The sequence below is a fragment of the Blennius ocellaris genome (genome assembly GCF_963422515.1).
Source record: "Blennius ocellaris genome assembly, chromosome: 14".
Classification (NCBI taxonomy): domain Eukaryota; kingdom Metazoa; phylum Chordata; class Actinopteri; order Blenniiformes; family Blenniidae; genus Blennius; species Blennius ocellaris.
In genome coordinates, this window is record NC_137663.1 from 22,118,297 (window position 1) to 22,236,209 (window position 117,913).

The window sequence follows — 117,913 nt, forward strand, 5'->3', positions numbered from 1 at the left end:
ATCATTCAGGAGGCCCAGGCAGACCCTTTCCCAACAATAGAGGTGCCAACAATGAGCATCAGCACTGGACCATGGCATGATGGATGAAGGTGGCATGGTCTGTTGAATCTCATCACGACAACATGGCATCACGACACACAATGGGAAGAAAGCGTGCTGGGTAGTGTAATCCTGTCTGAGGTCTTGGTCCTGTATTCAATGTGGACGCCACTTTGACACCCTACCAAAGCATTGTATAAGATCATGTACGCCTTTTCATGAAAAACAGAATCTCTGTTAGCCAAATGTTACAACAACACAACTCGTTCCAGGTTGTTGTTATTTTTTGTGCCTCTGACTTGTTTGTGCAGCACAAACAAGTCAGAGGCAAAGGCGCCCCCACCTTGAAACGTAAAGGATTTAAAGGATGTACTTATAAAATGTTGGTGCCAGAAACCACATCAGATCTTGAGAGGTCTCCATGCTTCAACAGATCAGGGCTGTTGAGGCAGCATGACGGCACACCTACACTATATTGGAGAGATTAGTAGCGTTCACAGTGAAAGCGTAATTTAAATTCTTAACGTGCTATTTCCTATTTTGGAGTGCTTGGATGACATGGATATTTTGTTTATTTGGATCCCTTTCAAAAATGGTTACATTTCCAGTAACCATGTAATGGCCTAATAAAAATTCAGAACGAAAGCTTAATTATCACTAAAAAGCTCATTGAAATGTGAAGTTCTCCTTCTGTCCTAATATCCTTTCCCCCAGTGCTTGCTTCTTTTTGTAATGTCGCGGACTTGAATTTTACCTTCCAGGTGTGCGCGCACACACACACCGACACGCACGCACGCACATGCACATGCACACACTAAAATGAAATGACCTGCCGTTCCCTGTTTAGTGTTGTGTGTCGAGTTATGGTCAGAGATTTTGAGAAGCAAGTTTGCCAGTTTTCAATTATGGATGAGGAAAAGGAGGGGAAAAGCGGGACGGCTTTAGTGAATACCAACTGCATTCAAGCTATTGTTGGGAGTTTTACTGGCCTTGAAGTCTTATCAAAGAAAGTGCACGGCAATGAAATGTTTGTACCCGAGCTTCAGACCAATTTCAAAACAGAGATACAGTTCCGGGAAACGACTAAAATAATAAGTGATGAATGGTTTGTGCTGTAGTCTCATCAGACTGTGCTCTGTATTGATTGGGCATCACTGTTTTGCAATGTCCGCTTAGTGTGTAATTGAGGTTTTTTGTGTGTGTGTGTTTTGAGTTTTTTCTGTGATAATAAGCTCATTTTCTATAGTTAATTGCTCAAAATGAAAAGGAAAAGATGAAAGCGTCCCGGTTTAACTGCAGTCGGTAGCGTCAGGCTGGTGGGACATGAAAGACTCGACAATAAACCTGTTGGAAAAGTATAAAAAACACTCAGACCTTCCTTTTCCAGCACATTTAAGGAGCTGGAGTTAATCAATTAGAAGTAATTAAGAATTCAATGCTTCTTTTTATTTCAGTGTGGGAGCGGTAGGTTCTGCTGTCAGATAGAGTTGTGCCTTACACTGCTGTCAGATTTTATAATGTAGATACTCGTGTTTATCTCAGGAGCACTGTCGGTGACATTTATTTCTCCCAAAATCTAGACCTCTGAAACATTCCCATCTTTGAACTGATAGACAAGAACGATAAGAATATTTGCCGTGAAACGCGCCCGGGGAATTCAAAGCAGTCACCGCTACGTCAGGACCATCGGCTGCCGTTTATTTTGAGATCAGACTGTGATCTTACCAGATTGCTTAATATCAGTGGCACGAAAAGAGATGGAAGCCATCTTTCCTTTGACAGAAAAAAAGAAAAACAAGAGGGGAAAAATATCATTACACTGGAGTCAGTTTTGTACTTCAGTGCTGGAGTAAACATCACCTTTAAGACCCCATGAAATGGAAAAATAGAACAAAAACAATCCACCAGCTTTTATTGTTCATTGTTTGATTTGTGTTAAATTGTCAACAAAAAAAAAGTATTATTTTTTTCACATCAAATGCCTTCCTTTGCGCTGTCAAACAGTGTCAAATGTCTGGTGACTCATCCTGCACTCGAGGGCATTTCCCAATTCTGCATTACACTACATCACTTCCATGACCCTTCCCTGCAATTATATTGCATGTGCAGCTTTGCAGATAGTCTCCTGTTCATTAACAGCCACAGCGGCTTCAGATATCAGCTCAAACCTGAGGTGTGTAATGCAGAGTCAAGTGTGATTGGCTATTGAAACACTCCCCACTAATTTGAAGTGATTTTTTAAAATGAAATGCTGCATTCAAATAGCTTTTCTACATTTGCCTCACAAGTAGTTTAGGGTTTGGTTCTTGAGAGATGCTTGAAAGTAGTAAAATTATTAACCTACTGTACTTAAAATGCTTGCTGATGCTTTATTACCTGAGTGAAATGTTAATCGTTATGGATATTCCTTTCCCCCAAAGGGAAGGCGAGTTTTACCAGAGATCACCGACCTTGATTTTGCCACCAGAAATGAAAGGGCAGGCCTGAGACTTTGCCTGCTTTGATGTTGCCATAACTAATTATTATTTTCAATGTTGTCATTGAAAATAATGATGTGGAACAGACCTGAAATCTACGTGGGTTCCTGCATTTGTATGTTATTTATAGTGGATGTACGCAGGTGCTTGACTTTTCTATAATGTTTTGACAAAACCGAAGCTGCAGCAGTAGTCTCTACAGTGAAATGAAACTTTAAATTGTGGCCACAAATTACTATTGAATGGCCACAAATGAATATTTCATAGCTACAAAATACTAATTTATGGCTATGAAAGATTAATTTGTGGGCTCAATTTAAAGTTTTATTTCAGATGTCATATCTGAGGCTCAGCAGTCCCAACCTTAATCCCAGCTCTCCTCAGATATGCTCTCAATGAAATTCTCATAATTTAATCAAAGCAATGAAAAAGATAACTTCAAATGCTAATTTTATTAAGAATGCACCATACCAAAGTGCTTCTTTGAAACTCCCCGAGCCAGCAGCCCAACCATCTGTTTCTCCTGTTGTTAAATGTGATTTGATCCAGTAAGTTCCATCAAAGTTACAGCAATCAATTCTCTGTGCATTGAGCGGATTTGGAAAAAAAGTTCTTCATTTGTGTAAATCAAGCACAATGGAAGTCGGAGTTGAATTTAGGCGAGTAACTTCATTTTGGATGGGGACAATTTGTTCCTAATGTGGACATCACACGACAAGACATAATGGAGTTTGATTAATCGTGGGTTGTTGTTTTTTTTCAAAGTTGCACATTTACCAGCCATCTTGGGCTTTAATGTATGTTGTATATAGCTACTTGAACCTACTGATTTCAATCAAATGGACCATCCTACATTTGAATTCAAATTTGATAGAGAAATACATAATTCTGATTACACCACAGTCAAAAGAAGAAGAAAAAAAAAACTAGAAGTACGTGCCTCTGGCCTCATTTGCAACTGGAAGCATGCTTGCCTGAGTGTGTCCAGATTGCAGGAGGACTGGAGCTCATCAGCCCCACACACTCCATTCGTGCTTGAAACTGAGTAGCGTGAACAATGCTTAACTGAATCTCGCTCACCCCAGCTGCAGTCAGTCACACTTGTTGTGCTCGTGTTCATCACTGCCTCTGCCCAACCAGCAAAGTCCACCAGAGTGATAACTTGCTGCACCAGCAGTCAAAGCTGCTTTGATCACCAGAATCACTCTCGCCACGGTCTGTCAGTCTGTGTGGCGGCGACGGCGGCGACGGCGGCCCATACAGACGGTGCAGAATTGTGTTCCTCATAGATCCACATTCACACACGCGACAGTTGGGCTCATGCAGGGACGGTCCAAGTTGCCAGATGTTTGCTGCGATCTTCCATAGGTGCAGCCAGACTTGTGCACACCTTTGCTGCGTTCGGCACCGTTCTCGCCAGAGACACGCTTAGCTCAGCCGCAATCAGTCATGCTCGCTGTAGTGCTGCACAGCCCGAGCAGCTGGCAGGGTACGCTGCATGAGACCAAGCAGCCATAGTTGGGACTCACACTTGCCAGAGGCACCCTCGCAGCTGCCATCATTCACACTAAGTGGGATCCTAGTGGCCACACAAAAAGCCCCAGCAAACATTGCATCCGTAGGGACTCACGGCAGGACCCAAAGCAGATCACGGCTCCATTCAGAGGAACACGCACCTCATCCCTCTGAAGGGAAAGCTCATTATGATCCAGACCAGGGAGAGGTAGCTTACACTAACTGTAGAGACCATAAAGCTGTGACTCTATTTAGGTACACATGTGTTTGTGTGCACTGGAGCAACAGCCATGGCTCAAACTTAAATATATCAGGCAACGTGTGGTGTAATACACAGGTAATGAAACTTGATGTGTGTCTCCAGATTTCGAGGATCTACATTTGCAGCATAAGGCTTTTTTTTTTTTTTTTTAGGGGGGATGCAGTGCATCTGCTCTTGAGATAAGATTAAATATTCCTTGCAAGCTTAATGTGCTCCTGTGAGGAACCCACCATCAGTAATATCCTTCTGTGTCGTATGGGAAAATAGGTGGCCAAGTCCTGCCGAGGGCAGAGCAAGGAGCTACACATGTGGCAGAATCAGTTTAAATATGAATTGCTCATTTAAAATTCAGTCAAATGACAAGATTTCTTCAACACATGAAATTTTAAAACAACTTATACCTCCTCCTCAGTGGGTCAAGCCATCAGGGATTTATTATTCGCCACGTTTTGCACAAATCCTTATGAAGGTACTGTTTGTATAATCCAATTTACAAACTAAGTTTAAGAACATTTTCCTTCCATTTGATATGAAACCTACGTTGAGCTTCACAATAGCAACAGATCCAAGTGAATTTCTTTCCGCGACTAATACAAGCTTGTTGCTTTGGAAACTGCCCCCATTCATCACAAAGCTGCCCCTTAAATGTTCGTATTGTTATATAGTACATCCTCGAATTCTAACAGTACATCCTTGTTTGTCCCGGATACGAAAACAGGAGCACATATTCAAGACAATTTTTGTTTAAGTGGCAAAGACAAGCCTATAGAAGCTCAAGGTGAATCGTGGTACGGATGTTTGATTTATGGTTTAAATTATTCTGTTGGGCCAGTCGAGTGCACGTGCTGAACTCCCTGCTCTTTGTATGGCTATTACCACAGAGTGAAACCTCGCATTCCAATTGCAGTTGGGCCATATAGCTGTCACTCATGTTAGTAATGTCCATAGCTTCTACTTGTACTGTATTGGAAGTGGGCCCCTGAATACTTTGCCTGTTAGCGTGATCAATGGCTGATGATCAAGCTACTCCTGAGACTAAACTCATTGGACCCACTTGACTCAAAAAACAAGCATGAAGTTGTACATTAATCAACTTTTCATGTTTAAATGGTTTTATTCCATCTGCAAAAGCCAGGATTTACCTTAAGGTCGAGTGCATACTAATAGGCAATCGACCCGTGACCCTGAAGGAATATCCATCATGTTTAACTTTGATGAATACATAAAAGGTCTCAGATCAGCTCGGCTGTACCGTAGCGGCACTACGGGGACGGGATCAGGGTGGCTGATTGAGAAAACATTTCAATAAATCATTTGCAAAAATATCACTGCTTGATGGATGATAGCTCCCAGTTATCTGGACTCTTATTAAACTTGAAAGATACGGCAAGGGAATCAGTGAGGTTACATTCATAGCGTCACCAAAGGAATTCACATTAGACTGATTAAACCAGTCGACAAATCTGTCAATATAATCTCAAGTTTTGAATGTTCTGATTGAAGGAAATGTACACTGCACCAGACATTTGTGTTACCCAACTCCAAGATCAGCTGGGGTTTTTTTTTTTTTTCCTAATATGAATGGGGTTAAAAGAAATGAATCTCTTTTAGATTTACAGACTGAATAGATCAAATTCGGATAATGAAACAATTCGTTTCAGGTGGTTACAAGTAATTCATCCATCTCAGCAGGGGAGACAAAGTTGATACTGGATATAATTGATGAATCAAGCAGTTGTATTCAAGGTGGAACAGTGGATTTGTGGTTCACAATCTCAACTTGCAGTAAGAAGACCTGGGCTCAATTCTGGATTACATGTTCCCCCTCAATAATCCAAAAATGTCTCCTCATCGACGACATAGATCGGAAGCAAAATGGAGGCATCTGTATGTGGGCTTTATGATTTTTTGTATCCCGCCGTTCTGTCTATTTGAGCTGGAACAGCCTCCAGCTCTCTGCTACCCTAACTGGGCTAAAGCAGACATGGAAGATGGATGGCTGGGTTGCAGTGGATGTCAGACTGAAATTGTTCTCAAGGGTGGCTTGAGGTGGAAAAAAATAAAATAAAAAATGGCAAGTCATCACCAAAAGTAAAAAAGGAAGACTTCAATCTACACCAAAAACCACCATGCAAACCTATTCAGCATCTGCTCGACCAGTACCTTTGAAATCAGGAATGCCGGTCTCACAGTGGGTCCATTAGAGATGATGGGAGATCACCGGAGTCATTAGCATTTAGTGTCTGTGGCTCTGTGCAAAATGTGCTCTTCTGACCTGCTGGGGCTCTTGAGGAAATGTCAAAGGATGTCCAAAGGTCTGTAAGCTTGATCCTGGTGGGACTACTAATGTCTCGACATGATTTCATGTCAGTCCATTCAGCAGTGGCTCGGATACTCCCGTCTGGATTGAAGCAGTAAACGAGCTGACAGACTGACAGACCTTGCAGCCACAGTGACTGGCCACAGTTAATAAATGAAGAATACCTGACATGTTCATGCACGGACCGTCTTTGTTACAGTCGTGATAAAACGTGACACGCGAGGGACACTTGATTGATGGACATGACATGGGTTGTTTATATTCCTATGGGACCTCCAGCTCAGGCTCTTTCGCCGGCGCATCTTAAATCTCAAAGGCATGGGACTCAACAGACAAAACCAACTTAGACGGATATTTGCACTTTGCCCTCCTTTCATTTCTTGTGCCGCTTCACTGATGATTTTGGATGACTGTCTGCCAGCCTTGTGAACACACTCCTATATTAAAATATTTATGCTGTTGCATTTTTCAGACCCTGGAAAGCTGTGATTTAAGTCAGGGCGGACTAGGTTAATAGACCAACTGTTAACGTCTGCTGGAGATGTAATAAAGTTTTTTCCTGGGTGCTGCAATGTCACTCATACTGGATTCTGTGGCACTGACCTTGGGTTTCTGGTTTTATATTGCTGAGTAGGGTATTTAAACAGTAAGATAGTTAATAAAATCCAATCTTCAAATAACTAGTTGACATATTGCCTTTAATAAAAAATGAAACCCGGAGGAAGGCCATTGACATGACACGATTTTGCCTATATAGCATATTAAACTGGTGTTTCATTAGCTGGAAGTGAGTTTTAGTGCAGTTTGAGGGAGCAGTTGAAAAAAAGTATTTTGCATAGCGCTTGAAAACCTCAATGTGCCGTGAATGGCTCAGCTCATTAACAACACTAGACAGTGTGAAAGTTTAAAACGTAGAGTGTCTGTTGCTCCTGGGCTCATCTTAAAATGTCTTGTTAGCACTGTACTTTATTGGACGTGAAACATAAAAAAAAAACAGCCAGGGATACTATGCAGAATGGCTAACTGGATAACGTGATTACTGGTTCATAATTTATTGCTTTCAGGCTTGAAGCCATTTCTCCCCCCCTTGAGCCAACAGGTTTGATGGAGGGGTGACTCAGCATCTCACAGCGAGAAGCTGTGTGCTCGACTTCAGGTCTGCCCTCGCCGAATGACCATACAAGTAATTAGTATGTGTATTTTATTTAATCTTTTAGGTTTTAATGGTCAGACCTGTGTTTTTAAACCTTTTTTTTTAACACTTCACAGAACATCAGAAAGCATCACTCCACATGTTCAGAGCACTGTGAAATGCCGTACACTAGCCTGTAATCACAAAGGTCACAAAGGTGTTCTCGCAACCTATTAGCTAGTTGTCTTTTTTTTCTCACTTGTTTTGATTAGATTTTCACGTGGCGTCAGTGCCAAAAGGCTGACCTGCAGCACTCCACCTTAAAAAAAAACAAAAACAAATCTTGCTTAGGAAAATTAATCAGGTGAGCAATCAGCGGGTTAATCATAAAACAATTACAGCCATGCAAATAAGCGACGCATGCCGTGACATGAATAATACACCTATCACCCGGGGCTGGTTAGTGGGGGGTATCATCGCCTCCAAAGGCGACTCCCAGCTGATCATTTAGTTAAAAACCCAACCCGATTTCTAGCAGAACTTGAAGGGATTATCAGTCCACACTTTAAGCGGCATCCTTTTTTTCTCACCGGTTTGTTCATTTTTCCAGCGAGCGATGCATTTTCTAACACAGTGTGCATTATCCATCTCATTTCATATATCCTCTCTCCGCCCGCGAGGCATCAGGAGTTATATCCATTACTTCCATACAAGGCCACACTGGTTTTGTAGTCACTCAGCAGGTGTACCGTGCCGACCCGCGTCAACGCCTCTAAGAACCAATCGGCTACATGTGCCCGGCCCTGTTCAGCCTTAGTTTTGTTGTGCAGCTTCGATACAGCTGAAGAGTGACTGTCATGAGTGTTTTAAGTCCTTTAATCTTATCCACTCCACATCTCTCCATACATATGAAGGAAATGGAAATCTTTTCTTGCTGAGGAGCTCTCTCCGGTTGTACTGTCTGAGTAATAATGAACTGTGAATACAAGCTCGGTCGTTCCTTCTGCAGAGCTGTTTTTAAAGAAGAGGCAGTCAAAATGCACGGTCGCAGATGTTTTCAGCCTCTGTGCAAAGACTGCTATCAACATACATTCATCGACGTATGATATGGGAACAAATTAAAACATTTGGGGCAGCTTTAAAATCTTCAACAAAAAGCTGATCCCTGTATTAATGCAACACGAAGAGACGGCTGGTATGATTACAGTCTCTCCAGCCTAATAGAAATCCATCATTAGTGGTCGGCCAATACATGAAATCAGGCTGTACTTTAAACTCTTCATTTCTTTTCTCTAATTTTTCCTTCTGGTGCCCGCTGCTTCTGATTGCCAGTTTGGTTTCACCCCCCCATTTTCTCTCCCCACTGGGCAGAGACTTTGTTCCAGCTGTAATCATAATCCATTGAGGAGATGCAGGACTCGTCACAGTCTGAACTGAAATATTAATTTCCCCTCCATGTGGGGCCTCTGCTCTGCCGGCCATGTAATGCTATCAGCTTTGAAGGAATCTTGTCTGCTTAAGCCTTACACAAATGGTACATTTGACAGCTGTATTCTTGCTTAAAATTTATGCCAGCTCATGGTACTATGGGGAACTTGTGACTATATTTCTGTCGACAAATGTGGGATTTGTGAGTTATTTAGGAGGGGAGATGAGCTTTTCCGAATATTACCTTTACCCTTTCATAAACAAAAAGTCATGATAAAGTAATTACAAGGGTTAAAACTAACGTGTTTCAATTAAGACTTTTTTAAGCGCATTGTCAATGTGATCAAAATGATCAAATAAATTGAAGTACAATGTCATAAGAGGATCAGGAGTGACGGTTACAGGACTACAGATGAGGACCTACCCACCTTACTTCAACTTCCATGTAAAAGTCTCTAACACAGAGGTGTCAAACTTGAGGCTCCAGGGTCAAAACCTGCCCAAATCTCAATCTGGCAGCCAAACCACCAAGGAAATTGCAAAAATTGCAAAGAACCCATTTAATTTTTTAACATGGTTTTCTGAAGAACCAACTTATACTCTGCGCCATGATAAAGAAAAGCATTAAAGTTTACAATTTAATTTTATTATGCTTGATTTTACTGCAGCCCACTCAAAATGATATTGGACTGAAGGTGGCCCCAGTCCATTCCCCCCCAACGGATCAGACTCTAATCACAACTGATAAGTCTGATATTTAGTTCTTTTTGTCCTCAATCGGAGAAATGTTATCTTGAAGAAACAGTGGTTTGACAGTGCAGTGGAATATAAGGTGTTAAACTCACCTTAGGTGGATTTATTGTACTTTTTTATATATTTTCCCTTCTCATTGTCTAGCCTTGGGGAAACAGAGCCTTGTTTTCTCCCTCTCAAGCCCTGCAGCGAGCAGAATCACTGCTCATGATGTTCTTGCTCTTTATTCTATTTGAGGATTATGTTAAAACTGCATTACAAAAGCCTTGAGACCGATTTTTTTCCCTTTTTTTTCTCTGATCCAGATTTTTATCCCATTCCCACATATGGCATTCACATCATCAACCACAGCATAAAAAGACTTTTATGTATTGCTCACATGCAGGTCTATTTTTGTATTGCTACTTTCTGAAATGCAAATGCAAAGTTGTATAAACTTAACCATCAAAGCGCTTAACAAAACATGTCAAGAGACGAAGGCCTGTGGTCGGCACGGCTCAGTCGTCGCACTACAAACAGCCTAACAAGGCCTGGGGTAATACATGTGCACAGGTGGTGAGTGCTAGAAAAGGTATTGCTCTCCACCAGGGATCCTTGATGAACTCTGACAGATTTCACCTATGAGGCAGACACCCCATGCCTGGCTTAACAGCTGCTTTCCAGTTTAGTTTTTGCTTCTTTCTTTTTTTTTTTTTTGTCTTTAGTTTCCTTTTTAAAAAAAATACGGCTGCTGTGTGTTGCGTGCAGATCTGCAGTAGTTTAGTTCTAATTGTAAAAGTCACACTGATTTGCATGATTATTCTGTTTATCTGATCAAATCTCTTCCTCCCAGCAGCGTAATGAATGTTATTGCAGGCACAATTGCCCAATTACAGCCTCTTTATAATCACGTGTGATTTCAGCATGTGTATATCAAACGTGGTTTCTCCCTTGCACTCTCCTGGGTGGAATAAAAATTGATTCCTACCTGCCGAAGATTAATGAAAAATATATTGTAAATAATGGTATGCTCGGTATGAAATATGGGCTTTCTTTAATAATCTGGGTTATTGTGTCAACACGGTTCAATGAGCTCTGCTGGAATAACACTGGTCATTTCGGTATTGTATACTTTGCAGATTTGATAAATGGGCATCAAATATTGTAGATTCAGCAGTATCTGCATACAATTACCCAGCTGTGTTCCATGTGTGCAAACCTGCTCAACTCGGCAAGCATTATAGATCTTATCCATTTGCAACCTGACAGGCGAGAACTGTTGATGGCTTACAGAAATATTGAATCAAGGTGTAAGCCAAATCGGCTTTATTCAGACACAGAGGGCACAGTTAAAGCCATCTGGCAGCGGCGGGTTCATTCTGCGCCCTGGATTTTTACATGTGAAAGGGAGAATAGAAATGAGTTAAAATAGACTGCACAGACCTCAGCGGTCTTATCTGAAGTGGCATATTATTAGTGGGTGCGAGCGTTACAGCACCCGCAAGTCGAGCACTTATAGAAGTTTGCACTTCTTGGCTGTTTATCTTTTATCACCCCCCACAAAAAACCCCAAAGACCCCGAGAGCTCATATCTAATGTCACATGCATGTGTAGTCAGCACATCCAGGCCACAGCTGTGTGTTTTACACTTTGTTTAAAAGCGGGAACTTCTGAGTCCTTCTGAACATCAAATTACAAATGTTCAAGGGTTGTGACAGTGTTTTGCTTTTAACCACTTTGGCCTCATTTTGGAAACCAGATTTCCGTTTCTTCCCTCTCCACTGTCATGTACATTTACGCACACAGCATGAAAAGTCCAAATCTGTCCCGGTAAAAAAAAAACTGTAATAAAAGCTCCATCTGGTTTAGATTTTTTTTTTTTTTCATTAATATCTTTATGCTAATAAATGTCCCCAGTGAGTTTTGGGACGCCGTGCAGTTTCTTGTTACTGTGCATGCAGCAGAGCAACAATAGGGAAAGATCCACTACAGATTCTGCAAAGTTTAGCTCTATTAAGCACTTTGTCAAATCGCTTGACCCTAAATTCAGTCAGGATTAAAGTTGTTTAGCTTTGAATGGAGTGGACCATCAGGGCTACTTGGGCTGTTTTATACTGCAGTTTTATCGTTTCTTTCGGCTCCTGTAAACAACTTCCTCTGAAGATTAGTCAGCCAAGGCTTGGCACAGCGAGATGGAAAGGACAGAATGAAAAATATCTCTCCTCTGCCCCAAAAAACAGCAACAGAGGGCTTATTGTCATGTGGCACTGCCTTCATAAAGGATCCATTTTACTCTCATTACATATCTGTGAGCAACGGAGCTAAATCTTTACAAATTATTGCTGGCGTAACGTAATCGTGATGTGCCCCAGGAGAAGCCGCGATGCCCGGCAGCCCAGTGCATTGATCATTTGGTCTAGAGCGATACGGCGAGATGATGTCGATTGTGCACCTGCCCCATTCCCAAAGCAGAGAGAAACATTGTCCTCGCTCATTAGAGATGCACCTGTGTGTATTGTGCTGTGGATTGTCTGCAGCACCGGTTCCCGGCCTTTGTTTCCAGACGGCGTCTCTGCCAGAATAATCCCCGACATAGCCAGAATAATCCCTGACACACCCTCCCCTTTCACGATGTCTCATTATGTGCTGGACTACGTGTTAATTAACAAAATGGTCTATTGAAAAAGGTGACTCTTGGGGCTAATTTCAATTGCCAAGTTTGTGATCTATTTCTATCGCATGATAAATGTATATATGGGTTACTTACTTGCAATAATCAGTCCGAAGATTCTTTGCATGGAGAAACAGCCTGCAGTGCTGTGGGGCTGTAACACCCAAGAAAGGAGAGTGAAAAGAGTTGTTCGGTTTTAGTTTTGTCCCACGGTTTCACCTTCACGCATGACTTCTCAATATGTGGCGTGAAGTTGTTGTATCACTTTTACAATCAGACTGAGAACAACAGTTACTTCACCTGAAGACCTCACCCTGACGAATCGAAAATAAAATAAAAGAGTAAAATTGGGAGGCCGGCGACCAGCTGCACGTGTAAATATCATTTTTGGCACTTAAAGAATCTGAATAGTTTCACATAATTCGCTTATTTCATTAACGTAGTCCATCTCTCACCTACTCTATATGACTCAAACACTTAAACCACAACAGAAAGTTATTAGGGTCATTTCCAGACTATTGAGTGCACCTAATTTGAGTTACATATGCACCTGAACGCATCAGCCATGCATCAGAGGCATGTATCAGAGGCATGAAGCTAAACCATAAAAATACTTAAATTAGGCTTCAAAGCATGTGAAAAATGTCGTGGTTTATAGTCCGGAGATTATGGTATTTTAGGTCAAAAACTCCATCTATCAATTTTTTTCTTATTTTCAAAAACATTAAGACTTATTGATCCATAAATTGGGTGTGAATTTGAGTGTGTATTATTATCTGTTTATCCTGCGATTGACTGGCTACCAGTCTGGGCTGTATCCTAAATAATGCTCAATACTATTTTTATAAATATCATATTTACACTGTTATGCCTCACTGTGCCTCCCTACAAAAAAAAACTAGCCCTACTTTACTCAAATTTAAATAAATTTCAAATTAACATCATCCTGCTCTTCTTAGGGAAACCCGAGCTGCTGGTATCCCAACCAGCTCTCCATGTCTTCATGTTCTTTCCTCCCATTATTTGTAAATAATACAACAACACACTTAAACACATCGACCCGAGGTAAGTTCTGTTCTCTTCTGCCGCAAGAAGAAGACACGCCATCTTTTTTTCCGTGAGAGAACCAGAGTGTGCATTGTGTACATTTGCATGCTAATCGCTTTGCACTCAACTGAAAACTGTTCCAGTGAGCGCTGGAGGCATTTGTGTGAATGTGCCAGAAGGATGGCGTCATCTGCAAAAAAAGAAAAAAACAAAAACAAAACCAGAGCACACGCCATGTCTTTTTTTAATCTCTCAATCAGGAATGGGCAGACATGTTGGAAATTTTAAATTCATTTTAACCAGCGTTATAGTAGCAGTCAATTAGGTTTAATCTTTATAATTGTTTTATTATGTAAATACTTACATTTTCTTTAGTTCATACATGGTGTAATAATACAACATGCATGATGATTATATTAAACTGAATGTGAGGAGATTTGTAATAATTTTTTTGGAATCATGATTTAGATTACAAAGGGATGAAGCCGTGTGCTAATTTTAACAACTACTAATTAATTGTGGTTATGAGCCATCTGCTGTTAGTTTAGATTTGTGTTTTTTGGTGACATTTGTTAGCATCAAGTTCAGCAATAAACTTACGTTTTGGGTTTCTCAATTTGGAGCAGCTCAAAAAAAAAAGAAAAAAAAATCAATTTCCAGAAGACATCTCTGTAACAGGACAGATCTTATTTTAATCACCTATTATCTGTACTGTTCAATAAATCAGACAGCAGAGTCGTCCAGGCAGAATGTTCACCTCATTTGCATCAAAGGCATTTATAGCTTTTAATTCTGTCAAAAGTGATTACATTACCCATTACGTAGTCTTTCTTCCTTTGGAAAAAGAAAAAAAAGAACTGACAGCAGAACTGAAAACAAATGTTAGAAGAGCAGGAAATGGAGAGTGCTTTAGGTCTACTGTCACCTCAGGCAAGCTATTTTTAATTTGCCAACAAAGGCAGCGGCTCATTTTTTCCTCTTTTCTTTCGGAGTCTCAGATTCAAGCGGCAATCTGAGCCCCAGGGACCGCCGAGCCCCTCATTTGCATGACAGGTATTGGTAAATCATATACGGCGGCCGGCAGCCAGTCTTTTAATGCCTGTTTGTCTTGTTATTTTTGTTTCGAAAGGGTTTGTCGACACTTAGTAAGAGCGCTGTCTGCGACGTCGTCCGGATGATTTTTCACTGCGGCTCTAATTGGAGCTTGTTGAGGAAGCGTGAACCGAATCAACAGAACGGAGCCAAGATCTTTCAGGAAATGTGATATATTAGGGAGTTTTTGTATGAGCAAAACAAAGTTTTACTTGTTTTGTTTATTTAGTTCTTTGAAGCATTTTTCCAACCGAGCAGATTGTTCACAGTCTACTACTATCTGCTCATCTGCCATTTAAAACCACTCCGAATCCAAAATACTATGCAAGAGTACTCGGTTATGACTACACCTTGGGGCTAAAAGGAATAGAAGTGTTTTCATGATATTTTTATTCAGCCTGGACATTCTGAGCCTGACAGAGATTCCACCATGGGAAGGAGTGGAATTGACTTGAATAGACGGCAATATATGTCAAGGAAATTAGCATTGCAATTTCCAGGCAGACATTATATGACAACGAAATGATCCTCCTGACACCAAAGGGCATCCCGTCTTTTTTATGCCAAACATAAAAATTTTAATGGATAACGATCCAGCATGAACAAAAACTGTTTGGCAGAATGTATAATTTTTTTTTTTTTTAAAGATCGAAGAGAAAGAAAAAGGTTGCAAACACGTATATATACATGAAAGGTATATATATCTTGGAACAGCAGCCTGCTGCTTTCTGTTTACCCGCATTTGTTAAGCAACACAAGATTGGTGTAATTTGACACAGTCTGGGACTTGGCTTGCCCTCTAGCGTGACATCTGTTGAAAGGGAGATGAGGGCTGAAATTATGAAAATAACATTTCAGCTAATTTGCATGAAGCGCATTTGATTCAATTGGCCACATTTGCCATTTTGCTCATCATGTGGCTACTCGAGTAGCCCAGTTTTAGCGGGGATTCACGACAAATAATGCGAGTACTCTTCAAATCTGATTCAGATATCCTGTTAAGAATCTCTTCGCAGCTGGAAAACACTGATGACATGTTTTACCGCATCATGATCCGCTCTACATCTCAAAGGATTCAACAACTGAAGTGCTTTATGGCAACAATGGCACAGATCAACTATGACTGTAAATATCTTCACATCATAAAACCTTTGGTATTCAATATAAATACTATTGATTGATTTTACGGGCGGTTTCAACAGATAATTTCTAAAAAGGCAATAAAAATAGATTGCTACCGGTCAATGCAACATAAAACATTATGAACATTTGCCCCCACACGGCGCCTTGTAAACATTTCTTCATTAGTAAGGAAATAAGTTTTTCAGCTCGAATATCTTGTTATTGCCTGAACAGTGTGGACACTCTGGCCTTCAGGCTTCCTGAGCTTGATTTCCTCCTTATCAAACCTTTGTTCATTGCGGTTTTATTGAGCATGAAGCAGTCGGAGCTGTTTAATTCGACACACAAGGAGACGGCGAGCTCGGCACTGATGCTAAACGCCTCAAGCTGTTGCACCCAAGTATCACTCTATTTGCTTAAGTTTGGGGTTGTGGGAAATTGGGGTTAAAGACTGCCAAGAAAGCTGCTGCCAATGGGAAATCTGGACGTCAAAGTTTGATAATTCAAACTTACATTACTGCTGGTACAACTTTTCATTTATACTCTCGTTCATTGGCAGCTGTAGACCGGAGAGATAGGTTTTATTGTCTCTGTTTAAGGAAGTTTAAGTTGTTTTTAGGTCTGTCTTTTGACATTTTGCAGAGTCTATCTTCTTCCAGAAGGCGGCATGATATGATACAACTGGCCTCCCTGTGTAGTTTGCCTGTCTCTGAGGAGAAGGGGTGGTCTGTTTATAAGATGTTCTGCAACTTTCACCATCTGCTGCAAGTTCTCGAAAGAGGTTGTTTTAGCTTCCTGAAGAAATCCAGTCCCCGATGGGAAATCTCCACCTGATGGGAGAGCTGAGATGTCGACACCGAGGAATCTAAAGCTCTTTGTCCTCTGTAGTTTTCAGTGTACTTGGAGCTTTTGAAAGTTGAGTATTATTTACTTGGTTTCTTGTGGTGCTGTTATTCTGAGAACGCTGATTTTTCAAAAAAACTGACTTTCTCCTCTATAGTCTGTTTTATTTTTGTTTCCATCAGTCCTACTATGTTTTATCAGCAAATTTGATTAACTGGTGTGAATGTTTGGGGGGTGGGTTTCTTTCCATTTAAATTAATCTGTCTGTCCCACAATAGTGCATAATTCTATGTCACCAGAAAATCCTGTTTAATAGCATTTAATTACATTAACTTTTCACTTATGCCTGGCCACAACATCAGCGGATGTTTCCATCAGGTGAAAGTTGCAGATGGCTTTTTTTTCTGTTGATACTAAAAGGTAGAAAGACTGCTGTTTTCTGGATAGCCTAAAGAGAATCATCAATATAAGGTTACTTCGCTCTCTTCTGTCACCAGAATTGTCTCATTAGAAGCATAATGTAGTATTTAAGTCTCATTTCTATTTCTTTGTGGTGGCCTCACGTCCCTGTCTTCAAACCTCACAGAAACACAGTTTGTCTCCTTGTTTACATGTGAAGCAACGCCACATTGACCACTGCATCGACACATCCACCATGTTGAACAAATCAACACAGACCAGTATACAAATATCCACAATGGAGGAGGTGAAGTTTGATTATATATATATATATATATATATATATATATATATATATATATATATATGACTGATCATCTCCAGTGACTGAAGATCACTGAAACCCCATCCAGAGACAGAAGTGTGTAACAACATTAGGTTCACATTTATTCTACATTTTACACAGTGAAAACTCTGTTTACTGTACAAAATGTCACATTTAGTTTCTCTTATTCTTTTTTTATTATTATTATTATCTTTGGACATTGGTGGTTTGTTCACTTTACTGCAATACAGGTAAAATATAGAGAAAGCTCAGCTCCTCGGGAAAAAGAACAAAACTGTCAGATAATATTTCAAGAGTGAAACACTGACTGCCAGGCATATCTTTTTCTGTGGATATAGTCAACACAGCTGAATAAAAGTTGCTATTATAGTTGTTGTCAGAAGAAATTTAATTACTGTCTGTAGAATATAATATCCATATAACTTACTGATAATTGAACAGTCAATCACAGCTGACTGTGGGAGGGACGCAGGGTCGCCAGTCCTTTACAGGACAAACACAGAGACACAGACATTCACACTGAGCAAATAAAAATCACTGAAAGTGCCTGAAGAAAACCAGCACACAAAGAACATGCAAACTCCCCAAACCTGGGCTCAGAGATGTTGTTAAATACGTAATAATTCAATAATATGGCAGCATTAGATATAAGAAATAAGAAAATAAGAAAAGCACATATAAGGATGCTAAGTTAACACTTATTAGGATATACATTTACATTTATTGACAATACAGCTTGTTTCTACACGGCAATCTATAGTTGCTTTCTCATGTACGTCAACAAAGTTGACAGACATACGAGTGACCTTTGCACGTTTTTTGTCTATGTATATGTTCCCATAGTCCATCTTTCCTCTTTGTATCATATTGGAAATGATGTGTCAGCTTCACGCTGCGTCGCCATGACAACCACCTGCACTGAGTCAGTACAATTCTGCTCTGGGAACCAACATCCAGAGAAGTAAAGTGAGCGGAGTCAAGCCGAGCTGGCACCCTGCAGTGAAAACACGGCATTAAATGTGAATGATGCCTTCACTTGGGACTCGGCGATCAATATTAAAAGGCCCCTCATTAAAAATGATTTTGCCTGGGCTCCATCGCATGGTCGTTGGGCCCGGGCGATATTTGCGCCGCCTCCTATTTGAAGAGCAACCTCATGTGCACTTTTACATCATTCATTTGTTTGCCTCTTCTGTAGTGATCGGGGTTCCACAGTAGCACAGATCACTGCTTCCCCAGAGGAAACCGTTTGATCTCAGTGGCAATAGGGGGAGGTTGGACCTCACAAAAGCCCAATAAGAGCCTTCGAAGTATGACGCAGCTGCTGCACCTCACTCATTTGGCTTCCTTTTCTCTCATTTAGGCTGCATTCATTGCAGGCACACCAGCTTCTGTGCACATTCATTTATAATGAGAGGTCATTTCATCTCTAAATTGCCAGACTGCAAACTCCATGCAATAATTTTTTAATAATTACAGGGTCAGGGATACAGTCGCTATGCAACATCAGGAGAGTGCAGGTACCAGGAAGAAAGGAAGCTGTTTCTTACATAATGTGTTTGTTCTTGGGTTTAATGAGATATAATGATCTGGCTGTGGTTTGTTCTCCTCCGTTTCTTGTAAAAACCACTGATCATTGAAACTACAGCATGCCAGTTCTCGTTAACATTGAAATTCACAAAGAGCAAATGAATGTATAACAAACTGACACGGTATCTCTGTTCTGGGTGCATAAATATATTTTAGGTAATAAAATCACAACTGTTTTTTTTATGTTGGGTTAATATCAGATTTGGCCCTTGGCTCAAATCTTTCTTTATAAAGTTTGCATGTTTTCCCTATGCCTGTATGGGTAACCATTTGCTTCTACCTACAATCCACATAGGTGGTCGTTAGTTTACTGGAAACAAACTTTAAGGAGGTGTGTGTGTGAGATCATGTGTATATTTTAGTTATGTGTTAATTTAGCTCTTGGCACAATGTTAGTTGAGGTCAGTTCTGGCCTGTGATTATCTATTATTACTTATTATTACTTGTATTATTACCACTACAGAATTTAAAATCAAATCCCACACAGGGTTAAACTAATTACATCTAATATAAGGAAACAGTTGATATTATTGGTTGATAAGCAAGAAAATTGTTATTGTTCTGGTAATTGAATTTCAACCGATAATAAGTTGTAGCGTAGCTGTGGACGATTTTTTGTCTTCTCCACCCAAGGTCGAGTCGAGCTCCAAACAAAGACCACATACACCGATATGAGCTGTGAAGGAGACGGAATGATCTATTTCTCAAATGCCTGCTAAAGTAGGTTCACTTGCATGAATGCAGCATTAAGGAGGCCGTCGCCCTCTTCTTCTTCCACAGTCACGACGTACACGGCACATCTTGTACTAATAATGACGGCAAATTGTTTCTCAACAAGCTACAAATTAGAGCTAATGACAGAATGATGCTATATGGCTGTCACGTTATTAAATAAAGGGCCAGTAACCGTTAATTACTCCAAGCACTATGATTTTAAAGTTGTGATTTCTTTAGTAGCTTGTCAATACAAAGATAAGATCAAGTCGCTAATTAAGCCATATGGTTAAAACATAAATAAACAAGGCAATCACAAACACGTTTGCAATAACGGAACATGTGCACGCCGGGGCCGACATATCTCATGTTCTCATCTATAGGATTAATGTTGTCAGTTATCGTTTCAATATTTGCTACAAATGGATCGGCAGCTGTAAAGGGGACTGTTTACACCTTATCCACACACCGCCATGATCATAATCGCTCACCTCCAGATTTTATGTTAAAATTCAACAATATAGACAAGAAATGAATGTCACAATATTAAAAAAGTAAAAGCTCTTCAAAAGTCAATGTTGAGTGCCACCTGTCCTAAACATCGGCCACCATGTGACCCTGGTTGGAGACTGAACCTTAACCTTGGCAACCTGAGTACTAAACTTTAAAGTTAAAATGCGTCTTGCATAAGTAATGAGTTAATTTTTTACAACCACAAGTCAATTTACATCATGCAAATAAATCAAACCCATAAACATGTCTCTTGGACTTGTTCCTGCAGGTGATTGTAAAGATAACTCATTGCTTTAACGGACAAAACACACAGATAGCCCATTTGAAAAAGACAGACATGCAATAGATCAAATACAATTGCATCGCATATAGAGGATGATATCAAGCCTCATTTCCCAGCATGATATAAAATATGGCTAATATGTTATACCGTCTCCTTTGGATGGGGGCCACATCAAGCTGTGCAGAGGAGATCGTGTCGGATAAGGCAGCCATTTTCAAGATAAAACGTCTTCTCATCTTCAATTACGGGTCATGTTTCACCTCCTGAATTTAACATGTTATTACTGATGGCAAAAGGCCAGAAGTGACAGAAATCATGTGCAAAATGACAAGAAAGCAGCGTAATTAATCCATCAACTATCGTCTGCTTCTGTGGGAACATCTCAGGTTTGGCGGAACAAAACCTGAGAATTACAGCTCCAGTGGGCTGAAATTAATCTGAATCATAGATTATTTTTAACCACCCTTGATGAAGGGATATTGATGATGCTACAAGATGATGATCAGATGATTTGATTATTTTAAGGTACCTAGCGACCTCGATTGGCTTTAATAAATATGACTGAGGCATGTAAAGTCTGTGTGAAGGGACTGGTGTTCAGTATTATGAGCAACTAAGGTATTTACATGCCAGCATTTTGAAAATTATGTGCTTTTACATGGAAACGGCAGACTATTACTATGGCTGTGGTGTACATGGGCAGTAGCAGCATTTTTGAAACATTGTGTTTCCCCCTGTATTCACAAAGATCCGCCTTGGGAGCTGTTTTCAACACATTGACGGATTCACATGAAAATTTTAATTTCTTGTAAAACTGATGAAATCATTTTCATGTCTGAGCCTAATCGTGTCATTATCTGTTCATTGTTGGCATGATGGGGAAACTTCCTGTAGGCTACAGTGATTTTACATTGCTTATTTCGGATTCACTCATTACACCTACATGACTCATCGGGTCTTTGTGGCTCCTCGTTTGACCGTAATGGAGCAAATGGAAGGTTCAGGATTACTGCCCACTGCTCTTCTAAATAACCAGCTGACCACCTTCCCTCAAGGAAAGAGGCCCATTTCATCTCTTTTTATTTTTTTTTGAGGAGGACCCACATAAACTTGACAGTTTTTCTTTTTCACTCCACACTGATTCCTTCAACATTGTGAGGACATAAACCACCTCTTGATTTATGCCATTTAATAAAATAACCTACAATATGATGTGCTGTGCAGTGTGGTCCATAAAAATGTCAGTTTAAGACAAAACAAATGCCATCAATCACATAAATCAAATGTATAAACCCACAGGGGAGCAGCCCGGTTGAGTAGAGTGATTGAGACTTTAAAATAAAGATTAGAAATAAAAACCAAAAACAAATAAGCGACAAAGATTTGGGGATTCTGTGCTGAGGTACTTTGAGTGACACCCTCGCTCTCTGCCTCCTCTGTCTTTTTCCTGCAGGCGCACGCTGTTAAACTGATATGGCTGCTTCACTTTGGAAGCTCAACTCACCGGACCAGGGCTTGTGGATCCTCCTCCTGCTGCTCAACCTCCTTCCTCAAGCCAGGTACGCACTCAAATACACGCCACCAAGTATCTATTTACTGTGATTATTAAATCCTTAAATATTTGTTTTAATATTATGATTCAGAGAAAAACATTTAGATAGTGTTTTTACATTGCTTCAGCAAACACGTGTCGAGGTTCATTGAGGATCTGGGGAATTGAACCACCTTCAAACCGAGCCACAGCTGCTCTATATCCAATGAATGAATGAATGAATAGGATGACCTTCCCATCCAGTAGACCTATTTTTAACTGCAGAATAACAGCATTTTTTTTTAATTCAATTTCAAACATGTAATAACGTATTACATTATTGGCAAAACACTTTAATGAAAATGGATCGAATATCTTATCGCACTGTTCGCAAGTTATGATGTTATATGGTAAATATAGAGTTCAGTCATATTGTGCTTTTCCACTGAAAACAACACACACCCACACACCACACACACACACACCACACACAGGCCAAAAGTATTGTTTGTTACAAACCTTCAATGTAATGATCGAAAAAACTTTTTGTATTTTTTTCCTGTTTTCTTGCCGTCGATGTACTTTTTGCACTCAAGGACGACCTGGACAGAAGTGTGTGTGACTTTCACATTTTCTGGATGCCTCAAATAGAACACATGCCAGTTTGTCCTCAATTAAGTTGGGGGGGGGGGACAAAAAACCCAAAACTCCCAGGATATTCAAAGTGGAGCCATCCTCCTGCCGTCTGAATGTAGCTCTCCTCTGCACCGGTCTGGATTTCACTGAATTCATTTGCATTGTGCAGCACACACACCACAGTTACGATTGTCCATTCACAGCATTTCTCCTCTCCTGCATCCTGTGCACATTTTTCATTCTGTGTGTCGGAGTCAGCAAAAAAAAAAAAAAAAAAAAAGGAGCAAAAACTCCTGCATGTTTCCGAGTTATTATAATCACGCTCCTTGTAATTGCACAGGTTGCCATGTTAGCATTGTTGATAAGATAGGAAGGTATGGCAGGGAGATGCAGCAGTGTGTAAATCACTTTAAGGTTTTTGCACGGTGGGGGAAAGGCTCGCCCAACCTGGGAGAAAATCAGGCCGGGGAAGGAAATCAGAACACTGTGACAGGGATTAGCCCAGTTTGCTTTGTCATTGTGCCACTTGGCTCCCCCTGCTTATTAGGCGCACACAGCGCTTGTAATTACATATATTAAATAGAAATGTGTGGCCAGGAGAGGGAACTGGCCAACGCTGGGGAGAGATATTTAACAAGAATGTGTGGCTCCAACTTAGTCCGACTCTCCATTAAACCACATGCGCTCGGTTTATAGAAAGCCTCTATCACTGGACTTAGAATTACTGCAATTTACTGCTGCAGTAAGGCTACTAGAAATAATTTGTTTGAATTATTTTCAGACTTTTAACTTTTTCTGAAATCTTTCCATCCAGCATGCAGACAGGGGGGGGGGGGGGGGGGGGGGGGGGGGGGGGGGTTACCAGTTACCACAAAGACACTGTCAACCTAAAACACATGTTTTTGTACTGAGAGAGGAAAACCAGAATACCCAGATTACACTGAATACCAACTGTACTGGCGAACTTCTCCTGAACATGGAACCGAACTGAGATGATCGAGCGTTAGCTAAAACACCACGGCCAGTGCAGTACTGCACAGAGTTATCGATGTCATGATATCAACAATTGCAATGTAAAGATAACTCTCAAAAGAAGTCAGAAGCAACCACGTGGAAACAGCGACGCGCCCTCTAGAGGAGAAGTGAAGGATTCTGCGTGGATCGAAGTGTGGAGCATCGCCGTTGTGCATCATTACCTGTAAGTGTCCGAAACTAAATGCTTTCTACTGCTAATTTAAGTATTTTAAGTTGATTTGTGATTTAAGGCAGTTAGTTTTCAAATCATCTTTCGAAAAGCAAATCTTGTAGCCAAGTCTTTCTCTTGTGTAACGCCTCAAGCTGGACGGTTGTGAAGTGACGAAACATAAGCCGGAATCAATCCTGCTATGTTACATGGTTTTGATAAGCGGCTGTTCCCGCTCTGCGTTGTGTCAAGTTTTTGTATATCTCAGCATAGTTAACCTGCTAATGGTGTTTTAAATTGTAATCCTTGTACACAGAATAACAAATCAATTTGCCACCTGTAAAAAAATAAATAAACCAAAGCAGTTGTATTACTTGTATCACGTACAGAGAGAAGATCAACTATTTATTTTTGATTAAAAAAAACGTTTTGTTAATCTAACTTACAACAGGCACAACAGGTGGCCTCTTTTGTTCCTAGAATAAGATCAAATTGGAATAATAACAATAGCAGTCTGTTTACTGTGTTAGTAATAATATCTGTATTATATTATATGTTGTTTTGACACGACTGCAATTATTTGCAGACCAAAGTGTGATATCCACTGAAATCCATGTGTGACTAAATTGAGCTCTGTGCCGATCGTGATGCTGATAGACGAATCTCCATTTGTCTTCTGACACAATACAGAATACACATACACACTGCTTCAGCGCCCCAAAGCAGATAGATCAATACAAAACACTGAAAGTCGTAAAGTTTTGTTTCACTGTTTTTATAGTTCATTGCAATTCCTGCCTCTGACAACGTCCGTGTCTCCCTTTCCATCATCCGAAGGCTCATTTTGCAAAGTAAAACAGTAATTCAATAAAGAAAAGGGATCTTATGCACATTAATAGAATTAGGTCGACATAATAAGTGCGATGATTGAACCTTTGTGGCAGCACTGCTTTCAGAAATCTGGTCGCTGAAGTGAAGAGGCTCTGTTCTCTGCAGATGTTATTATATACTGTATGAAATGTTGTTTTTGTTGTGTGATTATTGCAGGAGACAAACAAGTGGATGCTGCTCATCGAGGGCACGGTTCCGCTCCCAGATTCAGCCGCCTCCTGCCAGATTGTCTAATTGCCTCGTCTGTGCGGTTCATCAGTCTCTGTGGTTATTACCGAACTTCAGGTGGAAGCAGGGGTTTTGTTCAGAGATCTTGGCCACACTTTAAACTGTACGACACACTTTTTTCCACATTTCCTTGAGAATGTATTCCCCCTGCAAAAACACGATGGAATCAATATAAGCATCATTTCGCCTCAAGCATTTATGACACGTGTTCATATTTGCAGAGCTGTGTATGATCAATTACGAAAATGAGAATATGCATAAAAAATATGCAAATAAATAAAAAATGGTGGGCAGAGTGTTTTAGCTATGCACTTTCTAAGCTATATACTGTAACTAAAACTTTGCCGGTTGATGGAACATTTTTAGCTCAAGAATATGACTTCAGTTAAAATATATAATTTTCTTTAATAAAATCATTATTTCTAAGATTTTCTTCCATTAATCCTTTTTGTCATGATTGTTTTTCATAAATTAAAGCTAAAATGATGTGAAACCTTGACTGACCTTGAGATTTTTACAACAATGTATCTTGTATATTAAATATACTAAAACGTTATATCAACTTTGAAAAGAGACTTCTAAAAAGGTGTGAAATGTGTGTCCCTCATTAAATTGTTTTATTTATCAATTACAGTGCTTATTTTGTGGTTTACAATTGCAGCATCTGGGTTCCATGTTATAGCTATTGGTACTAACTACAAATACAGTAAATATTTACTGCTGTGCTTAATTTTTCTGCGATGTCACTGTGAAAATGTTTTAACACACATTTCAACTGCAATGGTTTCCATAAACTTTACATTCACTTTTTTTGGAGCGTCTCCTCAGAACTCAGTGTATTTTTCAGCAATATATTTATATTTAAAAAACTGATAAGTATTTATAGTCCGACCTTGGTTCTCACATTCAGTGAGAGAGAGGAAACGAAGGCCGGAGCTGAAACTCCTTCCATCAATATTCAGGATGGAAATAAATACCAGGGGGAAGTTGTCAGTTTTGATGAGAGCAGCAGTTTATTATTGAATGCTGATTGAGTGTTGACATATTCAGGGACACTGATCAATGAAAATTCCTTCACATGAACCTCAAACAAAGATGTTTACAAGCCAAGTCCGTCATCAGCGCTCTCTGTTCAGCACATTTTGTTTGGTTTAACCAGAGATGATGCTTCACGTCGGTTCGTCTGAGGAGAGATGGAGGTTTTTGATGAGTCGCCTCTTGAGAAATCCAAACCTGAACTAAAAATGGAATTTCTCTTGAAAATTTGCATCTGAAAGTAAAACTGTGTATGAAGTGTCCATCAAAGTTTAAGGAATAATCCTTCCGACCGTCAGCACGCACATGCTCCCAGAATATCTGCGTATCAGCAGAGCCGTTTCTCTCCGAGAGCTGCCACCTCCCTGATGCCCGCTGATGTTATCGGCAGCTTCCAAATCGGCTTTGCTACAGTTGAGGCAAGGAGACTTTCCTTATGGATTAAGGTATAACAGACAAATCCTTTATATGAGGGTCTGTCATTCTGCGCATCACCAAAGTTCCTCGTTTCCTCGCCGAGTGAAGAACGAGGCATGATTAAGCCATTATTCCCAGCGATCCATGTATTACATATGAATGAGAAGGCTACAAGCGCCATCCATCCTTCAAACTGGCTTCCGCCTGCGCCTCTCCCACTGATACAGTCAACACTCTAACAGGCGTGGACACTCCGGCTGTCTTGTTGTCTGTTTTGTTTGTGATCTGTTGCCAAGCTCCTGGATAACATGGCACATAATCAATAGCTATAAGCACAGAAGTGCAACATGTCCACTTTGCCTATGGATTGGCCCTGAAGTTGCCCGGGCTCGTGCATGAATTATTCACAGCGTGACAGTGAGGGACATCACTTTGAGATGTGACCCGGTCAACAGATAACATTCTGTTTCGGTAGTGTTGTGAAGGTTAATGTGTCGCGGGTCTGTGCAAGGGTAATGTATTCTACTCTACACTGATTGAATGACCATGCAAACAGTCTCCAGTCAGAAAAGAAAGGAAGTTAAACATTCAGAGCGTGTAAATATTGGAAAATCAGAACGTGTCTGTCCAGAATTGTCAATTACACACAGTGAATTGATGAAAGTATCTCCTTTTTCATTTAGGTTCTTTAGGTATTTTCTCATGTGAGGTTTACAAACACAAATAATGTCAAGATGGGTCAAGTGTCTTCATCATTTTCTATGTTTTTACAAACTAAAACATTATTAGTGAGGATCCATAATAATAAAAAAGTATTAGTTAATTGTTTTTAATTAGAAAAGTCAAAGATGTCTTTATGTGGAGTCCATAACTGTTGTACCTGTTACATTTCTTTTTCAATGACATCTAATTAGTCATTTTAATGTCATCACTCTCCTTTTAGTATTTTTTTGAATCTTTTTTTTTTTGCCAGAAACAAAATTAAATTAAATAAAGAGTTATTTTTTCCTGCCCCATCACCTGATGAGGCAGGAAAAGGTTGATGAAGTTAGATGAAAAGTTTGATATCTGAAATGCAAGTCTATTTTAAATTCTGGAATGAACAACAGTATTTATCTGATTTTACTTAATTGCAAAGCAAATCAAGTCATGCTATTCCTGTTCTTATCTTGATAACTCAAAAACAATTCAAGACATTCAATACAGTGTCTCAATCACATTTGACGAGACCCACATATCCAAACATGAAGGATTCACGCAGAATCAAAGGTTAATGTTACTGAGTGTCCCCTGTTGAATTATTCCATTTCAGAAGCAAATATTGGCTGATAGTGACGACTTGCCAATAATATTGTGCCTCTCTGAGGAATCAAATACTTAACATTCAACTCTAATGACAGTTTAGATTGAGATTCTGTCAATATACATGTACGTCCCTTATTTAACAAATAATGAAGCACTGAAAGTCATGGTTACAGAAATGGATTCAACCGTGGGTTCAGACAAATTAGTGACTTACGTAAAATTGCTCTTGTTTCTCCTGATTTACTGACTGCAGCCCATCAAACTAAATGTATGCTGGATGGTAATGAGGACCGCAACCTGGTGATAAACTAAACTTTCATTTAAAAAGAGAAAGAAAAATCGTTTGATTTTTTTTTTTTCCTTTTAGTTTCTCTTCTTCTTTCAAGTGCTGTTAATTCCTTTAAAGTTTTATGGGCCTGTTTTCTAATTACCTTGAGTTCTTGTCAATAATCTATTTAGAAAAGTATCTGCAACGTCAAGTGATGGACTTCGAAAAGCTTGATTTTCTAAAGTGCAGAGCAGCTGTGAACAGCTCCAGAAATCCTGCTTGCAGCAGCAATAGTGTGATGCCGCTACAAGCGTGATTTCCAATCGTTCCAACTTCCTAAAATTCTTTAAATTTTCATTGATCCGCGCTCTAATTATCACAGGGCTTCAGTCAATTTCTTGTTGATAGATCGAGGATCTGGCCAGTGATCTTCAAAGCAACCAATTAGTGGACTTCCCCGGCAGCAGGGAATCAAATTGAGACAGGAATGGATTTCCCACAAGGCTTCGGCACAGCTCAACGCAGACCGCCGACTTCAGAAAAGATGCAAATGTTAAACTAATGTTTGGTGCCTCTCAGACCGGCCCCTCAAGACATTAACACTCCATGAAATGTTAGATTAAATCGCTTTTGTTGTTCTAGTGTAACACGAGTTATATCATCTAAGGGTGGCTTACTTATTATGATTTCTTTTTTTCTGTTTTTTAGCGGGGAGGCTGGCTCTGACTCATTTCCACGGAGCGCTATATGTGAAACAATCATTTTCAGAACATCCCATATTCTTTGCCACCAGCAAAACACCCGCCCACGACTCCGTCTGAAGTTGAGTCTGAGTCGGTGAAGCCGTGGATGAGCGAGCCGTTCAATACAGTTTAAAATCTTTAAACTTAACGACGCCTTTGAAAATAGCATGCAGACCCACTCAAAGCGGCGCCAGCAGAAGGTTTGTAAAAGCTGTTCATGGATTGTGTCGTTATACAATAAAGCAGACACAAAATCCTCCCCCTTCCTATCTGATTTGTGTCGTCTTAAAATGTAGTTATTTCATTAAGTTATATGCAGCTTTTTACAGCGTTGTGTTATTGTCTGCAAATAAACACTGGCTTGTAATTAGTTATTTAAATCTTCACTAAGCACACACCTCACACTTCATCTCTTCAGCTGAAAAACTCAAAGCAGGTTTCTTTTAATTGAACAGCGAGGCTCATAGTGACTTACTTTGTTGTCCCGTTTTAAAATATATGCACCCACTTGGAGATTTTAACAAACACCGAAGTGTCAGATGACTTTATCGTGCATCTTTTTGAGGAACAGACAATTAAATCATTCCTGCAGGATGAATGGTTTTGCTTATCCTGTGTGTTTCTTTCTTTCTTTCTTTCTTTTTTTCACCCCCAGAGTCGTGAGTCGTCCGTTTCACAGAATCGAGATGAACCCGATTTCTGTGCATTTGAAATGCAATCACCACCGGATACGCTGACAGTTGGTTCATCTGACAATATTTATCAGCTCGCTCAGCCTCTATCCTTTAATGCCTAGATTGCTCGGCAGATTGTAGATCAAGAACTCCCACTATCAGTCATGTTAAACTGGCAATAAGAAGCTGTTAAATGTTGGTGGAGTCGTAATCACGACTTAACCTTTCTACTCCCGCTGTTTGGTTTGTGGCGGCTGATCTGAAGTGTGATTGCGGCTCACGTGGCACTTCTTTAAACTGGTAGAAATGTGAAGCACTGGTTGGAGGAGGAGGAGCATGAGCATAGAGTTCATGGAGCGTTAAGAATGTAAACAGGTGAAATAAATGGAATTAGAGTACAGGGAAAGTTCATATTTACTTTCATTTAAATAACATGCTTTAAACCTTCATACACATTGTATATTAATATGTAGATGTATCTATTTCCCATAAATTGAAGTATTGAAAGAATAGTGTGCTTCTTTTAAGTCCAGTTTTATTTCCCCCAGTTTTCACTCTCATTATTACCTTTAATACTTATTGTCTCCAATATACTGCTATATTTGTCCTGTATTGTACTGAATTACAAGGAATTTAAGGAGTTTAGACACCCCACCGAGGTCTGAACTCAACTTCATTATCAATGATGCTAAAAGGTGAGAAGTACCAGTGGGAGGGGGTTCTTCCACTCAAGGCTGGAGCCTTGGTTTATATGGCCACTGACACTTTTCAATTTGATGATCTTGTGCACAAGCAGCGTCGGCATCGGCCTTGTGAGGTTCGGACTGATTTAAAGAACCCATGAAATGATGTCGGAGTGGAATTTGACTTTCATATATTTACAATTTTCCATTGCCAATCGCGGTGTAGACAGACGATCTCTGCCTCCAGGCCGAGCTCGAGGAACTTTCTGTATGGACTTTATATGTTACAAGTTATCGGTGCAGAGGAAACCATTATAAGATACTATTGGATGCAAAATAAGTGCAAGATGACTCATCAGACATTTGTCTTCCATTTTAAAGAATCCTATGTAGAAAACTCTTCATTATTCATTTTTGGATAATTAAGCACAGATTAAAAGCAAATCCACATTCAGCTCATTGTTACAAGAAAAAAATGTCTTTTCATTTCATGAGCGCTTTAAAACTTCTTCTGAAACCATAAAATCACCAACCTTATGCAGTTTGTGACATAAAGATCAGCACTGAGGGGTTTCATCACAATGCAACCATATAATTTAGTTTAAACCGGAAAAAAAAATTACAACTTCACTGTTCAGTACCTCATTACCTAAGATCCATAATTATGCAGCAGGTTGAGTGTTCACTTAGAAAACAGGGAGAAGAGACAATTACTGTTCACCTTCTGTTTAATTGATCGAGCAGCAAGAGAAGAGAATGAGCACGTTTAATTGTATATTGAAAATAACCGGGAGCATTAATGATACCATGCCGTCTTTCAAGTAAAGCCTAATAGCAATGCATTAATTCAAAGGCTAAAGACCATATGCATGCTGGTATATCCTTAGATCATTGTATCTAATAAAATCACAAATAGTAATGTGTTGATCACTGCAAATTCAAAACCAAACTTCAGTTTTCCAAACATATGTTGAACCGGCTACATTTATTCATGTCATATTATCATAACGAAGTCCAGCAGGGACAGCTTTAGTTTCTCTCCTTTTGTGCGGCTGAACTTGGCACCTGAACTCATCGTTCATCGAGGAAACCCGTTTCAGACTTAAAACCTTGAAGATTTTCTTTTTTCTCTCTAATGTTGGGCGCAGTCCTGTAATTAGCCACCGGTGACTGTGTCTCCTCTATAGATTGCTTTTCAAATGAATTACAGCTCTATAAGACGGCACGATTAACACTCGGGTATGTGCATGACAGTCTCAACATCTATAATGAGAAACTCTGCTAATTGGCATGTTGGGGCTGTGCAGGCAGAAGCGATTGTTCCTCGCTAATAAAAAAAAAGTTGAGAGAGAGAGAGAGAGAGAGAGAGCGAGAGCATACAAACTCCTGACTTATGAGGACCTGCAGTGCAGCTGTTTGCTGGCTCTTCTTCCACAGGTGTACCTGTAGCTTCACCACATGAGACGGTGTCACAGGTGCAGGTGCCATGAGAACCGTCGGGGTGTTATATGGGTGTCTCTCTCCTGGAAGTGGCAAGGCAGTGATTACAATGTGCCTGGAAGCTCTCGACAGCATCCCAGGCGTGGAATATGCCAGTTTGCCCTGGTTTACAGCCCACTTGGCCCCTTCCTCGATGTTCCTGGCTGATTAATCCACTTACTTTATGATCTGACTTTATGTTTCTATCACACTCATTTAGAAAACCAGGCACTCCTTTAGCTTTGGATTTGATGGAGAATTGGAAATGGAAAAAGTATCGGAGACAAACTCGCATCAAAGCTGAAGAGGTGTGAAGTGAAGCACACATATTTTCTGGGGTGTTTGTACTTCACCTGAGGTACAGTTGAACACATATAATTTTCTTTCTGAAGTTGGTAAGTTGCTTCTTTCAACTTCTATAGATGATAAGAGATGTAACAACACTGAGACAAGTCACATTCGTCTTATTAGGAATTGCTCACGATCAGACCATCATTTCCACACAGTTCTGTTACTTTAAACTTGCAATTGTGAGTTAGTATGAAAAGACTGAAACGATTGACAGCAACAATTATTGATAATCAAGATTTAGAAGTTGAATGTTAGAGTTGCTTGTGCACATGATTCTTTCCTGAAAAAAGGTTTCAAAAAGCACCAGCAGACACATCGTCTATCACTACAGTTAAGGTCAGAGTACTTTTACTTATGACAGTAAACAAGTTGTATGTTATTAATCCTTTTTACCTTATTAGCTATTAATATCGGTTGCAGTAATAAAATACTAGAGTCTTTTTACAGAAGTATCTGTGCTTCTACCTTTGTAAATGGTTTGATGTCGTGAGCAGCTTCGTTTGCCACCTCTACGAATTGAGTTGAAATTGAAGCTAAATCAATTTTGGGGCTGAATTGAAAGCACACGTTGACATTTACACTTAATTAGTATGCACATGCATCTGAACAGATGGAATCAAATGTCTGCATGGCATTTTCACGTTTCTCCTTGACATCTGATTTCAGAGTCATTTTAATTTGAAAGACAGAAGGACTGGACGGAATCCAAAAGTCCGTGAGAGACGTTAACGTCAATAACTGCATGTTCTTTAGCTAGAGTCGTGTGCAGAGTTAAACCAGAAAAAGAAGCAAGTAATAAACTGTTACTTACAAAGTCATTAAATTAACAGATTAACGGTTACAGTTTTGTCACAGGCCTTCGTTCTTGTATTTACTTTAATTCAGGATGAGAAATAACCAAAGAATAATAGGAGAATATTTATAGTAACATATGAAATGCTGTTAACTATATTGCAGGTTTGTCAATTGTAGGCAACATAAAGACTAAATGTCAAAATAAAATATTCAATCATTCATATGCAGACGTACATTTCTTAATTAATGCTACATTCTTCAACACGTCAGAAAAAGATTACAGCTTATCAAAACATTCCAAAGACCTTCCTGATAACGTGTTTAAATATGTGTATCGTGTTTTCACATGAAAACGTTGCGTAAACAGGGCTCTAATCTTGAATACACCAAGTTGATCTTTAATTTAAACGTCGATTACATTAAACCTACCCCTCCAGCTGGTGCGTGTACTGCAGATGTGTGGCTTTGAGCCTGGAAGGTCGTCTGAGTGTCCTTCATGTTGCAGCGTGTTTGGCTGCTGTGTGCGACACGGGTCACCGCCGAGCTCTCAGCCGAAGCTACTCTGTCAAGAGCTGTGAAAATGCGTAATGGAAACTGGTAAATGTTTACTGTGCACATTTACCTTCTTATTTATACACTTGCATGAATTTATTCTAATACAGCACACCATACCTGTGAGTGATATGCACTAGTTCGGCTGAGTGAATAACATTTACATCTCTTTAGAGGTTGGAAATGGAGTCATTTCTGCTGGAGTCAGCCAAAAAAAAAAAAAAGGAGGGAGAGCAAGAAATCAAGTTGAAAGGAGATAGTGTGGAGAGAGAACACGTGTTACTCGGATGGAAAATGATGAAAGGATAACACAGCTGTCAGGGATGAGAGGAGGAGGAATTTTAATATTTTCAACCTCTTGTTCCACTGCAGAAAAAACACTATGCCATGCACCACCCGAACAGATGGGAATACATATGTTGATCATAAAAATCAGCAAAATACAATGTGCCCTCCTTTACCTGTGGCTTTGGGATCACTAAATCACAATTTTGATTTTTTTTTTTTGGGTGGGAGTAATTACTTAAGGCAATATAAAAAGAAATGTGCCTGTTTCTTTGATGGGAATTGCGTTAAATATAGTGCGTCAGCTTCATAAGATTTATACATAGACCTGTTGGGATAAACCTTTTTTCTGCGAACTCCCTATTCATCCCCGATTCCTCCACCTGCAATAAGTCTGTGCTGAAGATTCGTGATGAGATCTGACATTTTAAAAAAAACGAGAACACCAACCTGAAAACTGTCATAGCTGAATGTCTGGTGGTGAATTATTTACAGCAAGAAAATGTTTAGTGTGGTGGTTCCCAACCAGTGGTGCATTCCAGGGTATACCATGTACACCCATTTATTTTTTTAAGCAACATTGCGAACACCCACCTCCAAATCCCCCCGACGCACCACTCACCAGTATCGTTGGGAATCACTGATCTGGCGGCCTTGTACAGTACATCATGAAAAATCACCATATCTCTCTCCAGACTCAGGTCTGACGGCACTCGCGCAGCACTACGGCGCATGTTTACAGTTACAAATGATATCTACATCGGTGCTGATGGCGCTTTTGTAATCCCGGTGGATATCAGAGCTGCATGTCACACCACGGGCAACGGCTTTCTTCTAAGCACGCCACAGAAAGTCGGTTGATGTCACAAACGTTGATATCACACCTTTCAGATCGTATCTTTACGTTAGATAATTTCCCCCAGCTGTAAGTGCCGTGATGTCCTATCCGATGCATTTGTTTTGTCTCTCCACAGAGAATATACATTTCGCCTTGCAATATGACCTTTATCATCACTTACATAATTTTTCAAAATGCATTTGCAGCTCCGACTGAAATGTGAAGCGACGCCCCTGCAGCAGCACCTTGCTGTGGGATCTCCACATGTAGCCCGGTCTGCATGATCAAATCTGATCACACTGAATTGTTATGACATTAATACTGAACCAAACCGACCAAGCTCTCATTATTTTCGAAATACCATTTGTCAAGATTTTCCTTTCTCAAAGTGAAGTCACTTCGAAGGAGGGGTCAGCTCCTGTTTGCATTCCAAACAGACACCAGAAAGACGTCTCGCTGCCCTTCTTCTGACCTCAGCTGTCATGGCAGTGAATTAAAGCAAGCTAAAGATCAGGGACAACAAGAGAGGCAAAAACGGTTAAATTCGAAGATCAAGCAAGGCAGAAGCTTTTACAGCGATGGACTGGGGAATTGAGCCTGCGTGTGGGTTGAGCTCGCTGGATGCGTGCATGGAATAGAGAGCGGAGAACAATGAGGCCGTGTTTTGTTTTACCGACAACTGAAATACGCACCAAGACATGCTGTACATTTAAAAACAACTTGACATTTCCGTGGCGTCACCCTCCATCACAGGCTAATACTTGTGTGATTTCTCAGCGGGTGACAAAAAAATGTCACGCACACGCGCATTTCTGCAACTTCACTAAGCAGAACATCTCTGCACAGCCGAAATTACAAAGTTCTTCTGGCATGGATTGAGCCAGCTTCCACAAACAGTCACGGATAGGATATTTTCCCCCCTCAAACATCGTCGAGTACAAGAAACAGAACAGCAGTGTTCGGCTATCTGTTTGGTAGCACCAGCTGGAAATTAACATTTTCCAATTGATTTTATTTTCCTGCGCTTGTTCTACTGCCTGAACAGATTGTGCCACAGTCTCCCAACTTTTAGCATCTAATGGTGATCAATGGGCCACGAAGGCCCCAAATTGGCCTCCACCCCTCGTTTTATCTGCGAGTGTTAAACAGATGCCGGGGAGGAACTCCTAGTCATGGCTGTCATTATTGCTGAATATTGAAAAACCTTTTTTCCCCAATGGAAAGAAGTTGTCGGCAGTTATTTTCAGTGAGAAAAGGAAGCCAATGCAAATCTCTTGACGCCGTCTGAAATCTGTAACAGTTTGTTTTCTCGAGTCAATACCTTGGTATACCTGGCAGCGCTTGGAGGACCCGTTCCCTGCGGACTCACAACGTAACTCGCTGTTCTTAGAACTTGCACTTACAACGTTTGTGGTTTTGATACTTGCTGAAAATGTACCTCCGGCTTCTACCTTTGAAAAACAAAAGGCAGGTTTCGCACGCTGGGAAAAGGCCCAGGGGCCAAAATAGAGGATTTTGGAGGGACCTCAACCAAACTCCAGGGATCTGCTAAAGGGGGAGAGGGTCTGTTCAACATGATGAAATGAGATGGATGGATGGACCCAGAGATCAATAAACAGTGTAAGAAGTAACTGGCCCAACCAGCATTAAGAAAACTATGAAATGTTGATTGAACGTGCGTCTACATCGTTTCCAGATAAATTGTGGCGTTGTTTGTTGGTAGGACTGCAGCATAGTCTAACAACACCCAAACAAACCAATTAGAGAATAGATCAGGCAGAATACCTTCTCCTGGGAAGAGAAGGTTGGTTGCATGTAATGCAAATGTCATCTGGTATAGCTTTTTTGTACTTTTTCTTTGGTTTGATAAAGTAGAGTGTTGTGTGAATACTCTTGTCTTGTCTCTTAGTTTGCCTCTGACCAACAGAACTGCTCTCTAAGGACCAATTCTGACACTATATTTTCCCATCCAGTTCCCATGCTGCTTCGATTATTATTGTACCATTGTCCATTTGTGCCCCAATAGCCTAAGTATGGAGTACTATATCACACTCGGGTGTAAATTTTGAGAAACCACAAAGCAAATGTTCATTACTTGACCCAGGATAGCTGCAATCGAGTTTTTAGAGAACAAAATAGCTACACTACATTGAGGCCATTTCTCACTAAAATATAAAAAAAGAAAACATGAACAGTTCCAAATGCACTTCACTAAAGCCCTGCAGCCACTGAAGTTTCCTCATTTCACTTTTTCATTGCAATGCAAATTTTTAATACCATCTTATTAACATATTCACAGTTACAGTGCTAACGGTATGGTTCATCTTATTATACGAACCCTCTTACATCTGAGGATTTGTTGATTATCATTTAACATGAAGTACAGGTGCCATAAATTGCATGAGTCTTTTGAAAGCAATTAATGTACCTGAGGTTAATTTTTTGACTCAGTATTATATTCGGGACTAAAACACTGGTCAGACTGATCATCTCTTGCAGCCTTACTGCTACTAGCATGGAGAAGCAACCCAAAAAAACAAAGCAATTTGCAGTTTAGATATATTAGATTCACTCTGTGATGTTTTCACATCTTATTGCAGCTCTGGCTTCCATCAATTCCAAAATAAATAAATAAAAACAAAAAACGGATGAGAAATTTTGTCTTCATTTTTGCAGATGAAGCTTTTGCCCCTGCAGTCAAGAAAAGCTCCAGTATGTTAACAGTTATTACCCTGTGCCCCCACCCCCGCACACTCCCATTCCAGCTCTATTCCTCGAGTATATTATCTACTCAAAACAGACAAGTTGAAGATGGAATAAAGAAGCAAACAAAGACAAATCAGTCACATTGTGAACGCCGGGAATGATACATGGCATCCATTGGTAAGAGACAATATGCTGCACAATGCCCTGCTGCATAACATTATCAATATATTGTTGGTAGACTGGGAGAGAATGCGAGTGGGAGGATCTGGTGGGAAAGATTACTTATGTTGTAAAGGTTACCTCATGCATGAATTGAAGCTTCAAAATTCACCATTTGTTAATCAGTGGTGTGCAAATTAGACATCCCCTCCCCCATGATCTTCCCCTCTTTGTAGGATTGAGATGACAAGGATGTTGGAGTCGAGCATTTGCTGCCATATAGGTAAATTAATAAATAAACCTCTGCCGCCCACGACTGCCGTTGGAGAAAAATCATCAACCTTGAAAATATTTTCACAAAGCTCAGTGCCGCCTTGCTAATCCCCTCGATTTGGTTTCAGTGGCCCCTGACTCTGAGCAGCAGGAGTTTGGTGGGTGTCTCATCAGAGCACTTTAGCGGTGGATGGATATCACCATTCTTATCACTCATCCAGTGGCTCTGGAACCGCCCGGGATGGGCTGGCGCTCACTTAAGATACAGAGAGGGTAACTGGATGAGGATGCCAAAGCACTTTAAGACGTACCCACTCTGAATTCTGAGCGCATAAACAGTCACACTCAAATATTGAGGAGATTATAAGTTTGTTGGGAAAAGAGTTCATCATGGCAAACCTTCGGGCCTTCCTCTTTTTATTTTCTTTTATCACTATTCAACAGCTTCCTGGGTGAGGGCGGTTCAGCTCTGCATGTCTATATTGACAACATCTTCTAAATAATAGTGTAAGAGTGTGATTCAACATTACTTGAAATGTCTTTTTTACATAATTGCATCAAGTCTAAATATTGAAGTTACTTTTTTAAGCTCGATTGCCCACTGTGAATGATTTGAGCCCAACTGAACATCATAACATTGCTATGAGGTCAAAGGGACCGCCTCCACTTCCAGGTAAACACAACACCACAATGGAGATGATCCCACAATGACTAGAGGTAAACAAAAGATCACTTTAACAATTGACGATAGTGTCACTTGAACAAAAAGACGGCAAAAACATTAAATTTATCATTTGATTAAACAATATAGTTGAATGTAATGTGCTAATGACTTGTTTGTGTTGTCATTGTTGAAATACTGAACTTCCGGTTTAATTTGCTTCTTCTCTAGAAGAATTAGCAGGAGAATAATGTCAACACTGACCGAACAGCCAAAGTGAGAAATACTTCTTCACTCATGCCTCATGCATTGAACGAGGCATTTTTCACAACAGTTATGTCCATGCTTTTAGTTTGTTTAGCTTTATTTAGATCAATGCTAATCAGATTCTTGTACCTCCTGTATAACACCTCATCCTCACTGGTGAGTCATGCGGCACTAATGGATGTGACTTAAAAATGGGACCAATAAAGTCAGCACAACATTTTAAAACAACCTCACCTTTCTGACCGTTCTATCTAATAAAACTGCCTAAGCCCATTAACTTACACTGGAGATTCATCCCTCATCGTCTAATGTGTTTCCTGGACATCCCGTTTTAAATGGAAATGCCTCACATTGAGGAGGTAACACCGCTTCATGGGACCTTTAGGTTTGTCGCAGTTATACTGTATGTGACAGATGAACACTAAATTCGTGGGCTTGACGACCGCTTTTTTTGCTAGACTTGAAATTGGTGGCCTCGTCTCCTGTAGCCTCTCCCGACAGCTGCTAACGAAATGTGGGACCTGTCACATGTTCAGAGTCAATTAATTCAAGATGTTAAACCACCTCAGATATTCGCCATTCAGGGGCCACGATATCAAACGATGAAACACGACTGATCAGCTGCACATGTCCACACTTAAGACTGGAGCGAAAAACAAGCCATTGTCCAAGCTAAAGTTTGTTTCCTGTCACTCTGCTAACTCAGCTTAATCTCCAACTGCCTCTTGAACGGCTCTCATTACCGCTCACTTCTCTCAAAAAGCCCCACCACTCACCTTCACACCTCCTGGCAGCCGGCAGGCACCAGCGTACCCCGGGAGACCCACCACGACGTCTCTACCTCGGCCAGGCCAGCAATCCTTCACCTGTCAGGCTGGTTCACTGCACCAACCTTGGATCAGTGCCAGTCCACTCACTCAGTGCATGCCCGTTCCACTAACTCAGCCTGCTGGGGCCCACACACATTTCTTCCCCTGTTAGTCTACAAAGTGTGCCCTGCCTCCTCCTCTCACAGGTCCAGTCACCCACACAGGACGCTACGTCCACTGTAGAAACGGGCCACTTCACAGCCTGCGACATCCAAAAGCACCGGTGGTGTAAAAGCGTGTGCGGCAGAGGTGTGATTGAAAGGTCTTTCATGCCAGCGTCAGACATTCTCCAAAATATTTTCACCCGGGAGAGGGTGAAGACACGGTCGTCTTCTTCCCAGCTGAACAGCGCAGCGAATTCCGGCGCCTTTCAGAAATGGGACTGAGCAATAATTAATTAAAGAGATGACTTTCACAGAACACGGCTAATTAAGAAACTTTATTTTTACTGGGTAACGTTCCGTTTCACAGTGTATCTTCTTCAGAGGGAGTCGGCTCACCACAGAGTTTGTGCACACAGTAATAAGTAGCTCAACTGCCCATGTACTCCAGGATTTATTATATTCCTGACATAAAACTTGTGTTCATCGAGGTTAGTGATGCCGTCATCAAATCCGAATGTGAGGCTGTTGGGTTAAATATGTCCTCGCTTTTTATTCTAACTATAGAAGTGATATTCTTAAGAAGTTAGACTATAAAAGCAAGCATACTCAAGAGACGATTTATTTGAAAGACTAAAATAAAGTGAGATTTATGAACGTTTTAGGTAAGCCACAGTGCTATTCTCTGCATGCCTGCATATGCTGTCTGTAAAGTTGCAGTTTTTAATGACAATGTATTTTGGATTTGTCTCTCGATCAAACTCTGGCCTCTGGGCATTGCTGCGCACTCTGTTCCATCAACTCTGAGGTGTTGTTGGATGTGTCGGTGATTTTGCTGTCATGTGCTGTCAGTTTTGTCACCACAAAATGTCAGACTTTGGTCAGTTTGTGCGACACTGCATACTTGCTGCCTGCAAGTAAACACAAAACAAAACACAGTGTGTTCACTGCCCGCAGCAACTGGCGACCCCACGCCAACGAGCCAATCGGCTGTCACTCGGGCTGACGTTACAACACAGAGGTGCACCAAAGACAAGTGATGGATAAATACACAGCAGATTAAACTACTTTTTTAGTTTTTCAAATGAAAGTTAGCAGCTAACTTGGAGAAATCAGGGAGACAGGGAGAATAAATCACTGCAAAGTTTCTTCCAAGAGACCATATAGGGAGCCTATCAGTCAACTGTTAGCGTTCACTAGAAGAAAATGCTGTAATTCTCTTTTCCTGCTTCACTTTCAGGTTCTTGCTGTCTTTTATTGTAGTATTGTATAACAGAGTCACTGTTAATGGTATTAGTAACACCTGTGCCTCTCCTCGAATGCTAAGTCAAGTATGAACTGACAGAAAAAAAAAAAGCCTGTTGTCAACTCATAGGAGCCACAGGCCCACATGGCTCTTTTCGCTAAATGCAATTAAGCCTCCTCTCAGGATGAAGCTGAGTAGAACCGAGCTCCATGTCATAGTAAACCATTTTCACGGCAGACGGATGGGATACTTTTGCTGTGATTGATGCAATTTGTACTTGGTATTAAAAAGAGATGCCACAGATGAGATGCACATGAGACCTAATCACTTTGTCCATCGAGTCTCACACCCTTCTCCGCCTCGGACGGCTCAAAGGAGACCACAAAAGACCGACGAAGAATAGATTAGAGTTGGCTGGCTTTTTGAAGTGCGGAACGAGGCAGAGGCCGAGAGCTGAGGAGAATGCCAATTTATGAATCAATTCCATTTTCAGTTCCTACTTCATATCTCCACTACATTGCTAAGGATGGAGCCTATCCCGACTGAGAAAGAGCAAACGGCAGTGCAAAGAAAGGAAAAAAAAAACATCTGGACGTCTTTGGACTATGTGAGGAAGTCAAATAAAACACCCATATGAACATGTGAACTCTGGAGCCAATTCCAAGTACGGCAGGTTAAAACCTGGACAGTTTATGCTCAGGGAGAACATGCAAACCCAGCAAGGCCCACAATACACTAGTGTTGACTTGTGCGGAAGACAATTGGAAAACTATAATTGATTCACAAACAAACTGGGATGATGGGGTCATTTAAAGACACGGGTTTATGTTACGTCAGGAGCAGCATAAGTGTTTCTGCCAGTTTCAGAGCCACGCAGCTGTGTTTTCCCCCTCGTCGTGCTCATGCTGTTTACATAGATAGAGAATACATTTGTGCCCGTCTGTGCTCCTATGGGACTCAAAATGAGGTGTGGCCAACAACATCGGTGCTTCATTGATATCGAGAAGAAAGAGAAAGAGATACTGCCAGTGGCATCAACTTCAGGTAAACACTGGTGCAACCTTGTTTTTTTTCTTTATGTGGCCTGCCTGTTGTACCAAAAAGGATCTATTCAGCTGTGAATTGATCCAAGCTTCTTTGTGTTCCTTTTGTAAACCAAACAGATCCACACTGTAAAGAACTGTTATTTCTAACAGCTTGAAACTTTGCAAGACCTATTTAGAATTCAAAGCAGGATTAGAAGATGCAGTTCATTCTGAAAATGTCACGCAGCTCCTCAGGTTGCTGATGTCCAATGTTGTGACAAACTTGTATCACTTGGAATTGAGCAACTAAAACATCCAAAGTTGGAGTAAGAGCTTCATTGTCTTGATCTATGGTGTCCTCCATGTCTTTACTGGCAGAGCCAAAATTCTGAAACGAAAACGCAAAAATTGGCCTACATATAATGTTTCACCCAGTTACTGGTATCATCTGTTGTATTTAGCGAATTATGCTAAATTGTGGTTGGAAATCTTTTTGTTTTGCTAAAAGGGAAATGACCAAACGTTTTATTCTAAAAACTTTACTTCAGAGGAAAATAAAAGGTCATAACTTTTCCGGACATTTTACTCATGAACAATGTTGGTGACCCACAAAAACAAAGTCAACAGTTTGTTTGGTTGTTTTTAGGGCTCAAACTTTTTAAAAGAACTTAATGCTGGGCACCATTTTAGATGTTTTTCATGATGTGACTGGATCAGTTCTCCTGCTGAGAAGCATTCTGGTCTTCATAGAACTTGCAAAATCTGCCCTCATAAATAATTCACCAAGGAGCAAGTGGGAAGGGAATAAGAGATGTGACGCTGATTGTTTTGATGTCCCGCACATGGCAAAACCTGATAGCGACTCTGTCCGTGTCTTTGAAGCATAATCCATCACCTTTACACAAACAGTGAAGGCTGTCACCAAAACATTGACACTGCTGATGCCACTCCTGACGGTTTGCTGATTGATTCTCGTCTTAAAATGTCAATATTTAAATTCTAATTTTTATTCTTAAACAAACTTGTTTTTTTTGTTTTTTTTTCATAAATTAAAAAGTAGTTTGATATTTAGGTCCTATTTCCTGCTTAGGAAACATGAGGGGCTGAGATGTTAGTAGCTGATCATGAACACACATGTTTGGATCGACAAAATCTAAAAGAACATTGTCTAGGTCTGTTTTCATACTCCTACCTCATTAAGCTTTTGTACAAAGTATGGGTATGGTATGATTTCAATTGGTATCAGCTTGGGAAGGAAATCAGTGGTATCTTACATCAAAGTGCTATCCAATCTTTAAGTTGTTTGGCCAATAAGATCACAATCTGTCCTCCAAGTATTTTGGAAGCTTGATCCACATTGTGTTAGGACTGCAGCACATTTTACCACCAGGGTTTGAGTTAAGGCATTGTCGCAATAAAAAAACCAACAAAAAAAAACATTGTGAATCCCATGTGTACCATGCCAGGACGGAGGAACAGCAGTAGGTACACATTTGCATAAATGCCCGTTGTAAAAAAAAAAAGTCTATAGGAGCCATAAAAAGTGCAAGCTGTCCCACACAAACAGGCACAACAAGACTGAGATGTAATTTTCACCTCCCTGCGATCAGGAGGGAAAATGGTGGATAAAAATCTGGTCCCGAAGCAAAAAAATAGAAACCTTGTGGTTTTCCTGTGAGAATGAATCTACAGCCTTTACTGCTTCACAGTATTCCAGCATGGTCTCATACAGCATTGGTAAATATCACTAATCCCTGTGATCAAATACCCACAATTCACTTTAAACCGTCAAACTTCCACTTCTGAGCTGCCTGATAGAAAAATACGACTCGACAGCCTGGCAGTGATTAATAATGAACATTATTTACACCCGATCCCATGACTAATGATGAATATTTAATAAAAAGGTAGCTATGTCAGAGTTACGATCATACGAGACAGTGACAGTGGTGTGCTGTGGGAAATCGGAGCTGTGTGTCTTCACATATTCAGTATTTACTTTGCGCAAGTTCTCCTTTAGGCGACAATCTTGAAAACATCCAACACTCCAGTAGCAAAAAGACATTTGGGTGTGTTTGTTCTGATGTACTGTATGTGTCCGTGTTGAGGCGGCGTGACTAATGGAGGCGATGGAGAGGACAAAGGATTTAAAACTAACAGCTGGCAGGATAATAATTAAAAAAACAAAAAAACGTGTGTGTTTAAACCAAAATGGTGTCAAAATCAGAGCGAATGTCCCACTTCTTTGTTCTCATCTGCGAGTTTTAACAGCTGGCTCCTGCTGCAAGAGGTTAGGGTGTGTGTGTGTTTCAGTAAAGCACACAGACGCGACACACCACTCAAGTACTTTGTTTTTACTGAACTGTGTATTTTAGAGGGAAGCAGACATTGCTAGATTGGTTTCTTGGTGACTAAAGATTTCTCATTAATTTTTGAGTTTCCACTGGCACAGTCGCAGAGGCCACAGAGGCTTTTTTTGTGTGTGTTTGATATATGATTCAAGTTAACTGAATATTACCTATTGTGGCTAAACTCATTTCTAAAAAGCTTTTTGTATCTGAAGTTTTGTTTCGGTGCATCTGATCCTCTTCAAACACATGGGCCTGTCAATTTTTTTTTGACATTGTGTTTGAATGGAAATCCAGGAATATCCAGAATACTTCTTTCAAATATTCATGAGTACATTCTTGCACTGTCGCAATTCAACGTTTTCTGAAGCCAGGGCTTAATTATACAGGTTGGAACCTATTTGACAACCAGAATATATCAAACTGTGCCCTAATCGGTGAGGTGCAAGTCGTGAGCTCGGTGTTAAAAGACTCAGCCCCACTGGAGTGCCCTTTGGAGTCACTCAGTCTGATATCTGCCACCATGTGGCTAATCACTGGACTCTCTCCTTAAAGTTGGAACTCTTGTGGTTTGAGTTCTGGCTGATTTTGGAAAGCAACAGAGCAACTATCGTGTGCCGCCAAACAACAATACCACAAGGTTTCATTCAGATTGGCTTTATGTGGAGATTGGAGTAATTCTCGACAGTAATTGTTTGATCTTGTGAAAGTTATTGACATTTTCATCACGTTTACTCTGCGCTACAATAAATGAGGGCTTTAAAGTTTAAATTCAAACGTTATTATGGCACTATTTTACCAGTCCAACCTACCAACATGAAATTGGACTGTATGTGGCCCCTGAACTAAACTGTGTTTGACAACCCCTGCTTCAGAAGTCTTGATGTAATTTAAGATTAGGTGCTGAAAATGTCCATCAAATCTGTTATATGCCTCCTGCATGTTAACAGGTTGTTTTTTTGGGGGGAAAACTACATAACTATACTGGGATCAAACACCAATCAGACATGTTTTTCAAAGCACAGTGAAGACGACATTCCTTACAAACGTGTGCATGTTTTTTTACAATAACAATTTAGCATTTCCTGTTACTTCTACATAATAAAAACCTGCATTATTGCATAGTTTTTATTATGTGGAGCACTGATGTCACTTCTATACCTGCTGCCTTTAGACGAAGCTTGTATGGAGCTGAAGCCAATCCCGGGTGACACTGGTGGAAAATAAGATAAAGACTGGACGAGTCACCGTCTGCTGTGGACGGCGATAAAGAAATTACTAATTGAGTCTCAGCTCAGTCAATGACACAAACACACACAGTGTAATGTGGGATAACATGCACGCCTCATTTCCTGTGAATCTCTAATGCGTGTATTGTGTGTGTGTGTGTGTGTGTGTGTGTGTGTGTGTGTGTGTGTGTGTGTGTGTGTGTGTGTGTGTGTGTGTGTGTGTGTGTGTGTGTGTGTGTGTGTGTGTGTGTGTGTGTGTGTGTGTGTGTGTGTGTGTGTGTGTGTGATGTAAATTTAACTGAGGGTTGCAATCGGTGGGTGGTACGCTGCTGCAGGGATCACGCTCTGTTGAGTGGGTTTGCGATGGAGCAGTGGTTAGAACTGTTGGCTCACATGTTTGAGTCCAAGCTTTACATGTTGCATGCATGGGTTTTCTACAACTCCTGTAGTGTCATTGTCCTGAATTGGGCATGAATGTGTGAAAGTGTGTGACTGTGTTTGGCCTATCGTCACCCGGGATTTGCTGAAACCTCCCACACAGTTGGATAAATCAATGGAGAAGATGGATGATAGATGTGGTAGAATCCAGAATCCTTGCTTTCCAAGTAAGAAAAGGAGATGTTGAGCAAAAAAAATCTAAATTACTGCTTGGATAAAGTGGCTATATAGCAGAAGTGAGCAAATAACTTTGTCCAGGAGTGTAGTGAAGAGCTCAACCTTAAGTTGTATTCAGTAAACACAATATATTAGTGCAAAGACTCGATCTAAATATCGAGGGACTTGATGGCCAATAAAAATCAGTTAATCATATTTTAATCACATCTTAATTTTTTACTGAATGTTCAGCATGCAGGTGATACTGTGAACAATTACTTATGTGCAGTAGTAGCAACAACATTCAGAAAGTTGTATTTTCCACTGTGTATATACTAAGGCTAAGTGGAAGCACTTTCAAAAAGTTGCATTTTTAGTGGTTCCCAGCACCGTTGTCATGTAAACGAACACCCAAAATGCTACAAAAGTTTTGCATTTTCACTTGGAAACATTGTGTAGCCTAGGAAAGAGTAAATGTGTGTTTAACACTTATTTTTCTCTATAATTACTGTATTTATTTTTGTTTATCCCATTCAAGTCCCAACTCTTGATTATATTTCTTCTATCACAGTCTTATTCAACTAACATTCAATTTTTGTGGGTTTTTTTTTTTTCTTTTTTTGGCAGATAATTATAAATCATACATTGTAATCGCTCAGTGCAGAGAAAGGCGAATACATACAGCACACTGGAACTACCATCTTAAAAATATAAAGCAAAGCAAATGTATTGCAAGCATCATATGTAATCAATCTATCCAACTTTGTTTTTGTGGCACTTTTCATACATTTTGTAGCACAAAGTGCTTTACAGACATTAAAAACAAATCAAATAAACTCATGATCCTTCTGACTTTCTGGATTATTAAGCAGGAGGTGTCAGAATAGTTACCACAGGGTTAGTGTTTTTGATACTTCGATGTGATCTCTTCCTATCATTGTGAAGCAGAATTCACCACGCACTGGATTGTTCACACACTAATAGGGAACGTGAGCTGGGTTTAGACCATCGTGAGACAGGCTAGTTTTACCCTACTGATGATGTGTTGTTGCAATAGTAATCTTTCCATTAAATCTCTGTCTCATAATCCTCACTAACCAAAAGTCCATATTCTGTCTGCTGGTCTGGTACGGCGGCTGAATAAATGGAAACTGTGCTGACCTTAAAGAACATCAAAATGGGTTTTTGATTTCACTAAAACCCGTGGAAAAATAATTTTCCTTTCCTCACAAATACTCCCTCTGTATTCATTGGTGTCACAAGTCGCCATCTCGATAAACAATAGTTTGTTTGTTTTTTTGTGTAATAAAAATAATAGTCTCGATAGCGGTAATGCTTCACTGAGTACTTCATAAAGTATTACTGGCCGAGTTTATGCTTTTCATCTTCCCTACAAAAAAAACCATCTTTATCTTTGTTTTCTTTAAGCTTCACAAATCTTTATATCCTGTTTGTTGTACACAACAGAGGCTATTACAGCACAGAGGCAGTCGTCGCTGGAAACATGAGGGAGCCCTGATGCTTAATTGATATTTATTTATTGCCCACATACAGTATGCCCTCATAATAGCCACTTAGCCAGACTGAAGTCATTTGCCCACATGCTTCAAAATGATGGCGCTTTTTCCTACTTAGAGCATGCAGGAACATCATTCTGAGCACCCAAACACCCCATGCTGATAATAATTACAATTTTATGTATTTGACGTTGTGACCTTCACCCAGCAAAGTGTTTTAATGGATTCGGCTGCAGCCCAGGTGGACTCTTATCTCGAGCTGTTATTACTGGACACATTAAGTCGGAGAAAGCCCCTCTAATAGCAGAGACAGATTTGCTGTTGAGAGCGTCAGACTCCCTTTTGATCAACATCCAGAGAGGAAAAACTCGGGTTTCTCTCGAAGCCCTAAATTCCTTAAAGCTGCATCCGGAGTTGTGCAGCGCGAAGCCTGTGCCTCCGATAGTGCAGCGGGATGCGGCGCTATGGCTGACAGGGATTACTCACATATTATAGGTCAGCTCCTCAGGGGATTTTAGTTTAATTAAAGACGGTACTCATTAACTCATCAGTGTTCCACCTACAGTATAGTGGCCTTTTCATCTCACCACAATATTGTTCTGTAGGGGATTGTGGGCCATGTAAATTAATAAGCAGTGGTTGATAGCATGCGGGGAATTATTCCCAACAAAACGCTGCACAGGAATTCCTTTTCTTGGCATAAAACGTTACCAATACTTCAACTTATTTCTGTAAATATGGAGATCCTTGCTTGTGCAAATGGCGATACAAAACAAACACAGCCAAACGATATTATTCAAATATTGATCGAGGCCTGAGGCCGATTGCTGACATGCGGTTTTCTGAGTGAGAGAAATATCAAACATGCACTGTAGATGAAACTAGACCAGAAGGAACGGAGAAGATTATAGCCTCTATAAATTAAGCACAGGTATGATTTTAATTACAAAAATTGACCCGTCTCACACAAGACTTGACAAACTCACACTCGTCATTTTTGGTTAAATGTCAGACTAATCTGTGTGTGTTTTAAGATATTATTGTGATCCAGAATCAGTAAGAAACGTAACTATTCCTATGTGCTTCTATTTTTAAAATATCTGATAAGTCTTTATATATTGCCTGCTATTGTTAAAATAAGCTGCAGTGGAATAGTTTTATCATTTCAATTAATTCATCTTCATTAAAGTTATGTATATACATATATAATTATTATATTCTAAAAATGTGTTTTAATTTAAAATAGTAGTATTTTTAGCTTCAACTGATTTTCGTCATAGATTCTTCTGAGCAATCTTCTAACAAAATACTGCACATGATTTCCTTGTTACGACATAAATCATTACCACAACTTATTCTTGTAAATACAGAGATCCCAGCTTGTGCAAAGAGTGAAACAAAACAAACCCCACCAAAAGATATTATTCAAATATTGATTGAAGCCCGAGGCTGGTCGCTGACATTCCAGTTTTTCAGAGAGAGAAATACCAAACATGCACTCTGAAAATGTAATGAATCAAAAGATCAGATTCAGAGACGAGACTTTATAAATATAATCAGAGGTACAATCTTGATTACAAAAAAGAAATAGAAAAAAAGAATCCAATTCAATTATTGGAAACTTGTAAATAAAAAAAAAAAGAAAGCTGAATAAAAACACAAACTTGTAAATATTGGCTTTGCAGTTGCTTATAGAAACAAACAGCACGGAAGCATTTCAGTCTCAGCGGTTCACTTACACAACAACATACCAATGTTTCTCTTGCATCCTATGTATTTTCTATTTTCTGACTCCACCTCGCTCCTCCTGTTTCTCCCTGCAGGGCAGTAGTTGGACACAGAGAGCCGTTGCCCGATGATAGTAAAGACAATATCACCATTTTCACCCGAATCCTCGACAGGCTGCTGGATGGATACGACAACAGGCTACGTCCCGGGCTGGGAGGTAAGTGGCGGTACACGTTGTAGATATAACCACAAACACCTACACAGTGAAATATTTCAGCTTCAGGTCGGAGATACATACAGATGAAGCTAAAGGATGTGGATGAGGTGTATCAGAGTATCATAGATAACAGTATCACCCATGTTTATGTCCCTTTGGCTTATATAAAGATTGCATCAGAACACCTTGTTTATCTTTGGATTGCATGCACCTGCTTTTATAAGGCTGCAGTGAAGGAGGAGACCTCTTCAAATACGATGTAACTGTAAGACACGGATCTACTCTAAATTGCTATTTGGTTGAGATCTTGAGATGGTTCCTGATTTGGTAGATCCGGCTTGTATTTACTTTTGGTTACTTTCGGTGGGCACATTGATTCAGTTTGCTTATCAGCTGCATTGCTGACCTGCAGCTTATATCGGTACTTTCAAACCTTTGGTACATTCCTTCTCGGGTCTCAGGCAGCATTCAGCATGACTTCAGGAAAACCCATCTTTGGATATCAAGAATAATTAGGAGTTTGCCTCTTTTGTTTTTATAGATAGTTTTTCCAACCCTTCTTTTTGTTTGTGCATAATACAGTTGTAGATGTCATGCACCTAAGCATGACGACACACTACACAACAACAATTCATACCTCATATATATCCAAAATTTGACCTTGAAAACAAGGGGAGTGAAAGCAGTTTATAATATTAGATTTTTTTTGGCTACATATTGAAAGATAATGTCACAATGTAAACTCTTCACTGTCTGCTCTTAATTTGCCACCATCCCGTGTAAAAAGGGTACCGGTAAAAGTTGGTTTTTTTCAACCTGATGTACATTCACACATCAATCAGGACAACGTTGCTTTGCAATGTCCTCGCCAGTCACCAGAAGCAACCTGGTGTTCGGGGGTCTTGCATAAAAGCACTTCCACAAATGCTCATGCGGGGGCAGATGCTGGACTTGTGATCAACCTACTCAACCAACTGCAGCAAAGCTTAAATAAATATAGACTGAAAGCTGAAAGTTGCAACTCATAGGGAAGTGGACTAATGGAACTTTATGTTCATTAGGCCTTAGAGTACGGGAAGCTTCATATTTCAAAATGATCATAAACCAAACGAGAAAAGGAGTTAATATATACTGGCTCAATGTGTAATGAAGCTGGAGGAAGATGTTTCCAAAAGATGAGGCATCAATGATGTGGATCTTTTCTGAATATATCCTGTGCTTTGGATTTTTTCAGAATAAATCATGATTTCAAAGATGGGAGTACATGGACTTCAAAACGAATGAAAAAAGCACTAGTACCAAGCGATAAGTGTAATATTTTTAAAAGGTGGTCAGATTTTTGCCATTTCTATAAATCCACATGCCCATAAAAACGTATACATTTTTAAAAATTAAAATAACATATATATATATATATATATATATATATATATATATATATATATATATATATATCTCACAATGTCAATGAAAATGAATCAAACTTGAATGACTGTTACTTCTTGTCGGAAATATTAGTCCCCAGATGGTGAAATATTTAATTATATATATTTTTTATTTTTTAATAAGGCTCATCCACAAAATGTAATAAGCTAAATCCATAACTGTGCACGGTGAGGCATGATAGCTTGTACAGATGATGGACTGACACCGAGATCATAATGACGTCAGGTCACTTTGTCGCAGCACTGTTGTGGAAATGTGGCTCCCCTTGGGTGAAAGTCTTTGTTCAATCATGCCCAAATGGCAAATAAGCACATATGTCAGTGGAAATCCCTCTAATTGTTGCCATTTCTTCCAAATATTCGCGCCCACCCCCCAGGACAAAAATGCTGCATAACAGCAAGCCCACATGCTCAAACAGGCTTTGCCATTTCTCAGCCAGCCAGCTGGAAGTGGCCATTTCTGCTCTGCTGCATGTCGCTGAAGCCACGAGCGTCCTCGCCGGGCTGAACACCCACCAGGCTGATAACTGGGTCTGCGTGGCAGAAACCAGGAGGAGAAGCAACACGCAGGTCGTTAGTGTCGTAATCCCCCCCCCCCTGCAAGGGCAGGATGAGGCCTGCACCAGTTAGGTCTTCCAGCTACCAAGTTCTGCATGTGGTGACTCCGAGCTCCAGGTCCTGCACCTATTTCCTTTCTGCTAAAGCAAAATATATCAGAACCAAAACAACAGGAACTGCAGAAATTGCTCTAATTGGCTGAAATAACACACTTTATTCATAAGCCACTCCAGGGTTTTTGTTTCAGGGGCTGAGTATTTGGTAACACTGTGTTGATATTTATTTATGAGAAATGAGCTCCGAGGCAGGTTTAGCGTCGTCTTACGAACAAGCTTGACTTTTCCAGATTTTTGACGCAGGTGGTCATATGACTTTTTTTTTTTTTTACATTCTTGATATTTTGTGATTTGTTAATGATTTTTAAAATAGATTAGCATGGATTTGTCAGATTGATGTCACTCTAAAGCAGGTCAAACATAAGGCCCATGGGCCAAAACCAGCATGCAGGAGACTCCGATTAAACCACACAGCAACAAAAAAAAAAGCCAAGCAGTATTACGAGTTAAAGCTGTTTTAAGTGGCAGCACAAAGAACATCCTGAACTTTACAGTACATCTTCCAGTTTAGCTTCATAGAAGTTTAAATCTATACTTCAGCAAGTGTGAGATGATGAGCATAGGATGTGCATGCATGATATATTGAGGTTTAATGGTGGACCTACTTATATTCTTTTCATCATTAGATATTATTGTTAACTGTTAGGGTCCATAGGCAAAACCAAAAAAAGCAAAACTTCAATCATGCTTTTCGTTTGAAATATCTGGCAAATCTTTTTATGTAGACTGGAACGGTCATAGCTGGTTTTGCCTTGAAGCTTATTTTATCAATTGAATTAATTTTCCATGACTCGACTGAAGCTCTCTGATGCCCCCTTGGAGAAGCACATATGCAATTTCATATCCACTATTATAGTCATAGATAATGATTACGCATGAGAATAAATTGATTAGGTTTTAAGCATACAGGTAGGTTTGTCTGTTCATGAAAACAGATGAGTAAAAAGACCAAAAATGACCAATATATCCCCCCTTAGTGTAGCCCGCCTGCTGCATCAGAGTCAAGAGCGTCCACCTTTGCTGGAACAAGGCTACCAATCTTCTTCCTGTTGGAAGATCGCTCGCCTCACTGCTCCTTTTGAGAAACGGTCATCTGGGACCATCTCAGACACGCAGACTGGATAGAAAGTGAAAAATGCCATTTCATTTTATTTCCAACAGCATCTATTAGCTCTGCCCCATGCTCTGGTGCATTGTTGTAAACAGAAACGGGGGCAGCTCATTCTGTTCCCCTGCCTAGGTCTGCCATGCAAACTGCTGACTCTGTGTTGTGATAATCGCGTATTTGTGAGCACTATTTGCGTCGCAGGAATGATTAATGTGGAAGTGGATCCCCTCCCTCAGGGGGGCCTTTTGCCGAAGGATTAGAGACCTCACCTGTGGGTGGTCCGTTAGATCTGGGACACAGTTAGAGTCGAGGATCTATTCACTTTTGGAGAAAAGCCTCATCACTCTCTAGTTGTTGCTCCGCTGGGAGCAGCTATTTGTCTCGCCGCTGGCCCAAGAGACTGCTTTACACATTCGCCCCAGAGGAAGCTGATTCAGCTCCCACTGAAGAGGGCAAAATCTGATCTGTCACGACTTTCATATCATGCCCCACTTAATGCTTTGTTCTAATCGTTTGTGAAGTGTTTGGAAACAGTCCTTCCATGTCACGTCATTAATGCCATCATTTAATGTGTTGACGAGCTCCGCGTGTAATGATCAATCTGATCGTTGCTCCAGCTTCTGGAAACATCTATAAATCATGATGACAGAGCAAAAGCAATTACAGAGTTTGCATTGTAACGTAATGTGCAATGATACATGTAATTAGAATAAAAAATACATCGGGGCCCGGCAATATGCGCAGCCTCCTGAGAATCATGCCAGACCCACACAACAATAGACGCCATCGTGTCTAATGTGATTAGAAGACGGGCAAAAAAATTGTGTTAAGGCTCTGGCGTGGGCCCATTATTTGGATAAAATATACATGCACAGCCCCATGTGTTAATGCTGAGCTGTTGTATTTTATTCCTGAGCCAGGCATCCCTCGGGGATTGTTAAATGTTTTTGGGGCAGGCTAACTCAAATTATTTTGGGTCAAAGGGGATGTCTTCTCTCCAAAGATACAAACTTGGGTTTGGCCCAGAGCAGATTTTATGCTGTGGTGGACAAAAGTAACTTGAGCCAAACAAATGGTACTTTTACTGACCGAAGAAACTATCAAGAAGCATCTGTGAAGTCGCTCGCGGCAACATTTTGCTTCTGAATCGAGGCTGAAAAAAAAAGCCTCCTGGGACAAATCCTTGGGAGCGCAGTAACTAGTGCTGCCCAACGCTGCCCGCCACATTTTAGGAAATGTCAAATACCGTTAGTCCGGCTTTACGTTCCTAAACCTGCAGTCTCTGGCACAACAACAAGGACACGGATTTGACAAAATGATGCACAAAGACGGCTTGAATCCACCTATTAAGCTGCCGGGAAGGCCACGGTTTCTTCACAGGCAGTGTACACGTCGTCCTTGGTTCCTCCCCAGTTTTGAAGTGTTTTGCTCACCCTTGATTACTGTGGAGGTTTTTATTTGTGAAGCAGCTTAGTTGAAAGCCAACAGGCAGACTTCCTCGTCATGCACACAAACAAGCAGCTTAACAAAGGCCTTTGTCTCCTCACTTGCACTGCTTTGGCTCCTTCTCATTGTTGTACTCTTTTCCTCAGAGAGTGTGACAGAAGTGAGGACAAACATCTACGTGACAAGTTTCGGGCCAGTGTCGGACACAGATATGGTGAGTAACACCCATCAGATCCAAGTAGCCTTTCGCTTCGCAATGTTGGTGTTAGACCATTTAAGTCGGGGAGTATCTCTGCAAAAATGCACGTAATTTATGTTAAACTTTTTCTTGTGTGATGATGCAACAACATTCACCCTCAAGCCTTCGGCATAATTTTACATGTCAGAGGTGGATAATTAGGCCTGGAACATTATGAAAACAAACTAGGATAGTTGAATAACCCACCGAGCAACTAACCAAAAGTAAACCTTTCTTTTCATGTTTTCACACTGTTGGAGGCACCAGACCGACACTGCAAAGCTAAAAACAATATTCCTGTTGTGCTCAAAGAAAACCACTTTATGCACGAGGCGCTCCACCTGTCCACCTGATGTTGCTCCTGCACAGTCCCTTATACATGATTTTGACACTGGCGGGCATTGTAATTTATTTTTTATTACGATTTCTTCTGTGCTACTTTAATGTACCACAGCTGCACTAGAATAACCCCGACTGTCTGTAATGTGCGGTGTCTGGGCAAGACATTGTCAAAAAAGATGTAATGTTATGATGTTGTCTGTCATCGAGTACCAAAATCGAGGTCGGGCAGTTTGAGTTCAAGACAAGATGGAATTTTAAAAAGGAAAATATGACTAATGTGCCCCGCCGCCGATGGCCATGCAGGTTAGCCATGCCTCATATTTTAGTTGCCGAAACGTTCAAAAAATGAGAATGAATTGGGGAAAATACTAAATTTATGTCCTGACATTATATCATACCTACTCATTTGGATTGAGTCACTCTCACTTAACACGCTCTCTTTCCATCTGTACTATTTTTGGTTAATTTCCCTTCACAAGCACTGGATGACCTCCTTTAAACAGCAGCTGCCGGAGACGCTTTGTGCTTCATCTTGGGACCTTATGCGGCATTTGACATATTTGATCATGCAGCTCTAATTGACCGCTGTGAGCTCTGGGTGGTTTCCTCCTCGCTCAGCACAGAGTCGGCTCGACAGCTTGTATGACGTGGCAAAGATTAGTTGCGTTTGGAAAAACTTTGGAGCGCTCGGATCTCAGTGGAGAGCTGCTTCACCCTGAGCGATGGTGCTGCTCTTAGCTTCTCAGGAGCGGCTCAAGGTTACAGCTGTCAGACTCCAACTCCACGTGATTCAATGAGAGATCTCTTGAGGATCTCATATGCTTGTGTGAGGTCAGTTCCAGTGGAGAGTAAACCGACCAGCCAAGTAAACCAACAGTATGAGGCATTTTTGAAGCTACAGGAACGTTGCAGGCATCCCACAAAAGTTAGCCGTAGTTTTAAATTATTAAGAAAATGTATCTTGCATATTGATGACATTTAAATTCATGGGCTTGGAGAAGATTCATCATTCACTGCAGGCACAGCTCTGGGTGATGTGTGGTCGGCTGAGAATATTTACACAGTCCCAAGTTGCAGAATTCAATCTGTGTTTATGCTTTCTGCTGGCTGTGATTCATATGTTTCTGAAGTGAAGCTTCACTGAAGCCCAACTCTGCATATTTAAACTGGTGGTGGTACTGGATTGAAAAGTAATTATCTAACTAGTTAGGGGCTTGGTAATTAATCCCAATTAATGACATTTTAAATGTCTTTATGTGATACAAGATGCAACATGCTTGAATTCAAACTGATTTTGGTAGCTGGGTGAATCATTTCATAGATTTTTATAAATGTACACATCAAAGCCATATTCTAAAAACACATTTGTATAGAACAGATAGTAAAATCCTTACCACCCATGCAGAAATGCCAGTGAACAAGAGATTCTTCCTTCATTAGGTTCTATAACTCGTCTTGTAAATAGTGTTTGTGTTTTTCTTCCCATTCTTTTCTTTCCACGTAGATATTAGTCACTCATTTTGACATTCTGTTTCTTCTATATGCTCTATTCTGTGTGGAGCAACGCTGCAAAAAGTAATTCATGCTAAATGTTTCGCATTAGAGGACACTAAACAATGGAATTGCTTTGGTGGCATGGAAATTCTTGTCATGTATTTTGCAACACAGCCGTGCTCGTACCTAACCGTGTATTTATCAGTTTCCTGAACTGAAACTCTCAATCCAACAGACTAAAAAAGTAATCTATCTTAAGAGTATTCTCTATATTACTGTGGTTTCTGTCCGCGCTGGATGCAGTTCCTAGTGTCTTACAAATGCCTCCCGTTCAACATTTCATGAAAATGAAAATTCTTTGGTGGACGTCCACCTTCAAGAGATCATCCCTGCCATTGTGAAGATGGAATATGTGAAGCAAAGTATGTTGAGCTTGCTTTGTGAGGGAGCGTTGGCTCCCATACTTTACAACAATAGACAGTGCTTTATCTTTTCCAGCACATATCACCTTTGGGGTCTCTCGGAGCTCAATTTTAGATCCAATCCTTTATTCTCTTCACATGCTCTGCTTGGCAGCAACATGAATCAACGGAAAACAGCATGGGACACAGAAGCCCACTTGTTGTAACGTTCCGGTCAGAGCCACAGTTAGCGAGGTCAGCGAGGGTGCATTTTGTCTCCTGTCAAAAGCAAAGCACCTGCTGTCGGCACACACATGCATCTTCTGCCTTTAATCAATGACTGTAAACGTAGCAGCCGGGGTGTTTGACTCCTCCCAGATGCGAGGAAATAACATCAGCATATATTGCATTTTTCACATTTCTGCATTTCCTCGTCAGTATCAGATCATTACCCAGGCAGGGATCGTTTTGGCCGCGGGCAGCGTCGGGCTTTCCTGCTACAAACTCTCATGGACGCTGCACAAAGGCTTCAAATGTTTCCTTTCAAGATTCTCCACAGTCGAGCTCATCAAGCTCGGCCATTGGAAGACTTCACACCACAGAAAAGGCAGACAGTCTGTAAACACATGCAGTACAGTTTGATTGAATACCCAATCTTTTTTTCAGTCTGTCATATAAGATGTGGGATTTGGCTGAATATATTTCTAGAGATTTGCAAGCAAGCAAAGGTCTGTGAAAGCTAATAACATCATTTTAGCTATTATAAATGTAATGAATGAAGTAGATTAAAGTAAACTGCCAAAAAAAAACCATTTATTTACAAGAAATACAGCTTTTTTTTTTATGTATTATGACGTTATTGGCAAGATGTTATGACAATGGATCAATTATGTTATTACACTATTGGTTATTACACTATTTTACAATATGGGCTTTATTAAATTAAAAAAGGCCAAAATTATTACATTATTATGTTATTGGCCATTATTACATGTTTGAGATTGTAATCATCAACTAAAGAGGTTTACATTTTATTCTATTTGCTAAATGATTTCAATATTCAGTTAACATTTTTGGAGCTTCAGAGCAAAACGTTTCTTCAGTATCTACTTACAGCTGACTTCCCAAACAGGCTGAATGTGTTGCAGATTTCTTGTACAGGATTGCAAGAATAAAAAGTTGTGAAGCGATTAATCTTTTGTACCTTCAGGTCATTTATTTAGAGGAGTGAGGGAAAAGACGAGGCCAAACTTCATACAGTGAACAGTGGATTGTGGGCACAACTAAATAAGTAGGTCTCCAGTCTGAACTGGATATAATGAGCAGCATCAATCGCTGAAATTGGTGGTCATTTCTAGAAGAGGTTTCCTCTGAGGGTGAGTGGGTTGCTCAGGTTTTAGAAAGTAAAGCGGAGGGCGGAACCATGTTTATAGATGAAGCAGGAATACAAAGTACTGGATATTATTTACTGGTTCCGTTTCTGGTAACTAGTGAGGAAGAGCCAAGGAAAGCCCATCGACTGTTGGTCGGGGTTTATGCCATTGTGTTTTTTGTATAATGAGTTTGGATCAGGACAGCCGCTATGTGTTGAGCACTGCACTGAACAGTTGTGGGAAACTCGACCACTTATCTAGGTCAGTTAAAGAGAGAAAACGGCTAATCCTGGAGGTATGTCTAAGGTGGAAACAAGCTTTGTCAGTATTTCCTTGATGTGTTCACCAAAGGAAAGTTTTGTTTTGAAGACAATACACCAGAGTTCAGTTGATTAATTGGAGGCAGCCATGTAGAGATTAAAACAAAGAGGGAAACTGGCCGCGCAGTGCTGAGGGACATAAAAAACATCTTTTCACTCAGTCTATATCTTGTTATCAGGCACCACTTTTTTTTGGCGAAACTTATTTCCTTTAATGAAGCTCTTTAATAAGCCCTCTTAACTGGGGCTCCACCTCCAAAAGGAATCAACTTCAGCGCCTGCAGATTTTGATGCAATGCGGGAACTTGAACCCACGGTAAACCCTGCGAGTCAATGTACGCCGGTCGTCACGCTCTCAGCGAGACACATCGACGTTTTTGTCAGCGCACAAATGAAGGCAATGAAGTCTTCATTGGTCTGGAGTCTCGAAGGCTCTGAAGCGGTAAAAGACAATCGAAGTATAAGTTAACAGGTTACAATTTGGTGGACACGAGTGTCATTATCATTATATGTTGTTCTTTAGCTAGTGCCAAGACAGTATAGATCGGTTTTTAAGAAGTGCTTTTTTTCATCTTGACGAGTTTCATATAGATTCAAAACCTCATTACCTTATTGAAATGTACAGAAATTGAATCCATAGTTTATGCCTCAGCTTTTTTTGAGTGGACTTTTGCACACCTGGAAGGGTCTGAAACAATCTCATGTGCATGTAAATTACCATATATTACCGTGACTGGAAACACACTGGGAACACACTGGGAACACATTGCCCTTAATATACAAATTTGCATTTACCCCAGTATAAACAGATTTGAAGTGTTGTCATGTTACTGTATCCATTTATTTTATTTATGACTTTGGGAGTACCATAGAGGTTTTTTGATATGTGAGAATATAATTGTGTAAATTATCTCTTTGAGCTAAAGGCTCATTTCAGTCAGACAACAACACGGTAACCTGGGAAGTAAAAACGCTTCGCTTGTTCACCGCAGGCTTTTCAATATTATGTCTGTTCACACGGAAACTGCTGAAAACGATGTGGCTTTCATATCGGGCCACAAGTTGGTTGTTAACAATACGCTATAAACAATAGCCATGGCAAGCACACGGACATTGGTTTGGACAGACGATGAAGTTTGGTCGCTATTACAGGTGACTAACTCCTCAAAAGTTTTTCAAAACGTTTTTCCCATTTCAACGGAGTCGGAATGTTTTTCAGAATTCAACGTTGTGTTTTCAGTGGCTCTGAGCAGTGTTGTCGCGTAAACGGACACCCAAAACACAATGGTTTTCCGTTCTCCCTTGGAAACTCTGCCACGTAAACGGTGTAAAAGAAGCCACAAGTTAACAGTACACACCAGGGGGAGAATAGAACACATCACTGAAGTAACTTCAGCCTGGAAAGGAACATACAGTTACCCTAAATCATGGTTGTCTTTTCTTTTCTACAGGGCTGCTAACAGATCGACACTGACTGAGGGCTTTGTGTCATGGCATTGTCCATGTGTGCAGGCCTTCATTGAACAGGCCAATTGTTTGCATGCTGAGTGAGCACTGTATTTTATGTCACACAGTTTTCGCTGGGAATCGACTCATCCCGACAATGTGAATAGTCGGCTATTGAGATCATGCTAACAAGCTCCCAAATCTATTGCTAACATCCTGATAATCAGCTGAAGGTTGTTTGGACCAAATCAATTCCCCTCGTAGCCATTTGATAGTATCAACACAACCTTCTTTTGTTTTGAAAAATCATTACAAACATATTTTTTCATCCAAACCTTTCATGATCTCAGCATTTATCTCAGTTATTAAGGGTACAGCTCCACGGAATAACATAGCCATGCATCAAGCTTTGCTCCAATCTATCAAGTAAATGTGTAGAAATTTCTTTAGATCGGTTAATTTTTTTTGCTGGCTTGAGGCAATACATGACAGTTGGAAGTCATTCAGTTTAACCCTCTGGGACTGTAGCAAAAGACTTGGTGAAGCATCCAGTGCTTATTGAGATATTTTAGGGAGGATCAGAGAGGCCAACTGACAGACCCTGCCAGAGTCATGCTCCTAGCATGGCTAAAAATGTAGAGCTCAAACACTTTGGGACAGTTGAAACTGAGATGTTCCTAGACAGAGCACACTCTATACCCTAGGCATTTCATATTCTATGTTGTCTGCATTCAGTGGTCCAATTACCCATCTCTGTTATATCAAGTGTCCCAGAAATGTCTGCTTCTCGGTCACCCTCAGGGCCACTCGTTCCGTCTTCACCGGGACCCCAATACGCCACATCTTTCCTTGAGCATTCCGTATCACAACGGGAGGAAATCTAACTGCATAATCGGCATGAAACTTAAATATCAGGCCAATAACATGAAACCTTGTCTGCAGTTGTGCCCGACTAAAGGAAATCTCAGAGGTTAGTCACAACAGGAGCCGGAATATGGGTTACAATCTTGACGTTGATCTCTGGTAAGTGGCTGGATGTGTTTCTTAACCTCAAGTCTCCCCCTTCTCAACACCTCTTCTGGTTTTGTTTTGTTTTTTTTGTTCCATTTCCCTCTTTTCTTCTCAGAAACTCGATGGAGTCACATCTTATTCACATGCATGCAGCGTCACAGTACACGTACCTGCTTCATGGTGGGATTTGACAAGCCTCTGCTGATGAAATGTGAAGCGATTTCAGATGTCACATGGACTGTGCTGCTCTTTGACAAAGATATCAGATCTTACCAGGGCTGCAGGATTTCAAGGGGGGGCTAAACATTTATGTGATACTGGAGATTTTCAGCACATATCCGCGTGCTTAAAATTCAGGGAGGCAGCGACGTGGATATGTATCATCGGTTCAAGGTCTGGACGGAGCAGATGGATGGTTGTGCTACTAAAATTTGAAGGTGAACTCTTGGATTCTTTATTAATCACAGCGCCCTTGTTCAAAGACGTGCAAGCCCAATTAAGCCCACCATTTCAGAGAACATGAGGAATTTAAATGTGTTTTCTCCAAAGCTTTCAGGAGAGATGTACTCTTAAAATAGAGCTTGTTTTCTTATGTTCTTTTTTGTACACTCTTGGTACAGGTCAGTGTGTTCTCTAACGTCACAGGGTGATTCATGTGGAGGGTTGGAGAGAATTGAGGAACACAAAAAAAAGAAATTGCAGGCACAGTCTTCATGCACTCAATCAACCAAGGTTTGTTGTTTTTTTTGTAATAATAACAGCCAAACATGAAAATGTCAGTACCCTGCAATCATTTGGCAATCAAAGTCAAAGTGTTTGACTTTGTTTGATTAAATGTGGCGGCCTCTTTTTTTAACATGTTTATAAGTGGACCTCAAACCTCACAAAGACATAGATATACTCGAGGGAAGAGGTACAGATGTGCATTTTCAATACAGCGGCCCTATTTCCTGTCTCACATACCATTCCAATAGCTAAAAAGACTTTTTCTTTTTTTTTAAATCTGACAATCCGATCATGAAAAAGGAGACTGAATAGAAAATAAAATTCTGCAATCATAAATATAAAGAAATCAAAACAACATTTTCAGAGGAGGAAGAAAGAAAGAAAAAAACACATTCCCAAAACTTGGCTGGGCTGTGTATGAAATGTGATTACTCCTAAATTCAATTATATTTTAGTATGAAATGACAGATTTTATTTTCAAAAAGAAACTCCTAAGACTTGGTACTTGGTGGAGGGTGAATATAAACTGATTAATTAGCATATGCTCGTTAGAGCTCACATTGTGCCGAGTCTCTCACAGTGAACTTCTCTCAGTAGTCACCACTGTCAGTGTCAGCTGCTTGTAAACATGCTGTATTCACACAGCTGCACAATTTAGATCATTTCACAGCCATTTGGCATCTGGATCGAGAAAATGAACACTTGACACAGTGACAGTGATGAAATTATAATTCACACTGTTCAGGTAAAGCTTGAGACGACAGTTCCTGATTTAGCCTGTGCAGTAATTCTAAACACAACTGCAATTCACTGCACTAGAACCAGCAAAGCTAATGCTAAAAAAAAAAAATGAAAGAATGAGTCTCTTTACAGCTGTTTGTATCATTGAGCAGCCTGTTTAGCAGAGAAGCACGAGCTTCTCGATTTGTGTCCACACAGACGACATTGTAGTAACATTTCTCTTTGTCCCAATATAAATCATTCAATAGTGAAAGTTTGTAAAGAACAGAGCAGCAAACAAAAAACTTCATGACTCAGCAAAACAACAATTTGTAAACATGACTTATTCAGTTTTGAATTTTGTACTGCTTAACACATTCTGATGAGAAATGCAGAAGGTTGCTGGTTTGAATCCCACTGCTCCAAGCATGTATATTTAAGGTAAACTGGGAACAGGATGAATTACATAGACAAATATGACCCCTGAGAGAATCAATTAAGAATTTAACACAGGGCTCAACAGAAAAATACACATTTGTACGGGGGAAAAAGCAGATTTCCTTGGTTAAATGTTTAAAAGGGTGACACTAAGACGGGATTGTTTCATTTCAATATTTAACGAGACTCATGATCTCTCCTGACCAAAGTACTCTTGCAACCACATGTTCATCCACCATTCCTCCGACCTCTTTAAGATTTCCGTGCGCCGTCTGAATGTTGCAGTGATGTGAAGCACCCGTAAACTGAAACACATCGTCAGTGAGCGCAATTTGCTCATCCTTCACGATGTATACATATTGATTGGTAGGCAAGGTTGTGCATGGTGGACACAATTCATTTGCACTTGCTTTAATATATCCATTCACTGTAATCTCTTCCATTATCCCTGGCCATTTGAGCATCTCAAAAGAACCACTCATTTCCCAATGAGGCTCATGTGCGGCGCGCTTTCACATGTTCACCTCCACATCTCTGCGTCTGAATCCGCGGAACACAATGTTCTTGTCTGTAGTCGGGCGCAGTGAGTGCCAGGACGTGTTTACGCCTCAGAGCAGCAGACGCCTGTGAACTCGGAAGATAATTGGAGTTGGTATGGGATTCACAGCTCATTGCAAATCTCGCACAGGTTATGCTCCCAGCAGGGAAAGGTGAACAGCACACGAGAAGCGAAGCGAACGGAGATAATTGACAATGGGAGAATAAGAGGGACTTGTAATTAAGACATTCATCAAGTCTCTGACTGATCATTACAATGCCCAGAGTGTGAAATCCACAAGAGATAGGTCCACTCGATGTGCTCCCTCTAACGAGTGATCTGTATCACAAACACACACCTAAACTAGGAGGGTGTCTCCGGCTTGCTTTGCACTGTCAAAATCGAGACATCATGGCATATATCATGAATTCCATTTCTGCACAACATATTGGAAAAACGGTCCCCGTGCACAATATAATATCTCGTCAGAGGCACTACATCAAACCTGTCAGACCAGACAGCTAATCTAGATCAACAAAACAAGTGCATCAAGCCTGGAACTGAAGACAATAACTTATAGTATGCATAAAGAAAATCCTGGACTCAACTTGTACAACTTGTACAACTTGTTTGAGAAACGTCTCATCGTCATCATGTATTGAATGGTAAATGGATTTTACTTAAGTAGCTGATTTTACTGTGTCAGAGTCTCTATATGCTTTACATTTACACCATCCAATTGGAAGTTCACTGCAGTAAATATTCACACTAAAATATATGTGTCGGATGTGGAAGGTTAGTTCATCAAAGGCCTATAGGATATTTGTGCCTCCAGTGCACAACCAAAAAACCAAGGCACTCGTCCACTTGGGAGACAAATCACTTGAAATTCTTTATTTTAAAAGGTGAACAGTCTGTGTGCAAAGTCCCGGGTCCAGGTTCCAGAATAGTTATCCTCTCTGGCTTTGTTTTGTGCAAACTCAGCATCTTTGACTCGCGCAAGTTGAGAATGGTTGTTTTCTCCCCCCAAAATGTTAAAAATGTGCTTGACTTTACATTTATGTTTTCTACAGTAAAATGACAGAACTCTCATTTGCAGAAATCTAGATTTGCCAAGCCACCATGTAACAAATTAAACTTGTCTGACAGCTCGCCTGTCTGAACTGGAAAATAAAAGGTACACTTCTGAGCTATCGCACACTGACCAAATCTTAGGCAGATAGAAAGTTTAAAGAAATTATTTGTACATTCAAAGTAAAGCATAATAAACTTGAGTCCACATAAGTTGTGAGCCTCCCATTTACACAATACCGTGTACTCCTAAAATAACAAAATATTGTGTTAATAACTCAATGCTATTTTAATTGTCTTGGTTATTATCCAAAGCGCCTCACTTTACCTCGTGATTCGAATGCATCTTATTACAGCTCATGTTAAGGCCAACAAATGGATTTGCACAAGTACATTGATAGCTTTGGTTCCTTTAAAAATATACAACTCAACAAATTAACAGGAAACCAGTCCCATCGAAAGTACTAAAATTCATGAGACTGAAATAGTGTAATCCAATGACAGGCATGTACAGATATGCTTCAAACCGCAGCCTGCTGACATGATTAAAATGGGATGTGCTAAGCAAATGTTTCAAATTTAATGATATCATTTATTCCATTTAAAGACTGCATTAATATTCCATCAGATATTAGACACAACCTTCCTGCCATTATCAGGAGCCCAGACAGTGTGTGGTTATTTAACATCCAGACCCATTTAGCCCAGTCGAGCGTACATCCTACCTTAACTGCCACCTTTATCTGCTATTTCCTATCATTTTCCTCATTTCCTTTCATTTTCATCACTTTCAGCCCTGCCATTGGCTGCTTCTCTGCCACTGCTGCTCCTCCACTGTGACCAACACACCGAGCAGAGGAGACATGCCTTTGTGTGCGTGACGTGGTTGTGTCGTGTTTTATAATCCTTGTTTTCATCTCTTCTCGGCGCTCTCCCTTTCCTGCGAAATGCCGCAGTGGAAATCCCACAGTCTCGACTCAGAGTGTGCAGTAATTAACCTCGACTTGAAAACATCAGAGGCTCATTTAGTTATGGCATACAAGTGACAGTGCTTCTACATCTTTAGGGAGACGTGCAAATAAACATGAATCAAAATACGCCAGAATGCATTGCAGAGTTTTGTAATAACCGGCTCCGAGTTGTTTCCATGCAACGGCGAAGGTGACTCCATTGAATGTAACCTGATGTGACTTCTTGAGCTCACTGGCGCTGAAACAGACAAAAGCCTCGCTGTGTACTTTGAGGCTTACAGTACTTGAAAGCATACTGGAAGTGCATCCAACAGGCTGAAATTGTTTTGGTGTCTCAGGCTGTGCTCGGACTGTCAGTCAAAGCTCGCTTTGTGTGCACACCCAGCAGAGAATCTGATCCAAGTCTGAACAGCCACAAATCACACGCGTTCTGCTTATGACAACGCCTGTTTCAATCATATGTGTTTTCCCTGTGTGGACCGTCCTCCGCGCCGGACCGCGATGCCAAGTCTGACAGCTGCACGAAGAATATCTCAGAGCGAAAGAATATTCTCAGCGTGTTGTCTCGTTGTTTTGCTCAAACCCACACAGCGGCTCCACATTGCCATGCGGTGAATACCCAAGTCCATTTCATTGCCCGCCCTGGGTTGTTTATGGCTACTAGTGGACACATGGTCATCACCGTAGCAACCGGTGTGTGCTGGACAAGACCAACCAACACACGAATCGACTGATCAGACCTGATCACTCACCATGTAAAATGAGAATCAGTTACTCTTTCAAATACCTCCAGCAAAAATTATAATACAGGAGATTTTATTAGAATCACATATTGGTGATTATTTCACTTTTTACATCTATTCAACCATCTCACTCCCTCTAGGCATCCTTTTAGCCATGCATTTGTCTATTTAGCATATACTCATCCATCTAGTCACCTATTGAGTTATGCATTCTTTCATCCATGTGTCTATTTAACCACAGAACTATCCATCTCTTTCTCTACCAAGACATCTATTCATCCCTTTAATCATGTGTCCAGTCATGGACGTATCCATCTATCCTCTTACAGCCACACATCTCTCAATTTATTCAGCCGCCTGATCATCTATGTAGCCATCCAGCCAACTTTCCAACAGTCCATCCATCTACCCGCCTCTCTGAAATTGAAAGCACACTGGAGGCTTGTGGCCGACGTCTGCCGGCTGCAGCAGGTGGAAGCAGCTGAGGCAAGAACTGCAGAGTCAGTTAATAATTCTCTGTGGCTTGTCACGTTGAGTGACCCCTCTCACGAGGCACAACCTCATTTAATTTACTGTTAATCTAGGAATATTGATTATGGCTCCTTTGAGTGATTCATCACCTATTTAAGAGATTTTCTTTAAACTCACTTATGTTTAGTTCTGCGCCGTTGCTCTGAAATGTGCCGTGGGAATTTACCGTCTTTTGTTTGTTTTTTACTTTTAAATAAAGAGTTTAAGCGAGAAGCAAAATAATAACTATAGCGCTCTGTAATTAGATTTTCGATTATGTTCTTCTATTCCACTTTCCAGGTTCAGCTTTTTATTCTTTCAAACGTTTTTTTTTTGCAATATATTTAAATAGATAATGCATCAGGGACTAATTTAAATGCATACTGTTTTTTTTCTACAAAGTTTACTTTTAATCCAACCGGAGAACACTGTGGCATGTTACTCCCATTTTTGCATTCCCTATCATGCTCTGCTTTTAAATCAAGGCAAGATGTCAACAAATATTCTACAGGCATACATTATGTGTGAAGAGGTATTCAGTATTTATGTATTTGCAACACTGCTGTTATGAATGCATTGCAGAGCGTCGTTTAAATTGGAGTCGTTCGCCACTGTAAATCTGTTCCTCTGCATGAAAAAATACAGAGACGTTTGAAAACTACTGTTGGGTAGACGCTCCGCTCTGTCTCCTCCGTCAAGGAGAAATCAATCACTTAGTCCCTGGAGGAACACCAGCTGGCATGAGATCCGATTGTGCCATTTGGCCTTGTGTGGAGATTGACTCTACTCTTCCTCATCCCTGTCATTCAATCTTCAAATTAATTCCTCGAATTTACAGGAGATTCCCCTCCAAAAGAATACAAACAAACGATGGCTTTACCCCAGCGGGCCGAGCCCACTATTGTCTGGTTTATCATCGCTGGATGTTTTTACACTGATTGTGGAACATTTTGGCATCTCATGAAGAAAAGAATATGAAGAGTTTGGGAGGGTAAATGTGGTGAATAGAGATTTTAATGATTCTCAGGGGCCAAGCCAGAGTCAGACTTTGATGGAGTGTTGCTCGAAAGTTTTTTGGTCAAAGAGGCACAGGAGAGAAGTCCAGTAAATCACAGTATGGTGTTTGTCCTGGCGTCCACATGTGTGCAGTCATCGGTCAGTCTCGTGACCCAGAAATGACACTATGGTCTGTACTGAGTCCAATATTTGACCGCACTGAACAGGACTAAATGGACGGATAATACAAAGACGCCTTTACAACAAAACAAAGGAAGATAACCGCATCATCATAACAGTGTTTTGTTTTTTTTTTACAATAAATCCTATAGTGTTAAATGGTGCCACATTTGTGAGATGTGCTGCAGAGCCAAATATGTAGATTGTACTCGTGAAAAAAAAAAAAGGTTAGACATTGGCTTCTTTGGTGAAATTTGATGGATCAGAAGATTACATTCTATGGAACCCATGCAATTAATTAGAATTTAATTAAACAGCCACTGTCTCATGGTGCTCACCAGCCTGCTCTCACGCTTTATACCACCAGCATTTGTGGCAATCATGTCGCTTTCGAATTGCCTTTGAACTGTTAATATGAGCTGTTTTCAATGTTACAGATCAGAAGTTATAAAGGGCCCATCCTGTTTATATCAGTATCCTGAGGATATACTCAGGGCAGCTATCAGGAAGTTTTGTTTTGAACATGGCTGCAGGCAATGTGACATGTTATTGGAAACGGGGTTTTATTTGTTTTCAGAGGAGGCGGAAGTTTCTTAAATGACTGATATATACAGCTCTGCTATTGTGCTGCTTGTACTTATGAAGTCAAAAGTGGGAAAAAAAAGCTGTTTTACAACAAACATCCATACTATTTTCTTGTGGCGTTACAATATAATGGAATGCTACGGCGCCTGTTATTCCAGGAAGTTAAATCAATCTACCGGAGAAATTACATTCTCAACATTTGAAAATGATGCCCATTTACACGGAAACGGCGGAAACGCTGAAGTGCAATCAACATGCCATTACACAAGTTGGTGCTATTGGTTTGTTTTTGTAATGAAACCACACAAACGGACACAGAGAACTATAGGCTGCAAACATAACAGACATCCGTGTTGGCAGGCAACAAAGTTGGATTGCTTTCCGTTTCAGACAAGTTGCCGTTTTCCCCAGTTTACATTTTTAAACGTTGCACCTTAGAAGCAGCTTTTAAAATTTCAGTAGCTGTCATGGTGGTTGTCATGTAAATGGACAACCAAAATGCAATGAAAGTTTTCCTTTCTTGCACCAAAACGATCTGAGGCACCATGGAAGGCACCAAATCATGGTCAACTGGAATAGCTTCAAAAACGCAGTGTCGGCAGAGATGATTTGGCAATTTTTCAATGAAGGCAACCCACATGCTCGGCTCAGGTGCTCCTCCAAATGTTATTCTCATTCTATCGGCTGTGCACCTCGCCGTGGAAATACATTTTTAGGCCAAGAATGTTTTTTTTTTTGTTGTTTTTTTTTATTTAAATCCCAACAAAGTTTTGCGCGTTATCTCCAGATTCAGAAATACCAGACAATGCTGAGTGGGGATTAATGAGAAATGAGGAAGTTAACTCAACAGGCGGCGGGAGAAAGAAAGGAATTAAGTGGCAGAGCAAAACATGTGTTTGTCACATTCTTGCTTTTATCTCTCCGTGAAGCTCTCGACGGGCTTTATTAAGAGCACTGCTGAGAGGACAGATGCACTGTAATTGTTTTATCGTACTTTAGGCTCGTGGGCCGTCGGGGAGGTCAATCACATCAATTAACACGCGTCCATCCTGCGCTGTTCAGAGGAGCCCCGTGGATGTGCTGAGTGGAAGCCACACACCTCCCCCGCTGGGCACGGTGGCGTCCCGTTGTGAGAGCCACTGAGAAATGACTTTTTCATGTTCCCACTCGGGAAGCGACAGGTTCCAGTTCACTGGTGGTCACTCCAGCGCGTCAAACCCTTTTTTAAGAGTGCGGGTTAAAAGTACAAAGTGCCAATCGGAACAGAAACATGCGCAACGTGATTTTATTGATCACCAATATGGTGCGTTGTAGTGTGAGATACAGGCAACTTCCTTTTCCTCCGCCTCTGTACACAGCTGGTGAGGAGAGGCTGTTGCTAGGACACCGAGTCCCATTGAATGAATCATGTGAAATAAATTCAGTTTGACCGGCTACTTCTTGTGTTTGCTTTGTTTGTGTGTAGTTTTTGCCAACACAAAAGACTTTGTTGCAAATCTATAAAACATGAAACAGATGCAATACAAGGTTCTTGGCTTGTTGGTCCATTTCGAGGCTTGGAGGTCTTTAATGTTATCCTCTGCAACGTTACCGCAGTTGTAATCACATGCAGAAATGTGTGACTTAAAAACACATAATTTTACACCTGTAAAATTTGGGTGCATCTCTTATGTGTTTTGGGGCTATAATTAAATCAAAAATGTTCTTTTCCTGTAAACAAGTTGAATATGTAGCACAATTAAGGCACCAAGTTAATTCCAAGAGTTTCAGCGGTGCACAGAAATACATTAAATAACTGCATGATAATGAGGCAGCCAACCAATAGTGGAACAACATGCCAATTAATCCTGTCAGCTGGGAAAATGTGTAGCCTCAATCTAGCAGTTTTCACCTACTGGGATCTTTAAATCCCAATCACAGAGTTTTCTACTTTCTCGAGACCTTTTCAAGTATAACAGCAGCCAAGCAATCATAATTTGCCGTTAGCCATCAGCTCCTAAGTTATAATGGTGGTCATTTCTGTGTTGTGCACTTTAGCCTCAGTAATGTAACATTAAAAATGACACGCAATTTGAAATGACTGTTTAGTTTTGTTATTAATCTCACTTTAACAGGCACTGACTTTTATGTTAATTGTGTTTGTCCCGCTGTTCGGGTCCAGTCCAAACTACTACTCCATTATTTATGGAATTGCTTTCCCATTTGAAGTCTAACATGCCGTTTACTTCCACTGGCCAGGCCAGTCGTAGATATATTGACCTGGCACGTCAGGAAAAGCACAACTTTAATGACTGCATGTTTATTTCATGATGGCTTCGCTCAATTAGGCGTTTTCAGCCGTCAGTGACTGAACACACTGAGTGCTTGTTAAAAAATGCATTGTTAATTAGCATCTGTGATAAAAGACACTCTCTCTCTTTCAGGAGTACACCATCGATGTCTTCTTCCGTCAGAGCTGGAGGGACGAGAGGCTGAAGTTCGACGGGCCCATGCAAGTGCTTCCCCTCAACAACCTCCTGGCCAGTAAGATCTGGACTCCCGATACCTTTTTCCACAACGGGAAGAAGTCTGTGGCCCATAACATGACGACGCCGAACAAACTACTACGACTCGTCGACAATGGCACGCTTCTCTACACGATGAGGTGAGCGCACAATACGCTATGAAGATTAACAATGGCGAGTACACCGACATTTGTACCGACAGATGATGACGTTGGATCGCTATTCCGGGTGACTCGTCTATAAAACCACAAAGTCCAAGGAGAACATGGACTCGGAGTCGTGACACTCTGGAGGCCGCCAATGCTGCAATTGTCCATCTACTCGCACATGTGCAGAACAATCCACATTCGCCGGAGCAGCCTTTCAGAACAGACGTGTTTTTCTCCGTATATACCGAGACCGAGGGTTTTCGAAATGTTCCACCTTGGAAGCCATTTACAAAAAGTTGCATGTTCAGTGGCTCCATGCATGGGTGTGTAAACAGAACACCAACATGCAAAAAATTTATTTCCTAAGAGTTGAAATAAATAGTCGACAGATCATCTCAAATCGATGACAAGGGAAAAGTTGACATTTGTGGGTCTTAATTTTACCACAACTAAATAAAGTAAATATGTTGCCAGGTGATGGACGTCAGTGACAATTTTGAAACATTTATCACCCACATTATCATCAAAATATTTGAACTCTTAACCTTGAAACTACCCTTTAAACAGGAGATGACCAAAGTTAACCCATTTCAAATCATTCAATTCATAATATAGTCGTAGCCAGCTGATGCACCTGGATCGTTCCTGCATAATTTTTACATCCGACAAGCAGATAACCGATTTGCGGCCACCCTGGGCCACATATGTTTCACACGCCGACAGCTCAGGGAAGAATACAGACTTGATCAAAGCATGGGCATTGTGTGTGTGTCATGCCTAAAGTACACTGTAAATAGCATCAGCTACCAAGGCAGCCGCAGTCACCGAATGCCATTATGTGCAGGGCGGGCGCAAAACTAATTCATTGGGTTCATCTGATTTCAACACTGAGCCTGTCAGTCAGCCGTCCCTGCAGCTTTGCATCGTGGCCATGAAAAGGCTTCAAAAGAAATATTTTTATGATGCTCATCCACGAGGTCAGTATTGATTTTCAAGGTTGAAAGTGAAATATTGAAAGAAATTCATTTTGCGGTCCCACATGAGTAGATTTGATGCGGTGGCAGTTCTGCCAAGGCTGACGACGGCACCTGAGTGCTAATGGAAGTCTTACAAGGACTGTCATGTTTACACCGCTTGGTAAATACGTGGGAGGATGGAGACGTTGTATGATGAAGCAAACTAAGATAAGTCTCTGCCATGCTGAAGGGAAAAACACTGGTGATGTGATATTTAGATTCAAGCTGACAAACAGTGAGGTTTATTCAACTCCTCATTCAGGACTTTTAACTATTCTGTGTGGGAACATACGACGACTGAATATTTTTGGTTGGAGTTTTTTTTCTTTTCCCCACATACTGTCAACTATTTTATAAATTCATGAGCAGCATCCTCTCTTCATGTGGCGCTGTGGCCGATTTGTTGAAGGAGTCTGAATGAAAATTTTGCTATTTTGTTAGAGGCTCTGCGAAGCACTCCAAAGCAGAGGCTGATAACATGAATTTGCTCACTGCGCAGGCATTAGCTTCAGAATATAAATCTACCATATGGTGGGTTTGGTGTGCACGGCCTCACCTAGCACCCCTAAGTTGATTGGCACTCCTCACCAAACAGCGCAAATCCATTTAATCAGCACGTCCGCAGCATCTGAACTGACAAATGCTACAGAGGCCTCCCACTCTGCAGGATTGCATCATTATTTCGAATTGAAGGAGCCGGTATTGTCTGCTAGTGCAGCCGCATCCTTATTTTTTTGCGAGGGCATTTTATCACCCACTCTCAGCTCACCTCAAATTACCTTGGACTCATCGCGCTGCGCGTCAGGCAGAGAATATTAATTTTTGAGCACTTTAAACTGTCTTACTCAGAGAGAGTTGTGATTAAAACCTATTGCAATATTTTTTTTCCTTCATAATTTACTCATTTAAAATGAACAATTTACACAGAGTATGAATCGAATGGTGTGTCTTCATGGAGATATGTAGCCCAGAGGGAGGAAAGCAACAAAGTCGGGATCCCATGCTCCAGTTATGGACGACTTCACATTCTGCGGTCTCACTATAGTGGATGCCTTAAAACAGGCTGCATGAATTTGAACAAATGTGTATGTAATAGGATAATATTTGAATATATAGTTTCCAAAACATGCATCTAAAATACATTCTGATGTGTTGTATAGGTACTATTGATCAAGTCAACAACAAAGCTGCACAATATATCAGTGCTACAATATTCAAACTTTAGAGATCACAAAAGAAAAAAACCAATATGCAGCGTGTTTGGACAATCAGATGGAGTTCTGCTGCCAACAGATGGTGTTTCACTGCACTATTTCCACATTACATCAAGTCTGTCGAGAAGTCAGAAGCACAACAAGATGGGTCCAAGAAAAGAAAACACCATTATATGGAAGAACAAACCCAAAAGCACACTGACAGCAGCATCATATGCTTTTGTGTTTATTTCTTGCAAGTCAGATTGCGATACTCAACTGTGATCGTGCAAGCCTAATTCAACATTATTGGGGTTGGAGTGGAATTTAAAGCACATCATTTCATAATTTTTTATTTTTAAATCAACATCCAAAGTTTATAATGGGAGCTCTGAGTTTCAAAAGACATATTTGATGTCAGGTGGATCATTAGTTGTACGTGAATAAACTTTATTCTTCCTCTATGAGTGACACAGAGCTAAGATTTAGAAGTAGAATCCGTGTAAATAAAATATAAGACCATAAAAAGAACAATAAAAGAACCATAAAAGAGCATAAAAGAACCTGTGTAGACAACCAGCAAAACTGAAAGATCTCACTACTTTCCCCAATACCTGCGTCTCTTGATTAATGTCAAGTACCCCAAATAAAACTGACTCGAGTAGTTTCACATCCGATTTACTCCTTTTACCTGGTTTCAATGGTTTTATCCTGAACGTCTGCTTTATCCATTAGGCTGGGTGTCTCCTCTGCACGAACCGTGCAAACCGAACTGAAAACATCGCCGTGATTTTTAAATAGAGCTTGTTTCATGTGAGCTTTACATATTTGTGTGGAAATAGGGCTCAAGATGAGTCGTTTCTCGATTAAAAATGTGACTCAACTACTTTTCCACCATGCATACACCAGCACATATAGTAAGTAGCTTATGAATAGAAACATACCATTTGCAAAAAAATAATGAAAAAAAAAGCTGCATAATATCTGCAGGAGCAAGGATGGGCAGCTGCCATTTACATGCTATCATTGTCGCTGGATAAGAGTTGTGATACATGTAGCTCAAGGCATCGCTCAGCTTCAAAAACAGCCTCACGGAGCTGCAGTCATGTCAAAGACAGGAAGTTCTGTCATTGCGCATAAAAGGCATGTGTTCGGTCTCTGATCTCAACTCTTTGTTTCCATCCGTGTGTTCTCGGTTTGAGCTCCGCTCATGTGAATCATGTTGCATTGCCAGGATTGCAGTTGTGAGTCACTGATCAGCAATCGGGGGCAGCAGCAGAAAATGGACAGAAATGGAGGAGGACAAAAAAATGAGCACAGAGTTGTTGTGAATGCAATGTAAACAGCTAATTAGAAAATGAGAGTTTGAGGTGTTTTGTTTTTTTTGAAGAAGCAGGCCATAATTTATCAAGTTTCCATAGTTTGCCTGCAATGAAGTCCTCCACTCATTACTTTTTTTTTAGATAGTAATTTTCATCAAATATAAATGCGAAATCTGCCCACAGAAAACACAACGCAAGAAGTAAATCTGTGCATGCATTCGGTTTGGCCGACATATTTTGGAAATGGAAAAGAGCATTAATGTTATACACTCAGTTTCCCCGGCTGTTAAAAACACCCAGACCTGAATTGATGCATTCACTACAAATGTTATAACTGAGTTACACTAACCCAGTTTGCGGTCCATTTACGAGTACCTCCGTCCACTGAAGGAAGGTTTTATGGCTCGCTGTTTTGTTTGAACTCAGCAAATGCAATCCCCATGTTGTTTAAACTTGTATGAGTGAGATAATACGCATTATTTCGCTGTTTGCGTACAGAGTGCATTATAGTTCGGCCATCTGGCCAAATGAAATAAACTCTGGGGCTCCCTGGAGATTTCAGCTTTCTTGTCAGTCAGCTTAATTCTCATTACGGGTGACAGCGAGGGGGTGGGAGGGAGGAGAGAGAGCGAGAGAGGCCACACTCCATTTCCCTTTCAGTTTCTTCTCTTTGTTTTGATAAAAGGCATGAATCTATTTAAAAAGTACTCTGTCATTAAAGCGACTGCTGTTTAATTCCATCTCCACGCTCTGATTGCGTTTGAAAGCCTCGTCCTTGACGTGTGATGACGGAAATTTCATGGAAGCAGATCTACAGCAGATCTACGAAAACTCTCTGAATTGTTTATTCAGCTACATATGTCGCGAGGCGTTGTGTGTCCTGAAGCTCAGTGCAGACCGGACCGCTGAAGTACTTCCTCTCTGTCCCCCCAGGTTGACCATTCATGCCGAGTGCCCCATGCACCTGGAGGATTTCCCCATGGATGCGCACGCCTGTCCTCTGAAGTTCGGAAGTTGTAAGTCCGTGCAGATGGCCACAACAAAACAGAGTTTAATGCAAAAAAAAAACCACACAAAAAAATCACACTGCAGAAACAGTGGTGATTGTTCTCTGCAGGTGTTAGGCACCTTGCCTGACCTGGAAAAACATCAGAGGAGTCCGACTGCACTCTCCACAAGGGATTGTGGGGTGCTCGGGGATACCTGTCAGCACTGTGGAAGCAGTCCGCCTCTGGCTTGAAGGGAAAGTTCCCTTGATAAAGACGAAGAGCCTCAGAAAGTTGAAACGTTTAACACCAAGTTAGAAAGCGTGTTTGTGCCACAGCAAAGGGCTTCCAGCGCAGGATGCTGAAGTTTAACAAAATTAAAGAAAGAAAACAACTCGACTGCATATTAGGAACTAACAAATAACAAAGCAGGATGCTGAGAGGGATTTATAATACAGATTACTGAAGGTGATGCTACATTTCTCACAGTTTCCTAAAGTCCTTAAAGAAAAAAAGACTAATACAAGGCGTGCCTGTGCTTAGGATTGAAGCCAAGTGTGTGCTCAAGTCATCATTGAGTAACAAAATCTGGAAATAAGATCGCATTTTAGCATCTCGTAAGAATGGCCATCTATGCAGCATCCTTGATTTTATACCTACATACATTGTTCATCTCGTATTAACTATAGCTTTTTCTTTTTTTTTTATCTTTTATCATTTTAGAGGGAAATTCTTTCGCAAAAGTGATGAATGAACTGAAATTAAAAGTTTACTGGGCAGGATTTTCATGACAAACCCTTGTGGTATCCTGTCACTTTAACCTTTTACTTCTACCGACCGTTTCGGCTTTAAAAATATAGTTTCCAATTGTGAAGATTATTTATTTGCAAAAAGTATCAAAAGCTTCCCAAGTAATACAAAAATCTGTGAGAAAAAAAAAAGTTATTCGGCAAGGGAATAAAAGTGTTGCTACTCTCCTGATTGCCGTCATTGTAAAGCACAACATTGTCTACATTTTAATGACACGTCATCTTGAAACCATAGATCTCTGTATTGGAAATGATACGCATTTATTTCCAAACTGCCAGCTGTTACAGAATATGTGCTATAATTCACTCAATATTAAAGAACTGTTGAGACACTACAGCAGAAGTCAGGGAATTATGAGCATCAGTAATGTTTCATTGAGTTCTCCCTAGTCACCCCTAGTGTCAAACTAATATTGTGTCTATGTATATATAGTGGAAAACGATCTACGCAGTTGAAAATGACTCAGCCCTTCACATTTCCAGAAGTTCCTTCTGCCACAGAGAAAGTGTAGAAAAGAAAAATGGGACATTTTGATGGATTTCCTAACATTTTTGCCCCCGCTTTGTCCCTGTTGTCCAGACGCTTACACCAATAATGAGGTGATCTACCTGTGGACGCAGGGAGACGAGCGGTCTGTGGCCGTGGCGGAGGACGGCTCCAGGCTCAACCAGTACGACCTGCTGGGACACGTCATTGGCAAAGAAACCATCAGTTCCAGCACAGGTACACCGCACGCCAATTTTAGGCCACACAGCGGCATACAATACACTTCAAATTTAATCAGATCTGGTGTGCTGGAACAGGCGCGAGGCTGAGGCCCGAGGCAAACAACACACCGCACAGAGCCTGCCTCGCCTGCAGCGAGCGCAGGCGGCCGGTCAGCCAGGCAACAATCTCACAGCAGTTCGTCACAACAGACTGTTTTGATGGAGGAAACTGAGCAAAGGAGGGAAATTAGAGTGATGAAACGCCTACCTTTGAAATAAAAACTCGTATTAGTTTTTCCCTCATTTCTGCTTATACATACGGAGCACTTGAGTGGGTTTTCTTTTTTTTTTTTTCTTTTTTCGCGAGAGAAACAGTCTGCATTTTTCTACCGCTCTGTAATTTTGAGTTCACATGTTGTTTGGGTCTATCAGAAAAAAAATGATGACCATTATCAGTTTTCAGGGAAACTATTCTGATTATTTACAAAGATAATATGAAGAGCTGCACTCGAGGTGGAGAGAGAAAAAAAAACAACAAAAAGACTTATTTCTATTCTGTCCACCGAATTAAAGAGTAATAAAGCAAATGCAAATTTTTGTTTTCTCACTGGAGGATTTAGACTTTATGGTAGCACTGTAACATAAAGAAATTAGACAGACACCAGTAATAATGAGGCCATTTGCACCAACTATCAAGTAATATAGATAATTGGGTTCAAGCACATCAGAGTAGTTTCAGCTTTATTACTGGAGAAATTGCTTTAAAAACGAGTTACTGAAAACTTGGAAATATGATCGTCTATTAAGTGAATTACAGCGATATAAAAGAAACTTTAATCATCAATCCGGCTTTAAGTAACTAAAGGATGTGCTGACGGACTCATAACTGAGGAGCTAAAGATAAAAGGTTGCTTCGGGGGTGCAGTTGATTATCACGGAAAGAGTGCACAGCTTATACACAAGCCACCCCGGCTTCCCATTTTCAGAGATTTAACCTCTGCGATGGAGCCGTTTGGCCATGAAGCCGTCACAAGGCGAGCTTTCCAGCCACACAGGCTTGTCAGACTTCACTAGTGTTTGGGAACTAAAACGTCACGAAGCCTCTTTGTCGATCCCTTTTCCTAGGAAGCGAAATGTGCCAAATAATTGCTTGTTTCACTCTACAGAGGATAGTTTCCATGAGCCCATCTTTATTGTCAGGCTGTTTAGTGGGCTGAACTTAAGCCAAAAGAATTGCAAAAGGTATTTTGAAGTGAGGCAGCCAACTAAAGCCTGGCAGGATTGAAGGTGGAGTCGATGCGGCTCCTTTCATAAACAGCCTCATCTTATAGATGTCGGAAAACCTTATTTCTTCTAACTTTAAACCTAATGGACAACACTGAGCCAAGGGAATGTGGGCCAGTTCAGCTCTGGTCAGAAGAATCTGCTCAGAAAATGCACCTCGGGGTGGGATAGAAGGCTGTTTTTCTCATATCTTTGCAACACAGATTGCAGACATGGCAGCGAGAGCCGAGCGCAGAGAGGGAACTGAATTTGTCCGTTCACTGCCGTCGGTGACAAATATCAAGAGGTTAGAATGACGCAGGCTCAGGTTCTCCACGGCTACCGCGAAGGGCTCTCAGGGAAAATGGAAATGAGTTTTTAAAGTAGCGTGCTAGTGAAAATCTATATAATAATAATCAGCGGCCTGGCTACGGCCTGAAAGATGGCGCTGGAAACACACTTCCTCTTTGGGGACGACAACAAAGCGAGGGCCCTTTGAAAGCCACCTTGGCATATATAGGAGACGACCACTGTATTTACATGACAACAAAGATGCTTTGTTTTAATTATTCCAGAGAAGGCGGCTCATCTTGAATTTAAAACACTGCTGTGCGTGAGCTTTTGGCCGGTGTGACAAAACATATCAATCAAGCTTTTTATGTATGGCACCTTTGAGACAGGTAAATATATCGAAAGGGCTCGACAAAGGAAAATGAAATCTCACACACGTCGTGTGAAAACTGACATACTGCCAAAACAAGTCACTATAAAGGGAGATTTTTTTTTTTTTTTTTTACAGTACGAGGTTGGTAGCCTAAATAAATATAAACCCGTGCAACAGTAAGATGTTAAGGGAAAATGGACTGGAATATGAAACCCATATCTAGACCCATTAAAAAACAAACAAAAAACAATACACCGACTGATTGCTAATGTAGCATCTTGCTTTAACCAGGTATTAAGGTTTGTGCAGTTTTTACACCAGATGCTCTTTCTGCTACAACCACGATTCAAACCCAGATCCCTACCTTACCCTATCAAATCATTCATTTATTCATGGTCATATCCACATACTCACTGGGAATTTAGATTCCTTGGTTCACACACGACCTTGAACCTGGGACGTTCTCCCCATGTTGGAACTTTTCGAAAAATGCTCACAAATGGGATTCAAATTCAGGCACCCAACTATAGACACAACTATATCAAACTGGTAAAACTACATTGGGTGAAAATTATAGCCCACCTAAAAATACTTAAAAGCTTCTGTAAATGGGAAAAGTCTAAATACTGAATCTGAGCTCAATAAGAGAGGTTGGCTGAAACCATTCTGCTGCTGAGGGGAACGTCTTCAGAATAAATATGTAGGAGTTCTTGAGTTGGTAGTGCCGCCTTCACTTGGTCCCCATCTTAACATGATGGAGTTCGCGTGGGATTACATGAGCAGACTGAAGGATTTTAAGAAGTAGTCGTCCACACAACCGTTTTGTCAAATATGGAAGGATTGATGCTGCAAAGCTCAAACCAAATCATGATTGCGCAGCTGGATTTTGTTGATCGATACCATTATTTCTAAAGTATTACAAAATTCAACAGCCCTTAAAATCTATTTTGGAGACATTTCAAATATCTCCAACGCAACTCAAGGTTTCTTTCTTTTTGCTGTGACTCCATCAAACAAATCTGCTCATTCAACTATCAACTTTCAAATGTTTCTTTCTCTACTTTCCTGAATGAAATCTCGTTGAAATAGAGGGTAGTCATGTTTTTTTTTGTTTTTTTCTTTTTCTCCATATATACAAAGCACGAATGACAGCCTCAGTGGAACATCCCTGAGCACACAGCATCTTTTAAGCACAATTTTCTGTGTGTTTGTACGGTTTGATGGCTCACTAGGAGCCTGCAGACAAACCTTTGATGATGCAAGTGTTCACGTTAATGTTTTAACTTTAATAAAAATCCATCCTGGAATACATTCAGCTTGTCTTTCTGCCATAGCCATATTAATAATGATGACCCTGTGTGTGTGTGTGTGTGTGTGTGTGTGTGTGTGTGTGTGTGTGTGTGTGTGTGTGTGTGTGTGTGTGTGTGTGTGTGTGTGTGTGTGTGTGTGTGTGTGTGTGTGTGTGTGTGTGTGTCTCTCTCTCTCTCCCCCCCATCTCTTTCCGTTTCTCTCCTTTCCCTTCAGGAGAATATGTAGTGATGACAACGTATTTCCATTTGAAAAGGAAAATTGGCTATTTTGTGATTCAGACCTACCTCCCGTGCATCATGACTGTCATACTGTCTCAGGTCTCCTTCTGGCTAAACAGAGAATCGGTTCCTGCGCGCACGGTATTCGGTGAGTGCCATCTTGTGTGTGTTCAATTCCCAGCTCAACAAATGAATTAGCTGAACGATTCAGTGCACGGGTCTGGCAGTTTTAGGCGAGGGGTGGGGGAACAAGTATGAGACTACTAGGCATTTGTGGGATGACTACAACAAACCACAGCAAGAAGTAGAAGTTTAAAAAGAGTTTTTTTCCAGTTGAAAAGCTCCAATTGTAAACATAACCATGTAGAAAACATACTGAAGCTTTGGTGCATTCAGGTGCACGTGAGAATGGAAGGTAATTTATTTTTTCCCCAAAGCTTTTATCGTAGTATTGACTCGATCCTCCCTCTGTGACCGCAAACATGAATTAATCACGGATAAGAAGGAGCGAAGTCGGGAGGCCGACGACGGGGAGTGGAGCGCGGCAGGTGATAGATAGACGAGGAGCCGCGTCTCTCGACGAGGCCGCGCCGCTGATTTGTCAACTTTACAGCAGCCGGTCTGCTTTGAAGTGATACTCCTCAGCGAGCGCCAGCTAATTTAGATAAAACAGGGCTCATCGGTTTTAAAAGCCAAGATAATCCCGCCGAAGTAACGAGGGGCTCTTAATAAGGTTCGGATTGCACATCCGCATTCTTTATGAAGTAATGGCAGGAGATCGCGTCGTCAGTGTTGCTGCTCATGAAATGCAAGCTTTTTCAATCACTTGTAATTTGCCAACAACAACATGGATCAAATAATTAGGAATGCCCGAGCTCAGTCGTTTCATATGACAATATAAACTTAAGGATGAAAAGTGAGGAATTTTGTGTTTCTTTGCTTGTTTACATCTTCTTCTTTTTTTTTTTTTTTTTTTTTATAAATGGTACCACATTTGTAAGGGACATGCATTTGTAGGATGAGCAGCAGAGCTGAGTAAGAACGTTCTGGCCATGAACCATTCTCTACGCAAGAGCTTAACAGCTTATAGTGTTATCGACGCTTGTTTTGAGCTCGTGGAAACCGTGGGAAGAGATCTAGAAGTTGGCTCAGGGCCGGCTGAAGAGATATTTCTCAAGCACTTTGGTATTGATAGAGAATATTTCAGAATTAATTTTTTATAGAAGGGAATTAAAAAGGGCAATAAAGGAATAAGTAGCTTAACTGAATGTTAGGTAAATGCTCATCTGAATAAATCAACCTCAAGCCTAAGGTATGACAGTTGCAGACTTATTTATTATGAACTGCTTACTTACCTGACTCACTTTTTGAAGTGAGAGCTTTTAACGAGCCCACCTCCGATAAAGCTTGTACAAGCACTTTCTCTTTCTTGTCTTCAGGCAAGTAGGCTTTTACAACATACGTTTGACATGTTGTGACTGGATTCTACCGTCTTCATCAGAAACGTCATCCTGACGTCTTTCCTAATGAAGGCGGGAGAATCCAGTCAAAACATGTCAACGGTATGTTGTAAAAGCCTACTTGCCTGAAGAGAGGAAAGAAAATACGTGCAACCAAAGGGCATAATGAACTTAAATGAAACCTTGTCCAATTTCTTTCCATGTGAAATTCTTTGGGAAGCCCAAAATTAATCAAAGCTGCAGCTCTGCTTTACTTGGATTTTAAACTACTATTATCTATTATTTGAGATGTTTTGGTTTTTTTCCCAGGGAAATTGATTTTTTCCCCCCTACCGAGCAAGAGAAGTAATTCTGCAGAAGAAGGGATGCATTGATCGATAGATAGAATTTCCACAAAATCAGCTCAGCCCGCTCATCCCACAAATGTTCCTTCCACCATCTATCAGTGAAATAAAGAGGCCTTTTTACCTTACAGCATTTTTACCACAGGGAAGTTATCCAAATGCAAATTGAATTACTTCTTGAGTCGTTTATATGTCTCCTGTCTACAGATGTGACACACAACAACGTGTTCCCTATTTGAATGATAATGATTTAATTTGTTCTTCCACTGCAATTCATGTTTGGAAGCACTGTCTGTGTGAAACAGCCTATCCTTTAAGATGGAATGCAATTTCCCCCCCTTTTCCTCTCGCTTGTTGTTATTGTGCTGCATAATCCCCGTAAGTGCCCTTTAATATAATTAGCATTTTGATTTAGCAATGAAGCACACGCACATGGAAGAAATAAAGCAAAGCTCGCACAATAGATGTCAAAGAGCACGTGAAGCAAAGGGCCACTCGGAATGTTAAAAAAGGTCATCAACGCCTTCACACCAATGCATTTTGATTAACCGAACCTCCTTCAGGCCTCCGCCAACACACATACACACACGTTCTCATGTAGTAGGAAATAATATCAATCTGTGATCTTCAATAAAATGAATCTCTCTTTTTGAAGGACATGATGTGTTTTTCTGGCACCTATGACCGATTAATCATTTTCTGTCCTTCTTTGCCCCCGAAGTTACATTATCTGGGCATCCCTAAATCATTTCACAAAGATTTTTTTTGACAGAGAACATCATTGTTATTGCGAGTACCACAATGTCGTCATCTCGACCGATATAATTAATCACCGCGCTCATAAACACTACCGTCTGTTCAGATGAATTTCTTAATTAAAGAGAAACAGTCGAAACGCTGAAACTTATCGTGAAGTTACGTGAAAAGCATTACCTGGAAATTCATCTCTGTCCCCAAAGTGAACAGTTACCAATCAATCTTTGTGTCACATTTTCTAATTTCTCACACATGACTCACCAAAATGAGTTGACCTCCCGGTCCTCCAGCACAGGATCTCCTTTTTAGAGCCCCCAGTGTATCCATCTTTCATCAGGCGAGATAGGCTGGAACAGATGAAGTGATTGTTTTTATGTGGCTGGATGGGCGACCATTGTTGGAGCGATATTTCATTCCCTGCCACGCCGACCGTAAAAGCCGAGATGTTGAATGATCCGCAAAGTTTCTCACGTCAAGGGAATCAATTCCAGATTAATTAATTTCAGTGAATGGAAGTCTGCTGCTCATTTTCACATTCAGCGCCGAGTTCAACTTTAATTTACGATAACCTCTGCACAAAATCCTGCTGCTTTCAAATCTATTCAAGGCCATATATTATGTGTTTATGTGAGCTGATGAAAAGTTTTCCCCTATTTTTTTTCTTTAAATTTTACTTCTTGAGTCTTATCAGTGCAAACACTTTTTTTTTTTTTTAACAACAGACAGTTTGGAAGTTTCATCTCGACTGCACTCCGTTTTACAAGGGAATCTAATTCCACAGACACATGCATCCGACTGGCTGGAACAAAAATACAAGCTGAAACGTCCCCGGTAATGGTTCACTGCATTGAGAAGCCAGTCCCTGGTAGTTTGAACCTGCTGGACTGACCCAGTGTACTTGCAATGTTTACGCATCACTGATTTGTGTCAGCAGAACGAGGCTCAACTTTCTGATTTCATACAGTACATTATGTAAAGCTCTGCAATGCAGTGGACCAAGCCATCATTTCTAATGTTATAACCTTCAGCTGGAATCCAATTCGAAGAACGGAATGAAATCTTGATTGATTTTAAGTAGAGAATTTAAACCTGTCAAATGTCTCTGCTTCATAACTATGGTAGACTGAAGCAGCACAACTTGGTTTTCAACTTTGGCTGGGGTGTCAAACATAAGGTCTGTGGGCCAAAACCGGCCGGCAAGAGGCACTAATCTGGCTGCAAAATGTTAAAAATGTAAAGAAAAAGAATTTCTTAAGAGTAGGACACGGACAGAGCTGAGATATTGGTGATGCTGTCCTGAAAGCTAACTCCCTCATTGTTATGAAACTAGCCTCAAAGCCATGCTGTCAGGGTGAGTTTGTAAAAACACCCATAATGCAACCGCTACAGGATAAGGTTTTTTTGGGGGGTTGTTTGTTTTCAGACATTTTACTGTATTTTGCACCCGTTAGCATCACTAAAATTAACTGTCAAGATTGTAGCAATTTTTGATACCAATTGTTTGGTTTTTTTGTGAAAATATAGACATTTTACTCATGTATACTCTGCGCCACAGCAAGGAAAAACTTAAAAGTGTGAAATTTATAGCTTATTATGGCACTTTTTCACCGATCCGGCTTACTCAAGATGAAATTAGGCTGTTTGTGGCCCCTGAAATAAAAGGTGTCTGACATCCCTGATCTCGTCCAAGATTTTCAAAGTGTGGGAGGATGAGGTCGCACACACTTTGTCCCATGTCGTGTTGCGATATTGTTTTGAAAACCACTGCTCTACAAAATAGAAAGAAAAAAAACAAGTAAAAAGTTATGACAATTGAAAACCGTGATGGTAAAAATATAAGCTAGATGTGACTCAAGTTGTAAAAATTTAAAGAAAAAATAAACTTTTCTTGTTTTGCGTTTCCTCCTGCTGTTCACTAATCTTCTGATTCTGTCCTCAGGGGTCACCACTGTGCTAACCATGACCACCCTGAGCATCAGTGCTAGAAACTCCCTCCCTAAGGTGGCCTATGCCACTGCCATGGACTGGTTCATGGCCGTGTGCTATGCCTTTGTCTTCTCTGCCTTGATTGAGTTTGCCACAGTCAACTACTTCACCAAACGCAGCTGGGCGTGGGATGGGAAAAAGGAGGGCATGGAAATAAGGGTGAGTGATTCTCATTTGAAACAGGCTGATTGTAAGAGAATTGAACATTGGATGTGTAAATGCCTGCGCTTCCAAATCATCACGAACACGTCACCGCAACAAACCAAATGATGCCTTTTTTTTTTTTCTTTTCTTTTCTTTTCTTTTTTTTTTTTTTTAAACCTCCAGTCATGTTTTCCTGGCTATGACATTACAAATTATTTCTGATTCGATCACATTGTTAAAAGTGTGCCGACTTGCTCAGATCGTCATCACTCCACAGTGGCGGCGCGTCAAGGGGAAATTGCACTTTGGAAACACTGATAGAAAGTTCCCTCCTTAACGCAGCCTGGAGTACTCCATAAAGACTATAAAGAGAGCTTTTATTTATTCATTACCAGCCAAATGGAACAGGGACAGTGGGGCGGAACAGTGAGAGCAGAAACAGAGGTAAACTCCCCGAGACATTGGCCCTGATTTACGACGGCAGCATATGTTCAACTCCCATCCTGAAATCAGTGTTGGCACAAAAGATGGCATCTTTACATCTAGACGCACACATTATAGGCTCACTGATTAAAAAGAGAGAGTGCATCAGTCCGAATGAATCACCCAAGGCTGACTTCTTTACAACGCGAGCGCTGATGAATCACAACTTATAGATTTTTAATTGGTCACCCGTCTGGGCTGTTTGTGCCATGTTTATGAGGATGCAGGGAACGGAGCGAATTTATATCAAGGTAGGGGAGCAGAAATGCACGTTGTAAGACTGGGGATATAGTTGGAATAAACCAGCTGAATGTGTCCAAATAAAATGCTTTCCTATGAAAATTGATGTGTTCATATAAATAAAGCCCAACGTGTTTCTCCTGGTAACCCCCGGGCTTAAATATACTATGATTTCAATGATGTTTTGTAAGTGATGACATCAAATAAAAAAAGATTAGCAGCCCAGGATGGTATCAGCCAAAGCACAGGGAAACCAATGAGGAAAATTTAAGCACCCGGTCCTCTGCTGAATATATCAAATGCTCATGTTTGTTTTCAAATAATTTATTTGCAGCATTTGCTTCAAAGAGCTCATTCGTTCCACTAATGAAAGGAACAAATTAATTGTTCAGCTGATTTTAAGTGGATCACATAAATGACAGAATCGGGTGACGATGATCTACTGAGGTTTCTCTGAATGTGCTGAGACATCGACTGTGAAACGTAAATAAAACGTCCCCTTCCTGCCAAGAGACATATTTAGATTTACATGCATTGGTTGATGAGTGATTTACCCTGGCTTTTTTTTTTTTTTTTTTTTAGTTCTATTAGCATATCTGCATCTTGTTGCAAGGATGTCAAATAATGAAGGAGATTGATTTGTGGACACTTGGCAGAGCGGCGTGAGGTATAAAATCCCTCTGATTACCCACTGCAAGTGAGCTGGCAAACACCTCATTAAATTCAAATTTCAAATGTTGGAAAGATTACGTGTGCCTCCATTGCTATTACACACTTTGTTTGCATCCCAAAGTGTCATTAAACTTGAAATACCTATTTTCAAAGGGTGCTTTTAAAGAATTTATGTTACTTTTATTCAATTACGTGTCATTACTGTTGTAAATGTGGTCTAACTTAAGAGGAATAGATGAAAAATCGTTCCCAGACACTGCCTATTTCCTTCAAATTTCTGGCATGCCGGCAAATAGCTGTGCTTTGTTCCAGCGGTGGTGTTGTGGACTCGTGGTGTTGAGCATTTATCAGACCGGATTTGTGATCAGACCTGTGCGGGCGTAAATAGGAAGGTGACATTTTAAAGAATAAGAGAAAGAAATGCACTTACTGTACACCGCTGCTTCTTTCTGAAGGCTGAGAACAGAGTGGATTCATGAGGACTGAGGTCAAAGGCTGCGTGAGGAGAAAAGATGAGTTTTAAAAAGCTTTCTGAAGTGAAATGCATGGGGTCAGGTCCATATCAAGAATACTCATGTAGCTTTTTCCAGCATCATTGTCAAGGGTTAAATGTTTTGTCTTCAAAATATACATTTTCACTTACTTGTCACTCTTCTTAATGTTTATGGCATATTGTTCTCTTGTCTGCACTGTTGAGTGTGGTTCTATTATAAATACACACGACAACACCAACTCGTGGCCTGGCATGCCAACTACCTCATCTTCAATGTTTCCGCTGTTTCCATAGAAACAGACATCATTTTCAAAACTCACATAAACGTGAAACTTTCCCAAAATGCAATTATCAAAAACAATGCGATTTCACTTGAAAACATTGTGTAAAGTTATTTTTGTTCCCGTTTGCGGCCCGGAAATGTGTTGAAAATCAAAAGATCTGTGACTTAAATCAAGTACTTGGCCATATCCAGTTTATACCATCATCACAGCAGTTTCAAACTGACTTCGTCAGTCTACTCCAAACTCGCTTAACGTTGCAGACATACGCTGCTCCAAACCAGGTTTTGTTCAAGATGAGTGAACAACTTATATCACATTCTATTTGCTGGGAAATGTCATCACAGTTCACTGAAAATCATGTGGAGCTCAAGATGCTGACTCGGAAAGAATTTCTGAAGATAAATGTGCAAACATCAGGAATTTGGATTTTCATGACATATTTCTACACTAGAAATATTCTCAGAGGGGCTGACTTCATGATTGAGTGACACGTTGTGCTTTCACAGACCAAGACTACTGCACTCATTATTACGCTTACATTATATTTTTGCTCTATATAAAACGCTCCACGCTGTTTCCAGTGGAAAGTTTCTGTTTTCAGTGGATCATCCTTATCTTAACAAAGGGAGCATTTACCAGACAGAAAACTACATTTAACTGCAAAAAGATCATCATAGCCAAGAAAATCCCAACAGTGGTGACTTCTCACACTGATTTGATCACAGCAGCCCAGAATAACAGGAGTGTTTGCTTCAGTAATTGAAAACACAGACTAAGGCCTCTGAAGTCTTTAAGAAAATCCATACACTCATTTCCCATCATTATAAATAAAGATGCTTTTCAGGCTTCAATCTGTTCTCCTCTTTCCTTTCTACGGTAGCTGTAAAATAATCTGATAATTGCTTCTGCTTTTTTATTTATTTATTTTTTTAAATCGGCCTCATGTGTCCATAATAGTTCATTACTGAACAATGAGTAAAGAATTTTTGTCAAGATCCTTAAACTGATAATTATATGCATACAAATATCTGACTTGCATTAATGGACAAGTGTTTGTTTTAATTAATTTTTTTTACTTCAACATCCCTTTTAGATGTTGGTATGACCAAAATCAATTTACAACTATCAGCCATTCTTATATATCTGAATGTCACAATAACCTATCGGAGCAAAAGTTAAGATATGTATTTGTTACATTATTTAATTAGATAATGCTTCTCAGAAATAAATTGCTATTAGAAATGTGTGTGCAGCTTTCAAACAGTATAAAACCAAGAAGGAAGAAAAAAATATTCTTCAATACACACATTCTTTTGCACAACTTTGCTTCTTTCATTCTACACAGGAACATACAGACGAGCCTAAAACTAAAAGGATTAGTTATCATGAACTTACCTCATGGGACACTCGTGGTTTTTGTTCAGTTTACTATGGGTGATACAACCTGGACAGGTCACCAATTTATCACAGGGCAAACACACAGAGAAACCCAACCCCTCACATTCACACCTGTGGATCATTTAGGGTCACCAATTAACCTCACATGCATATTGTTAGACTGCGGGAGGAAACCAGAGTACCTGGAGGGAGAACATGCACACTGCACTCAGAGAGACCTGGTATTTTAACGTAGGTACTTCTATCATATAACAGTAAGGATGGAACACTTAAACTGTTTCAAGAATTCTTCAGTTATGATTAACTTTGAACATAGTATCTAATCAGATGATTCTTGAGCCCAAAGCAGTGGCTCCAACATGTCTTTTCCCCTGGAGGCTCTCAAAGTGACCCTTCCTTTTCACCTCTAGAACATTATGAAGAAAGAACACACAGGCAGACACACCCACTGTCACCAACTTTTAAATGCTGTAGATTCTAGAAAGAGTAGTACGTTCACCTTTGACAGATGCAAATGTAAACAATCTGGGAACTATTGGCCAAGTACACTCATAGAAATATTCCATTAACATTTTTAAAACGATGTCCACTTACGCTTAAATGACAAAAATGTTGAAAATGATTAAATTTTCCCGCAGGGCCACTAGTGGGTGCTGTTTTTGTAATCTTTTGTAATCAAAATGCACACATGCACATAGAATAATACACAATAGACATTACCAATGGCGAATAGACTGACATTTTTTATGGACAGACAACAAATCTAGATTGACTCTAAACTATAAAACTACCAAGTCCTAGGAGCATATGGACTGGGAGACATGACACTCTGGAGGCCTCCGTTGTTATTCTCCATCTACTCGCGCTGCAGAAGAACGATTTACTAACGCCGTAGTGCGCATGTGCATTAGTCATTGTGTCGTCAATGACTCCGAGCAACACTGTCGTGCAAACAGACGCCTACATCACAATGAAAGCCGTGCATTTTCACTTTGAGCACCGGATGGACGGAGCTCAGGCTCAAACCCATAAAGCCTCCTAACTAAAGGCTACGATAAAAGGTTATCCTCCTGGGATTTTTGAAATAACATGAGAAACTCATCGGCAGCATTATTAACTTTGAAGACGGTAACTAAATAGCCTTGCTGTTACGAGGCTGCTGGCACATAAAACACTTGCGTATCAGGCACAGACACAACCCAAAGAGCCTCATTCCTTCCGTGACAGGCAGTACCACAAATCTATTTTCTGCAGCTAATGTACAAACTGTTTGACACAATTGGTACAGCCTTTGTAGGGTTTTTTTTTTTAAACATATATATAGATATATATTTAGAGAGAGAGCTTGACATTTGGTCCTCGGAGTGATTGGCAGAAAAATGCATATTGCTGCCAGGGAACTTTTCTGTCGGTGGGGATAATTTGCAGCGTTACATTGCTGCAGAGTGGAGGCTTTTCTTTTCTTCCCTCCTTTTTTCTTTTTTCTTCCTCCTCCACCCCCTTTTTGATGGCTTGTCTTAATGGCAACAGCCTGGACTGCGTTCTCAGGGGCTGTGCTGAGCATGCAGTTGTCATAATAGATAAAAAAGAATGGGGTCACGGAGGGAGACATGGCACTCCCATCACACTCCCTGCTACTACGAGCTGCTGGAAAGCAAAGCGATCGGGTACACAAACCGCTTCCTTAGAAGGGAAAAGGGATGGAATAATAAGAGGGGGAATACAAAAGGCAATATTCAAGAGCTTAAGCTCGGCAAGTCTTTTTGAGAACACAGTCTTCAGTGATCAGAGGTAGGGTTTCAGTTCCTACCAGAACCAAACGATGACTTCATCCCCCCCCAAGGCTACATCTTTTTTCGGTCTCAAATGGTGAGCTGTAGACAAGTCTTCGCACACTAATTTACCTTGCTGGTTATGGGAGCTCCTGTGCCATTTTCCTCCTATCTTCGTCGTCTAACATTCAATTTGACAAGCGATCTACCTAATTAGCTCTCCCCTCGCTGGCTGAAGGTGCGCTTATTACAGAAAATTAGCCGGTGGGGAGTTTTGGTGGGAATGAAAGCGTATTCCCGGCACTCCGCGAAACCTGATTGGACACTACTGTGTTAGATATTAGGCGCCGTTTCCATCCGCGGAGGCAGGGGCAGAGGCTGATTGTGCCGCGGCTTTCTCCGCAGGAACCGAGGAGTGATCACGGTTTGTCATGCATCCGCACCTGCACCACAAATGACTACACCTACAGACATTCTAGTACAATAATCTCTTAGACAGCACGTGTTGTCATCTTCAATCCTCGCAGTAGTGTGTCAGAATGACAATTCTTCTCTACTGAACAATGGGGAAAGTTGCTGCTGCTGCTGCTGCTGCTGCTGCTGCTGCTGCTGTGTGTTTGCAAAACAAAACTTTTTAAGTTTTGTGGATTCAAGTGGGTGGGGGGGGCTTTTCTGGAGGCATCTTGTTATTACCCCTTTTGATGAGATTTTTTTTTTCCCCTCCCACACCTGTGCTGTTTGAAGTGGGAACACTGTTATGCTTGATGATTTGCCTCTCGGGAATCGTCCTCTGACTGTTCCAACAAGGGAGAGTCTTTATAATATGGCGAGTTGAAGTGGTTATGTTTGACTAATCATCCTAAACCGTGCTTTGACTACATATTGGCAGCAATCATGACTGGAAGCGGGAGTTTAGCAGTTGCAGTATAACTAAATAGTATTTTTATATTCGTGGCTGAATCGAGATATTGCTTTTTTCGGGAAAAAAAAATAATATGATGCTGTAATAAAAGGGAAAAGAGAACCATTCAAATTCCCCCAAAGAAAATGTGAATAAGTTGAATCCTTGCATTTCATTCATTCATCACAGAATAACGTGTCTAGTTCCTGTGCATTGACTCAGTGGAGCCTTGACTTCGAGCTAGCTTGTGCTGGTATCGAGCTGGATTGAGTTATATTGAGGTGGATGTTTAGGTCAGTTAAATGACGTTTGACTTAAATCATAAGACACATCCCTATGCTGGAATCCCAATTCATGGCTGGCAGCTTTAAAAAGTTGCAATTGAAGGCTGAAGATGTCACTCAGGGAGTAACAGCTATGTCCCAATTCGACCACCAAAAAGGGACGTTTTTCCAAGAAAACCAAAGATCTAACAGTTCTACGTTTAGATTCATAGTACTAATTATGTATACCAATGTGCTTGAGTTAAACATTCATACCTGGTGTGAGTTTTTAGCCTCAAAAGCTCAGTGAAACATCAGCATCATCCCTCCTACTCTCATTGTCACAGTTTAACAACAAAACCTGCCTGAACAAGATAATAGAACAATAAAGGAACGATAACGGATTATGATTATTTAACAGAAGTACACAACACACATAGGATGCCTCTTTCCCATCGGTGTGAGGTAGGCCATATGCTACAAGCACATTTTTGTCGAACATAGCTGTCTTTGGAACAGCAGAAAATACATTGTTCTGAATGAGCTGTGTGACCAGAGGGCAGGGACTATCTGCAAATTACAAACTGCTGCAAAAGTGAAGACAAATACCACAAAAATATCTAATAGTGTGACTGGTATTTATGGCAGTGTCACCAGAATCACTGTGGCCTTCACTTGATCACACTACACTTGATTTGATAGTGGCATGTAGTTTGTAGTGTCAGTCTTGACTGTTGTAGCGGTTTTGCAGTTTGCAGTTTGCAGATGGTCCCTGCATATTTTGTGAGGACTGAGGGGGAATTATTCCTGTTAAATGCTGTAAATCCATGCTTTTCCGACTGTTGTCTAACTTTTTGTATTTCCATATGGAGATGTATGATACATTATGTATGTATTTTCATTTCATGTCATTTTGTGTCTGTGAGTGAGGGAGTTTTTTTGTAAGACCACATTTGTATGATGTGCCTCTTTTTGTGCCATTTTTATGGCTCTTGGTCTCTGAATGGTTGGCCACCACTGTTCTAGACCTTTACAATATTTCTCTAGAAACTGAGGTTTGAGAAGAAATGCAAAGAAAGTGAACAAACTACTAATATATAGTAGCGAAAAAAAGTTTAATCAAGGTTCACTTTCTGGTTGTTTCACAAAGGAGTCTGACAATCTGTTACACTCTCTGTCACGATCAGCTCAAGCTACAGTGACCATTGTTCCCTTGAAAATGTAGTATGTAGTTTAAATACATTGTGGTTATATTTGCATAAACAGGCAGAGAGATGGGGGCATCGTAGCTCCCCATCTCCATTCTGCCCCTTCATACGCCCACATGCTCACATACTTGAGGCTATTAAATATGCCAACACCTCATCGCCAATCTTAGAGAGGGACAGACTGTCAGAGGGTTCGGGTACATGCACACATGCACACACTGAGCTCCACACAGTGGGACACGGCAACACACAATTACCCCCAGGACACTTCCTCACAGTCAGGAAAAAAAAAATTCTGATGCAACAATTTGCGAAGTTACAATGACAAGGTCAATAGATGTTTTTTTGGGGGGGAGGGTTGTGCCTGCAGCCAGCCGAATGACTTTGAATAGTGCAGAAGACTCATCGGCTGACAGTAAATCATCCGATGCGTCACATTATGTTCACAAAAACATGCATACGCCCAATTCCTGCTTACGGTATCCCCAATAATTAGCCTATATAAATTACTGCAGAGGGCAGGCTGGCAAAATAGCGACAGAAAATTGCTTTGCATAGCTCATTTGTCAAGATACTGTGAAGAAGAACATCTCTAATGCCAAAGACTGCAGAGTTTAAGGGCTATGATTAAGGTCATATGACACATAGTAGTCATTCGCTTTACTGCTGACGCAAGCCGTTGCTGTGATAGAGGAGGCGCGTGGTAGCTTTAGATGCGGAGGAATCGATAGCATGGAAAAGTATCTGGTTATCTGGGGGCATCAGCGCGACGCTTTCCTTCTCTCGGTTCAAATTAACTTGAGATAGTAGACCCTTAAGGGAGTGGCTCCCCCATTCCTCTGTTAAAAGCTGCCAGCTTTGCTGCCTCTCCACAAGCTTTTTCCTGTCATTGCAGAGGAGCTTAAACGATCGTACTCATCGCGTTGTGCTACTCATTTGAGGAGAAAGCGTGTATCCTCTTCAATCCTGCTGCCTCCATCACCTCAGACCAATATTCGGAGGCTGTGCTACAATAATGACTCGCCTCTGAAAGCTCCTGCCAATATGATTTCACTTCTTCTTACTCGTGATACTGCAAAGTGGTCTCCTGTTGAGTTCATGAAGGACCATGCAGAATATTAAAAGAAAAGAAAAGAAAAACATCACTCTAATGAACATCTCGGAGCATGTGTGAATATTGAGGACAAAGACCAAAACAAAACATTTGGTGAAGAGCTGCGCGCTGAAAGAGATCCACCGTGAAGTAGTTTGGAAGAAGGGAGAAGGGGACATTAGTTATGCTAATTAAAAAGATGGAGTGAAGGGAAAAGGAGGGAGGGAAATTAAATGAAGCCGGAAAAAAGTGGAGCAAAAATTAAAGCCGTTGCGGAAAGTGGAAACGGGGAGCAGTGAAAGTGAAACTCTGTTACGTGACACACACACACACACACACACACACACACACACACACTGATTTAGTTTGGCTGTGCATCTTTAAAGTGGCCACAGTGGGGATGAATGGTGAAAAGAAAATTACCACAGCACCAGACTGCGCGCCACACAGGAAACTAAAACTCTGCCCCCCGTAATCAATCTTAGTGCCCTACTTGCTCTCCCACGTCTACCGTGTGCGCCGCGCTGTGCTCGCTTAGGCTGACAGGATCCTCGAGTGTTGCAAGTTTAGCTATCTGAGAGGACCAATTTAGCAAATAAAACCCCGTCTTCCCGTGCGATTTCAATATGAAAGACAGTCTAATGATTTCTCTCCAGCGGTAGCAGGGCGGCGGCCCCTCCAGCCGCCGTTATCACACGCAGCCTTTTGTCGTGTTTGTTTTATCACACGATGTTTGCCTGAAGAGGCCTGGCTGCTCTCATTGATACAGTTTGTCAGGCATGTTTTCAGGCATTGTTTTGCTTTGTTTCTCTGTGCTGCTGCTGCAGCTGTTAGAACTATCAGAGGCCCAGTCCGCCCTGGTTCTGCAGCCATGCAAAAAAAAAAATATTTATATATAAATATTTATATATATATTTATATATATATATATATATATATATATATATATATATATATATATATATATAAACTGTTCCTGTTTCCTCCCTCTTAAGTTTACCAGCCTGATAATTTAGTCATGAATTTTTTAATCATGACCTTTTCTTTTCTGCATTCAGAGATTTGTATGATGCAGATTTGACTTTTGACAGTATTTAGAGTGTAACATGTTAAGAAGTACTTCCAGCTAGGCACTGATGAATAGAGTTTGTGCGTTGGGTAATTTTAATATAATTGGTAAACTTTTTTTCTTTTCTACTTTTCTTTTCAGGAACCGTTTCAGGCTAACATGGCCAGGATTAAAGATATGGTTAGGCTTTGTTTTGTTCTTGTGTGTGTCGTGTCTCGTGGTGTTGCTTCTATTTCCTCTTTATGAGTTCAAATGGAAGTATTGTTGAGTCTGCTGCTTCGCGCCTGACAACCTTTTACTTTACTGCCTCTTTTTCCCTTTTCAGAGAAGAGAGTCGGCAGCTCTGTCGAAAAAGGCCAACAACACCTTCAACATTGTCGGGACCACCTATGCCATCAACGTGGCCAAGGACCAGGGCTTGACGACCATTTCCAAGAGCGCGCCCACAGTGTCGTCCAAACACTCCTACCTGCATAAAATGGACGACCCCTACACAGAGGCCAAGAAGTCCTACAACCGCGTCAGCAAAGTGGACAAGATCTCACGCATCATTTTCCCAGTCCTGTTCTTCATCTTCAACTTAGGCTACTGGGCCACGTACGTCAACAGAAAGCCCGCGATCATGAAGGCCAACAACCTAAACTGAATTTGTCCGCGGCTCAGGGTGGTTTCTGGTTAGACCGGTTCGCAGGAGGCCAAGTCCATTACATATTATCGTGTGTGTATGTGTGTGCGTGTGTGTGTGGGTGTGTGTGTGTGTGCGCGCATGTTTCGTGCGTCCGTTTTTTCTTAAGCGTTTGATATTTTTGCACGTCTGTATAGGTGGAAGGCAAACTTGAACATACAGTAGATTCACATAATAGTCGTGGACTTTTGGAGGAAGCACATTCTCACGTCATGTCTGTGTTTGTGTAGCATTTATGATTTTCTCTCCCACCACCTACACCACCTGCCCCCTGCCACACTAAGCTCTGGCCCTGTTCTCCGTTATGACTAACCAAGTACTCCTTCGCTGTATCTTGATTGCTTACCACTTTTTTTCGTAGAGTAGTCGAGTTGTGTTCTAACTTGACATGTTTGCGCTTCACCTAAGATAAGTTAGAGCAAGCATGCGTTTTCATTGTAGCTCATTACCGATGATAAGGCTTTGACACTTCCATAGAGATGACAACATGCATGCACACACGCACACGGTGATGCGAGAGGGAAAAAGGGGGGGGGGGGAGGGAGGGAGGGGGAAAAATGCCAGCAGCGCCCATTCGCTGGTCGCTTTACTGTGCCGTTAGCTGGGGGCAGCCTGTATAGTTCCATAGGAACATCATTAATAATCGTCAGCGTCTGGCCTTCAGCGCGCGCTGAATCTCAACAGTCCCGGTGCAGCATCATCTGGAATTGCTTTCACGTCTCATGGGGGCTGCCTGTACATTTTCTAGTCCAGTGGCTCTTATTGTTTTAACTGGCTGAGTATGCTCGATGACAGAGAAGCTATGTGCCTTGGTAAATACACACGACATAAAGGAAAAGGCTGCGACATGCGTACGCTTGCATTTACGACACACATATGCACAATGGGGAGTGGGGGGTGGGGGGGCGGGGTGGGGTGGGGGGGGGGGGGGTCTGTGTGTTACGTTACATGCAAACATCCACTGGTGTCCACTGCAGCATGTGGCTGTGCCTCACACACCACCGGCCCACGGGCATGGCCACAGAGTGTAAAATTGCCCATCAGTATGGAAGGCCAGCAGACCTCTGCCTGTGAAGCTACGGGGCAGAAGAGATAAAGAGGATCAAACGTAGTCTAGGATAATTATCACGTGCATTTATGTTTTCTCATGGTGCGGCGTCTCCGTGAGCTGAGCAATCATAACAAACTGCCACCATTACCTCAGACTGAACCACACCTTGTCCGTTTTTCCATGGAAATGCAAATAACGCAGCGTCTTACCGGACTCCCCGTCTTCTGTCTTTGCCTGGATCCTGGACAGGCATGCCGAAGCCTTCAGATGCTCGTCTTATTTGCGTCTCTCACAGTTTCTGCATTTCTGTCCCGCCAACACTTTGATCCATACTATACAACTGCCCTTTTTATACTTTGTTGTTGATTTGATTGTGTGCATATGTTGTACTTCTTGTGTTTTGTAAATGACAACAAAGACCATTCTGTCACAGCAAAGCAACTTTCTGAGACACCATCATCACCGGAGACAAATCTTGCCGCAACTATTTTGTTGAATTGAAAAGGGGGAAAAAAGAAATAAAAAGACTGGATTTGTTCTCCAACAATAAACTAATTGTTGCCAACACAATGGAGAGCAAGTAATGGGCCAACCAGTCATTTTTCAACAAGTGATTTAACTTGAGCAGTGGCATGCGTCTCCAGCTTTTGTCTCTGTTAAGTGTGCTCTGTGTTTTTTGTACCACATTCTGGATTTTGCAAAAAATTTTTAAATTGTTATTATTATTGTCATTATTGAGATGGTGTCTCATTTCTGTTGCTTTCTTTTGCTAGATATTTATTTTATAATCCAAAGTACAGATCCCAACATGCAGTCCATCTCCTCTAACTGTATCTTCAGTGGTAAGCCTAGGAGAAATAGTGAACTGTGCTGTGACCTCTGTGAAGGTTTGTTAATATCACCAACCACATGCAGTGTATGTGTGAGTCATAGGTTAATGCATGACAATCTGTCTATGTTCATGTCAGCGACCTCTAATAACGGTGTTTGTCACACTGAAATAGGGCTTAGTATCAATGTTTTCTGTGGTTCATCCCAGTTGCTCATCAATTACCTACTCATAGCCTCAGCAGCATCTGTATAAACACACTTAAACTCCAATTATTTGTGTAAATTGATGTGAAGCTTGTATTCTTGCTGGCTCAGAGTTCTGAAAGTGTTTTACCCTAATTTGATAGCAAGCAGATTCAAAACTTAATTTATTTCATATACACACTAGAACACACAGAGGTTCCTCTACAACCTTTTAAATTAATGCGGAACGAAGAAAAGCAAAGTCAGCTTCAGTATCCCAGTAAGATGCATGCTCATTTTCTATTTAAATTCAAGCTCTGACCTCGGACTACAGTTCTAATCCCACAAAACTGTTTAAAGACTAATGAACAACAAATCAGATGATACTTTTATGGCGATTACATAATTGATTGGTTGCATCCCAGCAAGTTTCAGTGTACAATAACCCACAGGGGACTGAATCAACATATGTGTGAGGATTATTTATCACATGTGCATGAGGATTTTGAAGACCTGGATAGATGCCCTGCTTCAATTTGCATCACAAATGGAAGAGTGTGTGCAGCTCGTGGTTCTATATTCAGACAGTACACACACGACAAACACAAACAGTGTTTCCACTGACATGATGAATCCTGACACCATAAACCGCGGATTACAACTGTGCGGAGCACCACATTAACAAATCCAATTTTAATAGACAGAATAAATTTATAATTACAGCCCTCCTGAACCAGGTCCCTTGTATATGAGCAATATTTAATAACTCCACATGTTTTCGCACACTGCCGCTAAATAACAGACGTCCCGCTGCCGACACAGTGTGGTTTTCTGAATCAAATGTATGTCAGGAATTGATGCACTGATCCTGTGAAGCGCCCCCGTCTCATCTTCCAGACTCAATTTTTATCATTTTGTCTCAAACAAACTGATTCATCATACACGTCTGCTGAGGGTGCATAAAGCCTGCTGGCTGCTGCTAATTCAGGATCTGATGACACACCACACTAATGTTTATGTATGATTCCTCTGAGAAATGTGACAGGGACTGTAGGTAAGTACTTTCAAGCAGTTGCTAAGTCGTGAAATTATGTGCTTCAAAAACGAGTTTCTTGTCCATTGTGTAAATTTACACATTTAAATGCTTTTTTTTTCTTTTTCTTTTTTACAAAATCCATCACAAAGTACCAGAAATTACTCATGAAGTAATATCTAAAATCTTCAGTCACATTTGGGGATTCTCACAACAACAATTACACAAATTTGTGGGTACATTATCAATTTCTTCAAGTCTGAAATGTTTTACAGAGTTTCATGTCGGTTTTGTTGTATTTTTACTGGTGATGTGACACACGAATGTGAAAACAAAAAATGACTACACTTCATTTCTCTGTATATCTTTGCTTTGGATTTCCTGATTGGTCCAAATTGTTCAATGTAACTTTGCTTTTTTTTGTGCAACTTTGTCATTACCACTTACTTATCTTGTTTGTCTGTGCTTATCAAAACAAGGTAAAATGCTTTCAGAGCTGCACAGCCCAAACCAAACTACTACAGAATCACATTCATCCAAACTTCTCAGAGTCAATGGCCATAGCGAAGAAAACATGCAAGACCTATTTATTAGTGTGAATGCAAAGATTCAAATCTTTATTATTATAATTCTGAGTTTTTTTGGCAGACTTCTCCTCCCACTATCTTTAACCGATTTTGACCGTTCAAACGTCAAAATGTGCACGTTTTTTGAGAGATGATGGCTCTGCTCTAACTATTCGATAGCTTTTAAACTTTAAGATATTTCAACTTTTGTCCAAAAAATCAAATCTATCTTCGATCTCAGTCCAAATGGGGAAATGAAATCATAGCTTTCATCTCACTTTAACCTCGCAAGTGTGTGTCCTGACCACTGCAGCATTCACACTTGCATTTTCTTCAAGAAATGCATCAAGTTAATTTTTAATTTTGAAGTCAAAAATGTTGTAAAATACTATTTTAAAATTATATATGTATATCAAGCATAATAAAGGTGTTTTTCTTTCTTCTTGAGAGGTTTGGATGAACAGGAGTTCACTGTACTGTTGCCATTTAGCTTTATTTCTGATGGTGTTAATCTTCTCATCACAGGGCCAGAGTTAATGTCCGCAGAAACATGTCATTCTATAAAGATACAGTATATTAAGACTATATTACTATACGACTATATTTATGCTATTCAGTAAAGCATTAAATATTATGTTTTATACGACATAACCTCTACAGCAACAATGCAAATCTCCTGATGCGTAGAAAGCCGTAGACAACTAGAGAAATTACTAAACTAAATGGCAACAATTCTAAATGCTCAGAATAGTGTTACAAAGTTGTGAATTTGTAGATATTGTGAAATCAATTTTGTGAATATGTCAACGTCATTTATTTTTACATCTGATTAGTACTGCTATCTTATATTGAGCTCTGTAACACTACGTGTTATGGTATTATAAAGCCGTACGCTAGAGATAATATTCATCGCTATTTACAGGATCAGTACCTTGTGTGCACTTTTCAAACCCAACTGTGAATTAGCAGCTGTCTGCAAGCAGAGTCGTACACACTGTGTTCTCTCTCCAGCGATTTCACTGCATGTCCCTACACATTGAGAGATCAAAGACTTCCTCCACAAAGACAGCGCCAGGAAAACTTTGTGGACTTTGGTGTTTTTGTCAGGAAGTGCTCTCTATATGCTCAGTGACTGGACTCTCTGTATATTGCCCTCTCTCGTTCATGTGCTTACTGTATGAGATGTAGCAAATGGAAATGGGGATTAAAAGGACCATGTATTTTGTCTCGGAGTTCTAAAGCCCTTCTTGGTCACATTCAAGACTTGGAAAAGAGCACATTGCCTCTCTCTCCCCCATGATGGATTTCCCTCGATGATCCCTTGGAGGCTCATTTTGACGAGTGTGTTTCGTCTGAGTCATTGTTGCATGAGAGTCCTTCTGTCAGTGCTGTGAACACAGTGACTTGTTAGGAAAACGGGGTCCACAGAATGAAAACACCTATACTGTAACAGGGGGAAATAAGCAAGCTGCATAATCAAAGTGGAAACACTTTAGGTCTATTTCATTGATGAGCACTGTACAAAAATTCTACATACAGCCTCTGCAACACAATTACAATGTTCTGAATACAAGGACAAATCTATAATTCCACACTAGCGCATGAAATCAGCTTCTTAACTTTAATAGCCTCAAAAACATTTCTCACATTTTATTATATCAGTGTAACAACTGATTATTACACACTGCAATGGGGCAAGCAGAGAAGCAACCAATACTCAGAGCTGTCTTGGGCTCACAAATATATAGAGGAGTCTTGAAAAGGGGTCAAAATGAATCAACCTGTATGTACCTCCTCAGAAATGAGAAGCCCAACTGTCATACATTAAAAGTTAGAAAGGTGTTAAATATATTGATTCCTGTTTGATATAGACCAGTTTCCAAACGATCCTGGATATTGTTTTAATACCAGGTGGAGCTCGAACAGGATACTTCGAGGGTCATCAACCTTTTTCTAAATATGAGGGACATCAAAGTTACTGGGCTAGTTGACGGATAACTTACTAAATAAATTGAGTTTTGAATCGTGTGTGTGTGTGTGTGTGTGTGTGTGTCATTCAGAGCGAATGGGAGAGACGTGTCATGGAGATATTTTTCACTTTCTTCTTTTCCATTCTTTCATGACCCAGTATAACATCACTATGATGTCATGAAAGGACACAGATGTGTTACCATTTGGGCATTTGGCATTTGACAGCTACTACTGAGTAGACAGATAGATCGATAAATACTTTATTCATCCCCGTGGATGATAGTCTCTATTAAATAAATACTACTGAAAAAACCGAGACATGGACGAAAAAAAAGAAAAAACAAAACTCTCATTTGTTTCAGGTCTGATAGACCAAACAGGATTTGAGAATGAGTGGGAGGAACATCCAATCCAGCAGGATTATTATGGTGGTGAAGAAAGAATAGAACGCGAAGCAACTGTTTCACAGGGACATTCAATGGCCGACACCTTGGTGCACCCTTTTCCTGACCTCAGTGTACTTGGTGAATCCTCTCCCGAAGACACAATGCAAGAAAATGTGGTGACATTTTCAAACCCGTACACAGGAGAAATGGATGATTGGCAGCCAGAGCCTGAGGAGGAGGAGGATGGAGAGATTTTTCTACTTCTGGACCCTGAACATCGTCTGGTCAGGAAGCGACGAGTTGCCTGCTACAAAGCTCTCCAAGCACAAGCAGAGAAGCTCGACCTCGCTCTAAAGGAAAAGCAGGAACAGTTGAAGGCCGATGAGCGCCATAATGAGGAAATCTCCTGCCATTTGTTCAGGAAGCAGGAGCAGGGGAAGCAGATGGAGAAGAACATGGCTGCACGTCTGGAGCAGGAGGACAGAATCATGGCTCATCTGCAGCAGAAGCTCAGACACACTAACGCTGGCAAGTACTCCAAACGGCTCACCGGCAGGATAGGCAGCAGGACATTCTGGTGGGTTATAGTCAGAAGTTGAAGGCCACGAGGAGGGAGATCCGCCGACTGCAGACCATGTCCAACACCTTGCAGCAGAAGGAGATCAAGCTGGACAGTCAGAGTGAATCGCAGCAGCAGGAGATGGCTGCCATTGAAATGAATGAAAACGTCCTGCACAGAGATCGGACAAAGCTCTGCTCCTTCCTCAGTAAGAACAAGCAGCTCAACCTGGCACTGCAGCAGGAGAACACCCTGATGGAGACCAACTTCATCCACCAGCTCAAGGAAGCAGAGCGTGAGTTTATTGCGCTACAGGTCAAACATGAGAAGATGCAGGGGGACAAAGATCTGCTGATCAACAGTCTGCTGGAGGTAGAGCACCAGGTGATTCTGTGGGAGAGGAAGACTCATGAAGACTCATGAAAAACATGATGGAGCGTCTGCACAGCCTCAGCAGTATCCTGCACCAGTTCTGTGATGAGTTCCCACAACACCAGGGGGCGCTCCGCTGGCCATCACAGGCCTTAGCTGCTCACACTCAGAGTCACAGGGGGAGGAGCAAGTAGAGACCAGGGGCCTCTTTATAATCAATCAATCAGTCAATCAATCTTTATTTATATAGCACTTTTTTACACAGTGAAGTGATACAAAGTGCTTTAACAAGAATTAAAAACAGTGCAAAGAGAAAAATAGATGAATAAAAAGCAAATGAACACACATACACACATGCAGACACACACACATAAATGAAGGCATGCCTAGTGATATGAAGACATGGCAGGGCACCGAGGACTAAGGTGAGGAAAGGGTCACATTTTGGGCCTTCCACACTGGGGGCGGCACAACTTCTAACCACAGGGGGCGCCGTGGAGTAAGTACTTGCTCCGCAGTTACATCGCAAATTGTGCACACTGATTTCTGTGTTGCCTCTCCTGTATCCCCCCCCCCCCCTCTCCATATCAAGCAAGGATCGATCTTAGTCCAAGACTAGTACATATTTCTACGAACTACTACACATTTCCAATGGCTAGTCTGTGGGACTAGTGCAAAATTCGAAATTTCCAATCCAACCTCCGGAGATTTCCGATCCATGAAGCTTCGTATGTGCTTCACTGTTACAGAAATGATGACACAAGTGTTTCTCTGCCGGCTGCTCTGCTAGGGAAGTAGCATTGCAGCCAACCAACTTTTCATGACATGTCTGCTGTTTGAACGTGTTTTACACTCAAAACACCACAAAGCAACACATCAATGTGGATGTTTGCAAAGCCATTGTACGGCGTGGACGCTCTGCATCCAGACGTCACCGTTTTAAAACGCCAGCTCACCGAGGAGAACGGCACTGATCGCGGCATCAAAACAACTCGCTCCTCCACAGTGATAAGAAACACGACCTATCTAACCTAATTCTCGTGAAAGACGTTACATATTTTGTGTGTAAAATGACGTTTCATGTCCAGCCCGACGGACGGCGCATCGCTACACGGATTCATGCAGCTTGCGTCACTCTGCCCGCTGATTCTAAATACGGACATTATTAATTGAACGAGTCATGTTTCACTCCTATGTAATCCTCTGTATCATTCCTGCCAGTGACTTAAGGTATTTTCATTCGCCTCAGTCACAACATAATGTTACTTTTTAATGTGAGCTATTCTGTTTGCCTCGGTTTTCAATAAAACTTGAAAAGAATTACTTTGTTTGAGGAAATGTTGAGGGTTTTATATAGGTATCATCAAAAGTGCAACAAAATAAAAAAAAATGTTAAAGTTCAATAAGCAGGCCTCTAAATTTAAACACCACCATGACGTGCCGTCTCCACACTCTGAAGGTTACTGTTGCCGTCTGGCTGCAGTCCAGCCCCGACCGCCCGGTAGGTGCCTTCAGCTGCACAGCAATGCTATTAGGTTTTAAAGCAAATCACCTCATTTTTTTTCCCTCTGCACACCAGGGGAAAATGAGCTCTCTGAAGAGTCCCACATGGACGTGTAAGGTTGTTTTCACGCCCGTGCCATGATGAATGAAATTACCCATCACACACTTAGCAGCGATTGTCCACACCAGCCCTGGGAGCATCCAGCGCTTTGTTTTTTATCTGAGTGGTGCTGCTGCTGTGCTCATCTCCCTGATCACAATCACAGATGACGCAGAAGACACTTTTGAGAATTTGATCACAGTAGGACGACACACATTCAGTCAGGGTGAAAGTGCTCTTCTAATGGGAAGATGACTCTTACTTGTATGATATGCACCACCACAAGGACAAAAAAACTTGGGAAAAGCCACTATATTATTGTTTGAATGGCACCAGCCTAATACTTTAAATAACTGTTCTTTTTCTACATAAACTGCAATCTAACTTTCCACCAGGATCGTTTTTTTTCCCTCGAAAATACCAAGTTAAGCATTACATAACTTATTCATGCATGAGAAAAGAATAAAGCATTCGTTTAAGTGTATAATTTGTGCAAACCGATGACGTGAGTGATACACTAGGCAATTAGACGCCAACACGAAACATGCAAATAAGGCTAATGTGCCTCTGTGTGAGACATAAAGTCATCCTTGTGAAGAAAGAAAAAGAGAAAGAGAAAGGAAACGCTGACTCCTTTTTGGCTGAAGTGAAAAGCGGACGCTAAAGGAGGGGGAGGCCGATATCTGGTTTCCAGTGACTTACGAGGAGGTGTGAACCCACCCTGTCAGGGATGACAAGATGTTTCCCCCTTTGTTCTGACCTTTGTTAACCATAATTTTCACAAGTGTCCACCCATCTATTATTGAGGTTTATTAGTGGAGCAGCCGACACCCAAGAAATGCAGTACTTTACGGGGAGTAAACTTTTCTGCTTTCATATATGGGTTGAAGTACACCCCGGATTTCTATTGATGAAAACCACAACACTGAAGCTCCCATGACAATTCACCAAAACCACTCAGGGGAGTGTGAAGCTTCACACCGAATCATTACGACACATCTCACTGTGGTTCAGAAGGTGCAGGAATGCATCATAACGCAGTGAGCAAACGTACGCAAGGTTGGTACCACACGTGTAAGAGCCTCGGCCTCATTCCTGCCTGCAAGCCAAAATACAATTTACAATAATGAACTCCACAAAAGTACATCAGATGCCAGATTATGTAGAATCCAGCAAGTCTGGGAGGAGGGACGATACCAGCTGCCGTGTGACCGCTGCTTAACAAAGCAACAAACATCTGAGGGAACCATGGAGTGTCAATGATGGAGAAAAAAAAAAAGAAGACATTCAGCTGAGACACAGCGGTTGGCAAACACATGTCACCTACGGTGTGAAGCAGATAATCAACAGCCAGCACTGAGAATATGCAGCGTGGGCAATGTTATGCAATGTTGTGATGCTGAAGACAACCTTGTGAAAGTGACTTGATAATAAGTGCAAAGCCATACCAGCAATAAAAAACTGCAGAACAGTCAGTACTTTGGTCATTAAGATGGAGAAACAGTAGACAAGGACAAGGTGACATTATGCCATCACTAATGATGTCATCAGAGATTAACTGCTTTCTTAACGGTGAGCTCAGCCTGAGGTGACTGCTGAATTTTTGAATGACGGGTGTAGTTTGTGTGTAAAAAAGAATTAATTCCAAAAATGTATTTCATGTGCTTAGTGTTTGCATGTTCTCCCTGCGCCTCATGTGGAAGCCAGTACTCTGATGTCTACGTCCTACAATCCTAAAGTCCAACTCCCAACAATGGACGGTTGTACATTTTCAAGGCAAAAGAACATTTCCTTTCCTCGTGTTCAGCCCCATTGTGCCCGAATTCATATTTTAACTTCTTTCCACACATTTAAAATCGCAGCAGACAAAAATCTCATTTTTAAAGGCTCCCTGACGAGCAACAGTGCACCAGAATGAGATAGTAAGGAATTTGATAGAACCCCTGTGAGTTATGTTTTAGTAAAACAATAAAAGAGACAGATGAATCAAAAGTACAAATTGCAGCCGTTTCTCAAAGCCAGTATTGGGCTGTGTTGCATTTAATCAATGATTTTATCCCACTGTTCACACTCAGAACACATGAAAGTAGAAATAGTAATGCATGCATGGCCTTTCTATTTCCTATAATTAAGAAAATAAAGAAAAAGCCAAGGAGCTCAGGCCTGCCCCCTGCAATGAGGCAGGTTTTACCCTCACCTGCTTTTTCATGGTGATTTAATGTGAAATCAGCAGGTGTGAAAGAGCAGGTGTGACTTTCCAGGACCAAACATAATCTGAATATGTGTGCGTACACAGAGCAGAGTTAAACCTACCTTGCTTTTGTTTTAGTTTCAGCTGCTGTCCCACAAAAACAAAACATCCGGAAGATGCAGCCTGTTGCAGGTAATCTGGATAATTCACAGGACAAAGCAGGTCAACAATACTGGTATAAGTCCTTATATGCCAACAGGTGTGTAATGACGGGTGTGTAAAGTATTACTATAATAAAAAAAAAAATCCCACTTCTGGTTTGAAGACTTCACATCCAACCAACATTCCCACATAATCTCTTCAAACTCAATAATATTTGCAATAACTCACAAGCTTCACCTCAAACCACGCAAAACTAATGTTGACTTTCTCACCATGCATTGTACACAGTTGGATTATTACAGAATGCATCATCAAGGAATGCTATTATCAATGTCGAAGCATTGGTGCTGATGTATGTACTCGTACCCTGAGCTGTTTGAGTCGCAGTCCAGGTTTTGTTGTAATTTCACCTCATAGAACTTTAAAGCGAACTTCTAACTGCCAGTTGCTCTTGAATGCACCATGTGACCATGCCACTGCCAATCAGCCAATCAGCCTCATTATTTACACCTGTGCTCCTGCCAACCAATTAAGCACTACAGTTCAGCACTGCAGCATTCATATCAGGCCATGTTTACACATACCCGGGCAGTTGAAAACGTGATTATTCTCTGCGTTTGGGCTGCGCATTTACACATAAACAGTGCGGATCTGAATAAAATCGTTCACGTACCCAGTTTTATTAAAAACGGATATTTCCCTCTCTACTTTAAAAACGAAAAACAAAAAAACATTTACACTTCATTTACACTGACCTGCATATACAGCTGGTTCAGAGCTGCTATGATCACGCCAAACCTGCAACAGGCAGTGTAGCAAGAAGCATGAAGCCATGATAGCCAATCAGAACCCTGGATTCTTGCTTCTTGCTACACTGCCCCCTACAGGTTTGGCATGTTCATAGCAACTCTGAACCAACATGTGGAACGTGTAAATGAAGATTTGTTTTTGTTTTTTGTTTTTTTTTAAGGTTTGGGGGAGAAAAGTCCGTATTTGTAAAAACCCAGTTATGTGTAAACGTGGCCTAAGTCATTTTAAGGTATGCTAAGATATTCAACTTCTTTTTTTTATATATATATATATATTTTAGGAGGGAAAGAATGCCTTATTTGTCACACTAACTCAAAATGTAATGTGAAAAGCATTTAAGCCATCTCCAGAGAGGAGCTTCGGGGGCTTCACCTCCCAGTGGGATTTCAACCTCAAGTTCACCACTTCCTGCTATAAGCAAAACCTCCCTGTGAAACATGGCGGGTCTCATGTTTTTCTATTGTCTGCGGTTGCTTCACTTCCTTAGGGACTGACCTGCTTGCAAACATCAAGTCAGCTATGAATTCTGCATTATGTCAAATGGAGTCTGAAGCTAATGTGAAGACTTCAATCTGAGAGTAGACGCTAGTGGAGAGGCGGACCATTCAGCAGGATATTGATTGCATACACATGCAAGTTAATCCACCACAAGATGGCTCTGAATAAAGACATGATTATTGAATGGCAGAGTCAAAGGAAGAACAGCCCTGTTTCAGATTCTATTACAATAGTAAGAGATGTAATAGATCTCCAGGAAAGTTCAACCCCCTTTTTTTTTTCTTGGATAAAAAAGAATGCAGCGTTAAAAAAAAATAATAATAATAATCTTGCTGCAAGCCAAAGATTTCAGCTAAATGTTCACGATTGAAATCAATACCTTTGAAAATGGAATAAAAGTAAACTGTATTATCATTGTGTTTATATCTGCTTGGGGGTAGAAGATGTTTTTGGTCTATTTGAACAGAGTCAATCTCCTTCCAGCAGGGTGAACAGGCGATGTCCCGAGTGCATAGGGTCTTTTTATATTCAGTAAATATGAATGTCCCTGAGATGCGTCTAAACAGCATATACTGAATGTCTCCTTCTTCAGCATATTTTATCTATACAGTGCTCTTTCAGCTTAACAAACATAAAAGCATGGCTCTGTCGATAAGAAGAATCGTGTCAAAGTTGTCGGCTGCTTTAGAAACACAGCTGGACGTGTGAATAGGACATGACAGGTATGGCGTCCGTGTGCACTGACATTCAATGAGTCCATCAGCCTTCGCCATCTTTCAGCTCCTAAAAGTCTGACCTTTAATCACTGTGATGTTTCTGACAGCCAAACACAGGCCTGTATCATTATCTCTAATAGCAGTCGTGTCATGAGTATGGCCGCGCCAACCTCAGCCCATGGGAACCGTTTCATGGGAACCGTCTCGAAACACTCTTTTTCACAAGCTGGTCCGATCTCTGTAATTTTGGTCAATTGTGAAGGGGAAAAGGGTGGCATTAAAAGTGAATGGCTGTCGTCGGTATAAAACAATTGCGTGAAAATTGTCCAAGACTTTCACCGGAAAGTTCTCCATCGTGTTCCTCTGCTTTACAGCAAACCTACTGCACAGCACAGAAGGCTTTTGTTGCTTGTTTTGTCGGTTTTGTATAAAAGAGTAAACAATATACCCATATACCCACAGTGTTTCAGTCTGGAATATATATTCTATATATATATTATATATATATATATATATATATATATATATATATATATAGATATAGATATATATATATATATATATATATAGATATAGATATATATATATATATATATATATATATATATAGATATAGATATAGATATAGATATATATATAGATATATATATAGAATATTTTTTACCAGCCTTTGTCCATTTTGATTGCGCTTCTTCTTCTTTGAGGACACTTCACAATATTACCTCTTGTTTTGTTTACAAAACCTCTGCTCCAGTTTTTACTGAAGGAAACCATGCTGGCCCCCAGTGCGTGCTGCTTTTCAGTGATTAGTTCAGGTACTGTAAGCCTGCAGGCAGATACTTTGCCTGTAGCGTTTGTCAGGGCAGGATTTGGTAACTTTGTTGTTAATTAGCCTCCTTGTTTTATGCACAAGCGGAAAGAATAATACTTGAATTCCCTGTATCCCTGTCTTCTACTATACTGTGTTTTCTAGAAAGATAGTAAATACTAATCAGAAAAGCATGCGTGGAAATAAACTAACTAGTCTCCTAAGACATATACAAAAATAAACAAAAACATTAGTCTCATCCATTTGAGGAACTGATTGGATTTGTAGGAAGTCATATAAAAATTGATTTTTGTGTACTTGTATGTGTATAAATTTAGAAAAAAATGCTGGTGTCAGTATGATTGAATATGCTATATACATCTCTGTGTCCGCAAGCAGTCATTCATTTCTAGCAACCAATGGAAGCAAATTTCACCTCAAATGGTTTCAGCATCACACAGTGTGAGATTCTGTGTGCTTGTCTTGACTTTAGACACTTTCACTGACAAACAGAACAGTTCCATTAGGTTGATTAGACAGGAGGCGTCTTTATGAAGATTGCTGTCACTTTGACTTTGTGCACAAAACCTGAAAAGCCTTTTTTTCTTCCTGGACAAACCTGCCGCCTTATTAGCGATGCAACAAGGTGGCTTTCTGATTGGCTTGATCAGCATCAAACGTGCCAATGGGTGTATACACGAAAAACTAAATGTCTTTGAATACCTTGTATGCTTCCAAATACAGTTGGGCTGTGATTGCGAGCATACAGATGGAATTACAACCCTTTAGGGCAGTGGTGTCTCGAGGTTGGAGAAGTGGACTTGGGATCGGGTAGTTCACAGGTTCAAATCCCACAGCTGGATAGTTCACCACTGGGGCTCCCTGAGCAAGACCCTTGAACCCCATCGGCTCCTCTGCATCCAAGAGATAGGATTATTCATTGTGGGGAAAAAAGTAATATCCTCAAGAGGATAAATACTGTATGATTATTTTTCTGTGCCATGACCACTGACAATAAATGCACCTCTAATTGAAAAGTCTTTATTTAACTCTAATGTCCTTGCATCATCAATGCACTGGCATTTCTCAGTTCATTGTACATAGGTATAGTGTTCATATGAGGAACTCTTCTGAAGTTTTTCTTTTTTTTAATATGTATATTATTTGATCTGCCTGGGAAGATATTGCCTCACAATCTTGGATGATTTCTCAAGCACACACGAGCAGACTGGCTGGTCAAAACATTCCAATGAGGCCATTCATCTGCCTTTCAGTTCCTACGCTGCACTACTGCTGCTGCTGCTCCTGGGATAAGCAATGTCCCTCTAGCTTCAGACTGTACGGGTGACTAAGAAATGGGTTTGGAAATAAACAGGCTTCAAACACAAGGAAAACTTTACTTAGAGCCAAGTTTACTTAAATATTTTTTTGCGTTCAATAAGCTCGACACACACGCAAATAAGAAATATGAAGCAAGAACATGCACTGTGGCATCAAATCTGTGTAATTATTTACACCAATTTCAAAAATCTTTAATCAATCTGTAAACTGTAACTAAAGCATAGACGACATGGCCAGTGTTTAATGTAAGACGTCTTTGTATTTCATTAACAGAAACAAAAAAAAAGATGTGGATTGTTGTTTCATGTACATGTTTTTATTTATTTATATGAGATTTGTTTTATAGTATTTTTATACAAAATGTTATCTTCTTCCTATGTCCTCTTCCTGTTTCGTTGTTTTATAGCAATGACAATAAGGTTTTCTGATTGCTAGAGTTTAGGAACATAGGAACCAAATTCAACCATCGGTGAAAAGTCTGCATTGCAGGCAGGCCAGTTCAACTCCAGGTCACCATGCAGCATGTGGTTTAAGTATTTTTGCATTGTCTTGCGGAAATCTGCTTTCCTTGAAAGATTGTTTTCTCGATGGGAGTGTATGGTTTTTGAAGACTTCCTCGTAGTTTTAGGCAGTGACTTTCCGGATGTGTGCACTCTTTACACCTCAGGCTTTATCCCCATGACAGCAGAAATTCATGCAGAAACAACCAGCTGGAGGGTCCCTCGCTTCTTTTGTCTGCAGGACACGGCATCCATTGCTTCCAATCTGAACACAGATTTCCATTTGGCCTTTAAGTGAAAGACAATTTCATTCTAAATCGTCTTTATACATGACTTCTTCTCTGCATGATTAAATTGTTCCTTTCATTTTTGCATCATGCAATGAACAGTTGAACAAGTTGAGGAGTATTTTTTGATTATTATTATTTCTTTTTCAATTTTCAGAAAGTTTCTTCACATTGTTGGATCTCAATTTTACTTCTGCCTCCTTAAAATGGACAAGGCATACTAGTCATTGTTGCCAATGGAATTAGCTGCAAAATGGCCTTTCAGATTCTTTCTTAATAGTACCACTTACTTTTGTACCTTTTTGTTCCTCTTTAGAATGGAGCTGAAACCTTAGCTGAATGTGGAAGTTGTTAAAAAGCTGCCTCCACATTTACTGCTTCCCCACAAGTTTCATTTTGAATTCCACCCATGATTTTCAGCTTGGGTTACGCCTTCGATTAGCAAGTTAGAATTGACCGTGTTGGCGTGTTTCTGTAGCTGTTAGCACACTTGACAGTTGTGGTACATTAGATTAGCTGTGGAGTGGAAAGCTCAGATGCCCTGAAGTCAGTTCGGCGTATCCTCACGGAGGAAACAAACTCAACGGCTGCAAAACCCAGCCCGATCAGCAAAAACAGTAGCACAGGAAGTTGCCCATAATGTCGATGAGAGAAAATGTAATGGAGCATACTGTAGGTAATAAGACAATAGACTGGCCCTGAATGATAATATGCACAGCTACTCCAGTGACTTCTTAGAATAGCTGAAGGATTAGACTGCAATAAGATGAAATGCATTAACATATAACGCTGAAGTGAAGCTTTCCACTTCCTGCTCACAGGAGATAGACGTTCTGTTAGAGTCACTGTCTGGACGTTCTCAGCCTCATCTTTTTCCAGTAGAGATTATAACCCGGCTCACTGAGCTATGCACAAATTCCAGTTTTGATGGTGCCAACCTCTTCACTTTGGGTTTTATTGTCTGTGTGCCCAAAGTCAGCCCGCATCAAATCTCCTGAGATGATACCCTGACATACTTACCCGCTCAGCTCCCCCTTCCCCAAAGACCCCCACCGCCACCTCCCCCAGGAGATGCATGGATGAGCAAGCTTATTCTCCTTGTGGGGTGTTCCCCATGCATGACTGATGTTTAGATTAATATCCTTGACTGATTCCTGCTCTGCAGTGAGGAGAGGAGCAGGCCTATCGGAGCACAGCCACCCCCTCAGGAGCCCATTGATTTTCGCACCATTCTGACAAACACAAACCCGGACCCACAAAATACTTTATTTGTTGTCCATGTAGATCCTACCACCTCAGGCTCAGCAGTCCACCTCATTTTGGTTTTTTTCTTCTCACGTTTCCTCGAGGAGAAGATCTGGGGCGTCACATCTCCAAAGAGCTCTCTAAACTGAGAAGTTGACAGGTATTCATATCAAGCTGATCTGCGTGGCAATTAGGTATTTAAATGTATGCATTATATAAATTATGGAAATATGCACGCATGTTAATTTGACAGCTTCATATTTAACATTCTCTTTTGTTACAATAGCAGGTGAACAGGTCTGAATTAAAGAAAAACAGGCATAAAACAAATAATTAGAGGATTAATGTTTCCTGATAATGAAGTGCATTATATTTTATATAGTTGCAAATGTGTTTTGGCAGTCACACTGTGTTGCTTTGGCCCTGACCTCTTTTGCAGATGATACTGTGACAATAAAACATGGCAAAATAGTGCACACTGAGTCATTAAAAAGCCGAGACTATAAAAGAAATGGGTTTATATATATTTTTTTTAAAAAGGTTGTGATTTCTTCAGATTATTTCCAGTCTCTTGTGTCGTGAAGCGCTTGAAGTCCACACAGGGAGGGAAAATGGTAACATCGCCCCCTGGTGACAGTGACAGCACATAGGAAACGCTCCTGTCTGATGGATTGCTGGGAGACTCACTGCAGAGTAATTCAGATGGAAAATGAACATTGACTGACTTCAGATAGCAACATTATATGCTTGGCGTTAGGTTTTTATCCCAAGTCCGGTCATAAGCTTCCAGTGTGCAGAGCAGCAACATTACAGACATTACAAACAGCACTGACAAGTGTGATACAGGATTTGGTGCCTCGCTCTTTGTGTGTGTTTGTGTCAGACATAATCCAACATGGGGTGGATTCAGTTGTGACGATACTTGGCTCATGATTTTTGCAGTGTGGGGAGCTGGAGAGTCGAACCATTTTTAAATCCTAATGCTTCCTGGGTTGACTCGGAGCTTACCACTGACACGGGGCCCTGTTTGAGCTGAAACAGTTCTTGCTCGGGCTCTTTGCCTTTATTGGGGTATATGAAATGCCATCAGCGATCCTCAATAACGTCACTCATTCAAATATTATTATGAGACTGACTGTAAACGTACATAAGGCAGAGAAATTGTTGGGAAGATTGCTGTGTTTAATGTGAAATCAATGCATAATTTTATGTATGTATGTATTATATTTTATCATCTAATTGGCCTCTTTCAACAGGGCCTTACGGGTGTGGATTTCACTAAGTTCCTCCGATCTGGCAGGTTTTTTTTTCTTCTTCTTCTTCTTTGCTCGACAAGCTCAACATCCCAGTCAGCCAGGAGGCCAGTTCGCTCTATCCCCCAGGATCACGTGTTAGGAGGCCAGTTGATCTTTAGCCCTCTTTCTGCTTCTCTCCTCATCCCGAAGCGAAGCCTTTACAGCTTGTAAACTGAGTCAGAGCATTTTCCCTGTTGGGACTCAGATAACATACTGAATTGCCCTTTTAAAAAAAACGCAGAAAATGGAGTCTGGTTTATTTTTCCTGAGTAGCAAGTGATGAGAAAGTCTGCTGAGATGCCTTATCAAATGTCAACGGACTCTCGAACACTTGAATGGAGCCCCAATTCACTTGTGTACTGATTACATTCATTTCTCTTGCGTTCAGTGATCTTAGATGTCCTGAAACACACTTGAAATATAACACTATTGTTATCAGCAGAAGTCTTTGTACTAGTAGTAGTCACAGTCTTCTTGAAATGAATTCTCAATATATGAAACCCTATTTTTATCTTGAATTATCTATTGGAATGGTGTTTTTTTTTTATATATTAAATTAAATCATTGTGATTTTTCTTCCTAAAAGAGCTAATTTCACAGATTTATTCACCTATTTCAATTTAGAAGCATTAAATGTACAATTCAATAATTGTGTCAAAACTTAGCAGCACTTAAGAATAATTAATATGAGAAATAAGTAAAAGCTTGAGCTCATATTAACTGAAATATTTCAGAATGGTGGGGGGGTGGAAGAAAAATATTTGCATAATTTATTTCTTTTGTCATTTCATAGTGAATAAACAATTTTTACAAAAGCGCGGACATTCTGATGATTATATTTATGATTATTTAATATTTAAATGGGGTGGAGCAACAAACATGTTATTTTTTTACTTGTTTTGCAAAAATTAACCCTCTTCAAATTCAGAGATAAATTCGGATTATTGTAAATAATGATAGAAAAATTATGATTTGAACAATGAAGCATTACAATGCAAGATAATGAACTCACAGTATTTCCCAACGTGAATTGCAGCTGTCAACTTCAGTGTGCTCTTGTGAATGTGAGTGATTATCATGTAAAACACATTGAGACTGGTCAAGCAGTAAAATGTGCTATAAAGCAGTCTTCTACTTTATATTTTAACCACTTCATTCTTGTAATGGCGTTTTCTAGAAGGGGTGTTTTATGACTGACTGAATCCCAACACTCACATCAATGGTGACATGTTTGTATACACGTGTGTCACATAAATAGAAACCAGCTATAACATGATTCATGTGGACACTGGAGAAATAATTGGCCATAGACGGAGTTGAAATGAAATTACAATCACGTGACGACATGTCACCTAAGTCTGATTTGCCTCACAGAAAGAGAATGTCGCACTGGAGGCTTCCAGATAGTCTCACACAGATAGTGTGGTTGCTTTCTCCCTTTCACATGCTATTACCGCGCCCCTATTTTCTTTCTCAGGAGGCCTCTATGTTATCAGTGAATTGTGTAATTAAAAAAAATGATCTCTCACCATTAAACTGCAATAAATTAGAAATGCTGTAAACTGATGAGTCTCCCAGGCTCGGCTTCTCCACTTCACCACCAGTACAAACCAACTCTGAGTGCAGAAGCTCTCCTTTCACTCTTCCCATTAAAACCATTCAAGCCAACATGACAGCATTTCAGGACGGAGTGACTTGCACTCAGAAACCCACCCTGTGCTTCACTGAGTGCTGCACACACTCGACACTAATGGAACTATGTCAGCTGGTGTAAATGTTTGTGATTAAGCTCCCCTTTTTTTTTTTTCTTCAGAAAACCGATACAGCACTCTGAGAGAAAATGAAGTTGCATCCCAAAGTGTTTTTCTTTTCTCTTTTCCCTCATCGCTGTGTTTGTGTTCGATCTCTGCACCCTACATCCAATCCATCACATCTCCCCTAAGTGCATGTATGGAAAATATTTCTGATTGTGGAAAAACACGCCAAACCAATTGGCGTACAGAGCGAAAACGTCATCACCCCATTCTAGGAAACACAATGCCAAACGAGGATGAAGGAAACTGTCTTACAAATGAGTTCTCTGTAGACTTTGATTTTGGCAAGTGTGTATTTTGTAGCCCCACTTCAATCGGATTGCGCTGCCTTTTATTCATGCCTAATGAAAATATTTCAAAGGAAATATTTGGTTTCCATTACGATCCCATTCATTAAGCATTCATAATCCTGTAGCCCTTGATCATTTTGTCCAATACGGGGATAGATGTGTTTGTGTAGGCCACAAAAACATCTGATTAAGTCTGTGCTTTTATTGCTAAGATTAAAATGGCTTCCTTAAAGTTAGTAGTTTGTTCTGTAGTTATTACATATTAATGAACCCCCCACCCCCCCTTTTTTTTTTTGGCAAGGCGATTGTCTTTATTAAAATGAAAACTGGTGCATCATCATTAATTCAATGAACTGGAGCTAATTTAAGAGATTAACATTTGACATGGCGGTTGTGTTTGTGAACAAGGTTACCAGATTAAGAGCCCTGGTTGATGCCAAAGAAAGCATGCTTCATTGATCTCCTTGAAGAACCTATTTCTCTGCATTCAGTCCAACTTTACATAATTAAAAGCAGCTTGAACATGTCAGTATCTGGGCTGTGCTGTAACTGTGAGAGATGAACTACTCACAAAAAATAAGGGCATTTCTGTTGTTATAACGAGACTTTATTAACTTGAAGGCCAGTGGAAAACCTGGCTTTTCCTCAGAAGTGTGACTAATACACAGCCACGGCAGCCTGGCACGCCCTCCTAATGGTGGTCAGCAGCCTGTTCTCACACTTCAACCAGATTTTATTGCAAATCAACCAATGTGGTAGTGTTGATCTTTCTGGCACAAATCAGAAAAACTACTTTGAAGTTCTTTCCATGCTCTTCACTGATGAATTCTAAAAATAGTTCACAATGAGCCCAAAATATGTGAGGACAAGGCTTGGTCCCGGACTGTGGCAATATGGGATCAGCATGAGCAGCACCATTACATATTAATAATATTAATGCATTGAGACAATCAAGCCAGACACTTGATTGTTTAGTCAGGCACACAACCCACATACCTGATGTCCATCCCACAAATGCAGTGTTCCTAACAAACATGCAGAAGTGAAATGAAACGCCTTCTGATTGTACAACATGTATTGCCAAAGCTCGGTTTGCATGGCTCGGTTTGTCGAGAGGTTGTCTCCCAATTGGAAGGTTGCAGGTTTAATTCCCATCTCTGCCTGCATACATGCCGAAATGCATCTATAATGCAATGTAACGCATCTTTGAGTGTCCTGAAAAGCCCTATATAAAACGCCTGCATTCTTATTATTAAAAAATGTATCAAATAAACTTCCTACTTTTTTAAGCCAGTTCAATTTGAATGGGTTGTTGTTGTTGTTGTTGTTGTTGTTGTTCACACAATTCTTTATTATTGGGTAGAAATCTATACTCATATTCTGAGGCACTCATGTTGTCTCTAAGTATTGCACAGTGAATCATAAACATAATATGATATGCACATGTGACGGGTAGTTAAATACAGAATGAGAATCTTTCCTCGGAACGCCTCTGTGCTGATTACAACCCCCCAGAGCACTGTCTGATCATTTCCTTTATGCATTATAGGAACTGAATAACTGTCTTTCGTGTAGATGCCATCCTGTGGAGAAAACTAATCTGAATTATAATTATGATTTCAGTGTACTTTCCCATTACTCCCACACGTCGTGAGCGGAAATGACTTCTCATTCGTCTATTTAAAAAAAAAAAAAGAAACACTGAAGTGCTGATGAAACGTTCATCGTGTATTTTAATGTCATTTCACTGCGTCGTCAAACGCACCATTGAGATTGGCTCGCGCCGATTGGATCAGCGAGCGAGACTATCTGTCTATGATTGGTTAAAATATAGTAGGCGGGCTCACGTGAGTTGATTGACAGTAGAATACG

At 40.6% G+C, this 117,913-nt stretch overlaps 1 protein-coding gene across 1 annotated transcript; it reads left to right on the forward strand.

Annotated features, from left to right (window-relative positions):
- Positions 1 to 21,983: 21,983 nt before the first annotated feature.
- gabra3 (gamma-aminobutyric acid type A receptor subunit alpha3) lies at positions 21,984 to 95,490 on the forward strand (the record flags this gene model as incomplete). Its single annotated transcript, XM_080508916.1, has 10 exons — positions 21,984 to 22,084; positions 49,238 to 49,359; positions 54,179 to 54,246; positions 70,559 to 70,779; positions 75,253 to 75,335; positions 76,695 to 76,838; positions 80,274 to 80,426; positions 84,778 to 84,983; positions 94,986 to 95,024; positions 95,170 to 95,490. The coding sequence occupies exons 1-10, from the start codon at positions 21,999 to 22,001 to the stop codon at positions 95,488 to 95,490; spliced, it is 1,443 nt and encodes a 480-aa protein (XP_080365042.1). The 5' UTR covers positions 21,984 to 21,998.
- Between the last annotated feature and the right edge of the window lie 22,423 nt (positions 95,491 to 117,913).